Genomic DNA, 144,179 nt, shown 5'->3' on the forward strand with positions numbered 1-144,179 from the left:
CACAACACCAATTTCATCAGTATTACCACAAGAATTCACTAGAGGCTCCACATGATATATATCATGCACACGAACTGATACAAACACATCTGTGCTGATGTGCACATCTTTTTATCATTACAGATGATGGGTCAGCTGCTGCATAATGTTTTTAAAGTCCTAAGATTGCATCTATTATTTCTGAAATTAGGGGGAGAAGAAAATCTCCCTGGGAAAAGAGCTACATACAATGGGGCATGCATTAGTTTTGCTAGACTCCCATGCTGAATTAATTGCACCTCCAAAATATTCTTGCCTGAACCACATTTCAAGAAGGATCTAAGCTACAGAGAGAGAAAACTACCTTTCACACACATGGAAACCAGGAAATCAGAAGAGGCACCAGATTTCCCCCCACAGTGTCTTATTTCTCTCCTGCCATTCATGAGAAACCTGGTCCAAGAAGTTGCATTGCAGGGAAATTGGATATGAAATGGTCACAAAAGTAGAAATATGTTTAGCCTAAGGACAGTTATATGTGTTCCAGAACAAAGTAAAAAAGGTCAAACCTAAGTCAAAGGAATGGCTCAGCTTTCTCTAAAACAGAGACAGAGAATGTTTCTAAGCTGAAAACATAATAAGAGCAGGAGAGGAGAGAAATCTGAGATACAGCTTGATAGAATTCTCTTGTCTTGGCCAAGTGTTCATTTGGACTGTCAAAAGTCATGGAGAATCAAACTGCGTATGAAGCTTAAAGGTGAAGTATGATTTATAAATAAATGAAAAGATCCCTAACCATGGGTTAGGAGTAGGGGTGGCCAAAATGCATTGCCCATGTACCCTGAAGTTTTAGGATGCATTGGAAGTCATGGTTCCACCCCACCCCCCAAAAAAGACCAAACTGTAGAGGTGGGACCTGCTATGTGTATTCCAAGTCAGCCTAACCAGTCAAACCCTGGCCATCTAAAAAGGATTAAAGATTAGTTATCATTTCAATCCTATGAAAGAAGATCTATTTTCTCCTTTAGACACAAAATTCTCTAGAGAGTGGTGCTTGCCAAACACTCTGAAAAAATAATCTCTCAAAATTCTTGCAACCCACTGTGTTATGATTTCATCTCATGAAATACAACACCTTTACATTAAACTTCATAAAACCAAATCCCACTGGATCTCTTCCAGACTCAGAGAATAAGCAGCTCTGTTGGGGATGCTTAGAAAAGTGCAACACAGCCTCTTCTCATCCAGCCAGTTCTCACCACTGGGTCCATTTTGCAGGGAATAATTTTGCTTTACTTCTACCAAATATTTACATGTGATTAATCTCACACATAATAGATCTTGCAAATGCTTTGTGAATGAAATAACACCCTCCAACACCACAGTGTTAATTTCCATAAAAAGGATCTTTTAAATTGAAATGTACACAAATTCATTTTGATTTTCCAACCTATGAAAGTTTTCTTTCATAGAAAGAAAGAAAATTTCTGGCTCTCCTGGATTTGCCTGTGGGCAATCCCAAGTATGAATGCAAGGGTCAGGAAAGACAACATAAAAGGCCCTCCAGCCAAAGAGAAACTCTCTTGAGTTTCCATTATATTCTTGATTCAAGAACAAGAAAACAGTTGCCTTGCTAAATAATGTGACAATATCTCCATGTAACATATACACACGTTCACACAAAGCAAATCTTCACATGGTCTCATCAGCAGCTGTATATTTTCCCACTACTGTCATTTTCAGCAAGAAGGTCATCTTTCCATAAAAATCTCACCAAGAAATCAGTCGATGACCAGTAACTCAAAGATTGATACTTTGTGCATTCCTGGTAGTATTATTATTATTATTACTTCTCTTCACTCACATTTATCTCAGTCTTGCCATTTGTCTCAAAGTTGGATCAAACATCACTAAGGAGTTGTCTCCATCAATCCAATCAAGACTCTTCTGCTAGAGTTCCACGTGTTTTCTCACATGCCCTCTAATACCTTCCTCGTTCTGTCACATGTAAAATGATAGGGTACTGATTATCCTTTGGTATCATCATAGATAATTTTTCATACACCCCAGGAAGTATTACTTGAAATACAACCTAGTTTCTTGTCTTAGGAAGCTTTTCTCTAGTCAGACATTCATAGGATAGAATGGAGCTCCCATTTTGTTCAACAATTAACTGTTAGATGCCTTCATTGAACTGGCATAGTGATATGACGAGTATTACTAGGTAATAGTAGTAATTGCATGCCACATGAAGAATCTATTCTCATTTCTAATGCAGCTCCTAAAAGATATTAGTACAGATTTCACATCCCTTTCACCTTTCCTATGTGTATATATTTTTAGGACTCAATCCATCATCATTCTTGAGTAAAAATTCTGGGGTGATTAGCTAGTGACATTAAGCTGTGGCCTAGGAATTCCAATGTTCTGTGAAAGAGTTTCAGGTGCTTTCCAATAGCATTCAAGTTTATAATGTACTCCTGTCTCTATTTAATTTCAGGAATATATTAATAATTTACCCAAAATAGGCTCCCAGGCATGTAAATTCATTCTTTCCACTGCTTTAAGAAACACTGTCCTAGGCCTCCTTTATCTCTCTCAGGTTATCAAACATTTATATTATAAATTAATATGGAGAGAATATTTTATTCTTCAAAATTCTAAAATTTTGAAAATTTGAAAATTCTAAAATTCTAAATCCTTCTCTAATTTTATATTTGCATCTACTGAATCTATGAAAGTCCCTGTGTTAACCCTCTCTGCCTAGCTCCTAGGATACAAATTTAACATAATGTTTGTGTTATTACATGGCTGATAAGGAGCCATAAGCAGTTATTATAAATTCCAGTGACTTTTTCTAATATAGATGTAAAAATTCCTGTTCTCTGAACTAATACCCAAAAAATTACAGAATAATCAGATGGTTATTAATTCTTTTAATATGTCATTTAAACATTTACTGATCTCATGGGAGGAAGCAAGATGGCAGAGGAGTAGCAGACTGAAATATCATTAAGTCTCAGAAGTTCAGCTAAATAGTTATCAAACCATTCCGAACACCTACAAACTCAACAGGAGATAGAAGAGAAGAGCAGCAATTCTAGGAACAGAAAATTGACGACTTTCTGGAAGGTAGGACGTGTGGAGAAGTGAATCCGAAGTGATGGGAAGATAGACTGTGGGGGAAGGGCCAGCTACCGGCAAGCAGGGGAGCAGCAGAGACCAAAATTAGAAGTTTTGGGGGTCTGCTCCACTGAGAGACATCGTTCCAGAGGCTAAGTGGGTGTGAAGACCTCACGGGGACAGTGTGGTCTCAGGTTCCTCAGGGTGACAGAAAGACCAAGAGTGTCTGAGTGTGCCAGAGCTGTCAGGTATTGGAGCAGAGAAACCAGCTGCAGAGATGGAGCCGAGGAGTGAGCTCTCAGCTCTGGGTTACCTTAAACCATGATCCAAGGGACAGTCGGACCACTGCTCTTCAAGCAGGGACTCCACGAGGGGCAGATCCAGAGAGACCCCCTCCTTCCTCCTCCAGTAGGAGCGGCATGCGAGTGTGTGGGGGGAATCTGCTGGGTTTGGAGACTCCAAACAGGGCCATGCGCCAAAGATTGAAACACTTGGTCACAGGCCAGGTGAGCACAGAGCACAGCTAGCGACCAGGGAGATGGGAGGGATTGACTGCTTTTCTCTGAGGGCCCACTGAGCAGTGGAGCCCCAAGCTCTTAGTGCCTCCAGGCCAGAGATTAGGAGGCCACCATCTTCATTCCTGTCCTCCAAAGCTCTACAAAAAGTGTTCAGGGAACAAAAGCTACTGAGAGCAAACCCAAGCAGATTACTTAGCCTGGTCCCTGGCAAGGGCGGTGCAATTCCGCCTCAGGCAAAGGCATTTGAGGAAAACTGCAACAGGCCCCTCCCCCAGAAGATCAGTTAAAAACATCCAGCCAAGACCAAGCTCACTGATCAAGGAGAGCAGTGGAATCCAGAGCTAGGGGAACGCAATGCATAGAATTCATTGCTTTTCCAACAATCCTTTAGTCTTGCATAGTTAAATTTTTTTAATTTTATTTTTTCTTATTCTATTTTTTTAACTTTTCCTCTTTCCTCTTTTAACTATAGTTTTTAACTATTTTATCTTAATAAAACCTTTTTTTAAAAAACTTTAAAAATTTTCATTGTTATAGTCATATTTTTTCCCTTCATTGTATTTAATCTTATTTTTGTGTATATATATAGGTTTTCTTTCTTTAAAATTTTGGGATACAATTTCTTCTAATAGATCAAAATATACCCTAAATCTAGCAATGGCTTTGTTCTAGTCTACAGCCTGATCACATTCTCTCCTCTTTTTTTTTAAATTTTTCCAACAGATTTATAAATTCTTTTTTCAGAATCTTTTTTAATTTTCATTTTTACAGTCATATTCCATCCTTTCATTGTGTTTTTCATATATATATATTTATTTATTTATTTATTTATTTATAATTTTGGAAGGTAGGTTCTTCTAAGAGACCAGAATACACCCAAAATCAAGTGGGAGGCTCTGTTCTATTCACTAGAACAAAATATATATATTTTTTTTATATATTTTATTTTTCCCCCTTTCTTCTCCCCCTGGTTTTGGGTCTCTTCTGATTTGGTTAGTGTATATTTTTCTGGGGTCTTTGCCACTCTTTTAGTATTTTACTCTCTCATTCATATATTCTTATCTGGATAAAATGACAAGGCAGAAAAACTCACCACAAAAAAAGAACAGGAGGAAGCAGTACCAATGGCTAGGGACCTAATCAATAAGGACATTGGTAATATGTCAGAACTAGAGTTCATAATGATGATTCTCAAGGTGCTAGCTAGGCTCAAAAAAGGCATGGAAGAGATTAGAGAAACCCTTTCTGGAGAAATAAAATCTCTTTCTGGACAAATAAAAGAACTAAAATCTAACCAAGTTGAAATTTTAAAAAGCTATTAATGAGGTACAATAAAAAATGGAGGCTCTTACTGCTGGAATAAATGAAGCACAAGGGAAAATTCATGATATAGAAGACCAAGTGATGGAGAATAAAGAATCTGAGCTAAACACAGACAAACAACTACTGGACCACGAGGGGAGAATTCGAGAGATAAGTGATACCATAGATGAAACAATATTAGAATAATTGGGATCCCAGAAGAAGAAAAAGAGATAGGCAGAAGGTATACAGGAGCAAATTATAATAGAGAATTTCCCTAATATGGCAAAGGGAACAAGCATCAAAATCCAGGAGGCAGAGAGAATCATCCTCAAAATCAATAAAAATAGGTCCACACCCTGTCATCTAATAGTAAAACCTACAAGTCTTAGTGACAAAAACATAATCCTGAAAGCATCTCAGGACAAGAAGTCTGTAACATACAATGGTAGAAATATTAGATTGGCAGCAGACTTATCCACAGAGACCTGGCAGGCCAGAAAGAACTGGCATGATATACACAGAGCACTAAATGAGAGATATGCAGCCAAGAATACTATATCCAGCTAGGTTGTCATTGAAAATAGGAGGAGAGATAAAAAGCTTCCAGAACAAACAAAAATTAAAAGAATTTGCAAACACCAAATCAGCCCTACAATAAATATTGAAAGGGGTCCTCTAAGCAAGGGGAGAGCCTAAAATAATAGACAGGAAGAACAGAGTTACAGTAACAGTCATCTTACAGGCAATACAATGGAACTAAATTCATATCTCTCAATAGTTACCCTAAATGTAAATAGGCTAAATGCCCCAATCAAAAGACACAGGGTATCAGCATGGATAAAAAAAAAAAAAGACCCATTAACATGCTGACTAGAAGAAACTCATTTTAGACCCAAAGACACCTCCAGTTTGAAAGTGAGTGGGTGGAAAACAAGTTACTATGCTAATGGTAATTGATCTTTATATCAGATCAATTAGATTTTAAGCCAAAGACTATAATAAGAGATGAGGAAGGACATTATATCATACTTAAAGGGTCTGTCCAAAAAGAAGATCTAACAATTTTAAATATCTATGCCCCTAACATGAGAGCAGCCAATTATATAAATAAATGAATAACAAAATCAAAGAAACACATTGACAAATCAATCAATGTGATATAATACATTAATAAAGGAAAGAATAAGAACCATATGATACTCTCAATAGATGCTGAAAAAGCATTTGACAAAGTACAGCATCCTTTCTTGATCAAAACTCTTCAAAGTGTAGGGATAGAGCCATCTATGAAAAACCCACAGCGACTATCATTTTCAATTGGGAAAAACTGACAGCTTTTCACCTAAGGTCAGGAACAAGGTAGGGATATCCACTATCTCCTCTGTTATTCAACATAGTACTAGAAGTCCTAGCCTTGGCAATCGGACAACAAAAAGAAATAAAAGGCATCAAAATTGGCAAAGAAGAAGTCAAACTCTCACTCTTTGCAGGTGATAAGATATTTTATGTGGAAAACCAAAAAAGACTCCATTCCAAAACTGCTAGAACTCATACAGGAATTCAGTAAAATGTCAGGATATAAAATCAATGCACAGAAATCGGTTGCATTTCTATACACCAACAGCAAGACAGAAGAAAGAGAAATTAAGGAATTGATCCCATTTACAATTGCACCCAAAACCTGAAGATACCTAGGAATAAACCTAATCAAAGAGGCAAAGGACCTGTACTCAGGAAACTATAAAGTACTCATGAAAGAAATTGAGGGAGACACAAAGAAATGGAAAAACGTTCCATGCTCCTGGATTGGAAGAACAAATATTATGAAAATGTCTATGCTACCTAAAGCAATCTACACATTTAATGCAATCCCTATCAAAATACCATCCTTTTTTTTTTTTCAAAGAAATGAAACAAATAATCCTAAAACTTATATGGAACCAGAAAAGACCTTGATTAGCCAGAGGACTGTTGAAAAAGAAAGCCAAAGTTGGTGGCATCACAATTCCAGACTCCAAGCTCTGTTACAAAGCTGTCATCATCAAGACAGTGTGGTACTGGCACAAAAACAGACACATAGATCAATGGAACAGAATAGAGAGCCCAGAAATAGACCCTCAACCCTATGGTCAACTAATCTTCGACAAAGCAGGAAAGAATGTCCAATGAAAAAAAGACAGTCTCTTCAACAAACAGTGTTGGGAAAACTGGACAGCCACATGCAGAAAAATGAAATTGGACCATTTCCTTACACCACACATGAAAATAGACTCAAAATGGATGAAGGACCTCAATGTGAGAAAGGAATCCATCTCTGTCTGTCAAATAAATAAATAAAATCTTTGAAATAAATAAAATAAAATCAATCAATCAATCAATAAGACAAAAAAAAACTTACTGATCTCCCCAAATCTGTGTATATAGACAAGAAATAACCCAGCCTTCAAATTGTGTAATACAATTATGATGAGACATGAGACCTTAGGATGTTCAATTTCTCTGAGCTTCCTCAGTCTTCTCATGTATGAAACAGAACCAAGGGGTGCCTGGGTGGCACAGTTGGCTGAGCATCCAACTTTTGGTTTGGCTCAGGTTATGATCACAGCCCCCATGAAGCTCTGCACTCAGCAGGGATTCTGCTTGTCCCACTGCCTCTGCTCCTCCTCTCTCTCCCTCTCTCTCTCTCAGATAAATAAATAAAATATTTTTTTAAAGAAAGACAGAAACAATACCTTTTTACAAAGGCTTTTTAGTAATCTTAAATGTGAATAATTATCTTTTAAAACACTTATTAAACTCTCAGTTACTGTTATTGCCAGTATTAATAAACCCAGTTTTAACCTCTCAAAGGCCAGTCTTTCCCAATATCATGAATTCATTCTACAAATATGTCTGAGCACCTATTAAGTGCCAAGCACTGCATGATTTAGTGATGACCGAAAACAACTAAAGCTTCTGCCTTCATGGAGCTTCTTATAGTCTGCCTAGTGAGGGAGAAAGACATTAATTTAATAATCACACCAAAAAATGGAAAATTGTAACTGTAATAAGTGCTTTGAAGGAACTGTGCACAGTACTTTGAGAATTTATCATAGAGGATTTGACCAACAGGGGTCATTCGGTTCACTTATTTAGCAATATGAATTGGGCACATTAATTACCACACACTGTGAAGGTGCTGAGGATTCAAAGACTAAAGCATGATGTCAACCCTCAATCAGCTCACCGTGCAGAGAAGAAAAGCACGTGTGTAAATAAGCAAACAAAGTAACATCATAAGAGGACAGGCGGCACAAAGGAAGAGGTAATACTATAGAGAAAGGAAAGGGTAAGGATATGAGAAAAGATTTTGTAAGAGAAGTGAGCCAAGTCTTAAAGGATAAGTAGAAGCTTCTCAGGTTCACCCAAGAAAAGACGTTTCAAGAAAAAGCAATACGAGCAAAGGGCACCTGGGTGGCTCAGTGGGTTAAGCCTCTGCCTTCGGCTTAGGTCATGGTCTCAGGCTCCTGGGATAGAGCCCTACATGGGGCTCTCTGCTCAGTGGGAGCCTGCTTCCAACTCTCCATCTGCTTGCCTCTCTGCCTGCTTGTGTTCTCTCTCTCTCTCTCCGTCAAATAAATTAAAAAAAAAAAAAACAATATGAGCAAAGACAGAGCAATGGAAAGCATATTATATTAAAGCCATAGTTTTCAAGGAGGGCAATTCCCTTCTCCCCCACCACCAAGGGATACTTGGCAATGTCAGGATATATTTTTTGGGTTTTGCAACTTGGAAGGAAGGGGAAGGTACTATTGGCATCTAATGGGTAGAGACAGAGATAATGCTAAACATCCTACAAAGCACAGATGGTCCCCTACAACAAAAAAGTTATGCTGAGGTAGAGAAGCCCTGCATTAGAGGAAATACAGTAGAAAAACCTCACCACTCATACAGAGGTCATTGAAACAGAAACGCTTCTACTTCCATATGAGAAACAGTCCCCAGAACTGGATGTCCTTCCTCTCTGGCATGTTGCCCACATCTCCATGTAAGAGACATCCAAGAAGTGAACCACATACGTGGGTCTGGGCTTTAAGGAAAAAGTCTGCAATGGAAATACAGGTTTAGGGCACACCAGTTGAGGTGAACTCTGAAGTCCTGGGAGCAGATGAGACCATCCAAGAAGAATATGTGAAATACTGAAGATATTTAAAAGCCTCCCACAGAACCCTGGGGGATGAAAACTCCATTTAAGAGAAGAAAGAAGCATCGGCAAAGGGAAATGGGAAGGGATAATCAAAAACTGGGAGGGAAACCAAAGGAGAGTGGTACCATGGAAGTGAAGGAAGGATAGCCTTTCAAAATTAAGTGATAATTATTCAAATGAGTTGAAAACGTATGTCTACACAGAAAACTGCACACAGATGTTTACAGTTTTATTCATGACAGCCAAAACTTAGAAGCAACCACCATGTTCTTCAATAGGTGAAGGAATAAAGTGTGGCACCTCCATACAATGGCACATTACTCAATGATAAAAATAAATGAGCTAACAAGTCACAAAAGGACATGGAGAAAACTTAAATGTATATTACTGAGTGGAAGAAACCAGTCTGAAAAGCCAACATACTGTAAGATACCAAATATATGCAAAACAATGGAGACAGTAAAAAGGTGAGCGGTTGCTAGGGACTCCAGGAAAAGGAAAAGAGGGATCAATAGGTAGAGCACAGGAGATTTTTAGGGCATGAAGCTATTCTGTACGATACTGTAATAGTGAGTACAGGGCATCAAACTCCATATAACTGTATAACCCATGGAGTGAGCCCTAATGTAAACTATGGATGTTAGTTAATAATGATGTACCAATACTGGCTCACCAGTTCTAATAAATATACCACACAAGATGTTAAACTTGTGACAGGGGAAAGAGGAAGTATATGAGAACTGTCTGTACCTTCCACTTAATTTTTTTATAAGCCCAATACTGCTCTAAGAAAATAGTCTATTAATTACTTTTAATATTAAATTAGTCAATTAATGCCTGTGCTAATGAATGAAGACTAATGTAGAAAAAGAAGCTAAATGTTACCTTAATGGAAAATTTTAATATTTTACATAAAATTTAATACAAAGGTAATATATAATTTATCTTCAAGGACTGCCCCCCCAAAAAATTGAGGGACAAAATATTAAATGACACAGACAAGTCAAATATTCAATTGTCTGAATCTATTGAACTTGACAATTAGAGCATCATAGTGACCTTTGACAGAACAGTGAAATGGTCAGGCAAGGGTTACAGTGGGTTCAGCATAAATTAGTCATAAAGAAGTATAAAAATTAAGTGTAGAAGGTAATGCTGTAATGGCAGGCATATTGCAATATATAAATGTATCAAATCGAATCTTAAACTTACACAATGTTATATGTCAAATACATATTAATTTGTATAGATGCAAAAGAAATAGTATAGATGACCCCTTTGAGAAACTAGGCTGTGAAAGAATAAAAGAAGAGTGAGGGAAGCAGAATAGAGATATTTTTCTTAATATAGGAGGGACTTGAATATATTTGTAAGCTGCAGGGAAGACTCAGCAGAGAAGGAGAGATGAGAAATACAGCAAAGAGGTGAAATGACTGAAGAACAAGGTCAATGAAGAAGCCATGGTGGAGAATGGACTCAATTCTTAGAGGAAAAAATAGGGACATTTTCCTTTGATATTTTAAAGAAGAGATTTTGAAAGACAAGGAATAGTGACCAATTGCCAAACAGAGAAGAGACTAGCAAGACCAGCTTGGATGCCCTTACCATCCAACCTGGTGTTCAGTCTCAAATTTCTGTAGATCAGCATCAGGAGTACTCAACAAGCTTACACAAGCCAGCTGCATGTGTAAGGAATTTGACCAGGAATCCTAGGACCTGCTCTCATTCCCCTACTCTACATCTATCACATCTGCACACCACCCTTAGCATCATTTCCTAGTGATTTGACCATAGGTACCATGGGACCATAGGTACAACATCTATAAAACAGAAGCAGCACCATCTCTCTAGCCTAGAGCTGGGTGCTGGATCAAGTGATCTTGGGATTATTTCCTCTATACAGACAGTGATACAGCAGATGGGCCACTGGTTTGGCTGAGGAGTGAGCCTTCTGGTCATGGAGATTTTCTTTCTAACATCATGGAGGAGAAAAACAAGTCAACCAAGCAGTATTCTCTATGGAAATTTCCAATATCTATCCTCCCCAAAGTCAAAACAACCTCAAAAGATAAACTTGTGCTCTGAGGTCAATATGAACTCCAGCATGAGCCAGTTCTAATGTTAACCAACACTGGGATTCATTGAATTTTTCAAACCCTTTCTGTTTATTCAAGGAAAGCTACACTGAGATAATCACAGATGGACTAAGCAATTTCTGAAATGCTTTAAATGACTTTATATAAAAATAAAATCTTTATCACAAACTTTTGATCTTATAAGCATGGCATTTTTTAATTAAGAGGGGGAATGTTCAAAAAAGGTGGGAAAAGACAAATAGGCTAAAATCATATTATCCCACAGTGTTTCCATGAGCTAGAGATCAAAGGCTGAGGACACAACGCATCCTAATCCCATAGCTCAACCACCCTGGTTTAAGAAGTTTAGCAGAGTACAGCATGGAAGTCTTAATTGGAGGGTTTTCCAAAGGAAAATATTTCAGTACCATAGTACTGAGTTGACAGACTTCCCCTAACCTCAACCTTGTACCCTGACACTTTTGCTTTTAATTGCTTCTTCTGCAGCCTCAGCCTAAGTCTGATCAGGTTGCAAGTGTCAGGGAGAGGCCATGGGGAAACCTGAGTCACAAACCATACCTTCAGGGCCAAGCCCAGGATCACTGTCAAAATGCTTGATAATAGCCTCATAGGAACACTAATGAAGTTCAAGGAGAAGAGACAATCCTAAATGCCTCTCGACTCATCCTCCTAGAACTTCTTTAGACCAAGGATGAGCTAGGGTTGGGCCTTTCCATGGCCATGTCTTATTCTTATTTCCCTATTCCCACTGCCACCATGTCTTCAGCCCTTGACCAGAACCCAAGGACATTCTATGGAAAGAAGGTAGGTGACATGACCTAGCTTTGCTATGGAATTCATTCATCTAGGTCAGGAAACTAGAAACTGAATAGAGTGTTCACTGCCAAATTTAGATCTAGAACTCGTCAGTAATGTAAGAAGAAGTCAGATTATATCTCTGTATACTCTGTATTAAATTATGACCAGGAAATAAAACTAACTACATTGCCCTTGAAATATGCAAACAAGAAATTAGTCATGGTGAGGAATACCAAGATGAAACAAAAAAGATCCCAGGAATTTATTTCCTAACTTTGATCCTTGGCTATAAGTATATACTGTTTTATAGTACAACATACACCATTGAATGGTGTATGTTGTACTATACATACATATACATGATTTTCATACTAAAATCATCTTCATGTGACTTTAGGAACACATGACATGTGTTAGGACCAAGTGTTTGCTGTATATAGATGCCCATGTGATGCCCAAGCTGCCAAAATGGATCCCAGATGCTTGTAGAAGATCATCTGCATACTTGGGGCCAAATATTGGTACATGGGGCACTTCTCATAAACTGCCACTTAATCTGTGGCAATGTCTGATTTCTCCAATTTAGAAATTAAACTCCCAGATACACAAGGAACATGTGCCATCTTCTCCTTTCCCTTCCTCTCTTCAGTCCTTCCTCACTTCACTAATAGACACCCATTACTGTAAATGTTTCCAGTGATAACCAATACTGAATGAATGAATGAGGTATCAAAGCTCTATCGGGCAGGTATGTGTTTGACTATAAATGAATTTTCAAAATAAAAGCCCTTACTATAAGGATTTAAACAGATACGAGTTTATTTTGTCTCTGGTGACAGGAACTCTGAGGGTAGAAATACCAGGCTGACAAGAGTAGCTCAGAATGCCACAAGTCTGCCCTTGAGGTCACAAGATGGCTGGTGCACTTCCAGATCTTACATCCAATTTCCAGGAAGCAACAAGGTAAGAGGACTAAACCCCTTATTCCCAGCAGCTTCGTCTTTCTGCATGGGAAGGAATGCTGTACCCTTGCATCACTGGCCATCCCAGGTAGAAAGTTGGTGTTTAGCATTTCAACCCATTTCAAAGGGAAAGGTGAGGGGAAAGCCTGCTGGGAATGAGACTGAGTGAGCCAAGTCCTGGTGCTATCTGCAGAGAGTTATTTTCCCATGAACAGTTTACACATACCTTGCTCCTCACTGATATTGTTCTGTTCAGTTGATTGAGTCAAAGCTCTTGGGGTTGGTATTATCAAGAGTCATCTTCATTTCATTCTAATATTTCCAGAGTCCAGTGGAAAGCCTTACATTCGAGCCTTTCCGACCATTTGAAATTGATGTGGACAGCTCCTATTTCCATCCCAAACTTCTGCCCAATTATATTCATTTCAATACCAACTTTTTGAAACTGATTCACTTTGTGAGCATTCTTTTTACTCTGCTTTGTTTATAAGTGAGAGTTGGAATTCAAATTTAATCAGATCTGTACTCACCATCCTTTAGCAGCTTCTGTAATACCTCTGACTACAGAGATACATGCACGCACTTTACCACTGAAAAGATTCCCACAGTTTTTGCTCACGGAATTCTTTATAAATTTGCCTGGCATATGAAAAATACATAAAATAGAAAAAGAATTATTTATGGGCTTGGGAAGTTGGACATCCTTATGGAAAAAAGTATTACAACCTTATCTCAGACCATACACAAAAATCAATTCCAGGCCAATTAAGGACTTAAATATGAAAAGCAAAATCTCCAGAGAGAGTGATAGGATACTCTCTTTATGACATATATTAAGAACGGATTTCTTAAATGAGTCATAGAAAGCATAAACCATAAACAAAAAGACTGATAATTTTGTCTGAATTAGAATTACTTTGGAATGAAATAAGATCATAATAACAATTTAAAAAACAAGACCCAGAGGAAGTGAAAATATTTGCAATTCACTGATTTTTTTTTTTTAAAACAGGACATCCAGAATATATAAGGAAGATCTACAAGTCAATAGAGAGTTAAAAAAAAAAATAGGAAATGAGCAATTGGCTCAAGAAGAAATCTGAACGGCCTATTAATATACAAAAATTTTTTGAACTTCATTTATGATCAGGGAACAGAAAAAAATTAATGTGATACACATTCACACCCATCAAACTGATAAAATGTATGTCTGTGAATGCTAAGTGTAAGGATGTAGGATAGCAAGAGCTCTCCAATATTGCCAGGGGGCACTTTGGTCGTCACACATGCTTCAAGAACAATCTGAACAGTCTAATGCATACCCCATGACTCAGCAATCCTGTTCCCCAGGATATATCATGGAAAAAGTCTCTCAAGTGTGCATAAGAACACATATGCAAAGATGTTCATGGCGGCTTTGTCTGTGACAACAAAAATTGGAGACAGTCTAATTGTCTATCAGAAGGAGCATGAATTCCATTCATCCAGTGGAATACCGTAAAAACCTTAAAATGACTGAGCTAAAGCTCATGTGCCAAGATGGATAAATCTCCAAAACACAGCACCACACTTAATCCAAAGCAAAACCTGGTACCACCACCAAAAAGTTACCACCTTAACCATGCAGCATGCCTTGACTTCCATTGCCACCCTTTGAATTCCACCCCTCCCCCAAGTCCTCACTCAAGTGCTAGCCTTTCCAGAAACTTCCCCTGCAGTTTCTAGCCTTAATCCTTCCCTTTTGGTTTGCTCTTGGTTTGCATCTCTCTTATGAACCCCACACAGCAACACAACAAGAGCCCTCCCATCATAGCTTCACCAACACCCTTTTCTTTTCTTTTCTTTTCTTTTCTTTTCTTTTCTTTTCTTTTCTTTTTTTAATCTTGGATAATTTCATGTGGTCGGAGGGGCGACGCAGGAAAACGGAATCTCATTTGAATATGTATTTATTGTTATTCCCCAGTCTGAAAATTTTTCATATGATAATTCTGTTTGTATTACTTCTGCCTTACTCACTTATAGCATCCTTTGCAGCCTTTTGAACACAGTTCCTAGCACATACTGAAAACAGAAAATTAATTTCAAACTAAAATGAATTAAAAGCTAGAAATTCAACGTGAATCAACAAAAAACTCAGAGAAAAAAAATAACTCCAACATAAGAAGTGTAGTAAAATATAAAAGCATATCACTAACACTACAAACTTGCACGCTGAGTCCCTTTCTTAATTAGGTGAATGGAACACATACCTTTACTGCTTATGTGCTGCTCAGTGTATGGGGCACCGTTCCTTAAGGCTTAAATAGCTTCTGCTGGTTTGAGGAACAAGCTGTGTTTGACACAGACAGAAAGAACTCATAAGCCAAGAAAGTCTGTGCCAGGAGCCAGTATTCCCTACAAAGACTCTAACTTGAGACAGATCCCCCTTCCCAATAAACTTTGAATTCTGTGAATATATGACCTTATTCCTTAAATTTAACGTATGTATCTTTGGAAAGGTTCCTACTAACCTTATGACTTCTGGGTTTTACAGCTAATAAGCAGATTCATAACCGAAATGATTACATAAATACAGAGTCGCTTTTCCTCCAGAAAATGCAAGGGAATTTTTTTTTCCTAGCAGTTTACATGGCATTTAGTGGTCCCTGGGTTTTCTATTATTTCTTTGTAGGATCCTAGAGATCCCAAGAATCATATCCAGACAGCACAGTTTTTGCTAACACCTTCCAGCGACTTATTCTGCCCTTCAAATTGAGAGGTTCAAATGGGGAATCACATGCTCAATATAAAAAAGTGCTGCAGCAAAGAAGAGCTCTAGAACTGGAATGACCAAGATTGTAGCCAGTGACCATCATGGCAATACTTTCCTCTCTTTTCATTTATGAGTAATTTATCACTCTGTCTGGACTTGGACATGTAGCACCAGCCAATCCAGATTTTAAAGGAGTGCTTGGCTCTTAGAGTGCTGACCAGACGGAATCTCCTCCTTTTGGGATAGCCAGGACACCAGGGTAGAACTCCTAAGGATATTAACTCCAGAATACTACTTCCTTGGGATTTAACCTGTAAAAAGCCCAGCTGAACTGGGATCAGGTTTCATGGTTGCCACAGGACTGGAGAACAACAAGAAAGGACAAGTCTGTCCTATTTTCATTACTTCATCCCCTTAGGAGTATACACTATTCCGTTAAAAAACAAAACCAAACAAAATAATGATGGCAGTGCTTCCCAGAACTGTGCTTCCTCTATATTCTACCAGCTTCTAAACTACATTTTCAAAGATGCAAATTTGTGTGAAATTGATCTGTATGTTATAAGGTATTCAAGAGATGTTTCTGCTTTTTGTTCATTTGGCTTTTGTTTTTGTTTTTTGTGTAATGCAAAATAAATAATAAATAAGACTTTGTACTAAATCTGCAATTGTCATGAGTAAGTACATTTCACAAAGGTTTAAAAAAAAAAATCAGCCTAAACCAGACTTTCGTTCATATTAGAAAGTTCCCTAGGGAACTGGGTTTTACATTTGAGCCCTGATTTAGCTAAAAGATTTATAAGGGCACATTTAGAAATACAGGTCCCTAATGGGTGATGAACCCAGGCTGAGACATAATTATGATTCTCTCCGCTCTCCATTCCATGGGAAACTGCTCCCAGGAGCCCAGAGGGGAGATGGTCGCCAAAAAAGAACATAAATGTTCTAGCAATATGGCCACCTGGGTCACCTTTCCAATCTCCACTGCCAATCTAAAGGACATTAGAAGATGATATCCAAGTCTTTTTCAATATTAAATTAACGAAACTATTTGCTTCCCTTGGAAAACTAATGTCAGTATTATGTTCTGTAGGCCTTGAAGCCAATTTGGTTGGATCTGTTTGTGCTTGATCATTCCAGGTTGTCACTCAGCTCAGCCTGTCCTAAATGCAGTGGCGGCACTCGTTAGCCTGAGCTAAACGTGACGTCGCCACGTGAGATGTGTAAAACAAGCCAGGAACGGAAAACTGGAATTTTCCTTGTAAAAAAAAGGAAAATTGCTTAGTAACTTGTCCAAATTTCTCAGGAGTGAAGTAACTCACTGGGAGGCCGGATCTTGGTGGCCTGTCCCCATCTCACCACCTCGTGGGACATGGGGGAAAACCTGTTCATCAGTCCACTGGTCAGGGCCGCAAGCTTCTGAGAAGCTTCACGTGGTTGCAGCATTGTTGCAGGAGTTCCCATTTCTGCTGGTGTCTCTTAACTATCGCAGCAAAGAACATCCAGAAAACTCCTCACAGGAGCCTGGTAATCAACAGCCAGGGTCTCAAGAATACAAGGGTGGAACATCCGCATTGTTTTATAATGAAAACAAAACTTAATGAGGAGATTATAGGAAGAAAGTTATCTGTTCTTTCCTTGATGGCACCCTCCACACCACACACCATATACCCTTACCTGCATTCACCTAAGAGCTAAATGCAACAGGATCCTAATCTTGCAAAATTTTGGTAAGATCAAAGTTTATAAAAAATTACCATGTTATCAGTTCTCAGTAAGAAACATATACACATTTGGGGGAGCATGGTGGCTTGGTTGGTTAAGCATCTGCCTTTGGCTCAGGTCATGATCCCAGGGTCCTGGGACCAAGCCCCATGTCGGGCCCCCTGCTCCTCGGGGAGTCTGCTTCTCCCTCTCCCTCTGCCTGCCACTCCCAGTGCTTGTGCTCTCTCTTTCTTTCAAATGAATAACTAAAATGTTTTTTAAAAAAAAGAAAAGGAAAGAAAAATATATACACTTTATATACTCAGAGTAGGTAAAGGTGTAAAAAGTTTAAAATGTACAAATCTGTACAAGAACATTAGCAAAGCATTATTTTGAGTATTTTTTTAGAAGATTGACAGTCAAGTAAGTTCCATATGGAGAAACTATTTTAAATTATTATTTTAATTCTATGTAGCTCTGTTGAATAAAACATTGGTCATCATTACTTGCTTATTCCCTAAAGTAAGATTACTTACATGTTTTTCTAATATTTCTGTTGAGGATTTCCTATTCCTTTAGCAAAAGAAATTTCACTGTTTTAGGTTTACTAGCTTGTCACTATTCTTATTTTTCATAATTATTTACTTTCACATCCAGTGTAAGGCTTTCCTCATTTTTTAATCTTATAAAGTTTTATGGAAATGGATGTCATTTTTGGATACCCCCAACATCAATCTTTCTCTATATCCGAACGAGTTTCATCTGCTAATTTGTGTAAGGATCTGTGCATAATAAATGGTCTCTCGGCCTATGTACCTTTAGTTTGTGAACTGGACAGTGGATTCACAGATGTCCCTTGTGGCTCAGGAATTAGGCAGCCTGACCCATGAACTACAAGCCACGCAGAATATAATACTAAAACTATCACATAAGTACTGCATAAATAACAAGTGAAATGTTCCCATGATTTCCAGCCGTTCTCTTGATCATTAACCTGATTTCCTGCAAGAATTTCCTGCAAGAATGCAGGATGTGAATGGACTTGGGCCTTATACTCAGTCATAGAAGACTGTTTCCTTGTCCCTAGATGTGTGATATTCAAAAGCCAAGGAGAGGAATCACCACTATATTTTGCCAAATAAGGGCAAACTTTACCTCCATATTCACCTAATTAGGTCCAAGTGGGGGATAAAAAAGTCGTAGTGAACATGAAAATAACATAGGCTTTGAAATATTTATTTTATGGAGGTAGACATATTCTTAACAATTGACCTTTCAAAATTAATAGTGACATAAAAAATAAGAAAGAACATCAGAACAAAGCTGAGGCAAATAGAGAAAATGAAAGTGTCCCCACATGAGGGGGCATCTGTGACATTAGAAAAAAGTGCACATAATGAGAAACAGGGAAGCCAGATGCAGGCTCAACCCACTGAGCATTCAATGATGGGTGAAACTGAGTGATGCATTGTTAGTCAAAGCAGGACAAATATTCTGCTGCTAAATAAGAACCTATTACACCTAAGAGCTTGTAAATATCATTAAATGAGAAGGACAACGGGGGCGCCTGGGTGGCTCAGTGGGTTAAAGCCTCTGCCTTCGGCTCAGGTCATGATCCCAGGGTCCTGGGATCGAGCCCCATGTCGGGCTCTCTGCTCGGTGGGGAGCCTGCTTCCTCCTTTCTCTCTGCCTGTCTCTCTGCCTGTCTCTCTGCCTACTTGTGATCTCTATCTGTCAAATAAATAAATAAAATCTTTAAAAAAAAATGAGAAGGACAACGAAATAATAATGATGATGAAAGAGTATGCCTCATTGAATATAAGTAAGCTAAAATATAATAACCTACCCAAGGGTCATAAAGAAACAGTGGTAACACTTATCTACACAAAAGAGAAAGATACATTGAACCATGTAGAGTGAACTTGTTGGCTTTATCAAATATCTGCAGTTATCTGCCCCTAGCTGTTTGGAAATAAGAAACCATCAGAGTACAGTTGGCAACTGTGTCCAATATGAATGCCCTTCAGCTGCAGTGAAAATTCATCACATTAGTGGTAGGTATAAAATCTCAAAAGATGGTCATACATTTAAGACCTACCTGATGGGATCAGGTGCTCAACCACATGGAAAATCATCTCAGTTTCAAAGGAGCAAAAGTACAGACGTGTCCATGTACCATCATGAGAATGTTCTCTCACGTTTCCCCAAACTTTTTGATCCAGTCCTACTTTGGCTTTCAAAAGGAGATCCCAGTGAATAAAGAGATGCATCTTAGTTCATTTGGTTGAGATTCACTTGAGTACTGAGAGCTAGGTACTGTGCTCGACTCTGGCAGTCCAAGACAGAGAAGGCAGGATTTCTGTCCTTCAAGAGCTCCTAGTCAAATATGGTCTTTAAAGAGATGATTAAATAAAACGAGGGTGTCAGTGTGGAGCCCCAACCCAATATGATTAGTGTTCTAAGATGAGGAAGAGAAATCACAGGTGCCTGCATAAGGACAACCACATGAAGAGGCAGCAAATGGGCGGCCATCTACATGCCAAAGAGAAAAGCCTTAAGAAACAAAACCTGCTGCCCCCTTAATCTTGGACTTCCAGTCTCCAGAAGATAAATCCCTATTGTTTAAGCCCCCAAGTCTGTAGTATTTTGCTATGGTAGCCCTAGCAAACTAATGTGGCATCCTTCCCTATATCAGAGTTGCTTGCTGAATGCAAGAGACAGTGAGGGGAATAGATGATCTTGAAAAAGAGCTTTGGAGGGAGTTCCCCATCACTCTGCATTCAGGGAGAAATTGAGTTGAAACCCTATCAGGGACATCACGCTGCGTGGGAGACTAGCTGAACTCAAATGTTTTTTCCAACACTTCAATTCTATCATTTTTCTCTACAAATGTCAGTTTCTCCATGGAAGAGAACTATCACTCTCATGATCAGATATACTTTGGGGTCTCTTATCTAGAAATTAAAACTAAAACAAATGTTTTTAAAAGCTTTTACTTGACTCTCTCCAACCCCTGCTTCATTTGGCTTCTCTACTTCTCTTTAATGGTCTCTTACTATTACCATCATCTTTTCCCTACTTTTTGGAGATGGGTATTTGAAAGGAAATTTGAAGGACTGATAGGATCTTACCAAATGGGAGGAAATGGACTGGGAGGTGTCTTTCCAGGTGAGAAGAAGGAGGATGATGTCCCCCTGTCTTTACTGTCGGGTCACAGAGATGTGAGATGGTCTTTGAACAGCTGCAGTAACCACAAGAAAGCAGCATTCTAGAACCTCCTGACAGGCTTAAGAGTCAGCGGGTATGTTTCTACTTTTGCTGGTTGTGAAGATTCAGCTCAGCTTGGGGAACTGTGATCTGTATTACAGTCTTAGCCAGTCTAACCACATCTGTTGAGAGAAAAGAATAGCAAGAACAGTGGCTGTTTTGATACAACCTTTTCATTCTGGTCAATAAATTTTATTTCCTGTGCTACCAAACCATTTCACAAAGCTGCTGCTAAGAGAGACCATTAGTGATCAGGTGTCCCTATTCTTCTGTACCCCTCTTTGGTAAAAGTGCCAATGACCAGTACACTCCCCAAAACATGAGTAGCACTTTGATTAAAAGATTAACAAATGTACTTAATGCCACTGAATGGTACACTTAAACATGGTTAAGACGGTAAACTTTGTTATATACATTTCACCACAATTTTTAAAAAGTAGCCCAATGTTTTAATCGCGTAATAAAAGAGCCCCTCTAAGCATGTTAGCCTTCAAAGAGACTAGGGAACTGATGAACGGAACCATGTTGACTAGCCCGTGCAGTAGAGAAAGGAATGGAAAAGCTGATAATTATATCATCTGTACCCAAAGAGATGTAAATGTTTTTATGCTGAGAATAACACTCAGTGTGGACTCATCTGCAAAACACGAGTCACACTGCCCTAGTTGAATTTATGCTGTTTGAATCATCTTTCTATGAGCGCTATCTGTCTCCTGTTCCTGAAGGAGAAGGTCAAGGCCCGGGGTGGAGGGCCAGACTCCAGATGTTGTGGCTCACCCTGTCAGAACCAAATTCATCTTTCCACTTGGATTGTCTCTCAACAACTGCATGTGATTGGAAAGGATAATGGCTCCTTTCCAGGAAATCCTTCTGTTCTGTGTTTGCTTTAAATACATAATTTTATGTTTAGCTTCACTCAGAGCGGTAACAAACTACACTGATGATACACTTGTTGCGTGCAAAACATACCACTTAGTCTTGGGGCTGTGACGGTACAAAAAAATATACTCCTGCCATCATCAGGCTTAGAATCTGGATGGCTTGACAAAGCATGTTTCTAATTAGTAATGGTTACTCTGAGGAGATTACCAGTGAAGATTAATTACAAGGGTTTTTTCTTGGAGTGCCAAAACTGTTTCCCTCAGTTAATATTTCAACTACTTGTCATCTATGTTGTAATATTATTTCGACTTAAGATTCAAATTCCAATGGCAGTAAAACATTTTTTTAAATAATTGGATCTTTTTCCAATTTAGTGAGACCAGTTTCCTTTTTAATGTGCGTGAAGTGTAAGTCAGATTTGGTTTCCCCTTTCTGGGATGATGGTGGCAAGTTTATTTCTGGCCCAGTCCTTCACAGCTGAGTGGCATTCCAACTCTTCTGGTGATTTGGGCTTTATTTGTGACCTGAGCAGGTCTCTTAACACTTCGCTACATCTACATGGTAACTGTTAAGTTTCCAGAGGAAGCCTCTGTGGGTGGAGTTGGCTGAATTAGTGAACTAATGACTACCTAGTAGAATGAACAAAAATAAGACATAACACTTACATAAAGTACTTATTCCGTATTGCTAAGTACTTTGCTCCTTTCACCCTTGCTCAGTGCATTAGTATTCCAATTGGTGACAAAACTGAGGCACAGAGGGTTTAGGTAACTTGTCCAGAATCTCACAGCTAGAAAGTCATGAAGTCAGATTCAAACCCCATGTGGTGCATGTTTTTACCAACAGCCTGAAAGAAGCAGATATCACCTAGAAGATAGAAATATCTATCTCAAATTAAGCCTCAGGATTTGTGTGCTTGGGTTGTGGTGATGCTGAAGAAGAGAATCTAAGAAAACATCTGCAGTCTTCATTTGCCCCTCTGTGACAAAAAAGACTCTCGCTTCCCTCCCCTGGGGGTCTTGAAGCATGTTCTTCCTCTTTTCGGCATTCCTTCTTCCATGGAAAACAAGAGCATCAAAATAGCTTAAAGGGTTCCTTTATCTTTCTTCCTTCAATCTACCGTCTTTATCTAATTTCCTGGCAATTTACATTTCATTGAACATATTTTCATAGCTGGATCACCTTAAAATTAAAAAAAAAAACCACTAACCCATGAAGAACAGTAATTCATCTTATACAAAATACACCATCAATGTGGATTTCTGGCTATAGCCCCAACACATTTCAGTTTGCTCAAAGATTTTATTTTATTAGAAGAAATTAATTCAGAAAGTCACTTTCTTTAAAAAAAAAAAAAAAGTTTTACTCTCCCAGGTTACATGCTTGTAAGTACTTTCTTCCTCAGCTACATAATATAAACACATTCTTAAGCATATTTCCTTCAGTATGGCCTTCAGGTAATGCTCTTATTTCCTATAGGTGATTCTAAAGGAAATACCTATAGAAGTTCATTAATACTGCCAATTAGAAATGTAGGAGAACTGGTATGGAACCCATCACCTCAGGCTTCTCAGTTCCAGGGAACAGCTTTATATTTCTCTAGCTCTCCTAACAGTGGACTATTTTTATTTCTTAATGTTAATTGATAAAGCAAGTTACAAATGCAGTGGAATCAGATTGTTACCTAACTAAATGTCATATACAGTCTGTTCTGATACACATCAAAATATAACCATACCAAAGGTTCATGTGATACTTTGCCAGTTATCAACTTTTCATTAACCCCAACTTAGAGCCTATCCAACTATAAACCTTAACAGTATTTACTTATTACGTGACAATTATGAATCAGCAATAGTAGCTTAAGCACTATACAAAGCATGGAATTAGACATGAAACGTGTATATATATGTGGTAGGCATTACTATTATTCCCTAAAGTCCAATGCTTCTCCATTTCCAGCCACAGAGCATGATGGCACATTCTACCCCTCTGAAGTTCAGGGTGGCCTTCTTACTGATTACGGCCAACAAAATGGGAGTGAAAGTGACATACATCACTTCCCAATGAAAGTATTTAACTTCGAGTAGTGGAATCACCAGCCTTCTCTCCACCTGCTAAGTAATTATGGGAGCACATCTGTGTGTGTGTGTGTGCGTGTGTTGTTGTTGTTGTTGTTTTGTTTTGTTTTTTTTAATTTTTATTTATTTTTTTTTATTTCTTTTCAGTGTTCCAGAATTCATTGTTTATGCACCACACCCAGTGCTCCATGCAATACGTGCTTCTCCACAATACCCACCACCAGGCTCACCCAACCCCCTACTCCCCGCCCCTTCAAAACCCTCAGTTAGTTCCTCAGAGTCCACAGTCTTTCATGGTTCCTCTCCCCCTCCAATTTCCCCCAACTCCCTTCTCCTCTCCACATCTTGATATGAAAGTACCATAAAATAAAGCTGCTGGGAATGCCAAGCTGGGAAATCAGCTGCCCTGGACGGCCCCCCAACCCACAGCAAACTTTGCGTTAATATGAGACAAATTTCTGTTGTTTGGTGATGATTGTTACCTAGCCCATCCTGACTCATACAGTATTATATGTTATCCATGATTTGCATCAGACTGAAGCCCAGGGCTGTATGTGTAATTTCCGAGTAAACTAGTCAACTTACTCTGCCAGTGACCAAACATCATTTTAACTTCACCATCTTAAAAAAATGAATACTAATGTGTGGTTTCAAGGAGAACTGGGAAAAATAATTTGCATAAATCAGTGTACATGCTCTCTACCTCTATAAAAGCAAGGGATGGCACATCTCAATGATCAATATTCAATGAGATCATACTTGCACATAAAAAATAGCCCATTATGGGGCACCTGGGTGGCTCAGTGGTTAAGTGTCTGCCTTTGGCTCAGGTCATGATCCCAGGGTTTTGGGATTGGGCCCCGCATCAGGCTCTCTGCTCTATGGGAAGCCTGCTTCTCCCTCACCCACTTCCCCTGCCGTGTTCCCTCTCTCACTGTGTCTCTTGCTGTCAAATAAATAAAAATCTTAAAAAAAAAATAGCCCATTATATCTTGCAAATCAAAAATCTATTTTAGCTAAGTTAATTCTGGAAGTAAAACATAGACACAATATATAAAAGAATTTCCAGCTATTTCATGCCAGATCCTTAGTAGAGGTCTGATAGGTACACAGTATGTGAACAAAAGGACCACTACTCATGTGAGTCTGTCAGGTCTATTCTGACACTCCCCTTCCAAAACTACACCCACCTGAGAGTGAACACATTCCTCTCCCAGACAACATACAATCATGGAGTAATAACCTTCAACTATGGACTCAACATTTCCCCACCTTCCCTGTCAATCACCCTCACTATAGGCAGAAATGAGCCTTCCAAGTATGTTCTCCAAGAACCAGAAAATTCTGCTTCCCAAAGTACATTCTTCTCTGCACAAAGGGATACTTGAAATACATGAATGGGAAAAAATGGTTCAGAAAAATAAGAGCTAACCCTTCTCAAATTCTAACCACGCCATTTTTGAGGTTAAGAGGAAAGGAGGGGCGCCTGGGTGGCTCAGTGGGTTAAGCCTCTGTCTTCGGCTCAGGTCATGATCTCAGGGTCCTGGGATCAAGCCCCACATCAGGCTCTCTGCTTGGCCGGGAGCCTGCTTCCCCCTCTCTCTCTGCCTGCCTCTCTGCCTACTTGTGATCTCTGTCTGTCAAATAAATAAGTGAAATCTTTAAAAAAAAAAAAAAGAGGAAAGGAGAAATACTAGATTGCTTTTTTTTTTTCCACTGCAAATCTAAAATTCCTCTTTTCAACCAAGTTGATATGGGAAATATCACATTGAGAAATACAAGAAATACAGTCTCTGAGTTGTAGCCAACCTGTCCAAATGCCAGAAGAAATTATGATCAAACTTCTATGTTGGGAGAAATCTGGACAACGAGGAGCTTGCCCATACTCATCCTAATCATGATATGCCTAACTCAGCTACTACAAAGCAGTACCACTTATGAACCGGTAAGAACCTGGAGAGGAAACATCAATACAGGGGAACACACTCGTGAAATTAAATATGGTTCAAATACTATATTCAGAGGTAATTTATTAAGACCTGACTCTCCATTTCCTGACATATAGGAAGTTGTTACAAATAATGTCATTTGATTGCATTTTTATAAAGCTTTGTATATTCATTTTCTCTTAAGTTAAAAGAATACAACTATTTTTCACTTTTTTTCTGTAGATACAAACAGTGAAATTAAAGAGATCCAATTTCCCCTTTATAATTTTGTGTTGCCTAAATATTTTACATGGATTACTTTTGTAAACAACAAAGAAAAATTTGGGAGAGGAAATCAATTCATGAGTGAAAATGAAAGTTTCACTTTAACTTGATTTCATTCCCGATCCATTCCCTTCAGTCTTCTAGTCAGTTGTCTGCTGTTGATTTGGGAATGCAACTATGAAAAAATACATCATTTATCTGGTGGTTAATGATAATTTCCCCTGTATCTATTGCAGTTTAGGGTTTCTAAGACACTGAATATTGTTCTCTGAAAGTAAATTTATAAACTAGACAGAACTTAATCCCTCTGTTTGTTTAAGCTGGTCTTAAACGAGGGCAAAGAACAGATCTCTCAAGATTTTTACAGAAGAAGTTTCTAATTGTCTACTTTCTAATAAAGCTTGTGAATATAAAAGACTATATTCTATCACAATTCAAAAAGCAACGAAGTTTCTCAGACATGACCTGCAAATGCCTAGACCTTGTTATTCCTTTCCCCAGCAACACATATTTTGCTTTATGAGAAAAATCCCTTTACTCCAGTGTGGTGGGGAAAAGTCTTTACCCTCAGAAACATGTGCCATCTTCACATTTAAGCTAAGTGCAGATAATTGGGGATTTTATTTTTACTTACAAATACTAAACCATAAACCCCTTATATGCAAGGACATTTTGATAATCCCCACAGTGTATGGTAGAGGCCCAAGAATCTTTTGAATAGATTGATGGAATTAAAAAAAATTCCTTCTTTAAGGCATTAGGCTGTTAATTACATCATCTGTGGTTAAAGAGAAGAGCAGGGCAGAATATTTGTTCTTCCTGTGGTGACGGATTAACAGTCCACAGAAATCATCCCAGTGACTACCTGTCCAAGTCTTTCACACACCACTAGAATATTCTAGGAAACAGTACACCTTTTCAGGAGGGGGGGGCGGAGAGTGATTTCCAAATGAAAGAAGTCTGGTTTTGAGGTTGTGTCCAAACAAGCTTGATCTCCCCCTTCCCTTATCTTCCCTCCACTCTCGTTACACTCAGCTCCTCTGAATGGAACCATAACGAGCATAACAAGTTAAAGTTTTCCATTTAATAATACCAAACAAACGGGAATTAAAGACTTGTTCTCAGTATTTATTCCAGGGAAGAACTGATAATAGAAAACCTTAGATAATCTTGTTCATTTTGAAGCTCTAATCCAGACAAACTTGGACATGGAAAAAGGTTTCTGAACTAGCACAAATAATAATAAGTTAAATGTACTCATAAAATATACTTATAAAATATACTCTTTTCTTCTTTATTTTTCTTCCAGGGCAGAACTTGTTATAAATTTCTTTAATTAATAAAGATTTCAAGGAAACTAACGGAAAACAGCAAAACTCTGGACAACATGGCTGAGATGATCACTAGGTACTATACAGACTGGCCACCTACCAGAAACCCAATTTAACATTTGGAAATGTTATTTCTCTGCAGTATCTCCCTCCGCATTGTACCATTAGAGATTTACAAACTATTAAGAAATATTAGGTTTACTAATGAAACTTTGTTAACATTTAGTGCCAATGAACTCAGTGAGAGGGCTGAGTCTGGGTATGCTGAATACTATAGTTTGAAATTACAGATTACACTAAATCAACCAAAAACGAATGTTCTTTTTAATTTACAGATTTATTTGTTGCTCTGAATACCTGTGGTTTATGGAAACTGAGTCTGTCAGAAAAGGATGAATCACTTTAATGAATCTGACAAATTTCTTAGTTTGGGCAGCATAAAAGTCTACCATTATAAGGACCCAAACAAACACAGAGTATGGAAAGGTGTCCCTAAAGTCAGTTCAGGAAGAATGACAAAGGGCTTTTTATTTTGGGATTTGTCTCTGGAAAGATTGTACATGTGTGCAGGAACACAGATCCCATCTGCTGCTTTAGAGCCAACAGGCTTTATTGTATTGACTTTGCGCTCTTATCTGATGGCAATAAATTCCCACCAGAGTGAAACACCAGCTTAGCCAGTGACCCCTGCTGTTCAAATCAGACAATGGAGCAGGACTTTCTTCCCAGAGAAACTCTGTGGCTTCTGGACCGCCCTCTATGAATGGTCTTGGGATTTTGCTATTTCTTTTCAGGATTTCCTAATGTGAGCAATTAGGAGATGCTTCATTTCAAGTCTCATCAGCGGTTGCGACACATCACTGAGCAATAAACTGCTGGGACCCCAGAAAGAGACAGGAAAATTGGAAAGAAAGGGACAGGGAAGAGGAAAGGAAAAGTATCCAGCAGAGCTCCTTACATATATGAGGTGCTCAATAAATAATTTTTTAAATTAAGAGTGTCAAATGAACTAAATGTACACAGTTGATGCGAGTTTCAAAGTTTTGAACCCCAAAGATCAAAGAATTATTATTGGTCCAGCAAATCGGAGACTTTATGCTGTGAACAAAAGAACAAACGGTTGCTGGGAAGGACATGTACACTCCACAAATGGAATTTCCTTCCCAGAGGTCTGTGTCACTGAGCTAGCTGCCCCCAGGTGTTTTGTTGGGTTGGGGTTTATTTTTGGTTTTGTTTTCGAAGCAGAAGCAGTCCAAGGCTGCAAGTAGGACATGCCATGCCCAAGCCTCATTCTTTCTCCCCAAATGTCTAGGGCCATTTTCTCATTGAGGTAACAATAAAAGAAACAGAACCGAGTCTTTCCCAAAGCACCAACCACAGACAGCCTCCATGATGTGCCTGAGAAAAATACACTATAAAACATCTTTCTCGATCCATCCCAAACCGGTGTTTGACTAAAACACTCAGGCAGCTGGGGAAGAGCAAGAAAATGATCTGTTGCAGTAGATTATCACTGCGAGAGGAACTAGTTTTTGTTTGGTTGGTCGGTTCTTGTTTCGTTTTTTTTGTTGTTGTTTTGTTTTGTTTTTATCTTTTTGGAGCGCCTGTTTTTAATCATTCTACTGAGCTCAAAAGTATCCATCCACTGCCTTCAGGCTTTTCTAAAAGAGCAAGCTTGTTGTACTTGGTTCAAAAGAGGCCTCTGAAAGTTGGGGGGGGGGGCGGTGGTCCACACTGGCTTTGGACCCACCAAAGAGCTCACTTTGCACTTATCAGAGAGCTAACACTGACTCGCAATTACAGCTCTCTCGGGGCCACCTCCTTCTCCGCCAAGTGGCGGGCAGGGAAGGCCAGGGGACCGCTGCTGCTTCACCCCCAGGGAGCCGTCCCCCTGCGCCAGGGCTCTGGCACAGCACGCACCAAAGTAGTGGTCTCCAGAGCCCCTCCCGCGCCCTTCCTGGGCCAGTTCGCCCCTCCTGGGGAAAAGAGGGCACCGAGTCCTAACTTCCCTAGACCCTTCGTTTGCTTTTTCAGCTCCAAATGGGAGCCCGCCGGCCCCTTGAAACCTAAAAGCAGCAGAGAGGCTCAAGAGTTCGGGTTAGCAGTCGGTCAGCTGTTGATTCTCCGAATCGACTCTTGTTTTCTTAATATGCGAGGCAAGGGCTTTCGCGTCGCAGGCCGGAGGTATCGGAATCCGCGTCCGATCCCTTGGGGTGCGCAGCAGGGAAGCGGCTGGCACCTGCCCCGCGTGCGCCTGCGGCGACCAGCTTCGCGTCCAGCTGCAGTCCGCGCCCTCACTCTTGAACGCAAGCGGAAGGAAGGCCAAAGGCCAAAGAACAAGCTAATCTCTCCCTCCCCCCCCCCCAAAAAAGCCAGCTTCACGGCCAACTTCTAGAAACGCAAAAGATCTCAGAACCTCAACAGCGTGCAGGAAGCAACTGCAACCCTAGGGGGACCCTCTGTTTTGGGAAATGGCGCCCCCAGATGGCTGCCGCGAATCCCACGGAAGGATGCTGGGGCTAGAGCGCCTCTCGATCCGGCCGGGAGCCGGGAAGGCCCGGGTCCCCAGCCCCGGGACGAGGCTTGACGTCACCCACTCGGCCGGCCTGCGCGCGGATGACAGCCAAGCGACGACGCTGGTGGAGACACCCTACAGGTCCAGACGCGTAGCCAAATGCTGTCCGGACCGGAACTGCACCCAGCGGCAGCACGCGGCATACCAGCAGTGCACCTGTCTCCAGTCCCTTAACCCCTCGTGTCTCAGTGTCCCCGTGACACTTGCAAAATGATAATACCCACAACCACCTGTCGGGGGACAGTGAGGATTTCAGGAAACGCGGTGCCTTCAGCGGGTGTGTTAATGCGGCCTCTTAGCGTGGTCGCGGCTCGCCGTTCCCGGCGCTTCCCCAGCCTGATCCCGCCCTGCCCTTCTACCGGGGTCATCCTGACTCAGGACTTGTCTGCCATCACGCCTCAAAGCCCCCCGGGAGGCCGCGCGTTTTAGCAAGAAGCTTCGAAACGCAAGCTTTCCAGTCTAAAGGCAGGGCGGTCAGCGGGACCGTCAAGCTTGTTTCCAACTGAAGACTGCCCCTCCGTAGCCGGTGCAGGGCTTTGAGAGTCTAGAAACTGGCACGTTGTACACGTGGTTCTCCCCCCTCTCGCTCGAACTCGTTCTCAGAAGAGTCAACGTTCTGGAGCGCGGCCGGGAGGCGCCATTTCCCAGGCTCTTCGCTCCTACCCCGCGGGTGCAGGGCCCGCCAGCCCCCCGCTTAGAGACCCTAGCTGCAGGACTGAAGCTCCCTCCGAGCACGACAGTGAACACCTGCCGGCCCAGACACTTGTGGTGGTTCTGGCGACACTGGCGGGAAGGCGGTGCCTGGGGATTCTTCAGTGCCTTGACTACAGGCAGGAAAGCGGGGCCAAATCCAGAACACAGGGTGGTTCGAGGCTCTTCCTCAGGCCTGCAGCATTTGGGTGGGATTTCGTTCCCTTGGGCGGGGCGGGGGGTGGGCACGGAGTGGGGGAAAGATGGCCAACCCTATCACCAAGAACTCCTGGGCAGCCCCCTTTAAGCCGACAGAGAGGCTAGCACCCACTTCCGCTCACCCTGGGTGTGGGTGATTACAGTTTCCGTTCCTAAAACGAGCAAATACTGAATGGCTGGGGCGGGGAGGAGGCACTGGCTCCCGGTTTGTAAAAGCAAAAGCCTTTGTTGGCCTTCGCTGGGTGGCGAGGCTCTGAGGAGGCCCCTAGGCCGGAGCGCCAGCCGGGAGCGCGGAAGAGTCTACCGAGGGAAGGCGCCGCCGCGGCGCTGCACCACGTGCGCGCCGCTGCACCACGTGCGCGCCGCTCTCCGCGGTGGTACAGCGACCCCGGCTGGGGAGGCGCGCCGGGACCGTCACCCAGCATCGGCGTTCGTGCGGCTCTCACACAGGCAGAGGTCTTTGCCCGCGTCCTGGCCTCCGTGGAACGTTACTTTCTCGTCCCGCTTCAATCATCTGGTCTCGTGGACTCGCCTGTCACGCGGAAACGCGCTTGGCCGGGCGTCGGGGGAGCGAGGGGGTGGCTGAATGGAAAGGGAGTGGGGCGAGACTCCAGGTGGGGAAGGGAGACGCAGTCTGCGCAGGATGAGATCTACGTTGGGTGGTGCAGGTGCGAGGGGGGCTCCGCGGGCCTCGGAACCTGACAGGTCAAGGCGGGAAGCCGCGCTTAGCGGAGATGGAGACTCCGGCGCGGCTCCCGGCGCCCCCTGGCGGCGAGTGAGGCGGCGCGGGCTGCGGAAACAATGCCTTGGGCCGCGCCCACCGGCGGAGCGCCTTGCTGCTCGGTGGCTCCTGGGTGTGCGACGTCCCCCCTCCTAACCCGAGCGCAACGGCTTCCGGGTGCTTGGTCCCGCGCTAGGAGGTCTGAAGGGCCGAGACGACCCCAGGGGAGGGCGTTGGGGCTGGGGGAGGTGGAGGCGAAAGAGTCCCCTTTCCCGCCCCAAGGGCCAAGTCCTAGCATCTCCTAGAGCTCGGGTTCTGATTAAGTACTTGAGTCGGTGTGCTTGCGTCTCATGGGTTTATTTTCAAAACAGTTTGTGTTGGGGAGCGGGGGTTTTAGGCCTCTTGGTGCTTTTGTTAGAAACGTAAAGAAAGACCCAGGGCTAGTTCCGCGAAGAGCGGTCTTTTGCTGCAGCCCCAGGCCCTTCCCCAGAAGATCACCCGGGTCAAAGAAAACATGGAAGCTGGACTTTTAGGGACATAGATTCTTGGAGACCAGGAGATGCTCTCCCTCCACTTCCAGACGGCGATTTTCCTGATGTGTTTACGGCCAGGAAGGGGTCGGAAATAACATTGAGCTGGCTCTCCCCATCTCCCCATCCGTTTAATCCCTCCCTGAAGCACTCGGACACCAACGCAGGCGGGAGGACTTGAATCTGAGAGGCGGAACAGGGGCATGGGGAAGCTGCGGACAGAGCCTGTGGAGAGCTCGGAGAGGCCGGAAAGTAGTAACAATGCGCCCCCTTACATATGAAAGAACCTTGGCGGGGTCGCTGTCCCGGGATTATCTGTTGGGACCCGCACAGCCACAGCGCTAGGGAGGCTGAGGGGGCGGAGACGACCTGCCCCTAAGGGGACTTGGGCGATTAGGGGGAAGGAGTCCCCCTGCGCGCGCGCACACACACGCACACACACACACACACACACACACTTTATCTTCTGGCACCCAAGTCCCAGTTTCCAGTTGTAAACTTACAGTTTGCAGTCCTTAAGGTCAGAAGAACCCTAGCTCCACGAAAGCAAAGGCCGGCCTGTCTGTTCACCTTTTGCACACTCGATACCCGCCGACGTGTGTAGGGTGAATGAACCAACGCTAACAAGGCCACGACTGGCACTCGTGGATCTCTAGGCAGGGCTTCTTCCTCTGCCCCCTACCCCTTCCCAGGCTGCCCACCTGACGCATTTTCTGCCAGTCCTACGGGCCCGGCACTAGTCTTTCCAAACCGGGCCCATACAGAGCGCCGCGCCACATAGGGGCCTGTGTGTGTTAGGGCCCGCACTGCTTTCGAGAATTGAGTCATCCCTTTCATTTAAGGAAGGGGAGAAGGGGCAGATCTCTTTTTCAAAACCGGGAAATGGTGGGCAGTTGTGTATGAGTCTGACGACATTCTGCAAAAGCATTTCCACAACGGCAAAAATCTAGAGTTACTCCAACAACATAACAACCCCAACGTTTTATTCTCTTTTCCGCGTTAAGTTTTGCTCGCACGACTTTATTTATAATTCTGATTTTTTAAAAGGGCATGGGAAATCACACCGTATGGAGATGGGCCAGGCTGGGAACTGTGGCTGGACACTGGAGAGGAAACCACGCTCGCTCGCCGAGGCGGCCTCGAGCGAGCGGGTCCCGGGCGCGAGAAGTCACAAAGAGCCCGAAGGCTGCGGCTCTCGGCTCCAAGAGATGCAGTTCCGCCGCGCAGCTCCGAGGTAGAAGCGGAAACTTAAGGCCGGGGTCAAACAAACCCCGACCTGGGCCTCGCGGGGGGCGGAGCGCGTTCCCGCCGGGACCTGGTGGCCAGGCCGCCCATTGCGTCCCCCTGCGGTAGCCCCATCTCCTGCAGCCCGCGCTCCGCACGCCCACCCGTGGGGCGCAGCTGCCAGGCGTGTCTATTTGTTTGTTTGTTTGTTGTTTAAAGCAATCCTGGCGCTCACGATCAGCAGCATCTGAAGGAGGCGGGGGCAGAATTCCCTTCCAGGGAGCGCGTGAGGGGCATTCTCAACGGAAAACCAGACCAAAAGAGTAGTGACCAACCCTCCTCGGATTACTCTCCCCTGGCTCCTCCCTTTCTCCCCCCCACTCTCCAGATTTGCATAAAAAAGGCCAAGAAAACTCTGGCTGGGCCCCAGCTGCAGTTCACTCTGCTCCCCCCGGGTTGGAGCCCCCCGGAGCCGAGCTTTGGCTTGCCGCACGTAGCCGAACGGACAGGGTCTCTCCCGCGCAGCCCTCCCTGCGCCAGGCGTCTCCGTGCTCCCGTCGCCCGACCGCCGGCTTTCCAGGTTCCCGAGCCGCGCAGAGCAGAGCCAGCGGGCCGGGACGACCTCAGCGCCGGCTGCCTCCAGCTTCCCCCGCTCCGCTCTCCGCCCCGCGGGGGTCGCGCGCCCACGATGCCGCAGGGCCCTGGCTCACTGCTGCTGCTCGTCCTCGCCTCGCACTGCTGCTTGGGCTCGGCGCGCGGGCTCTTCTTCGGCCAGCCCGACTTCTCCTACAAGCGCAGCAACTGCAAGCCCATCCCGGCCAACCTGCAGCTGTGCCACGGCATAGAGTACCAGAACATGCGGCTGCCCAACCTGCTGGGCCACGAGACCATGAAGGAGGTGCTGGAGCAGGCGGGCGCCTGGATCCCGCTGGTCATGAAGCAGTGCCACCCGGACACCAAGAAGTTCCTGTGCTCGCTCTTCGCCCCTGTTTGCCTCGATGACCTGGACGAAACCATCCAGCCGTGCCACTCTCTCTGCGTGCAGGTGAAGGACCGCTGCGCTCCAGTCATGTCCGCCTTCGGCTTCCCCTGGCCAGACATGCTCGAGTGCGACCGTTTCCCCCAGGACAACGATCTCTGCATACCCCTCGCTAGCAGCGACCACCTTCTGCCGGCCACCGAGGAAGGTAAGCCTTTCCCGGTATTCGCCCCCCCCCCCGCCCCGCCTCACTTCCCCGTTCAAACCCGCTCCGCTAAAGGCTTTCTGGGGGAGAATCTCGCGGCCCACACCCACATCCTGATGTGTCCCCGCCACAGGTGCCAGTCCCAGGAGGGGCAGACGCCCTTCTAGCCCTCGTGTGTCATCGGGACAAATTTGAGACACCACACACCGCCCCTTCCCCTGCCCAAGCCTCCTAATCCTTTCCAAGTTACACCAGTTGCTTTTTTAGAAACAGTTAAAAGAAAAAAAGGCGGGGGGGGGGGTGAGGAGGAAAGGAAGGAATGAAATGAAGAACTGAAAGGCGTTTTTCCCTTAGAGATATGCAATTATTTTTAAAGATGTTGGCCCTGGTGCCACAATTCTGAGAGCGCTGGAAATGGTCCTGCCTGGAGTGGGTAGTGAGCACCCTGGCCAGAGGCTCTTCGCCCAGCCTCATGCAACACGTTCTTAGCATCCGGCAGGATTCTAGGCACCGAAACATTCCTTTACAGGCAGGTTAGCCAAAACTCACAGACAGTCCTTGAAGGTATTTGTTGTTGTTGTTGTTCTTTGCTGACTTAGGTTTTGGAAATAAAAGCCAGACTGTCTCAGAGCATGTTGAAAATTGAGCACTGGTTGTACTGCTGGGGTATCTAAGGAAGGGGGCATAAAGGGAATCTCCAGGAATCATTTTTCTATCACTAATCAGCTTATATCTTAAGCTGGTGTTTTTAATTAACTGGAGAAGATTTGTGCAAAAGATAGTTTCCCAGGTTTTTAGAAAACAGAGGGGGAGTTCCTGTGCAAAACAAAACAAAACAAAAAAAACCACCACCATCAAAGCAATGAAAACCTCATGGGTTCTTGATATTCCTCCTGAAAGAAAAATATACACAATGTGTCTAAACTGATTCAGGTCCCCCTGAGATGGAAAGGGAGCTTCCTAATCCCTTGCAGGGCTCCTGCGGCCTCTCCCTTTCAATCTTTAATTGTTTTCCTATAGCCATCATTGGTTAAAGAAAATGCACAGTTGTTTAGCAATCTTCCCTGGCAGGCACCTCCAGTTTGCAATCATCTTATTGGTTAGATTTCTAATTTATTGCAAATGTTTGGCATATTTCAAACATTTGTCCAACATATACCACAGACCAACCAATACAGGTTAGTAACATTTTATATACATTCCTAGAGCCCCTAATTGGAAATGTTTCATTTTGTTTGAGTGAGGGGAATTAAGGACAGTTTTATGTGTGTTACTTTTGTTTTTATTTCTTTCCACCATCAGCACCAACATTATAAACGTTTCTCCAAATCTCCATATTCCCCCTTCAAAATAAAAGTTTATGGTCTTCAAAACTATGTTCTGCAATTTTTCTAATTTGATACATATCTCTTATATCATAAGTCACAAAGTTTTTTTCTGTGAAAATTCACTTTCATATGAATGAAAATCAAATTTTACCTGAATTTTATTTTTATTTTTTAAATGTTGTATTTATTTGATAGAGATAGAGAGAGGGAGAGAGAGCGCACACAAGCAGGGAGAGTGGGAAAGGGAAAAGCAGGGTCCCTGCTGAGCAGGGAGCCCCATGAGGAGCTCCATCCCAGGACCCCAGGATCATGACCCAAGCTGAAGGCAAACTTTTAACCAACTGAGCCACCCAGGCACTCCTTACCTAAATTTTAGACCTAGCATTAGCACATTTATAAATGCAAGAGAGGAAATAGTATGTTTCCTACCCTCCCACCCCCCCCCACCCAAATCAGACTCTTAGAAGAGCCTTTAATAGGCTTTCTGATTGTCATGCTAGCACATATGCCTACATTTGGTCAGACCCCCATGGACCGTTTGCTTCAATTATGATCACTTCAGAAAAAGCTTTGGGTTTTTTGTTTGGCTGATTGTTTATTGATTTCGGGGTGCGGGGCATTGTTTTTGAGAGTTTGAAATGGACAAAGAGGAGCAAGAAGGACCTGCACCAGGAAGGAAGATAACAATGAAATAAAAGCAGCTTAACTCAGCCACACACTTGACAGAAAGCCCACGGGAAATATGGAACCCGTGAGAGCAGTTTGCCGCAGTTGCTGAGGTGTGTTTCCAAAGAGGCAAGAGCCCCAACGTAACCCAGACAGCCCTAGCCACTTCTTCCAGTCCAGACTTGAGAATATCTTGAAGCGCCCCGCCCCCCCGCCCTGAGATACAACTCTCCTGACCTGCGCTTGTGTCATGCAACTGAAAAAGACAATCTTGTGGCCATATTTTGTGGTAACCGATTTACCAAAACCCCTCGAGTTTCTTCTGGGGTGTTCTCTTCAGAGAGGCTTTGGGAACAATTTTTCAGAGACAGAATTTGTCTCAGGGGTTGGGAGGAAGAGCTAAAGAACCAAAACCCTCTGTACACTCTGCCCACAACACCATTTGGGGGGGCAGGGTGGTAATTTGTCATTTATTAAACACAACTATAGGCATTCTTGTTTTGCCCATCAAAAAACGGGAGTCATGGAAGACTTTCTTAGGATTGAGTAAGCCTTTTCAAAGGAGGCAGAAGCTGGGGTCTTACCTTACAATTGCTGCTCTTGTCTGGATAAGCCCCTTTGAGTTGTTTATAAATGCCACCTGCTTTTCCCCTCTAAGCAAATTTACTAATTTTTTCACATTTGTAGCTCCAAAGGTATGTGAAGCCTGCAAAAATAAAAATGAGGATGACAACGACATAATGGAAACTCTTTGTAAAAATGACTTTGGTAAGTAATATACCTCCACCAACAAAAGATTTCACACTCAAAAGTTTTATTTACCAGTAAAACTTAAAGGAACAAATCATTAAGATGTTACTGGGTAAGAGTTGGGTAAAATACCATCATAGCTCATCTTTCCCAAAGTCCTCTAACTCGTTCTATCCTAGTTGTCTCCCTATGTAACTATCTTGCCCTGAGTTGTATCTTATTAGGTGAGATTCATTGTTCTGTTAAGCAATAATCAAATAATGAGAATTACTCAAATTAGGAATTTTCGATGGCACAATTTTCATTTCACTTTGTCTTTTTCTTGCCAATAAGCATAATTTTGGCCAAGTTCTCTTTTAGTCACTTTGATGTGAGTACCAGGAATAGAAACATGTAAATATTAGCCCCAACAAAATAAATTCAAGGCATTAAGTCAGCCAAAAATAAAAATTACTCCAGCATCAAATATTTTTACCATATTCATAGCCCATAACACTTTGCTCCTTTGCATCCCATCACTAGTGACTATGTGACTAGTGACTACATCCAAGGTATTTAAATTTAAAAAGAAGAACAAAATACAATTTTGGAATTTCCATTGGCAAAATACATGAAAGGTGCTGTTTTGACACAGTGCTTGGGGACAATGATGTGTGTGATTTGTTACCCAGGTTCATAGTGTGTAGGTGACTCCCCCTTAAGAGAGTATTTAAGAGGGAAGAGGAATGGAGACTGTCCATACAGAGCTTCATCAGCACCTCTCCACTATCCTGAGGGCCCCAAGGTGAGGTCAGGAGCCCAGCTAGACACAGAACCCGTGCTAACTTTGGAGTGGCCATGGACTTCACCCAGACATTCACTGGGACATTCTTGTCTTCATCCCAATCCAAGAGTCGACACCTTTTGATGTTTTTGAGAGGCTGGTATCCTTTAAAAGTATCCAGGCAGAAGGCTGAACTTAACTGGTAAGCAGATACGGTTCCTGTTCTATCAAACAATAATGGAGTCTAACAGATCTATATTAACATCTCTGTGTACTCAACAAAGTCCTTGAAACTGAGAGAAATCACTTGAGCACTCATTGCTGGGGCTGCCTCCCCACTCTCTCCTTACAACTTACCATCCCAGCAATCTCAGACCAGATCAGGTCCCTGAAACTCTGGAAGCAATCCAATCACTGTTCCTTACAACCCTGGCTCTCTTCCAAAAGTGTCCTGGGTTTAACTTCAGCTGATCCTAGAATAGCCATAGCTTTAGGAAAAACTTCACACTGCCAAGGAAGGGAAAAAGAAAGGAGGCAATCCTAAGTCCTAACCAATCTGTCCCCTCAGGAAGAACCACAAATGGGATGATAGGGTTTCGAATGTCTGTATTTAAATATACACAACTGTAAGGAGTAGAAGGCCAGGCATGCTGGTAGCAGCAATCTCAAATCTCCAGAGCCTTACCAAAACACACTTCTGAGCTTCCATGCTACAAGATTTGATTAAGGGGAAAATAGAAAAATATAATTTTAATAAAATGTGTATTAAAGTATATATAAAATATCATTTTCTTCTGGCAGCTTATGTCCTTTGCACTAGATTTAATCCAGATCTCTCTCCTGACTTCCCATGAAAAAGTTAGTGATGTCATGGGGCTCTAAAATGATTGAAATTAGGGCTTGTGCACACATACCCACATATTAATACTTGCTTTATGGCTTCCCTTACAAAAGACCCACTTCCTAAGGATGCTCTATCATGACCTAGGCCCCTGAAAAAGCGTGTGTGTGTGTGTGCGCACGCATGTGTCCTACTGTTCTCTCTCCTTAGAGGAGAAAGCCTTTCAAAAGAACATCGATATCATCTCATTTAAGGTATCACGCACACAGATTACCTCACTGCTCTGTTTTCTATTTCCCCACATTAGTTTTGTCTCAGAAGGGATAATGAACCTGAATTGTAGGAAGTATATCTTATACTCCTGGTTTATAAGCAGTATTCTATATTGCCTCTCTACTTTGGAAAGTAATGGAAAGGTAGAAGGAACAACGGTAGAAATCTAATATAATTAACTTAAGTCATCCACGAAAGCATCACGCTATTTCCCCACTGCACTCCTGAAGTACAGGGAAAATGTCGGAGGCCTCCTCACTGCAATGGTAAAAGTACTGGTGCAGAAGGAATCACCCAGAACTGCTTCCCTGTACATGCAACCTGCTGTTGGAGCAGGTAGTACCATTACCCTTGCCTCCTACCTCTTCCTACATCTCCACTCACATCTTCCGGGACAGAAAAAGTTATTTTAGGGCTTTGATTCCCTATATTTGGCCTCAGCTGAAAATCCAGGGAGGAAATGGGTGATGTTTTCCCATGGTGAGCTTTTGCAAAGTTGGTTATTTTACAGCAAGAAAAGATAAGTAATAAATCTTCCTCATGATTAAAAGTAATGGTTTTCTCATGAATGTTTAATATGACCAGGAGCTCTATCACACATGCTCTATGTGTGTAACGTACCATCACTTCTCCCACCATATAACCTTCCCACCCCAGCCCTTATGCAGAGGCATCAGGAACAGGTGACATCTCCATGTGACTTATTCCATGGCTTAAGTCCCATAAACCCTGAAAACTCAGTACTACAGTTTAGATACACATCAGACAAAACAATCGTTGGCCAAATCACAGCATCTCTGATTTATTGGGTTGAGCTTCAGTCATTTCCTGGTCAGCTGGAAAAACCATGGTTAAAATCAAATTCCCTTTCTGAGACAGAGAGAGATAGATCCCCAAAGCAGTTACACACACACACACACACACACACACACACACACACACCCTCTTTCTCTATGACTAATGTAAATAATGCATCCAACTCCATCAAAGTCATGAAGTGCCATTTGCACACCATCTATACTGAACACTGTCAATGTCATTAAGAGTCTTAGGCTACATCACACTTGGGCATGTTCATGTCCCACACAGGACCAAAAATTTAAGAGACCATAGCAGTGTTAGACAAGGAGGTGTGGGAACCAGCGTTCTGACAGCTAGACTTAGCCAGGACACAACCTAACAGGGTGACCTCATGTAAGTCACTAACTTCTCTGGATTTCCAAATTCTTTGTGTATCAACAAGAGATTTCAATGGGATGATCCTTTCCAACCTTAAGATTCTACCCTTTCCCTGCCTTCATGGACTCTTGAAGTTTAACTCCAGCACATATGTTTGTAGGGTTTTCTTTCCCAAAGCAGACTGTTCATGACTGTAAAATGTGTCTTTTATAGTCAACCACTTACTTTTGGTCTTAAAATTCTAGTGAATGCTATCCATTTTGGAAACGGTACATACATGATCTGTAAACTCCTTGGCCACAGACAGGCAAATGATAGCAGACAAGAATGAGATCTTCAGAAAAACACTTTTACAGCTAAACATGGTGTGCTCTTAGAGTCTTGGGTATTTTTTTCTCCTAGTTGCTTTACCAAATCAAATGCAGCTGCTGTAAGATCAATTCTCCTTCCCTGTAGTCTGTTCTTTAGGAAACAATGATTGTGTGATATAATTTCCTTACAGGTTTGTCCAAAAACCTCTCCAACGTAATAAATTGAGTTTAAAGTTTATGGCCACAGAAGGATCACGTTTCACCTAAGAGTCAGGCATTTCTTTTCATGCTTTAGTTTCCAATAGGGGAAGTCATTTGTTGAGGAGAGCGCAAGCCACATGCAATGGGCATAGAAACACAAGAACACAAGGGTGAGGAAGAAAAGTTAATTGGGTCCTGCAAAGAGATTTTTGGAAGGAAGGCTGATTGGAAGTAAGGTGCCTGGCAAGCCCTTTGAGGCTTTAGAAATGAAGCCACCTGCTGCCCTTGACAGGCTCATTAGCTGCAGGAAGCTCTTCTTCCCTCCCCCAGGCTGAGTCACACAAACATGTGAGGTGAGGAGAGCTCTTACTCTGTATGCATCCCCTTCTTACAACTGGTGTGATTCTGCCCCCTCTTGTCTTTGCAGCACTGAAAATAAAAGTGAAGGAGATAACCTACATCAACAGGGATACCAAAATCATCCTGGAGACCAAGAGCAAGACCATATACAAGCTGAATGGTGTGTCTGAAAGGGACCTGAAGAAATCGGTGCTGTGGCTCAAAGACAGCTTGCAGTGTACCTGCGAGGAGATGAATGACATCAATGCACCCTATCTGGTCATGGGACAGAAGCTGGGTGGGGAGCTGGTGATCACCTCTGTGAAGCGGTGGCAGAAGGGGCAGAGGGAGTTCAAGCGCATCTCCCGCAGCATCCGCAAGCTGCAGTGCTAGTCTGCCCCCCAGGCCAGCTCTGGGGGGGCCCAGCAGACCATCTCCGCTCTGGATCCTCAGCTCTCATTTCCCAAGCACAGGCCCTGTGGCTCCAGCCCTCAGCCTGGAGCAGCTTCCCTTGCCTTTTTGCACGTTTGCACCCCCAGCCCCTCCTGACTTACACGGCCTTAGGAGGCCTTGGGCATGGATAGCTGTTTTCACAAAGAGGAAAAACCCACCCAGATCTTGTAGAAATGTTCAAACTAATAAAATCATGAATATTTTTATGAAGTTTTTAAATAGCTCACTTTAGTTTTGAAGAGGTACAACTGTGACTTGGGTCTGATTTGTTTGTTTGTTTGTTTTTCTGTTTGGTTTGGGTCAACCGATTTTCACTTTCCGCAGTGGTTGCCATAACGTGCAAATTGCTTCGTTCTTCTACGTGCCCCAACTGTTGTGGGTCACAAACCTCGTTGAGATAAAGCTGGCTGTTATCTCGACATCTCTCAGCTCCAGCCTGAGACTGAGAGCCTAAGCCTTATAATAATTCACCTGTCATTTTAAATCCTGCATTTCCGGGTAGAGTACTTCCATTTATCAAAAGCACATTAACCATCATAGCAGGAGTTCTTTGGCTAAAGGGCAAAACAGACAGATTTTATAATTCACCTGAGTACTTTAAGCTTTGTTTAAAACATTTTTTTACTTAATTTTGCAAATTAAACCATTGTAGCTTACCTGTAATATACATAGTAGTTGACCTTAAAAAGTTGTAAAAATATTGCTTTAACCAACACTGTAAATATTTCAGATAAACATTATATTCTTGTATATAAACTTTACATCCTGTTTTACCTACTGCCTGTCTTCTGTCTTTTCTTCTTAGTGGAAGGAAATGGGAAGGCCTCGTACAAGAGTGGACGCCTCCCTTGTCCTGAGGCCCAGCCCTCCTGCGGTTTGAAGGATCTGTTTCTTAAGTGACTCAGGAAAGTGTCCCCCGAAATCCTGCCCCCACCACACACCACCTGGCTGTTGCCTCATGCCTCAGATCTCGTACACATTTTACCACTGCAGACCCTGCTGGGAGGCACAGATTTGCAGGCTTCACAAAGGACTTTCTTGCTTTTGTCCTTTCTCAACATTTCAGTCGTAGCTATATGGCAACACTACTCTAAACCCGAGGTTCATGACCCTTACAGTTGTGCTCTTCATCTCTTGAGATTTTTTTTTTTAAGATTGTATTTATTCATGAGAGACAGAGAGAGAGAGGCAGAGGCAGAGGGAGAAGCAGGTTCCCCAAGGAGCAGGGAGCCCAATGCAGGGCTCCATCCCAGGACCCCGGGATCATGACCTGAGCCGAAGGCAGACTCAACCAACTGAGCCACCCAGGCACCCCTTGTCTCCTGAGATTTTTGTAATGAAAAGAACCATTGCAAGAATGTCAGTTCCTTCTCCACTTAAACTCTAACCCTTAGATACAGAGCCTTGATTTGAAGGGTATCTACTTTAAGGCAGAAGGTAGGGAAGGGATGGTAAAGAACTGGCATTAGGGTGAGAAGGGGACAGACAGATGTCCGGCTATAAAATGTCCATCCAAATGCTTCATTATTTTATGTGGAACCTCCACAGAAATTCTGTTAAGTGCATGAGGACACTGAGGCTCAGAGAGACTAGACAGACAGGTCCTAAGAGGCAGAGCCAGGGCTGAAACTCGGGCCTTTCAGACAACAAATTCTGTCTTCTATTCTACCTAGGACTGGAGTACAGAAATCTGGTGGCACTTATCTAGCAAATATTTATTGGGAATCTGCCATGAGCCTTGTCCTGTTCTAAGTGCTGGGGATACATACATCAATCCTAGCTCTTATGGAGCTTATATAAGGGAGTGAAAACAAAATAAACAATCACAATTACTATTATATATTTACAACGTATCAGTTACATTAAGCATAAATACAGGTAATATGTGAGAGCAATAGAGTATCCCCATCAAATCTGAAATTTTTACCAGCATTCATGTGAAGCTTTAACCTACAGCATTTCATGGATTTACTTTAAAAGTTTCCTGAACATACATCCATGACCTTTCTACAGTACTTCAAAGTCTTCTGGCACCAAAAGTCAGCACTGCCCACTACCTGGGCTATATGATTCTGACGATCCTTTCCATTTTCCTCTAAGTGGCTACTTGACTGCTTCTCATCTGATTCCACAAACTCAAGATAAACCCCCTTCCTTCCAGGCCCCTCTGGACTAGACTAGAAGAGAGATGCTCATGGATCAAGGCTAACACTCATTTTAAGCATTTGGAACAAGAGACCAGGGACCCTGCAAAAGATAAAAAAAAGAGAAAAAGAAGACAAAAAAAAAGAAAGGAGATAGTAAACCAAGGAATTAGGAATTAGGAGGGGGAAGTATGTCTGATGCGTCAAAAACTAATGAAAAGCAGTAATTTGGAAAACACTGATATATCTGAATGCTCCCTCTCCAGTCAAGTCAGAAGTCCCTTCCCATCTAATAGGAAGGAAAAGCCTCAGCTCTGAAGAGCAAGTGAATGCCAGACATGGCCCCTTTCACTCATACTTTGAGGAACCAGCAGCAAAGACATCACTCTGATGTCTGCCTCCTGCCGCCATGCCTCTCTATGGAATTTTCCAGCACCTGTTCCCATCTTTGATGCAGCTATGAGCCAATGAGACATGTTGGGGCAAGGCAGGTAGGTTTTTTGTTTGATTTTTCATTCTCTTTGGCATGATGGTTCAAATATATATCAACTATGTATTTATTATTATTATTATCATCATCATCATCATTATTATTGAAGAAAGAAAGCAGGTAATCAGAAGACACTACATTTCTGCATTTCCTAAGACAATCAATGATCTGTTTATAAACTACTAAAATGCTGCAGGCGATCAGCCGAAATAGAAAAGTCCAAAAATCTGAAAACTATGTATCTACTATGCATATATTTCCTCTTCTCTTTCCTAAATAACTTGAGAAATTATTTGTTGCACAAGAGTATATCTATAAAACTTCTTTGAGCAGCATTCCTAAGTATGTGGAGGACAAAGTTTCTATCCACGTGCACACATTGATGTACTGAAATTCATAGGCTTAAAAAGAATCCATGTTATCTAATAGCACCCTCCATGCTTCGTTGTCTATTCTCCTATCCAACTGCAACTTGACTGGATTTTTTACCTTTCAACTCTTGCTTACTATCAGGTGTTCAATGTTCTTGATGTGGGAAGAGGTCCACCTTGAAAAACAAATTCAGGTATATGTATCCTTCATGCAGTTCCTAACTCTGGATTATGATTGTGATTTTTGCCTATGGAGCACACTGGGTAACTACAAACTGACCCATTAACTCATTGAAGATTTACTGAGCACCAGCTATTGCCATGAATTTATTCATTTGATAATAAATTGAATGCTTTCCTGCATGTAGGCACTCTTCTATGTAGTGGATACAAAGTGATTCTCCTCCTTCAGCTTATATTTTGAATTAGGAATTGTATTAGGCACCAGAAAAAAGATGGATCCTGCCCAAAGGGAATGAAAAATCCAGTAAGGGGAAAAGGCATGTAAACAAATAATTCTAATACTCTGTGTGAAGAGGGAAATGTATACATGCCAAGGGATGACATAGAGAAGACGGTAGTAAACTCAAATGTAAAACAGAATATTTCATTCAGGTTGAGCTTAGGATCAGGGCAAAGGTGCTTTCAAGGAGAGAACTCTCAGTGAGTTACACCAGAGTATCTTATATTAGGACACAGCCTAAGGAATTCAGTATTTATAATCAGTTTTATATATTGACTAATCAACTATAGTATTGCGGAATTATCATGCAGAGGTATTATTCTAGAATGAGACTACCAATAAACCTAACATGAGGTCCATTGCTTTTATAATCCATAAAATTCCAAAACTCTTAAATGACAAAACAATGGATCAACATTTAGCTCAGAAACAAATAGCAATTCAACATAGTAAAATATTTTTAAAAGCAGCCCATGATGGTCCAGAGAGTGATAGGTGAGTGCTAAAAAAAAATTTCAGTTACTAAAGATAGCCGTTAATACAAATGGTGCTAGAAGAAGAAATCAAAGAATTTAAATGCCACAAGATGTCCCAATACAGAGTAATAATAATCACTTACTGGGGTGCGTGGGCGGCTCAGTCAGCTAAAGTAACAGACTCTTGGTTTTGGCTCAGGTCATGCTCTCAAGGTCCTGGGTTCCAGCCCTGCATTAGCTCTGGCCTCAGCCGGGAGTCTTCTTCCCCTCTCTCTCCCTCTGCACCCCCACTCATGCGCGTGCGCTCTCTCTCTCTCTCAAATAGATAAATAAATCTTTTTAAAAAATCATAACAATCTCGGCATTCTGCTATGCTATGAAATAAGCAAAACTCAGTAACTGGGTCCTCAGTAGAAAAACACTTAAAAACCTATTCATTTACTCATGCATAATATGTACTCTCATGTGCACCTACACACAAATGTAACTCTGGCAGAAAATCTTCTAAAACTGTATAATTAAAGGGATATCAAAACAAACCACTTAGCCAACTAGAAACTACAGTACAAGTGGAAAACACCTTGGGGTGGCTTTTGAAATTCAGAGAGACCGAGGCCATTTAATTACTTCTGTAAACCTGAGACTGTTCAACTCTAAATAAAGAATTAATACTCTATAAACTATGCCTAAACTCAATACACTGTCATCTCCTGTCCATCCTCAATTTTGAAATATAATTCTCAGAGCTTGTTTCTGTGTAAGGAAACACCCACAGAAGGAAAGAGCAGCAGTCTACAGCCAGTCCTAGTTCTACCCCCTACATACCCCGCTCCTCTACAAGCTCCTCATACTCTTCAAGTTCTTGAGCACAATGAGTTGCTCTAGCTGGTGTGGGTGATCAGAGTCTGCGTGGTAGCAGCTCAAGCAGGTAGGTGGAAGAAACGGAGCCGTAAATACTATCTACTCCTTTCTTCCAAAGAGATTTTTCCACCCCCAAGGAAGGACTCGAGCACCTCCATGCTGCCTTCTCGTCACTAGGCTTCTCTAACTGCATCAGGCTTCCAATCTGCACAATCCTAGGGCTGATAATTCATTCAATTATTCAACAATCTTACACTGAGCAACCTACTGTGTGCCAGGTGCTATCATAGGTGCTGAGGTTCCAATGATGACCAACACACTATGGGCACTCTGAAGAAGCTCACAATCTAACGTGACACATACACATGTGATAGATAACACTAATTGAGACCCATATTTCTCCTGACTTTCCTGGACACGGTCTCTCTGAGTGCTGTGTTCTTCAGGGTACAAATAAATTCACATTAAAATAATAGTAAAAATCAAAGTGTCCAAGCCCAGAAAGTTTAACTGGAAAATTCCACCAAACATTTAAAGAATGGACACCAGTTTTACATAATTCCTTCCAGAAAATAGAAGAGGGCATCCTTTCCAACTCATTTTATGGGGCTAGTATTGTCCTATACCAAAACTAGACCAAAAAAACAGTATGAAAAAAGAAAATTTTTAGACCAATATTTCTCATGAACTTAGATATAAAATTTCTCAACAAAATACTCATAAATCAAATACAACAATGTATTAAAAGAATAATACACTATAAGCATGTTGGATTTCTTCAAGGTATGCGTGATTGGAAAGACATACCATGTTCGTTGATTAGAAGACTCAACATTGTAAAGATGTCAATTCTCCTCAACTTGACCTATAGGTTTTATGTAATTCTTATTTCAAAATCTCAGCAAGCTTCTTTCTAAACATTGAAAACATTATTCTAAAATTTATATTGAATGGTTAAGGCTCTAGAAGAGCCAGAATAATTCTGAAAAAGAATAAAGTGGGAGAAGGGCATTTCAGTGGCTCAGTTGGTTAAACTGTCTGCCTTCAGCTCAGGTCATGATCCCGGGGTCCCGGGATCAAGTCCCAAGTCAGGCTCCCAGTTCCACAGGGAGCCTGCTTCTCCCTCTGCCTCTGCCTCTGCCTCTGCCTCTCTCACTCTCTCTGTCTCTCAAGTATAAATAAATAAAATCTTAAAAGAAAAAAGAAGAAAGTGGGAGAAATTATCCTTCTGAATGTTAAGGCTTACTGTTATACTATAGTAATCAAGACTGTGTGCTACTGGTGAAGGAATACATGAATGAATAAATGAATGAATGAATGAAACAGAATAGAAAACCCAGAAATGAACCCATACAATACAATGGAGCAGGGATAGCATTTTCAACAAATGATGCTAGAGCAATTGGATATCTCATGGGCAAAAAAAAAATAATAATAATCTAAACCCCATGTTGTATATAAAAATTAACTCAAAATGGATCATTTATGCTTTATATTTATTTATACTTTATGCTTTAAATATAAAGCATGCTTTAAATATAAAGCATAAAACTATAAAAGTTTTAGGAAAAAAAGACAAGATAAATGTATTTTTTCAAGACCTAGCACTTGGCAAAGAGTTCTTAAATTTGGTAACAAAAACATAATCCATAAAAGGAAAAACTGACTAAAAAAAAACTCTTCAAAATTTAAAACTTTTGCTGTCCAAAAGATCCTGTTAAAAAACATCAAATTATGACATTGTACACCTTCAATATCTCACAATTTGTCAATTCTACCTCAATAAAGCTGAGAGGGAAAAAAGAACCTGTTAATGGAATGAAATTACAAATTAGAGAAAACACTTGCAAACCACATATTTAACAAAGGATTTGTATCTAGAATATATAAAGAACTGTCAAAACTCAACAGTAAAAAATCAAAATGTACTTAGAAAATGAGTAAAAGACATGAACAGACTTTTGATGGAAGAGGATATACATATTGTTTTGATGAAGTCCACATGGGCATGGGAGAAGGAAGTGGTAGTCATGCCCCAGATGCTTGGCACCCAGGTCCTATACAGCAAAGGAGACTTCCTTGTAGTATCTAATTCCATGGGGGGGGGGCAAAAAATTCTGTGTTCAGGATGCCAATAAAGCAGGGGTTCCAAAAACAGGGAAAAAGGAGAAAAGCATTTGATTTTGATATATTCTTTTAAAGCATTAAAATAGTTAACAGGAGAAAACAAATTCATTGTATACTTACACGCTTTAAAATAAGAAGGAAAATTAGGAAGTGGTTGGGTGAGGTCATGATACTCTTTTTTAGTCTTTATACTTTTAACAAGCTTAACACTCACTAGCTACTGAAATTGAAAAGGGAGTGATTCTGAGCCTAGCATGATCCCTATTGTATTTCCTGGCCTAACTGCATTAAACTCTTATCCAATAAAGGATTAGAATGTGCAAAAAAAAAAATAATAATGATAATCTAAAAATAATAATAATCAAATGTGATGGAAGTCTAGAAAATAAAAATTAAATTGAAAAGCTCCCCCAAACCAATAAAGTTACCCCCTGCCCAGAAGAGCCAGACTACCACCATAAATCCTGAACTTTTTATGTTACAAGAAAGAGTTATCTTGACAAAGGAGAGGCGGGAGAGATGTGCAAGTAGGAGGCAAAGTGGAGAAACTGAAAATCCAACAATAATAGAGACTCCAATGACCCACTTTCAATAATAGATTGAACAAATATGCAGAAGGTCAAGAAGGAAATAGAAGATTTGAACAACACTAAAGCCAACTATACCGAACAGACATCTATAGAACATCCCACCAAACAACAGCAGAATACACATTTTTCTCATGTTGTTATATAAATGGGCCAAAGATGGCCCCTGTATATTGGCCCTTATGTTGTTTACTTTTTCACAGCAAATTGGTACCATTAGCTCAAAGCCAAACTCAAATTCTTACATATCCAAAATAATATTTTTAGCCATTTAGAACTTGCCTGCTTTGTATTCTCTCCAAATCTGTACCAATTATCCACTAGCCATAGATAAGACAAACCCTGTGGTCATAAAAGTCCCCAAATCCCTGTTTCCCTTTGGTGCTGACTCCGATCCTCCCATCCTGCCACTAAATGACACCATTTAGACACATAAGCCCTTCTCTGTTCACCTCTTCCCAGGGACCTGCCTTTCCCTCTTCCTCTGTTAGTCTCCTGCTGGGAGGGACTTCCCCTCTCCTGGAACCCCAGCAAAACATGGCCCAATAATACTATTGTGCAATACTGCCATCTCACGTTATTGTCTTTCCTCCATCAGCCCTGAAATCCTTAACCTCACCACAGGAGTGCACAGGGAACATTCTCCAGGACAGGCCATATGTTAAACCATATAACAAGCCTCAATACATTTAAAAGGACCCAAATCATGCAAACTATGTTCTCCAACAATAATGAAATGAAATTAGAAATAAATCACAGAAGGAAACTTGGGAAACCCTAAATATATGGAAGTTAAACAACACCTTCCTAAATGTGTTTGAAATTAAGGTGAATGAAAACAAAAACTCCACATACCAAAGACCAATAGATGCAGCTAAAGCAATGCTCAGAGGGAAATAGCTGTAAATGCTCCAGTAAAAAAGGAGAAATATCTCAAGTCAATAACTTAACCTTCTGTCTTAAAAAACAAGAAGAGCAAACTAAGCCCAAAGCAATCAGAAGAAATGGGAAATTATACAGATTAGAGCAGAAATAGATAAAATTGTACCTAGGAGGACAATCGAGAAAATAAAACTTGATTGTTTAAAAAGATCACCAAAATTGAGATGCCTGGGTGTCTCAGTCAGTTAAGCATCTGATTTCAGCTCAGGTCATGAACTCAGTCAGGGTCCTAGGTTCTAGTTTTGCCCCAGGTTCTATCCTTAGCAGGAGGTCTGCTTCTCCCTCTTCTTTGCTCCATCCCCCTGCTTATGCTCTCATGCAGGCTCTGTCTCTCAAATAAATAAATAAAATCTTTTTCTAAAAATCGCCAAAACTGACAAAAATGTAGGTAGACTGGCAAAAATAAAATCTAAATTACTAAAACCAGGAATGAAAGAGGGATATTACTATCAAACTTACAAAAGTAAAAAGGATCTTAAGGGAATATTATGAACAGTTTTATGCCAATGAATTAGACAACCTAAATAAAATGGGCAAATTCTTAGAAAGACACCAAATTCCAAAGTTGATCAAGAGCATATAGAAAATCTAAATAGACCTATAACAAGTAAAGTAACTGAATTATTAATAAAAAAAATATCCCACAAAGAAAAGCTCTAGCCCAGAGGGCTTAGCAGGTGAATTCTAGCAAAAATTTAAAAAATTAACATCATTCATTCACAAACTCATCCAAAAAAGTAGAAGAGAAGAAAATGCTTCTCAATTCATTCTATGAGGCCAATATTACTTGATTACCACAACCAGGTCACAAGAAATCACAATCACAAGAAATAATCACAAGAAATCACAAGAAAAAACTGTAGACAAATATAACTTTATGAATATAGATGCAAAAATGTTCAACAATCCAGCAGCATATTAAAAGAATTATACACCATGGGAGGAGTCAAGATGGCGGAGAAGTAGCAGGCTGAGACGACATCGGGTAGCAGGAGATCAGCTAGATAGCTTATCTAACCATTGTGAACACCTACAAATCCAACGGGAAATCGAAGAGAAGAAGAGCAACAATCCCAGAAACAGAAAATCGATCACTTTCTGAAAGGTAGGACCTGCGGAGAAGTGAATCCAAAGCGACGGGAAGATAGAACCCGGGGGGAGGGGCCGGCACCCGGCAAGCGGCGGAGCGACGGAGCACAAAATCGGGACTTTTAAAAGTCGGCTCCACTGGGAGACATCGCTCCAGAGGCTAAACAGGGGGGAAACCCAGGCGGGGTCAGCATAACCCCAGGACCCGCGGGGTCACAGAAGGACTGGGGGTGTCTGAGTGCCGCAGAGCTCGCAGGTATTGGAGCGGGGAAGCCGGCTATAGCGACAAAGCCGAGGAGTGAGCTCTAAGCCCAGGGTTACCTTGTGCCGGTCGCAGGCTGGGTGGGCTCGGAGCGCGGCCGGAGGCCACAGAGACAAAAGCGACCCAGCGCTTTTCTCCAGCTCCAACAATTGACTGCTTTCCTCGAGGCGCGACCGCAAGCCAGGGAGGCGGGGCTATTGGGCGCTTTGCTCTGAGAGCACACTGAGGAGCGGAACCCCAAGCTCTTGGCTCCTCCGGGCCGAGAGATTGGGAGGCCGCAATCTTCATTCCCGTCCTCCGGAACTCTACGGAAAGCGCTCAGGGAACAAAAGCTCCCGAAAGCAAACCCGAGCGGATTCCTTAGCCCGGCCCCTGGCAAGGGCGGTGCAATTCCGCCTGCGGCAAAGACACTTGAGAATCACTACAACACTACAACAGGCCCCTCCCCCAGAAGATCAACAAGAAACCATCCAAAACCAACTTCAGTCACCAAGAACAGCGGAATTCCACAGCAGGAGAAAGCAAATCCTACCTGGACAAAATGACAAGGCGGAAAAACTCACCTCAAAAAAAAGAACAAGAGGCCGTACCGAAGGCTGGAGACCTAATCAATACAGACATAGGTAGCATGACAGATCTAGAGTTCAGAATGACAATTCTCAAGGTTCTAGCCGGGCTCGAAAAAGGCATAGAAGATATTAGAGAAACCCTCTCCGGAGAGATAAAAGCCCTTTCTGGAGAAATAAAAGAACTAAAATCTAACCAAGTTGAAATCAAAAAAGCTATTCATGAGGTGCAATCAAAAATGGAAGCTCTCACTGCCAGGATAAATGAGGCAGAAGAAAGAATTAGTGACATAGAAGACCAAATGACAGAGAATAAAGAAGCTGAGCAAAAGAGAGACAAACAACTACTGGAACACGAGGAGAGGATTCGAGAGATAAGTGACACCATAAGACGACATAACATTAGAATAATTGGGATTCCAGAAGAAGAAGAAAGAGAGAGGGGAGCAGAAGGTATATTGGAGACAATTATTGGAGAGAATTTCCCTAATATGGCAAAGGGAACAAACATCAAAATCCAGGAGATGCTAAGAACGCCCCTCAAAATCAATAAAAATAGGTCCACACCTCGTCACCTGATAGTAAAATTTACAAGTCTTAGCGACAAAGAGAAAATCCTGAAAGCAGCCCGGGAAAAGAAGTCCGTAACATACAAGGGTAAAAACATTAGATTGGCAGCGGACCTATCCACAGAGACCTGGCAGGCCAGAAAGAACTGGCATGATATATTCAGAGCACTAAACGAGAAAAACATGCAGCCAAGAATACTATATCCGGCTAGGCTATCATTGAAAATAGAAGGAGAGATAAAGAGCTTCCAGGACAAACAAAAGCTGAAAGAATTTGCAAACACCAAACCAGCTCTACAGGAAATATTGAAAGGGGTTCTCTAAGCAAAGAGAGACCCTAAAAGTAGTAGATCAGAAAGAAACAGAAACAATATACAGTAACAATCACCTTACAGGCAATACAATGGCACTAAATTCATATCTCTCAATAGTTACCCTGAATGTTAATGGGCTAAATGCCCCAATCAAAAGACACAGGGTATCAGAATGGATAAAAAAACAAAACCCATCAATATGCTGCCTACAAGAAACTCATTTTAGACCCGAAGACACCTCCAGATTTAAAGTGAGGGGGTGGAAAACAATGTACCATGCTAATGGACATCAGAAGAAAGCTGGGGTGGCAATCCTTATATCAGATCAATTAGATTTTAAGCCAAAGACTATAATAAGAGATGAGGAAGGACACTATATTATACTCAAAGGGTCTGTCCAACAAGAAGATCTAACAATCTTAAATATCTATGCCCCTAACATGGGAGCAGCCAACTATATAAACCAATTAGTAACAAAATCAAAGAAATACATCGACAGTAATACAATAATAGCAGGGGACTTTAACACTCCCCTCACTGAAATGGACAGATCATCCAAGCAAAAGATCAACAAGGAAATAAAGGCCTTAAATGACACACTGGACCAGATGGACATCACAGATATATTCAGAACATTCCATCCCAAAGCAACAGAATATACATTCTTCTCTAGTGCACATGGAACATTCTCCAGAATAGACCACATCCTGGGTCATAAATCAGGTCTCAATCGGTACCAAAAGATCGAGATCATTCCCTGCATATTTTCAGACCACAATGCTCTGAAGCTCGAACTCAATCACAAGAGGAAATTTGGAAAGAACGCAAATACATGGAGACTAAACAGCATCCTTCTAAAAAATGAATGGGTCAACCAGGAAATTAAAGAAGAATTGAAAAAATTCATGGAAACAAATGATAATGAAAACACAACAGTTCAAAATCTGTGGGACACAACAAAGGCAGTCCTGAGAGGAAAATATATAGCAGTGCAAGCCTTTCTCAAGAAACAAGAAAGGTCTCAAATACACAACCTAACCCTACACCTAAAGGAGCTGGAGAGAGAACAACAAAGAAAGCCTAAACCCAGCAGGAGAAGAGAAATCATAAAGATCAGAGCAGAAATCAATGAAATAGAAACTAAAAAAACAATAGAACAAATCAACAAAACTAGGAGCTGGTTCTTTGAAAGAATTAATAAGATTGATAAGCCCCTGGCCAGACTTATCAAAAAGAAAAGAGAAAGGACGCAAATAAATAAAATCATGAATGAAAGAGGAGAGATCACAACCAACACCAAAGAAATACAAACAATTATAAGAACATACTACGAGCAACTCTATGGCAACAAATTTGACAACCTGGAAGAAATGGATACATTTCTAGAGATGTATAAACTACCACAACTGAACCCGGAAGAAATAGATAACCTGAACAGACCCATAACCAGTAAGGAGATTGAAACAGTCATCAAAAATCTCCAAACAAACAAAAGTCCAGGACCAGACGGCTTCCCAGGGGAATTCTACCAAACATTTAAAGAAGAATTAATTCCTATTCTCCTGAAACTGTTCCAAAAAATAGAAATGGAAGGAAAACTTCCAAACTCATTCTATGAGGCCAGCATCACCTTGATCCCAAAACCAGACAAGGATCCCACCAAAAAAGAGAATTACAGACCAATATCCTTGATGAACACAGATGCGAAAATTCTCACCAAAATACTGGCCAATAGGATCCAACAGTACATTAAAAGGATTATTCACCACGACCAAGTGGGATTTATTCCAGGGCTGCAAGGTTGGTTCAACATCCGCAAATCCATCAATGTGATACAATACATTAATAAAAGAAAGAGTAAGAACCATATGATACTCTCAATAGATGCTGAAAAAGCGTTTGACAAAGTGCAGCATCCCTTCCTGATTAAAACTCTTCAAAGTGTAGGGATAGAAGGCACATACCTCAATATTATCAAAGCCATCTATGAAAAACCCACCGCAAATATCATTCTCAATGGAGAAAAACTGAAAGCTTTTCCGCTAAGGTCAGGAACACGGCAGGGATGTCCGTTATCACCACTGCTGTTCAATATAGTACTAGAAGTCCTAGCCTCAGCAATCAGACAACAAAAAGAAATTAAAGGCATCCAAATCGGCAAAGAAGAAGTCAAACTATCACTCTTTGCAGATGATATGATACTATATGTGGAAAACCCAAAAGGCTCCACTCCAAAACTGCTAGAACTTATACAGGAATTCAGTAAAGTGTCAGGATATAAAGTCAATGCACAGAAATCAGTCGCATTTCTTTACACTAACAACAAGACAGAAGAAAGAGAAATTGAGGAGTCAGTCCCATTTACAATCGTACCCAAAACCATAAGATACCTAGGAATAAATCTAACCAAAGAGGCAAAGAATCTATACTCAGAAAACTATAAAGTACTCATGAAAGAAATTGAGGAAGACACAAAGAAATGGAAAAATATTCCATGCTCATGGATTGGAAGAACAAATATTGTGAAAATGTCTATTCTACCTAAAGCAATCTACACATTTAATGCAATCCCTATCAAAATCCCATCCATTTTTTTTAAAGAAATAGAACAAATAATCCTAAAATTTATATGGAACCAGAAAAGACCTCGAATAGCCAAAGGAATATTGAAAAAGAAAGCCAAAGTCGGTGGCATCACAATTCCAGACTTCAAGCTCTATTACAAAGCTGTCATCATCAAGACAGTATGGTACTGGCACAAAAACAGACATATAGACCAATGGAACAGAATAGAGAGCCCAGAAATAGACCCTCAACTCTATGGTCAACTAATCTTCGACAAAGCAGGAAAGAATATCCAATGGAAAAAAGACAGCCTCTTCAACAAATGGTGCTGGGAAAATTGGACAGCCACATGCAGAAAAATGAAATTGGACTATTTCCTTACACCACACACGAAAATAGACTCAAAGTGGATGAAGGACCTCAATGTGCGAAAGGAATCTATCAAAATCCTTGAGGACAATGCAGGCAGCAACCTCTTTGACCTCAACCGCAGCAACTTCTTCCTAGGAACATCGCCAAAGGCAACAGAAGCAAGGGCAAAAATGAACTATTGGGATTTCATCAAGATCAAAAGCTTTCGCACAGCAAAGGAAACAGTTAACAAAACCAAAAGACAACTGACAGAATGGGAGAAGATATTTGCAAACGACATATCAGATAAAGGGCTCGTATCCAAAATCTATAAAGAGCTTATCAAACTCAATACCCAAAGAACAAATAATCCAGTCAAGAAATGGGCAGAGGACATGAACAGACATTTCTGCAAGGAAGACATCCAGATGGCCAACAGACACATGAAAAAATGCTCCACATCACTCGGCATCAGGGAAATACAAATCAAAACCACAATGAGATACCACCTCACACCAGTCAGAATGGCTAAAATTAACAAGTCAAGAAATGACAGATGCTGGCGAGGATGCGGAGAGAGGGGAACCCTCCTACACTGTTGGTGGGAATGCAAGCTGGTGCAACCACTCTGGAAAACAGTGTGGAGGTTCCTCAAAAAACTGAAAATAGAGCTACCCTATGACCCAGCAATTGCACTCCTGGGTATATATCCTAAAGATACAAACGTGGTGCTCCGAAGGGGCACGTGCACCCGAATGTTTATAGCAGCAATGTCCACAATAGCCAAACTGTGGAAAGCGCCTAGATGTCCATCAACAGATGAATGGATAAAGAAGATGTGGTATATATACACAATGGAATACTATGCAGCCATCAAAAGACATGAAATCTTGCCATTTGCGACGACGTGGATGGAACTAGAGGGTATCATGCTTAGCGAAATAAGTCAATCGGAGAAATATAACTATCATATGATCTCTTTGATATGAGGAAGTGGAGATGCAAGGTGGGGGGGTTTGGGGGGAGGTAGGAAAAGAAAAAATGAAAAGATGGGATTGGGAGGGAGACAAACCATAAAAGACTCAATCTCAAGAAACAGACTGAGGGTTGCGGGGGGGAAGGGGGACGGGAGAGGGTGGTGGGGAAATGGACATTGGGGAGGGTATGGGCTATGATGAGTGCTGTGAAATGTGTAAACCAGACGATTCACAGACCTGTACCCCTGGGGATAAAAATACATTATATGTTTATTAAAATAAAAAAATTAAAAAAAAAAAAAAAAAAAAAAAAAAAAAAAAAGAATTATACACCATGACCAAGTGGGACTCATCCCAGGAATGCTAGCTTGGTTTAACAAATGAAAATCAATCTATGTAAAACACTCTATTAATAGAACAATGCACAAAACCCACATGATCATATCGATAGATACAGAAAAGCACTTGAGAAAGATGGTTGGGGGTGGGGGGAAGTGAAGAAAGGAGGGAAAGTAAGAAGAGAGGAGGGAGGAGGAGAGAATGGAGGAAAGGGAAGCAGGGAGGGGAGGAAACAGGAAAGGAGGGAACAGGTAAGAGGGGAAGGGAGAGGAAGGGAGAGACAGAAAGAGAGAGGGAGCACAAGAATCCAGATTGGAAAGGAAGAAGAAATCAACTACCTCTATTTATAGATGACATGATTCTGTACATAGAAAATCCTAAGGAATCCACTAAAAAACTATTAGAACTAATAAATGAGTTCAGCAAGACTATGGGATCCAAAATCAACATGAAAAAATAAACTGTATCTCTATACTCGAGTATTGAACAATTCAAAAATAAAATTAAGAAAATGCCTCCATTTAAAATTTAAAAAAATAAAATACTTAGGAATTTAACAAATACAGTGTAAGATTTATACACTGGAAATTATAAAACATCACTGAAAGAAGTTAAAGAACTAACCAAATTTTAAAAATCCTATGTTCATGAATTGGAAGACTTAATATTGTTAATATGGCAATACTATCACCAAATTGGTTTATAGATTCAATACAATCCCTATCAATATTCCACCTGTCCTTTTTGTAGAAATTGACAAGCTGACTCTAAAACTCTTATGGAAATACAAGGCACTAAAAATAGCTAGGATAATTGTGGGAAATAAAAACAAAGTTGGAAGACTTTAACTTTCCATTTTCAAAACTTAATACAAAGCTATAGTAATCAAAAACAGTGTGTGGTACTAGCACAAGGATAGACAGACATACCAATCAAAGGAATAGAATTGAGAATCCAGAAATAAACCATTACATTTATGCAATTGATTTATGACAAGGGAGGCCAAGATAATAATTCAATGGGGAAAGAATAGTCTTTTCAACAGATGATGCTGGGAAAACGGGATATTGGGATACAAAAGAAGGAGGTTGGACCTCTACCTCACACCATGTACAAAAATTCACTCAAAATAGATTAAAGACCTCAATGTAAGAACTAAAACTATTAAACTCTTAGAAAAAAAAAATAGCAGTAAATCTGTACTGCCTAAGATTAGGTGGTGATTTTTTTAGACATGATACCAAAAGCACACATAAAAAAGGAAAATATAGATCCATTTAGAACTTCCGTGCTTTGAAGCATACCGTCAAAAAGTAAATAGAAAGAAAATCCACAGAATGGGAGGACACCTTTGCAAATCATATAGCTTATAAGGAACTGGTATCCAGAATATACAAAGAACTCTTAAAATTCAACAATAAGATTAGTGAGCCTATTTTTAAATGGGCAAGGGATCTAGACATTTCTTCAAAAAGATATACAAATGGCCAATAATCATGTGAAAAGATGTTCAACCTTATTAGTCATTAGGGAAAATAAATCAAAATCACACTGAGATACCACTTCCCACCAACTAGAATGGCTACAATCAACTAGTCAGATAATGACAACTGTTGGTAAAGATGTGGAAAAACCAGAACCCTCATACATTGCTGGTGGGGTTGTAAAATGGGATAGTTAATTTGGAAAACAGTTTGGCAGTTCCTCAAAATCCTCAACATAGGGTAACCATATGACCCAGCAACTGTACTCCTACTCCTAAATATATACTCACAGAGACTTGAGAACATATATCCACAAAAATATTTTTATATGAACTTCCACAGCAGCATTATTCATAATACCCAAAAAAGGAGAAACAACCCAGAAGCCCAATTGATGAGTAGATGGACAAAAAGTGGTATAACCATCTGAAAGAGTAGTATTTAGTCATAATAAGGAATGAAGTACCGAAACATAGTGCAACATAGATCAACTTTGAAAACGTTATACTAAGGGAGAGAAGCCAGACACAAAGGCCACATACTGTATGACTCCATTTATATGAAACATCTTCAACAGGCAAATCTACACAAAGAAATTAATGGTTGCTATGGGATAAAGGAAGCAGGAAATGGGGAGTGACTACTAATGAATATGAGTTTCTTTTTGGGGTGATGAAAATGTTCTGGGATTAGACAGCAGTGGTAGTTGCATTGTTTTGTGAATATATTAAAAACCACTGAATCATATGCTTTGATTCATGCTGAATTGTATGGCATGTGAATTGTATTTAAAGTCCATTAGGGAAAAAAGTCAGATGTCCCAAGGCTTAAGGTGACACACAAATGTGTTATAATTGAGACTTGAAGCCAAATTTGTTTGATTATAAATCCTGTTGTCTTAATTACCAAGTATATTCCTGGACCTCCTTCTTTTCTTACATTACAGGCTTTCTAGAAACACTCACTCCTATAGAGTTCACCACTATCAAATACCAAGTCTCTCTTTATCCCTAACTTTCTTCTTGGCTCAGTCTGTCTCTGTACTTCTCCATGTTTCTAACAGGATAAAACATCCTTTGAGTTATTCACTGAAAGTCATCCCCAAAACTACGGCCACTGTGGTGGATATTCATATGATGCAGGAAAATTTTAAACCAGTAAAGTCTAGCTATTCCCTAAATTGCCCTCTAACTACTGTATCCAGGATGACTTCCAAAATTTTCCTTCTTTGGAGACCCAGCAAAATGTGCTTAGTGTAAAAATTAAACATACATAACTTTGTAACAAAATATTAAATTTTTTTAATTTTTTAAGATTTATTTTATTTTGGGAGAGAGAGAGCATGAGCAGGTGGGTCAGAGGGAGAGGGAGAAAGAATCCTAAGCAGACTCTGCCTTGAGCACGGAGCCTGACATGGGGCTCTATCTCACAAACCTGAGCTGAAACCAAGAGTCGGAGGCTTAGCCAATCATGACACGCAGGCGCCACAAAATATTAAGTTTTTGTTTGTTTGTTTGTTTGTTTGTTTGTTTTTATTTGACAGACAGATCACAAGTAGACAGAGAGGCAGGCAGAGAGAGAGAGAGAGGGAGGAAGCAGGCTCCTTGCTGAGCAGAGAGCCTGATGTGGGACTGGATCCTAGGACCCTGAGATCATGACCTGAGCCGAAGGCAGAGGCTTTAACCCATTGAGCCACCCAGGTACCCCTAAGTTTTAAAAAGTCATTAGACAACATCCCCAGCACAAAATTTTTGTTGATAACCATCTGGTAACTTAGAATAACTGAAATCCTTCCCAAAGAAAAAGCGAAATCAACAACAAACAATCCAAAACACCGATATTCCATTTTTCTGATATTCTAGAATATAGTAAATATATGTTTTATTTCCATGCACACAATATCTCAACTATTTACATAATGTGTCAGGATTACTGCACTTACAGAATAAACTAGAAAACAATTCATCTCCAACACCCATGTGTGACACATATTCTTAGCAGTTATATGGTTAGACACGAAAATTTATGTTCATTCAGTACAAGACTAAGGTAACAGGTAGAAAGAAACAGACCCAGGCCTTACCCTTTACATCGCTTTCCTTCTCCCTATCACATCTCAGCATCTCTTAAGTGTTGGCAAAAGTGGGTACCCGTTCTGATTAACAAGGACACATCATAAAATAAATAGTAGTAGATGCATATCTGGACTGCATGGAATTATGTTAAGGGCACAATTTAGGCCTTTTTTTTTTTTTGTATTTTAAGTTTATATTCATATGTGTGCAGAGGTCTCAATGGTCCTATTATGGGTAGATAGCAACAGGCTGCGGCCACAGTGACAGCAGCCCCTTCTTCCCCAAGGGACAATAGGCAATAGGCTAAGGGAATCCACCTGCCCCCAGTCGCCCACCATAAGCCAGGAAGAGGCCTGGGGCACATGCAGGAGCACCTGGAACTGGGACCACACCATCAATTCAATCTGGCCCCAGGCCAGGGTTTGTGCTAGACACAGCAGTGGGGAAAAGATGATGACAACAGAGTCTCTGCTCCCCCCGTGTTTGCAGCTGGCGGCTCATAGAGACATATGTAACAGCACCTAGAACACAAGGCAGTGTGGGATAGAGGCAAATAGGAAAGCTGTGCTGCACAGGGTTGAAAGAAATGTATTCGCACTGGAGATCTGGGAGAGTCTGGTGAGAGAACAGAGCTGGTCAGGCTTTTGGATGGGATGGGTTGGGACGAGTTCTACAGATTCAAATGAGAAAAGAAAAGGGCATTATAAGCAGAGGCCATGGCTTGGAAGTGATCTTAATTGTCCTTAATTATAGAATGAAGATAATAATAGTACACCTATCTTGGAGGGTAGGTTGAGGATTAAGTATAAAGAAAGTGCTTGGCCTTAGCAGGCATTTTAAAAGCTGTAGCTATTACCATGGGCTGGGAGGGTGGTAACACCAGGAGTGTTCACTGGAGGGCTTTAACCTCCACCAAAAAGTAACTGTGTGTCCTCTTGCTTCTGTGACTGATCTTGTTTCAAGCCCCCAAGTAGGACAAATATCTAAAGTCAAGAGGAAAAAAGGAACATCAGTATTTCTCTTCCAGGAGAATGTTGACTTTTGCAGAACACGGGTATGTTGTGGTCTTGGCAATTAACCTGAGGTGTAGGAATTGGGATGGCAGGTTCTTGGTCTCAACTAGAAATGACAAATACAACTTCCACTCCAGGACCGAGTTTCCTGGGGTCACCCCCGATAAAGTCTCCCATCCCACTCAGCGATTAGGGACCCAGGAGAGCAGTGGTTGCCGCTGTACATTCTTAGATAAAAGCAATTCCCTTATTCTAACTCAATGTCTTCATCTATAAAACGTGGATGGTGATACCTGTCACTAGGGCTCACTCTGAAGATGAAATGACACCAGCTACATAGTGTGCTTAGCCCAGGGCCTGGCACACCGTGGGCATTTCATAAATGTTAACCTTTTTTTTTTTACAGTTAGGACAGTAGAGACTGGCTTGCTTGTCTGGCTTCTAACTTACTGAAGAGGAGACATCTTAAAGGAGATACCAGGAAAGGAAAACAAGGAGAGGGGAGGGCAAGGAGTCCCATCAAGGACTCAAATGTGGTTTTCCCTCCTACTGAGAGGGCCCCTGAACTCAATAAATGAGAATGACCCTAGCTGAACTTCCAACCTAGAAAGCAGAGTTGGTTTTTAAATGCAGTTCTTTTTCAAGATCAATTGTTAACAGAACTTAAAAGCTTGCCCTCAGAAGAGGCTCAATCCTGAAACCTACAGGGTAAATCATGAAAAGCAGGAATGTGTCAACCCTCTACAGGGAGTGGGGCACCCCACACATGCTGTTTGAACACTGGGACTCTGCTGCCGCCCCTCTTCCAAATTAACCAGAAACCTGAGAACCTGAACTGAGCTCCAGCAAACATTATTTAAATGAACCGGCTGTTACAGGAACCTTAAACCACATGTCTTTTGGTTGTGGGGCTGCCCTGGGCCAGCAGACATTAATACAGAGGGTTCCCAACTCACAAACGGATTGTGTTCCAAATGTGCATTTGGAAGTCTGTGGTTTGAAAGGCAGAATGCACTTTTCCAAAGAAGTAATGTTACAAATGGTGATTAGGGCCACACGCCAGCTCACAAAACTCCCTGTAATCATAATATAGGTACACTCTGTACATTTTAGCCAAAAAAACAGTAGAGGGCAATTATACTACAATACTAATAACTAAAGAATGAGATAAATGGGGCGCCTGGGTGGCTCAGTCAGTTAGGCGTCCAGCTCATGATTTCAGCTCAGGTCATGATCTCATGGGTGGTGAGATAAGCCCCACCTCGGGTTCCCCACCCAGTGGGGAGTTTGGTTGGGATTTTCCTCTTCTCTCCCTCTGTCCCTCCCCCGACTTGTGTGCACATGCACGAGTACACTCTCTCAAATACATAAGTAAATCTTTTTTTTTTAAAGAATGAGATAATAAAGTTGAGTATCTTTCATTTGTCTTGAGGAGTAGTGTTTAAGCACAGGCACATTTAGCAAACAGAGGATGAAAATGTCTATTCAGTCAGGTTGAGAGGCCAGGGAACACAGACTGTAGTTAGGAACCCCCCAGGTGGGAATCAGACCAGCTTGCAGGATCTCCACCAATTCTAAGAGACCAGTGTCTACACCTGAAGGCTAACCTAGCACCCGGGGGTGTTAACGGGTGGACAATGACTGAAAAAGTTAGCCAGCATATTTCTATGCAGCCGTTTCATCAGCGATGGTAGGACCTAGCTTCCATGTCCCTCTCCCTTTTAAACATGATTACCCTCATTTACAACCCAGTCTGCCCCTGACCCCAGGGTTCACTGAAATGCAGAACGTTTGGTGCTACTTTCACATTGATTTCTGAGACCAAACAAGCTCTCTCGGATACTCACATCACCTGGATGGTTTTAATTTGACACCTCTAGACTGACCCTACTACTGCCACCCCCTTTGGGGGGAATGGGTGTGACCAATACCACACCTGGTCAAAGACGTTCAAAATCACCCATTCTAGCTATGAGGCTAAGGATCAGATATATGTATTTTATCTGTAAATATGAAAAACATGAGAAAAGAGGAAACGAGTAAATTGAAAAAGAAAGTTACTTGGAAAAGACTATTTGTAAGACAACAGAAAAGACTTCCATAAGATCTAACCCTCAGGTGGCACTCTCAGTCCAGAGCAATTGGGTTGTCCTGAGAAGGACAGCAGAAAGGAAAGGTTAATGAGTGCTGGTCAGGAGTGGATAGGAAGGCTGAAGGCAACCACTAGGCAATAAGTAATTTAACACACACAAGACATTCCTGTGAAATGCATTCTAGAGTAACTCACATATACATAAATGCAGTAATTAATTCCCTTAAAATTACAAAATTTCTCATGATTTTATTTCTCAAAATTGGATTCTATCCCTTGCCCACATTCTACTGATTTACACTTTCTTTTAAAGATTTTATTTATTTATTTGACAGAGATCACAAGTAGACAGAGAGGCAGGCAGAGAGAGAGAGAGTGGGGGGAAGCAGGCTCCCCGCTGAGCAGAGAGCCCGATGTGGGGCTTGATCCCAGGACTCTGGGATCATGACCTGAGCCGATGGCAGAGGCTTTAACCCCTGAGCCACTCAGGGGCCCCTGATTTATACATTTTAAAATTAATGTTTTTACAGTTCTATTTTTTTCAAGCACTAATTCTTTGACAGCTAGATATAGGCAAATACATTCTCTTGGTCCTTGGCTTGCTTTATTTTTTTTCTTAATAGAGTTCATCTTTTTTTTTTTTTTTTTTTTTTTGTCAGAGAAAGAGAGCAAGAGCGAGCACAAGCAGGGGGAGCAGCAGGCAGAGGGAGAAGCAGGCTCCCCACTGAGCAAGGACCCTGATATGGGGCTTGATCCCAGGACGCCGGGATCATGACCTGAGCCAAAGGCAGACGCTTTAACCGACTGAGCCACCCAGGCATCTCCTGGTTTGCATCTTTTTAATGTCAACTCTTTATTGTATAGAAGTTTAATACCTTAACATAGACAGTTTTACTAATATTTTCCATTATGATTTGTTCTTTTTGAGTTTTGTTTAATATATTTTTCACAATCGTGAGATAATAAAGCTACTCTTTTAAATTGTCTTCTACAAGTTTTGCTTGTTAAACCACCTGTTTTGTCTTGGCACGGCAAGCTAATTGCTAAATAGTCTATGTATCCCTGCTGATTTACCACTCCTGCCCTAAAACTAGTTTCCTATAGATCCATGTGTCTATTTGGAGGGCTTTCTGGTCTGCTTCATGGTTCTATCTCGCTATTCCTGCACCAAATAGCATACTTAATTTTCTAGCTAGTCTTGAATCCACCTTGTTTTTCAAACACCTTTATGACATTAGCTCATATCTTTCATTACATCACTACAATCACCTCAGGGCTCTACATCAAGACAGAACAGGGGGATGCATGAGCTATGGCTAATATGCTGAAGAGATTAGTGCTAAGTGAGAGGAAGGCTGTTGATCTATTCCAGGATTTATGACTGTCAGTTGCCAAGCATTTGATTTGGGAAACAAATTTGCGAAGAAATTAACTCTGGTTGGCTGAACCCCTCCAGAAACGGTGGTTACCCTTCTGGGAAACAAGGTATTAGTTCCATATCTGGAAACTAGATATGAAAGAGAACCAGATATGATATAGTAGACCAGAGCAAGTCCATCACTACCAGTGGGGAAGAAATGGACTTTTTGAGTTTTATTCTCTGATGACTGTTGAGCTGAAATCAGAAGGAAGATGACTCCCTTTGGGCTCACATGTGTCTCCAGTGAAACCTGTAGATGTTTCTGGTGTCAGTTAACCAGGGAAGAGAATCTCATACCCCGGAGTCAGAACTTACATAATGATAATGAGCCAGAATTTTTAGGATAGGAAAATTCCATTTCCAACCAACCAGCGGAGAGGGGTGCGGAGGTAGCTGATTTAGATGAACCCAGATGAATTTGAGGACATCAGAGACTGGGGGGGGAAAAAAAGGTCTTTGCCACAGGAAAATAGGCCAAGAGCTAGGAAGGGAGGCAAAATGTCCAAATGAATTCCTTATCTTTTTTCCCAGAAATACGCTGCTCTTTCAATATTCCCGCTCTCAGCACCCCTGCCCAAATTCCAGGCTGCTCGAGCCACAAGCCTGGAAGCCATCAGTAAGTCTTACAGATTCTATCACCTAGATCTCTTGACTCTATTCACATCTCTCCATCTCCACTCCACCCCATCCCTGCACATACTTACTCACATACACCATGCTGTCTTTAACTGAACTATGGCAACAGCTTTCTGACTGATCCCCCTGGCTTGAGCCATAGTTGAGCCCTCTTGCCCACCCTTGAAGCCAAAAGGCAAATTCCCACTGAACCACCTACTAGCTTTGAAACTTGGGCAGATTTCAGCACCTCTCTGTGATTCAATGTTCTCCTGTAAAATGGAGATAATAACACCACCTACCTGGTGGTCTTGTTGTGACAACTGAATGAGTTGACACAAGTCAAGCACTTGGAGGAGGAAGCACTTACCACTTACTAACTTACCAGGTAATCGTCCTGGATGTTTGTCTCCACGCCATGCTAGACCAGAAGTTCTACAAGGGCAGAGGTGTATCCATCTGTTGGTAAGCCTCCACTGGTAGCTCCTTGTAGCTGTTGGAAACCGTGAGCCACCACAAACTGGAAAGGAGCCAGCCATATTTTGTAAGTCAGTCTATCTACTTACATATTCCCTTTTTGTCTCTTGCTCTACCAATGCGTTCCTAAAGGCTTCCCCCAATGTTCCAGCTTGTTCCCAGCCATAAATCCATATTGGGTCTACAGCTGAGGGGAAGGAGAATGCCCTCCTGAAGGTGGAGGAGACAAAGGCAAGTTGTGGATTATTTCCCACCCGGAAGTGCAGGGGCAGAGCAGCACAGAGGCCGAGAGGGTCTGCCTTCTCTCCCCACAGCTGAGTTTCTCTCCTTTGTCATCTTTGGAGGAGGCAGGTGTGACTTCAACAGGGACCTGTCCAGATTATTAAAACTGCAGCTAAAAGGGAAGAAGGGCCGATGTGCCCAGGAACAGGAACGCAACCGGAGATGCAACAGAAGTTCAGCCTCCCAGGTTTTGGAGAGTCACCTGAACTCCGGTCTTGAGATAAATTAGGCTTCTGAAGGGAAGAGCCGGCAGAAAACGTCCCTTCGCTCCCTCTCTCTCCTCTCCACTTCTCACCCTCGGTCCTCCCCACGTCTCTTCCCACCTTCCTTCTGAGCGGGGTGTCCAGCCCTGCCACCTGGTGACAAAACCGCCGGCAGGAGCCAGGCGCCGCACGCGATAAGAGCCACGGTGGCCGACGACTGCCGGACCGCAGAGGGAAAGATCCCTGAAGGATCTCCCGGACAGTGACAGGAAGGAGGATCCCGAGACCGCGCCTCTGCGGGCGGCGGGGGCGCGGGCACCGGCCGGAGGGGCGGCGCTCCCGGAGGATGTCGGCGCACGCTGCCGCAGGGCCCGGGGCGGGGCCGCCGCACGCACGGCTCGCCCCCCGCGGCCTCCGGGAGACCCTCCCCGGCCCGCGCGTAGCGAGGGACTGCGCGGCCGGGGGCGGGCGCCGCGGCGGAGGTATGGCCGCGGGGGCCTCGGTGCTCAAGGCGGCGCCGGTGCTGGAGGCCCCTCCGCAGCACGAGCAGGTATGGGGCGCGGGGCGCAGGCTGGGGACACGGGGCTAGAGTCCCGAGGATCACGCGGGGGTTGGGTGGCCGCGCGGACCGGTCTCCGAGTCCTTCGCCCCCGCGCGGGATGGAGGGGCGGATGACCCTTCTGAAAGGTGCTCATTGCTTCGCCTCACCGTACCCCACCCCATGCGAGTCGAACCCCTCTCCCTTTTCTCCCCTTTCTTCTCCCTTACCCCTCCTTCTTCCAACTTCGTCCCCCCTGCCGCCACTTGTCTCCTCCAGAAGGACCCTTGTTGGACTCATCCCTATCCGTTCCCTGTCCTCCATACTCGCTGCCCCTCTCTCCACCCTCTCCCTGACAGAAGCCCCAGGGCCCAGGCGAAGGCCGTGGGCCTTAGAAGACGACAGCTGAAGGGTGCTGGGTGTACATTAGGCTTGATTTTATGGTTCTCAAAGGTTCTCAAACCTCAGTGTTCATCACAGTCACTCGGAAGGCTTGTTAAAAAGCAGATAGTTGGGCTATGCCCAAGGTTTCTAATTCTTGACATCAGGGATAGTGGCTGATCATTTATTTGCAAGTCTGACTAGTTACCAGGAGGTGCTGATGTTCAAGGTTAGAGAAGCTCTGGGCTAGCACTTTCCTCCCTTCACATCCTGCCCTCCCCCGAGCCCTTCGGTGAATTCAAATCCAAGTCATTACTATATTTCATTTATGGACTCTTCTTATGCCATGATCACATACCAGGAATTGTGCATGTGTAATGGGGAAGCACTTAGACGTAGACCTTTCCTCGGGAGCTCACATCCTGGGAAGAAAGTATAACAAGGATAAAATAACTCATAGAGGGTAGGAAGAGATTACTGTCCCCATAAGAGGTTGGAGTGAAGTTTTGTAGGCTTTCTAGGAAGCAAGGAACTGCTTCTGACAGGGAGGGTGGGGAAGGTTGATGGGGAAGGGAGGGATGGCATGGCTTTTGGGAGCAGGGCCTTGGAGAATAGATGAGATTCCATGTGGCCATGAGGGGAAATGAGAATTCTCCATGGAAGAAACAGGAATACGAAATTGCTTGGAGGTGAAAAAAATTGGTGGGGGCTGGGAGGTGAGCATGGAGAAAGGTAGGGGTAGGAGTGGAAATTCTCTATGATCCTGGCAGAAATCCAGGGCTCATGAATCCTTGTAGGCAGAGAGAGCTGAGTTATGACAAATCTTGTGACACACTATGCACTGGGGATCTATTCTCTAAAATAGGGAAGCTGTAAGGGAACTCCCTGACTTACTTGCTGGTTTCACTCTCCGGTGAACCAGATCAGATCATTCATGGCAGGTTATGGATGAAGAAATCTGCAAGCTGGGAAGGACAGAAGACTGGCAGAGTCAGTTCTGCAGCTGATACTTGCTGTTCCCTTAAGGCTGCCATCGCTGCCTTGCCTGCTGCCCTTAGGAGGCATGGTCCCCTGTTAATTCTTCCCTAGCGGGAACTCACAGCTTTTCCCTTAATCCCTCATGGCAGAGCCTTCGGGTCCAGGGACCAACAGCCAAGGTGTCACCTGGAAGCCAATTAGAAATGGAGTCTTAGTCCCCCACCCCAAAACGGCTGGCTTAAAATCTGCATGTTAACTGAACCCCTGGGTGACTGCACATCAAAGTTTGAGAAGTGCTAGTTTAAAACAGACTTTGTAAGAGCTGCGGATAATAAAGGAGAAATAGATATGGTTACTGAGCACCCAACCCCATAAGAATTTACGGAGCACCCTGTGTATGACAGCACCCTGACTCAAAACCTTACCCTGTTTAATGTTCATTCAACATCCTTATCGCCCCCTGAAGCATATTTCTTTGTGTACTTGTTTTTTGAGAACCTCCATCCCCTTGGACTCTAGCAGAGCAAGCACTTGATCTGCTTTGCTGGCTACTGTATTTCCAGAACCCAGCACAGAGCCTGGCAAAAGTCAGGGCCTCGAGAGATATTTATTGGACAAATATGTGAGTGAGTAATGAACATAAAACCTCATGATCCGGACTCTAGTCTGCCCAGCTCCCTGTGTTACCCCTTTGTGACAAGTAAAACCCTCCTCCTTCCCAGCTAGACCCCCTGTGGGGTCACAAGAGCAAGCCAGCTACACCATATCTGCTCCTGAGACTCCTCAAAGTTGGGGTGCAAGAAAGCAGGCAGAGTGGATTCATCAGTTTCCTCTTGTCTGAGGCCTCCTTTGCAACCTCTGTTTCCCCCAGAGGACCCACCTCTACCCCAGCATCTTCTCTGCCTTGGAGTAGGCCTGACACAACCCCTCCCTCCCCCTCCAGTCATGGAAGCTTTGCACTTGCCCAGTGACATGGATTCCATATCACTAAACAAGTGATACACTTGTTGTGTCAAGTCTAACACACCCATACCTCCCTCACATATGTCCCAGGGACACCAGTAGTTTGAGTTCACTCTTCCAGTTTTGCCAAGCATTTTAGCAAGATTTTTCTAACAGATGGGTTTTTGTGAGGGAAGAGTTGAAAGTGGGGAGACCCATTTGGAGGCAGCAGCTGAGGTGAGAAATGATGAGGGCTGGCGCTGGGAGGGAGGCAGTTTTCAGATACAGCTGACCCTTGAACAACAGGTCCACGTGTACACGGATTATTGGCAGTGTGGTACTGTAAATGCATTTGCCTTATGATTTTCTTAGTAACATTTTCTTGTCTCTAGCTGACTTTATTATAAGAACACAGTAATAATACACATCACCTACACAGTATGTGTTGATCGCTGCTTACGTTGTTGGGAAGACTTCTAGTCCACAACAGGCTATTGGTAGGTAAGCCTTAGGGAATCAAAAGTTATATCCACATTTTTTTTTAAAGATTTTATTTATTTATTTGACAGAGAGAGACACAGCGAGAGAGGGAACCAAGCAGGGGAGTGGGAGGAGAAGCAGGCTTCCCGCAGAGCAGGGAGCCTGATGTGGGACTCGATCCCAAGACCCTGGGATCATGACCTGAGCCGAAGGCAGACTCTTAATGACTAAGCCACCCAGGCGCCCCTCCACATTTTTGACCATATAGGGGACTGGTGCCCCTAGCCCCCACATTGTTCAAAGGTCAACTCTATATTGATTGAGTGTGTGCTGTGTCAGTTGGGGGTATTCAGGGTGGAGTAAGACAAGTAATAAGTCACCAGTGACCACGCATTGTGGTAACAGTGTTCAGTGGACAGTGGATCTACCAGAGGGGCCTAACCCCAAAGGCTTCCTGGAGGAAGTGGAATCTAGGGCATCCCCAAAGGGTGTCTAGGGGACAAGGAAGAGCATTCAGGGGCAGGAAGGTTCTGCTTGACTAGAGCAGAGGCTGTTCAGGGGCTGTGGAGAGAAATGAAGCTGACAAGGACCGCAGGAGTCCTGTTAGTGACAAGGGCAGCCACTTGGGTTTCAAGCAGGGGATCGGATAGGACCAGTCTGCTTGTCATTGGGTCACCCTCACTGTTTGAAAGGAGAAAAGGAGTGAAGGCATGAGCCCCCCCGGGGTGGGGAGGGAACACTGCACACCAGGCTGGAGACCTTCCCTTGCCAAGCAGTCTAAAGAGTAAGAGTCCCTTCCTGTTCTGGCTCTTTTTTACCATACACTACATTTTGTTTCTTCATAGAATTTACCACATTAGGTCATTGTTTTCCTTACTTGCTTATTGTCCATACTTTCTTTAGAACACAAGGCTTAATTCATGAGAACAGGAACCTTTTCTGTCTTACTCACCTTTATCACATCCAGGTCCTATCCCAGTGCGTGGCACCCAGGAGGTAGTAAATAGATACTGGTTGAATGAATGAAGAAAATTGTTGGCACAGAGGCCATTGAGGTGGAAAGAAGTGGGTTGCCAGGTATTTTTGTAAGGTCAGCAGGAGGGTACTGGGTTGGCGGTGGAGGATTAGGGTCAAGAGTGGTGCCCCATATCTCTGTTTTGAATGATTGGATAGATGGGATATGGAGTTGCTGAGTGAGAGGGGGAACTGAAATGGAAGTAGGTTGGGGAGAAACAAATGTGTTCAGTCTGGGTCAGGTTGAGTTTGTGTGTCTGAGGGACAGCCTAGTAGAAATCTGTAGAAGGTACTTGGGTAGGAGAATCTGAAGCTCAAAAGTGAGCAAAAAGGGGAGGAGAGGTAAATAAGAATGTGCTAGCAGGGAAAAAGGATTTGGCAATAATAGACAAGAAGGAGAAAGGAGAAGCAGATTCAAAATGATTTCTTCATTTAAGTGACATATGTTTGTGCAGACTATAATCAATATAGTCAATAAGTATAAAAAAGGAGTAAGTATTCCAGTAGACATCAGCACTCATAGATCATTCCTATTAGCACTTTGGTGACCATTCTGGACACCTCTTTCTTTTGGATGTTTGTTGATTCGGTGCAACTCTGTATTTACATTAATAGGTTTATAGTATATACAACTGTTTCTAAAGCATGCTTTTTCTCTTAACAGTATGTCATGGAGATACCTCTATGTCAGGAAATATAGATCTGAACAATCATTTTAGAGACCCAATAGATTTCCTTTATTATATCAGAAGTCATTAACTGATCCCGCATGGGTTGACACATAGATTGTTGCCAATTTCTCAATATTATAAATAAAACTGTGCAAACACCTGTGTCATCTTTCCCTGTGCATTTTTCTCCTCATTTTGTGAGAGAATATTCCTAGACTATTCTACATAGGATAAGCAAACACTTAAAATTTTGACACACCTAACCAAATCTGTCCAGAGAAACTGTCTTAATGTATGCAATGCATCTGAAGGGCAGGAGGAAGCCATTTTTCCTCATCGGCACTAGCTGCTAGACATTTTTCCCCTTGTCATCTTATTTTTTTTCTTTTTAATGTTAATTTGTATTAAAATTATGTACATCCACATTTTAAGCAATCAAATAGTTCTACAAGACTTAAACAAAAAGAAAAAACAATGGGACCCCCATCACCACTCCACCCTTTCCCATTCCTGATTTCCCACCCTCCAGAGGCAACAACCTTCAACTGTTCTCAGGAACCGGTGGTGGACCCTCCCAGCGGAGGGCGGGGAGGTGCTCAACACCAGGGCATTGGGGTTCTTGTGCTCCCAGAAGATTCCAGTTCTCAGAGGGCATTATCCTTCCCAATGTCACGGATACCCCCTCTCACTCTCAGCCCTTCCGGGGGGGTGGGGTAAATTCAGAAGCGGGAGAATGCAGGGACCACCTCGCATCCCACCCCGTTTATCTCACCTAGCACCCTAGGTTCTCTGCCCACAGTAATAAAGTGGTTGTGCCCCATCCCCTCCCTGCCACCCTGGATGTGGGGTGAAGGGTTGTACCCTTTCCCCTACTATCTTTGCCTGCCTGTCCCTCAGCCCAGGCAGCCACCTCACTCTCCCTAAGAGAAAGTGGTGCTGGGGACCCTGAGGTCTATAGATTCAACTAGCCCTCTCAATGGACCCCCTGAGGCTGTCTTTGTGACCCCAGCCTGGTTTCTGGTCCAACCAAATTCCCCAAAGTCCCACAAGTTTTCCACCATCCCTTTAGGCAAGGCTCTGACCCTGAGCTCCTCCTGGCTAACCACCGTCATCCTCAAAATAAAGCTCCAACTTTCATTCTGCCTAGAAAAAAAAAATCTGTTGCTTTTTTTAAGTTTATAATTTCTGGTCTCTACTTCATACTTAGAAATACATTGTCTACTACATGATTATTAAAACATTTACCATATTTTCTTCTAGTGCTTTTAAGACTTTCTTTTTTTTTTTTTTTTTTAAGATTTATTTATTTATTTATTTGAGAGAGAGAGAGTAATGAGCAGGGGAGGAGCAGAGAGAGAAACAGACTTCCCACTGATCAGGGAGCCTGATATGGGGCTTGATCCCAAGACCCTGGGATCATGACCTGAGCTGAAAAGAGACACTTAACCAACTGAGCCACCAGGTGCCCCAAGACTTTCTCTTTTACAATTAAATATTTGGTCCACCTGAACTTTATTCTGAGGTGGGGTTTGGATACAGCTCTATAATTTTTTCCAAAACCACTTGTCTCAGCAACATTCGTTGAACAATCCATTTTTGTTCCTCACTGATGTGAAGTGATTCGTTTATCATATGTACTTGGGTCTGTTCCTGGATGCTGTCTGTGTTCTGTCCACTCATCTATCTTCCTAGTCCTGGACCAGTAATAGGAAGTTAATTTCTGTGGCTTTATTATGTATTTCAGTGTCTGGTAGGCCACTTCTCCAGTATTTACTCTTCTCCTGAGTTTTCCTGGCTATCCTTATATGCTTATTTTTCCAGATGAATTTTAGTGTTACTTTAGTTTCCAAAATAAATTCTTGTAAGATATTGAATGGGCTTGCCTAGTAACATACCAGAAAAAATTGTCAAAAAGTAGACTTCACCCTACAGAAAAATGTTGTAAAATAAGGGAACTACTACTAGAAAAGAGATGTCTCTGAAAATATCATCATCATCCTCATCCTCATCATTATCATTGTATTCATTTTTTCCCTCTGTACATTACAAGCTGGAAAAAAAACAAATTCTGAAAAGGGCTCTTTTTTTTTTTTTTTTTTTTTTTTTTCAGATCTCTCACACAAAGCTTTCTGCGGATGATGAGTGGAAGTAAGTAACAAGTCTTTTTTTTTTTTTTTTTTTTACAGCGGTTATCTAAAAATTCCATCTCCACCTTAACAGTTGGAGAAATTAAATGAAGCTGTGATTTATTTGTAAATGTCTCAGGCTACAGAAGGTGGGTTAGCACAGCATGCATGTGCACTGATAGGATGAACGTGAACCACCTGGATTTCATCTGTGTCCTACAGTGGGCCCCACACAGTCCCTCAAAACTGGATTTGTATGTCCTTCAAAATAGGGCAGTGTCAACTTAGTATTTATTTTAGGCATAAGATACATCTGGTTTTCTATATATGCTGTTTCCCCTGTGTTCTAGTACTTACTATAGGGCCATTAGGGCCCTGTGGGCACCAAAAGAGATAAAATAAAAATGAAAAGTTCTTCCTTGCATTATGGTAATCAATGATGAATGTATTTCTAATCAAAATAGGAAATTCTTATTATATTTGCACACTATACTTTCCAAAGTATACTTTCCAAAGTAATTTTACACAGGTTAACCACTTGAGATAGGTTTTCATTATATATACACAAAGTTGATGCATGTCATAAAGCATAGTTTATGTCTATGCAAGCCCTATTTTAGACTGATTATAAAGTCACTTTTCTGTCTCCCTGCCCAAAGTTGAAAGTTTGTTCATTAAGTAGAATATTAAATAGTTACTTTGGATTGGGGGCTGTAAAAACTGTAAGTGCTTGTACCCTTTAATTTTTCTTCACTTGCCATTTCTTCAAAGGAACGAGTGTATTTTTTAATGAGCTTCTGAAAATCATTCTTATCTCTTAAGCTCAGCTTCCGACACAGAGACTATTAACAATGTAATTTTATTCAGGTTGCTTACCTGATAGGGACTTTAACTTCTTCATTTGATAAAGGTAGGGGTGTCCGTACATCTAATGTGCCTCCCAGCATCCAGGTTCTAAGATCCATCTCAAAGGAGAACTCAGGCACTATTTACTAGGCTCTGCAGGCTCATTGCTACACGTTCTCCAGCAGGGGGCACCCTCAGTGCCCTTTTCGGAAGCACTTGGTACTTCACTCTTCAGAGTAGTGGTGGAAATTACTGATAAAGGGGGAGAACCCAGCCCACATACCCAGTGAGTGCCTTTAAAAGGTCACAGTCTCACAGCACAGAATAGTACCCTGCAGTGTTTTCTGATCAGTACAGCAAATGCACACTATATCCAGTCATAAGTGGAAACTTCAAGAGATTTCGTGACTGATGGTGCCCCATCCAGAGCAAAAGGTAATGCTAACCACTATTTATGAAGTACTTGATTGGCAACATTCAGAATTTTCCCATTTTCCCTAATCCTGACCCTGGACTGCTCTCTCTTCCTCTAACCCAGTGGTTCTCAATCTTGGCTGCACCTGAAAATCACATGTGGAACTTGAACTGCTATAACAAGTACCACAGCTCTGGTGGCTTAAATGACAAAAATTTCGTTTCTCATAGTTCTGGAGGCAAGAAGTCAAAGGTTAAGGTATCAGCAGGTCTGGTTTCTCCCAACCCTTCTTGGCTTGCAGCTGCCTTACACTCTTCCCTCCATGCGAGTTTATATATAAAAATCTTCTTAGATGGACACCAGTCAGATTGGATTGGGGCCCATTCACGGACAGCATTGAACCTTAGCTAACTCCTTAAAGTTCCTATCTCCAAATACAGTCACCTTCTGAGGAACTGGGAGGTAGGACTTGAGCATATGAATGGGGGTGGGCACGGTTCAGCCCATGTAAGGCACAGAAACGGCCATTTAATTGATCTAGTCATGGCTCGGACCTTGGGACTTTTAAAAGCTCCCGAGTGATTTTCAGTTTACAGCCAACATCAAGAACCACTGCTCTAGGTTTCCTCCAAAGCTACTTCGGCTATGGGAAGTTAAACCAGATGACGTACTATAATTATGTTTTCTCTACCTTTATGCAAAGCCAAGAGTTCATCTAAAAACTGAGACATTCAGCCATCAACTGAATGTTTGTACCTGCCTAAGATAATACATGGGCTTCTTCTTTCCCCTTATAATGAAAAAAAAAAAAATGTATACAGCTCACTGAGGAGTTTTCTGGAGTCCTTTGGATAAGTTTATCTTCATCAGTACCATGTGCGGTATATCCTTTTACTTCAGAATATTTAAAGTTACTTGGAATTACCACTATTTTACTATTTTGAATTCCAAAAATGGCAGTTTCATATGGTTTAACATGATAATCATTATTATTCCTCATTTAAGAACAAATAACATGGGCTTTAGAGTTTTAGAACAGTCCTGTGAGGTACAGAGGGATGACAATTTTAAGTTTGCAAAGGAAGATACCGCGGTGCAGAAGGGATGAGTGACTTCTGCGAGTCTGTATGACGATGATGTGCTGGACTGGGGACTGGCACCCAGGTCTTTCCAGAGCCCATCAGTGACTTTCTTGGCCCCATCATTTCACTTGAAAGGACGAGGCTGAAGCCCAAACCACACAGGCTAGTTAAGGGCTGAGAGGAATTGGTTTCCCTAATGAACTCAGGCTCCTCCTATCTGCTGCCCCCTCCTCAAGCCTGAGAGAAAAGGCAAAACCAAGAAAAACTTAGGAAAACTGTACTCAAACGTAAAACGCCCTACGTTTGAAATCTCCAGTTGCTTTCCACGAGCCCAGACATTTTGTTCCCCTAAATGTGCAGTGCAAGGGTTGAAGGCTTTTTCAGATGACGTCATTTGCTGGTTCCAGCCTGCAGCAGGAGAGGATACACAAGACGCACCGGGGCCATGAGTCCATGCACGTGGAGATGATCTTGATCTTCCTCTGCACCCTGGTCATCGCCCAGATAGTGCTGGTACAGTGGAGACAAAAGCATGGCCGGTCCTACAACGTGAGTTGCCCCCAGGGGCCTCTGGAAGCCTGCTCCTCTTCCTGCTGCATCCTTCCTTTCTCACCGCTTTGAAGGAAACCCTTTGGTTTAAGTCAGTGGCTCTCAACAGGGTGCAGTTTTGCCCCCAGGAATTACATGGCAACATTTGGAAACATTTTCAATTGTCATGCCTTAGTGGGAGGGGAGAGGGAAATGGGAGATGCTTCTGGCATCTGGTGGGTAGAGGCCACAGATGCCACTAAACATGCAGAGGACAGCTCCTCCTATCGCTAGTGACAAGACTAAGAAACTTTGGTTTAAGTGAATTAGTTTTCCTTTAGCATGATCAACTTCTACAATTCTTTTTTTTTTTTAAGATTTTATTTATTTATTTGACAGTCAGAGATCACAAGTAGGCAGAGAGGCAGGCAGAGAGAAAGAGGAAGGGAAGCAGGCTCCCCACCGAGCAGAGAGCCCGATGCGGGGCTCGATCCCAGGACCCTGGGATCATGACCCGAGCCGAAGGCAGAGGCCTTAACCCACTGAGCAACCCAGGTGCCCCTCGCATGATCAGCTTCTGTGAGTGGCCTAGGAAAAGGCAGATTGGGATCTGCAGCAGCAAAAGATTGAGGCTAACTTTGTTTAATTAGCAATAAACTCAACTGGCATCAATAGTTGGCATATCCGTGGAAATGGGTTAATGCAAATGTTATACTGACCTCAGCAACACAAAGCATGATCCCATTGGCAAAGACCAATCCCACTTGAGTGTGTCCATGAGAACCTTACCATCTTGGGGCCTCAGGATCATAGCCTGAGATCTTGCCATTATAATGTTTCCAGCAGTGGTTCTCAAATCTTAAGGTGCATCAGAATCACCTGGAGAGGTGAATCAGACTGTTAATCAGATTCCCAGGTCTCACCCCCAAAGTCTCTGATTCAATAGGAGCCCAAGAATTTGCGTGTCTGACGAGTTCCCAGGTGGTGCTGATGCTCTTGGCCAGAGACCACATTTGAGAACCAATCATTTAGACTTGAGTATGTTGCAAAGAAAGAAGGTCCTCATTTAACACTCCACATGGTTCTGGGTCTTAGACTGGTCATTATATAAGAAGACTTGTCTGTGACATATGAAGTGCTGGCTTAGACCAGTATTTTATTGTATTTTATTTTTACCCATTATAGAAATTATTCCCTGTGTAGCACAGGGTCTGAAGGGATTCTTTTGAATTCTGTAGAATGTTTAAGTTTAGACAAGTGGCACATTTTATTTAGAAAGGGAAATCTTGTCTTTTTGTTGTTTAAGCAAACACACTAATTTTCTGCTATGTACCACTGTCTTGTCAATTAAAATAAACATCCTCTATATAGTACTTGAACAAATTGTTTTTTAAAAGAAAAAGACTGGGGGCACCTGGGTGGCTCAGTGGTTTAAGCCTCTGCCTTCGGCTCAGGTTATGGTCTCAGGGTCCTGGGATCGAGCCCCGCATCGGGCTCTCTGCTCAGCAGGAGCCTGCTTCCCCCTCTCTCTGTCTGCCTCTCTGCCTAGCTCTGATTTCTCTCTGTCAAATAAATAAAAAAAAAAAAAAAAAAAAAACACGTAAAAGAAAAAGACTGGAATAAAACTTCATAAGTTTCACTCATATCAAAGAAAAGCTTCTTAAATATAACAACTATGGTTTTCTCATCTGCAAAATGGAAATAACCTAATATTCAGAATTTCTCGCGTCCTTAAGAAGAAAACTGGATTCTTAAGGAAACCACTCATAGCCCTGTTCCATCATTCCCTTATAACTGATAATGATCTCTGGATTAGATATTTTAAAACATGCTCAGTTTCCATGACAACTCTGGTGTAAATTTTACATAGAAAGCCTCCTAAAAGGAAATGCCTCGTGAGCCAGCTGACCTGCACTATGTCCCACTACTCCTCCACCATTTTTATTTGATGATTTTCAAGGTAGCTTATGCCAAAAAGAATTTGTCCCTGTCTTATATTTGGAGAAATTGCCCCTCTGTCAGTTCTCTGAAGATGTATTTCACGACACCAGTCGATGTTGGGCTCACACACTGGTTCTACCTAGCCACAAACAGATCAGCCCGTGAATCAGAGGCCACTTGAAGGACTTGTTGCCTTTGGAGGTTTGAACCCTTGATGACTCAGGCTACACTGGCACCAGGTAGACATCCTTGAGCTTAACAAGTGTTGGGTAGCTGGAGTGGTCTTCCCAAATTGTTTCCTGTCGCTCACCGCCACAAGTTGTGCTGCCTGAAATAACTTTCTGGGCTTGTTACTTTTGCTTGCACCCCATCCCTCACCAACAACTGGACTCCCTTAATCCCCCAACTTCTGCTCTCCAAGGTTGCTGTTTCTGTGTTCTTCTATCACACAGCTCCTCTATTTTATGGTTACCCAGAGGGACTCTGAGAACCCCTTGCAGTTGACCAGATGCCTGTGATAGGAGCCTCTCGTAGAGTGATCTTGCCTGGCACTCTAGCGAAGCCAGGAGCCTAGATAAAGATACCCCGCAGTGGTCAAGGACTATTTGGGTCTCGTGGTGGCCCTTTGGGACTCTCCTAGATTAGCTCATAGACATGCTTGCCTTCTAGAATATTTTGTACTTCTTTGCCCATCAGTCCATCTATATCTATGATCGCATGTCCCAAAGGAATGGGTGGAGCAGTCCCTTTCCCCTTCATGTCTCTGTTGACAATATTTGGCTCAAGGTGAGAGCCAGCATGTGAGGCTGATCTTTCCCATACTGCTGCCTCAGATTTACCCCATACTTTGCAATTCTTAAGTGTTCAATGCCAGATCCAGGCATCAGAACACAGCCATTTCAGAAACTCTTGGTGGTACCTGCAAACCCTGAATCTGGAAATGATTTCCAGAGCAACAGTAGCTGATTCTAGCACCAGTTTCCAGCATTCTCACTGTACCATGCGTGAACCGTAACAAAAAAACCCCTTTGCCTGACATACGTCTCAACTTTGGGATGGAATTTGATATGGTCATGTTTCCACAAATGCTGACCTGAACAGCCTTATCATCCAGGGAGAACCTAACTTTTATATTGTTTCTCTTGGCACCTAAGATTATGTGACACCTACCAGAGCTACAAAGAGCTTTGAACACAGTTACAAGATTCAAGAGTTCCTGGCTCTTTTTTACAAGGGGCCATGTACGAGGATTTATTTCTATTATTTAATTTTGTAATCTCCATCAGTATATTGGTAATATATTAATATTTATAACATGTTAATTATAATTACTATTATATATAAATTACTAAATATAAAAATTTATATACAAATTACTGTTACAGTTATAGTTGTGATAGTGAGCTTTTTATATATTAAGTTACCTTGGGAGATAATTATTTTTTATTCCTTTTGTGAATTATAGTTCAGAGAGATTAAATAACCTGGTCAAGTTTGTATAACTAATTAGTTGTGGAGTAGAGACTAGAATCCAGCCTCACTAGGTTGTTTGTTTTTTTTTTCATATCAAGGATGAGTTCCTTAAATATCTCTGAACCATGGTTTCCTAATCTGCAAAATGGAAATACTGAAGAAAGGAACCTGTCTCCAAAGTTATTGTGATTCAGAAACATTGTCCTGTGAGAACTTCTAGCTTAGTGACTGATATATACTGAGTGTTCAGTACCATTAGTTGACTCTGAGTGCATTCAAGAGAAATTGATGTATGTAACAGTTTCACAAATTTAGCCACACATTGTAAAAGCAGTTTACTAATAAAAGAATCCTTTTCCAAACACACCAACCTAGATTTCTATACCCAGAAAAATTACCTTTCAAAAGTGGAAGTGAAATAATTTCTCTCTCAGATAAACAAAAAAAAAAAAAAAAATGGGGTAATACATTAATAGTAGACTTGACTATAAGAAATGTTAAAAGAAGTTCTTCAGAAAGATAGAAAATTATATAGGTCAGAAACTCAAGTCTACATAAAGAAATAGAGTGTCAGAAAAGGAATAAATGAAGATAAAATAAGATACTTCTTATTCTTAACTGACCAAATAGATAACTATTTGTTCAAAGTAGTAATTGTAACAATGTACAATTGACCCTTGAACAACAGAAGGGTTCAGGATGCTGACCCCCCACATAGTTGAAAATCTGCTTATAACTTCTGACTTCCCAAGAACTTAACTACTAAATAGCCTACTGTTGACCAGAAGCCTTACCATTAACATAAAGAGTCAGTTGCCACATATTGGATATGTTATATGTTATACACTGTATTCTTACAATAAAGTAAACTAAAGAAAGAAAATGTTATTAAAATTATAAGGAGGACAAAATACATTTATGATAAGGTACTGTCAAAAAATCCACATATAAGCGGACCCATGCAGTTCATATCAATGTTGTTCAAGGGTTTACTGTACTGGTTGATTGTAGTATATGGGTAAACGACATGAATGACAGCAGTGTTAGAAGAAACATGAGGGAGGAATTGGGATTTCTGTGTTATAAGATACTTGCACTACCTGTGAAACAGAATAGTATAATTTGAGAACAGACTTTGATTAGTTGTAAATGTATATTGCAAACTCTAGGGCAACCACTGAAACACTTTTTTAAAAATATGTAATTAGAGCACCTGGGAGGCTCAGTCAGTTAAGCGTCCAACTCTTGACTTTGGCCCAGGTCGTGATCTCAGTCATGAGATTGATCCCTGTGCTGGGCTCTGTGCTGGCATGGAACCTGCTTAAGATTCTTCCTTTCCCTCTCCCACTACCCCTCTCCCCAGCTCCACTTGTGTGCATGCATGCCCGTGCTCTCTCTCTCTCTTTCTTAAAAAATACATATACTAAGAGAGGAGAGAAAATGGAATCATAAAATTCTCACTTAAAGCCAGAGAGCCTAAAAAAGGGGGGTGGGGCAGAGAGGAAAAGAAACAAAAAATTATGCAACAAACAGAACACAGTTACAAATATAGTAGATAGTAATCCAACTATATTAACAGTCCCTTCAAATGTACATAGTCTAAATACATCAATTAAAAGACAGAGATTGTCACTGTGAATCAAAAATAAAACAAATGAAAACTAAAAAACAAGACCCAATTATATGTTGTTGACAAGAAACTCATAAGAATACAGATGTAAACATCAGGGAGAAAAAAGGGGCAATACATAATGATAAAAGAGTCAGTTATTAAAAGGGAGTAACAATTCTTAATGTGTATATACATAACAAGAGAACATCAAAATATACAAGGCAAAAACTGATTGAACTGCAAGGAGAAATTGACAAATCCACTGCTTAGTTGGATAAACAGCTTCCCTTCAGCAGTTGATAGAGTAAGAAGGCAGAAAATTGGTGAGGATAGAGTTGATCTGAAAAGCATGATTCATCGATCTATGCTAATTGATATTTATCAAATACTTCATCCAACAACAGAAAAGTACACATTCTTCTCAAGCTCACATAAAACATTCACTAAGATAGACCACATTCAGGACATAAAACACACCAAAAAATTTGTTAAAGAATTTAAGTATACAAAGTATACTCTCAGACCACAAAAATTAAATTAGAAATCAATAACAGAAAGATAGCTGGAAAAATCCTGAGATATTTAGAGATTAAACAACACATGAGACAAAGAGAAGGACTCAAGAGAAACTAAAAAATAATTTTAATTAAGTGAAACAAAAATACAACATATCAAAATTTGTGGGATAAAGTTAAAGCAGTGCTTAGAGGGAAATTTATAGCATTGAATGCATGTATTAGAAAAGAAGAAAGACCTAAAATCAGTTAAGCATCTACTTTAGGAAACTAAAAAAAGGAGTAATTTAAACTTACAGCAGTCAGGGGAAAAGAAATAACAAAAATTAGGGAAAAGAAATAATAAAAATTAGGGAAAAGAAATAATAAAAATTAGGGCAAAAATTGAATTGAAAACAGAAAACCAATAGAGAAGCTCAAAGAAACCAAAAACTGTTGTGTTTTTTTTTTTTAAGGTCAGTAAATCTGATAGAGCTGTAGCCAGCAAACCAAGAAAAATAAGAGAACACAAATTACTAATATCATAAAAGAAAGACAGGTCATCATTATTGATCCTATGGACATAAAAAGAAAATAATGTACTATTATGAATAGCTCTATGCCCACAAATCTAGGTAGCCTAAATAGAATAGACTGATTCTTCGAAAAACACAAACGATACCAAAACTCACACAAGGAAAAATGAGTAATCTGAATAGGCCTATATCTATTTTTTCTCAGATATAATTGATATATAACACTGCATTAATTTTAAGTGAGGTGTGCAACTTCATGATTTGATCTATGCATATGATGTGAAATTATTACCACAATAAATTTAGTTAACATCCATCACTACACATAGTTATAATTTTGTGTGTGTGGTGAGAACTTTTAAGATCTTCTCTCTTAGCAACTTTCAAATACACATTATTGTTAACTATAGTCACCATGATGTACATTACATCCCCAAGACTTATTTAATCTTATAACTTGAAGTTTGAAGATTTATACCTTTTGGCCACCATCACCCATTTAACCCTCCCCATACTTCCTGCCTCTGGTGGATATCTATTTTTAAACACTGAGTCAAGGCACCCAGGTGGCTCAGTCTGTTAAGCATTGGACTCTTGATTTTAGCTCAGGTCATGCTCTCAGGTCTGTGAGATTAAGCCCCGCATCAGGCCCTGCACTGGGCCTGTAGCCTGCTTAATACTCTGTCTCTCCCTCTTCCCCACCGAACTCTGCTCTTTCTCAAAAAAAAATTTTTTTTTGAGTCAATAATTAATATCTTTCTAAAAAAGGAGCACCAAGCCCAGACGATTTCAATTGTGAATTCTACAAAACATTTAAGGAAGAATTCTTTACAATCTTCCAAAAAGTAAAAACGCATCAGAACTCATTCTTTGAGGCCAGCATTACCCTAATACCAAAATCTGATGAAGATACTACAAGAAGGAGAAATCATACCAATACCTCTCATGAACACAAATGTAAAAATCCCTCACAAAATACTAGCAAATCAAATTAAACAATGTATAAAAGGAATTATACACTATGGCCAAATGGGATTTACTCCAAATATGTAAGGTTGGTTCAAAAATAACAAATGAATTTATGTAATCAATCACATTATGACACTGAAGAAGAAAAAAGTCTATGATCATGTTAATAGATGTAGAAAAAAGCATTTTACAGGGTCCAACACCCATTCATATAAAAATTATCAGCAACCTAGAAATAGAGAACTTCCTCAAATTGATAAAGAATATCTATTAAAAAAACCTACACGGGGCGCCTGGGTGGCTCAGTGGGTTAAAGCCTCTGCCTTCGGCTCGGGTCGTGATCCCGGGGTCCTGGGATAGAGCCCCGCATCTGGCTCTCTGCTCAGCAGGGAGCCTGCTTCTTCCTCTCTCTCTGCCTGCTTGTGATCTCTGTCTGTCAAAAAAATAAAATCTTAAAAAAAAAAAAAACCTACAGCTAGGATTACACTTAATGATGAGAAACAGGTTGCTTTCCCCTTAAGATAAGGAAGAATACAAGAAAATCTCTTCTCACCACTCCTATCTGAATTGTACTGTAAGTCTTGGCTACTACAATAAAACAGAAAAGGGGGGTCAGATAAATAGTATACAGATTGGGAAGGAAGAAATGGGAAGGAAGATATAAAAGCTCCTTTGTAGATGACATGACTTATGTAGAAAACTCCAAAGAATCAACAACAACAAAAACAACCCTGGAACTAATAACTGATTATAACAAAGTTGTGGGATATAAGGTCAATATACAAAAGACTATTGCTTTCTTATATACTAGCAATGAACAACTGGAATTTGAAATCAAAACACAATACCAGGGGCGCCTGGGTGGCTCAGCGGGTTGGAGCCTCTGCCTTCGGCTCAGGTCATGATCTCAGGGTCCTGGGATCGAGCCCCACGTCAGGCTCTCTGCTCAGCGGGGAGCCTGCTTCCCCCTCTCTCTCTGCCTGTCTCTCTGTCTACTCGTGATTTCTGTCTGTCAAATGAATAAATAAAATCTTTGAGAAAAAACACAATACCATTTACAATAGCACTCAAAAAAGGAATATTTAGGTATAAATCTGACAAAATATGTGCAAGATGTATATGCAAAAACTGAGGAGACCTAAAACAAATGGAAAGATAATCCATATTCATGGATTGAAAGATTCGGTATCATTAAGATATTGATCTATAGATTCAATACAATCCCAATCAAAAATCATAGCAAGCTATTTTGCGAATATCAACAAACTAAATCTGCATTTTATATGGAAAGGTTAAAGACCCATAATAGGCAACAACACTAAAGAAAACAATGTTGGAGGATTGACTCTAACTTCAAGGCTTATTGTAAAGCTATAGTAATCAATACAGTGTGACATTTGTGAAAGAATAGACATTTAGATCAATGGACTAGAACAGAGAGCCCATAAATAGACCCACACAAATACAGTCAACTAATCCATGACAAAGGGGCAAAGATAATTCAATGAAGAAAGAATAGTCTTTCTAACAAATGGTGCTGGAACAACTGGACACCCATAGGGAAAAAAAAAAGAAAAAATCTGGAACATATATTTCACTAAAATTAACTTGGGATGACTGGGTGGCTCAATTGGTTAAAAATCTGCCTTCAGCTCAGGTCGTGATCCTGGGGTCCTGGGATCAAGCCCTGCATCGGGCTCCTTGCTTGGCAGGGAGACTGCCTCTCCCTCTGCATGCTGCTCCCCCTGCTTATGCTCTCTCTCTGTCTCTCTGACAAATAAATTAATAAAATCTTTTAAAAAGTTAAATTAACTCAAAGTAGATCACAGATCTAAATGTAAAGTGCAAAACTATAAACTTCTAGAAGATAACATGGGAGCAAAATCTTGGTGAATTTAGAACACAAAAAGCTTGATACATGAAAGAAAATATTGGTAGGTTGGACTTTATTGCAATTAAACTGCTCTGTGAGAGATACTATGAAGAGAATGAAAAGACAAGTCGCAGACTGGGAGAAAATAACTGCAAAACAAACATCCATCCCAGGACAGTTACCCCAAATATGCTTAAAACTCAATGATAAGAAAATAAGTTAAATGCCAAAAGATCTGAAAAGAGAGCTCATCAAGGAAATATACAAATGGCAAATAAACATATGAAAAGTAGTTCATCAGCATATGTTATTAGGAAACTGCAAATTAAAACAATAATAAGATACTAATACACACATATTAGAATGATTATGATCCAAAGAAATTGACAATGCCAAATGCTGATGAGGACGCAGAAAGCAGGAAATCTTAGTGGGAATTCAAAATGCTAAAGCCACTCTGGAAGTCCCCTGGGCAGTTTCCCATAAAGCATCGTCTTCCTACGTGATCCAGCAATCACACTACTAGGTGTTTACCCAGTTGAACTGAAAGTCTACATTGACATAAAAACCTGCATGCAAATATTTAATAGTGCCTTTATTCATAATTACCCAAAACTGGAAACAACCAAGCTGTCCTTTAAAATTGGAATAGATAAGCAAATTGTGGTATATCCATACAATGGAATATTAGTCTGCAGTAAAAGGGTAGAAGCTATCAAGCCATGAAAGGACATGAAAGAAACTTGATTAAACAAGCTCATCTGAAAAGGCTGCCTGCTGTAGGATTCCAATAATACATTCTGAGAAAATGATCATTGGCATGATCATAATATGACCATTGGTTATCAGTGGCTCAAGGAGGGAAAAGGGAAGGACAAACAAGTGAAATGAGGACTTTAGGGCCATAATATTGACCTGCATTATACTTTAATTGTGGATACAAAATTGTATGCATTTGTCAAATCCCCCTGAACAGTACAGGACACCGAGCGGAAGTTAAGGCATGCCAATTTTTTAAAATTCATTTAGGAGATTGAAGAATTCCCAGGAAATGCAGATGGTGACATTACAAATGTATGAAACAACCTCACTGAAGGGAATTAGGGGGGAAAGGTGCTGCTTTAAGTGCCTTTGGAAATCAGAGGAGTCTATAGCAGTAAGGCAGTGGGAATTGCACGTGAGCAATTGATAAAAAGTGTCCCATGGGAGTACGGCAAACGCCATACTGCTCTATATGTATCCTGGAAGGGAACAATTAAGAAATAAATGGCACATGGTGGGAGCCAAGTCACTTATTATTTATTCACACCTTGAAGGTATTATCTACTACATATAAAATAGTATTCGTTTCACATCATTTCATGAACAATTTGGATTTCAGGGGGGAGGGAACTAATCCAAAGTGCTGGAAACATTTTCAGATTACAACTTTTAAGAAATGTCTAGCTTCTGAAGTGACTGTTTAATTTGTCTTAGATTCTGTTCCATGGTCTGTAGGAACTGTATGTGTGTCAGAGCAGCTTATTATAAATACCCAGAGCAAAGGAAACATGTTATTTAGAAAACAACATTTAAAAATAGAACATTAACTGCTCCTGTGTGATGTCAAAAAGTGAAGAGAGAAAGTAGGTGAGAAGTGGAAAATTCTTGTTTTGTTTGGAATATTACTAAATACCTGGATGTTTCCAAATAGTCACAGTTTGAGTACAAGATAGAGCATCTGGATATTTGAATTTTTCTCTTTTCAGCTCATAGTGTTGATATGGTGTGGACTTGGCAGAACTTCAAAGTTAAATTATTTCCAAATGCTTTCAATAGCATTTTTTAAACAGCATTTAATTAAAAAATAAAATCTCATTCAACACCACCCTCTCCACCTCCTTTTATATATCCTACTTTTCATATCTGCAGGAAATAGGGGGAAGGGGCCAAAAAAGAATCCTTGTTCTTCTCTTCAGATCACTAGAAGGCCTGATGACTACATACATAGAATTTGGACTTCAGACACACTGTTAACTTGCCTCCACACACAGGCAAATAATTTGCCACAGATTGAAATATTGCTCTATTTAAATCAATTTCCTGCCTGTTAATAGCTGTGAAACACTAGAACGTATTACCATACCAGTAAAGCCTTATGCCTCCTTGAATCTTTTTAAAATGAGGCAACACACAAACAGATACAGTTTCATACATACATAACATTGCAGAATCTCCTTGAAGAATTTGAAGAGCAAAATCAACAGTCTGAACTGATTTGAAGATAGAAGTAAGGACCAAGCGAAAATCTAATGGCCCTTCGTATGCCAAGATTCCGTCTTCCTACTTGTCTGATTTATGTCCATGCTCCTTCATTGCCTTGGCACTAATCACAGCAGCAGTATTTCCTGGAGTCGTTTATTTACATGATAATTGTCTGCTTACCTCTGGCATCTCCTTGCTCTTCTGCACCTCCACCTGCACAAATACACAGAGACACATGGACAAATGGCTGCAAATACTTAGGGATTTGCAGTGCAAAGGAAATGAGCATCACATAACTTCCTCCTTCTGCCCCTCCTTCCCTCCCTCCCTGCCTCCTTCTCTCTCTCTCTTTCTCTCTCTCTCTTCTTTCTCTCTCCCACCTCCCTTTCCTTCTCTCTTTCTTTTATGTTGTGTGATCCAATCATCATTCTATATAATTAGGCCAATAAGAAGCTATCTTTGTTTTGACTCGATTTGCTATTCTTTTCCGATTTATGATGTGCCTAGCTCCAAGAAAAAGCATGGTACCTTTGGGCAGCATCTGATTCGTCAGGAAATTCCTTCTGCCACAACATGTGGGTGGGAAGAACATTTGGTGATGGGATCCAGATGCACAGGCTGCCCTTGGCCAGGAATGCAGCTGTATTTTATATGCACGTGCCCAGATGGTGACCCCTCTGGCATTATTAATGTGTCCCAGCTGCCAGGCCTCCTCATTTGCAAGCATGCACCTCGATTTCACAGATTTCGTGTATTTATTTATGAGGCACCAAATTCCTACATTTCATATGTGGCAGTTGCTATTAAAATGAGAAGTTTGAACTGCTCTGGAAATTGATAAAGAATCTTTTAAATTGATACGAAATGTGGCCCTCGTTTCAAAATGACCTCTACAACTAGTGAATTCGTAATGCACATTTCTAACCTTGCCCCGTGCATGTTGAGAAAATATGGCACTGGGTTTACACTTTAAAGATAGTTAAGAAATTACACAGTTTCATTCCTGATATGATGATTTTTTGCTTTTCTTTTATTTCTGATCTCTCAGGCCTATTTTTTAAAAGTAGCATGTCTATATATTTGAACACGGTTATTCACTGCTAATTAAACCCAGGCATCGAGTAAGAGAAATTTGAGATCTTCTAGAAATGGGTTGATTCACAAGGAGAACTAGTATTATAAAAATATAACCCAATCATTACTCCAAAGTATTATAGATGATAATAATTCCATGGACTTGAGGAAATGGATTAGTCTAATCTATTCTGGCTTATGATGTAAAGTATAAAATATAGAGGTATGGTAGTTTTGCTGAATTAAAATGAACTGAATCATTATTCTTTAAAATTACAGCATTTTTATGGGGGAAATGTAAAAATGATCAAATTGGGTTTTTTTCAAATTTTTAAATTCTAGTTAGTTAACATACAGTGAAATGTTGGTTTCCAATATGGAGTTCAGTGACTCATCACCTACATACAACACCCAGAGCTCAAGATGAATTGAACTGTTAAGACAGAAAGATGAAAAATGCAAAAGGTAGATGATCAGATTTTGAAAGAGGGAAATCATGTCCATTTCCTTTTTCAATATCAGAAGTAATAAACTAAAAAAGCCAGAAAACATTTATCATAGATAACTATCTCCAAAATCAGCTGTAGGAAGTAAATGACCCAAATACTCGTGTGATCTTCTTTAAGGGCACCTCCCACGTTTACTATCAATAGCAGAGGGTCATGGTGGCTAGTGCTGAGTGCTAAAGTATAGCTAGTCTTACTTAGTATGTAGTTTCTGGCCCTCAGGAACAGTATTCCACTTCCTTTTTTTTTTTTTTTTTAAGATTTTATTTATTTATTTGACAGAGATAGAAAGAGAGCACAAGCAGGCAGAGTGGCAAGCAGAGGGAGAGGGAGAAGCAGACTCCCCACTGAGCTAGGAGCTCAATGTGGAACTCGATCCTAGGACCCTGGGATCATGACCTGAGCGGAAGACAGACACTTAACCGACTGAGCCACACGGGTGCCCCAGTATTCTACTTCCTTAAGCAAAGCCTGTCTGTCCTATTTAGATAGATATTCATCTTGATTTCCTAAATAAAGCTGCTAACTCATAGATTCACTATAACCATACTCACAAGGTAGGATGGAAAGTTAAAGCCCCGGGCTCAGAATTCACCTCAACAGAACATTGCCTGGTGCCCACCAGTGAACGCCCTCATCTGAGACAAACCGTCTTTGCCATCCCCCTCTTACATTGGTGCTGAGCAGATCATAGGTGGTTAGTGTGCACGTGATCAAACATAAAAGATCAGAGGTTATGGCTGTTGTTTAAGCCTGTCTGCTTTTCCCAGGAGAGGTGATAGCTGGTATCGGGCCTGATCTAAAGAATGCGCCTGTCAGTGTGGTGACGGTATCAAGCTGACCCACAAGCCAGCAGCTCAGTCCCTCCTGCTTCTGCCACATGGGATTGGGGCCAGGCAACTTAACCCTCTAAGGTCACTTGCACTCGGGTCAGTGGTATAGGCCACACGGAGTTACACACAGATGAACAGGAAAGAGTTTGCTTCACATCTTGGCTTGCCTGGAAAAGCCACCAGTACCTAAAAAGGCAAAGCAAGAAGCAAAAAGATGGGCTTCATATCGAATAGTCAGGGGGTGAGGTGATCCCACAGATGGGACACAAGGGTTAACCCTACACAATGCACTGGGGCAGCAGACAAAGCGGTCCCAGGAGCTGCTATGACCTCACTTCCTCCTTTGACATCACTGTGCATTTGTACATGTGCTCGTGATAGGAAAAACAGTCGCTTGGCTCCCTGTATTACATACTGTTTCCAGAGCACTTTCCTATCTGTGATGGTCTGAGCCTCCCTCAGTCAGCACAGGCAAACAGGACAGGCATTATTACCCCCAATTTTACAACACAAGTGAGGCTCATTTGTCCAAAGTCATGTAGCTTTTGAAGCCCAAATTTGCTTTCGTCTGAAATACCCAGGCAAAAAGACGTAAAAGGAAGTGATGATTTGGGGTTCTTTCCCATTTGAATTTTTAGATGACCAAACCAAGTCCCTCAAAACTTTGCATGTACAGAAGAGCTTACAGCTGGACGGTGAGCCAGTTGCATGTTACAGACAGGGTGGTAGAGGTGGTTCCCCCCAGAGTAGCTTCTGAATCATTTACTAGTGGACTTGTCATTCTGGGCCTTCAGTCATTGAAAGAGACTTTCTGTTCATTTTTCTGACAGCTGGTGACACTCTTACAGATGTGGGTTGTCCCTCTCTATTTCACGATAAAACTCTCCTGGTGGCGGTTTCTGTCTCTGTGGGGAATGTTCTCGGTTATTACCAGTTACATCCTCTTCAGAGCTACCCGAAAACCCCTCTCAGGGAGAACACCACGGTATGTATTCCCTTTGTTTCTCCCCTGACGTCCTCCCTATTGTAACCACTAAGAAGTATACTTTAATTCCATTTTTTCCTGGATGGGGAAGGAAAGCATTACACTTCCTTTGCCTTCATTAGCCAGACTATTTAGAGATTAGCTGTACTGCTGTGAGTTCATGTTCATTATTTAATGGCGATTTGGACATACCTATAACATTTATTGCTTCCAGAAGAAAGAGAAGTGAAAGTATAAAGTGAAAGTTTAAACTTTCTAGAGCACCATTTTCATCTTTATTTTTAGCTCAGCATTTTGTTTGATTCCATTGTAAGTTGGGTTACACATATTTTATAATAGAGCAAGAGTTAGATGTTGGTGTTTCTAACAACTATGTATGTATTTTATGTCAGACAAATCATAAGCAATGGACAACTTACTCCTCTCGTAACAAATGAGGTTTTCATATTCCAATGACCATCTTAATTACCATGGCCAACCTTTTGACATTTCTCTAATTCCCATCATATCATCTACAAATCTTTCGAAAGTGCTTTTAACCTCATAATGTGCCCCCAAGTTTGCTTTTGCTCTCTTTGTTCTCTAGATAAAATCTGAATCTGAGTCTAGATAAAATTGAAATGGGATAAGGAGAAAATGTGTAAAGTGTTACATGGTAATAAGACAATGTCAAATTTTGATCTTTGTTGAAGAATAAATCCTCAGCTCCTGTGAAATGTTTTTATGATTGTTTAGCCATTCAGTTGTTTGTTGTTAATCCTCTAAAAAAGTGGGAGAGACGAATACCAACTTTTCCTTCTACTTTGGAGAAGAAAAAATATGTGGTGAGAAAAATCAGATAAATAAACGTAATGATAGAGATGAATCTTCGAGGGCCTCTTGGCTGGCTCAACCAGAAGAGCATGTGACTCTTGATCTCAGGGTCATGAGTTCAAGCCCCATGCTTTGGATGCACAGACTGCTTTAAAAAATAAATAATTTTTTAAAAAGATTGACATTCAAATAAGTAATTCGGGTTGATGTTTAACTTAATCCCTCTTTGGGAAGAACTTTGGGGTGGTGTTAGGAGACCTCCCAAACAGGGGAGTTTGGGGTTTTCGACAGCCTTTGCACGGTCTGACTTGCCCATCAGCACATGGACATATGGCACAATTTCTCCTTAAAAAAATGTTGCCAGTTATTTAAGACTTGTGAAAATGATCCAAATTTTGGATGAACCAAAACGTACTTGTTTCCATTCCCTGGATATAATCTATATTGTATTTCAGTGAGACTAGTTCACTGTAGAATGAATCAACCCAGTTAGACACAGTATTTCTGTAGATGTTAGCTCGTTCTAGGCAGGGGAACTTCATGACAAAGAATATGCAAATGCTACCTCGTTATACTTCATGCCTCATTTATCTCAGATGGCCAGGGATCTGTACCCACCGCGCATCCATTTCAGCTTCTCCTGCCTCCACACTCTGAGCCCTGGCAGACAGGGTCTGACAGCCAACAAGGCCTCACTACCATTTAAGGAAATACCTAGCCACCATTTGAAGAGAGGACAATGGGAGAGGCTAATTAGGATCCCATTAACTCCTAGAAAAGCAGCCTAGAAAAAGAAGTTCCTGTTTTTGAGAGGTAGGAGGCCCTAAAGATCTTTATGGATCTTTGTTTAATCATCATCTCATAGGTAAATCACTTCGTAGCCATATTCCATTTGGAAACAGGATTTCATTACAGGCTGGGAAAACTGGTCAGAGCAAATCAGCAAGGTGCAAAGGGACCCAAGGGGAGGGGGTCCCCTGCCCCGACACCATTTAAAACCAGCTGTTCCTACCCCAGAATATACCAAGCCCTGACCGGTGGGTCAGAGTAACAGAAAGGAAAGGGAGTTTCCTCTCTACTGCAGTAGAGTTCAGGCTCAAAAACAGGCCACAAACGGGCCAACAGAGCCGGGCTTGGCCACATCTGTCTTTGCGGAGGCTACACGATTCCTATTCCGGTTTCTCTGCCTTCCAGTTGTAATCTAAGAAGCAAGGGAGTTCTGGACTCTAGCACTCTAGAAACATGTACCCCCAATAAGCAGGAAGATTTGGGGGTGGGGGATTTGGAAAAATCTAACACATCTGTAATAATTATATGACATATTGAGTATTGAATGTGCCGAGGCTTCTGAACATTGTCCCACATAATCTTCAGGACTACCACAGGAGTGAGTGTGGTCACCCCCACTTTATAAATGGGACACTCCCAGGAAGAAATGCCAGAGTAAGATGGCCAGAGTCCCACTGTCAGTGACGGGGAAGGGGAGCCCAGAATCATACCAAGGACAAGCTGCATGCAAAACCCCTCCTCCCACCAGCGTGCTCTCCCTTCAGGACATCAACAAATCGCTTAGCACAGAGAAACCCCAAAATTTAAAAAGTCAGGAACACCTCTGGTGCTGGCACAACCTTTAGGGGCCCCTCTCAAATACATCGAGTTGGAGTACACCTGGAGTTCTAGGACCGCCACTCTGGTGCTGGCAGGTGCTGTGAGGGCAGACGGGAGGCCCTCTCAGAACTGGCCGCTCTCCCCACCATCACCCCTTTTATCAACACCAGACTTTAGCCTCCACCGGACTGCCCTGAGCAGTGATCAAAACTGCTAGGCACCGGCGGATCAAACGGATCAAAAGACCAAAGAGTCACTTTGGCAGAAAGACCCCCCTCAAAGCCCTCGCTGACCCCTTTCAGAGATGCCAAAGGCTCAGAGCGACTTGACCCCCCTTGTGCAGTCCTGTGTGAGTTTCCGTCTCCATGGAACTCCCCACGGGCGACCACCCCCATGGGCAGGATTATTCCTGCAGGAAGAGGCGTGGCCCACATAGCCCAGCCCTTCATCCTTGAAATGATGTAAATGGTAGCGCTATTTTTAACTACTTGAGGAAACTCCGCACTGTTTTCCAGAGTGGCTGTGCCACCAACAGTGTAAGAGGGTTCCCCTTTCTCCACTCCAATATTTCATCTACTCCAACAGCAATCCTCTCCAACATTTGTTGTTCCCTGTTTTGTTAATTTTTGCTATTCTAACTGGTGGAAGGTGGTATCTCATTTTGGTTTTGATTTGTATTTCACTGATGGCTAGCGAGGTTGAGTACTTTTTCATGTGTCTGTTAGCCATTTGTATGTCTTCTCTGGAGAAGTGTCTGTTCATGTCTTCTGCCCATTTTTTTTACTTGATTATTTGTTTCTTGACTGTTGAGTTTGAAGAGTTCTTTGTAGAATTTGGATACTAGCCCTTTATCTGTAATGTCATTGGCAAATATCTTCTCATTCTGTAGGTTGCCTCAGTTTTGTTGACTGTCTCCTTTGCTGTGCAGAAGCTTTTGATCTTGATGAAGTCCCAAAAGGTCATTTTTGCTTTTGTTTCCCTTGCCGTTGGAGACGTATCTTGAAAGAGTTTGCTGTGGCTGATGTCAAAGAGGTTACCACCTATATTCTCTTCCAGGATTTTGATGGATTCCTGTCTCACATTGAGGTCTTTCATCATTTTGAGTTTATCTTTCCGTATGGTGTAAGAGAGTGGTCAAGTTTCATTCTTCTATATATGGCTGTCCAGTTTTTCCCACACCATCTATTGAAGAGACTATCTTTTTTCCATTGGATAGTCTTTACTGCTTTGTCAAATTTTAGTTGCCCACAGAGCTGAAGGTCCATTTCTGGGCTCTCTATTCTGTTCCATTGATCTATGTGTCTGTTTTTGTACAAGACAGTATGTACTATACCGTCTTGATGATCACAGTTTTGAAATATAGCTTGAAGTCAGGCAACATGCTACCCCCAGCTTTGTTTTTCTTTTTCAACATTCCCTTGGCAATTCGGGATCTTTTCTGGTTCCATACAAATTTTAGGATTGTTTGTTCCAGTTCCTTGAAAAATGCCAATGGTATTTTTTTTTAAGATTTTTTATTTATTTATTTGACAGACAGAGATCACAAGCAGGCAGAGAGGCAGGCAGAGAGAGAGGAGGAAGCAGGTTCCCTGCGGAGCAGAGAGCCCGATGTGGGGCTCGATCCCAGCACCCTGAGATCATGACCTGAGCCGAAGGCAGAGGCTTTAACCCACTGAGCCACCCAGGCACCCCCCAATGGTATTTTAATAGGGATGGCATTCAAAGTAGATTTCTCTGGGTAGGATAGAAATTTTAACAATATTTATTCTTCCAATCCATGAGCATGGAATGCTTTTCCATCTTTTTTCGTCTTCCTCAATTTCTTTCAAATAGAGCTACAATACGACCCAGCAATTTCACTACTGGGTATTTACCCCAAAGATACAGATGTAGTGAAAAGAAGGACCACATGCACCCCAATGTTCACAGCAGCAATGTCCACAACACCAAACTGTGGAGGGTGCCGAGATGCCCTTTAGCAGATGGATGGATAAAGATGTGGTCCATATATACAATGGAATAATACTCAGCCATCAGAAAGGATGAATACCCACCATTTGCATCAACAAGGATGGAATGGAAGGCAATTATGCTAAGTGAAATAGGTCAAGCAGTGAAAGACAATTATCATATGGTTTCGCTTATATGTGGAACATAAGGAATAGCATAGAGGACCTTAGGGGAAGGAAGGGAAAACTGAAGGGGGGGAAATCGGTGGTAGGGGAGATGAACCATGAGAGACTCTGGACTCCGGGAAACAAACTGAGGGTTTCAGAGGGTAGGGGAGTGGGGGGATAGCTAACTGGGTGATCAGTATTAAGAAGGGCACGTGTTGTAATGAGCACTGGGTATTATATGCAGATAATCATTGAACAGTACATCAAAAACTAATGATGTGCTGTATGGTGACTAACATAACATAATTAAAAAAAAAAGAAATTATGTAAATGACAACTCGTGTCTCAAGCCAGTCCACCAACCCCATGTAAAGTGTCATGCTTCAGAAGGTCCTTCCTGACTAGAAGTCAGTGAAGCAGGACATCTTTTAAAATAACTTCGAAACACTGCATCAGTAATATCATAGAACTTAAGCATTGGGAGCAATGGCTCCAACAGAGAGGAAGCTGGGGGAGGTGAGAGAGTTGGAGGCAGGGCTCCAGGGGGTGAAGGTAAGACAGCATGGTAGTCTCTGGACTGTGATTCTCCACTCATTCTAACAGTGAAGAGCACTGTTAAAGGCAGGAACAGGGGCTTCTGAGAACCAGAGGGACAAACTGAGAGGCAAACAAGGCCTCCTACTTGGGAGCAACAGTCCAGCCACCTGCTTCTTTACTCTGGGACCCAAGGACAGCACCCAGCTGCTCCTTCTCCTTCTACCGCCTCTTCTTGTTCCAGTGGGCACAACCTTGCTCTGTGGTACTTGCCCAGGGGATCTGGGCTCCTGACCTCTTCCCACATCCTACCAGGCACGAAGCAGCCACGTGGCCCCCTCTGTAGTTTTTCTAAGGGATTTTACTGTCAGGGATAAGGGAAACAAACGGGGTATGGGGCTCCCTGCCAGATCATCTATACCCTTCCTCTCTATAGCCATCTCCCACTTCTCCACTTCAACCCCATGGGAAGAAGGAAAGGCTTTAAGAGTGGTCAGGGTACATGCTGGGATACACACAGGACCTATCCACAGAGCAGGAGAAAACCAGCCTGAGGCTCACTTCTGATTCCATCCCAGGGCTAGGGGAGGGGCTCTGTGAGTGGAGAGGACTTGGGATGAGGCTGAGCTCACTACTGATGACATCTGCCCTGGGGCTGGGGGAGGGGTGGAAGGGCAGCAGGAACTGGAGTGGGGAGAAACTCCCAAGAGAGGAGATTCCCTCCTCCTGACTTCTCTGTTCCTCTTTTGCTTACTTCCAAGCTATTCCTGCCAAAGCCACTCTAAGATAACCCTAGGGCCAAAAAAGAGGAGGGGAGGCAGCGTCCCAGACAGAGAAACCATCCCTGAAGATCACTCTTACGTGAGGAATATAGATAAGTTACAATGAATTTGTATATGCGTGTGCATACTATTTATACACTTTGTTGATATATTAAAACTGTAGATTATTATTGAGTTTAGCTGATATAATCTACTCACATATATTACATAAAAAATAGAATTCTAGAAATTAAAAACTGACTTACAAAAATGTTTGAGGAAGGTAAAATACTTTATAATATATCATGTTCTGTATTTATCCCCACTTTGCCCTTCACAGATTGGTCTACAAATGGTTTCTTCTAATCTACAAACTCAGCTATGCATTTGGTGTTGTGGGTTATTTGGCTATCATGTTTACAATATGTGGATTCAATTTACTTTTCAGGTAAGTATCTCCAATTAAGACCTTAGTACCTAATGATCAAGATTCATTAAATTAGGAGCTAATTAAATTAGGGGCCGATTGTTCATTTCTTAAAGAAATATTTCCCTTAAAAATGGAGTGGGGTAAGGTGCCTGGGTGGTTAAACGGCTGCCTTCAGCTCAGTTCATGATCTCGGAGTCCTGGGCTCACTGCCTGAATTCTGGCTCCCTGCTCAGCGGGGAGCCTGCTTCTCCCTCTGCCTCTGCCTCTCCCCTGCTTGTGTGCCCTCTCTCTCTCTCATACACAAAACCTTTTTTTCAAAAATGGGGTGGGGTTATCCTAGAGAATCCTATTATATTTGAAATGTGATCCAACTTGCACAGTTTTGTTTTGTGGGGTTTTTTTTGTTTTGTTTTGTTTTTTGTTTTTTTTTTTTTGTTTTTTGTTTTTTTTTCTGACTAATACATGGCAACAGTGGCACAGTACCAAAGGGCCTCAAAATTGGAGCTTGATCCCTGGGACCAATTGTCATGTTAGGCAAATCATTTCTTCTATATCTCCATTTTTTCAAATGCAAAGTGGGGATAATCCTATCTATCTGGAGTATCCGTTAAGTAAAGTATTTGAAAGCAGAGATTCCCAAACCTGAGGAACTTCTAAAAAGCACTGCTGGGCTGACTCATCCCAGGCCAAACACATTACAGCTCCTGATCCCCAGAGTCTTAAACCTTCCCCCAGGTGATTCTAATCTATATTTCAGGCTGAGAACCACAACTCAGTTAAAGAGGTTCTTTATGTTAGCTGCCCCCTGGAATCACCTGGGGTCTGGAGAGGTTCCAAAAATATTGCTGCACAGGCCCCACCCCCAGAGAATCAGATGTCATTGGCCTGGGGGGCCCAGGTGCAGGGGGCAGTTTTACAAGCCGCCCAGGCCTTTCTTTGCATAGCCCAGCCTGAGAACCACTCATTAGAAGTACCTTCTCAAGAATTACTTTGTCCACTTGCCACTGAGTAATAAAATCCGAGGCCTTTCTTTGCATAGCCCAGCCTGAGAACCACTCATTAGAAGTACCTTCTCAAGAATTACTTTGTCCACTTGCCACTGAGTAATAAAATCCGAGGCCTTTCTTTGCATAGCCCAGCCTGAGAACCACTCATTAGAAGTACCTTCTCAAGAATTACTTTGTCCACTTGCCACTGAGTAATAAAATCCGAGGGGAATTTAGAGAATTTAAAATTCTGAAAGGAAGAAAGGAAAAAAAAGAAGGGAGGGAAGGAAGGAGGGAAGGAAGGAAGGAAGGAAGGAAGGAATTTTTAAAAATCAATTAAAAAAAAGCTCCCAAATTTCCAAATTTTAGATACTCTGGCAGGAAGTGTCTTCTAAGCTGGAGCCCTTCCCAAGCCCCCTGAATGCCACGTTCTTATTTCGGTACACTGTTGTTTTCAACAGAATCAAGGCCAGAGATTCCATGGATTTTGGTATCGTATCCTTGTTCTATGGCCTCTACTATGGTGTGATGGGGAGAGACTTTGCAGAGATCTGTTCAGATTACATGGCTTCTACAATAGGGGTAAGTGTTGCTTTCATTCTCTGAAACCACTTGAAGAAATGTATCTCATCTTACACATCTGCATCTGTTTTCAGAAACATGTTGGTCTTTTTTGGTTCTTCCAGGCCAAGTGCTCCCTGAATCTCCTTGCATCAAAAATTATCTTTGCTAATTGATTAGAAAATATACTTCTCACTTATATAAAGTGTTTGGAAGTAAGGCATCTCATCTTTTTATTTGTTTATTTATGTTTATGTCATCTCTGCACCCAACATGGGGCTCAAACTCACAGCCCTGAGATCAAGAGTCACATGCTGTACAGACGGGGCCAGCCAGGCGCCCCCAAAGGCCTCTTTTTAAATAAAGTCATTATTTGAAAGCAACAATAAGTAGCATACTCCAACTGAAAGGATTAGGTAGGGATGCCTGGGCGGCTCCGTCGGGTAAGTGTCCGACTCTTGATTTCAGCTCAGGTCATGATCTCAGGGTTATGAAATCGAGTCCCACACTGGACTCTATGCTGGCCTTGGAGCCCACTTAAGATTCTTTATCTCCATCTCCCTCTGCCCCTCCCCCATCTCTCTAAAAAAAAAAAGATTAGTAAAAATTCAATAATAACAAAAATCTTTCCATCTGCCTAACACAGAAAGTCATATCTGATGCACATATAGTACTTTGGAATCCATCAGTGCCTCAGGGTTACTCCTCATAAAGATCAGTTATTACACAGCATTAGAAGAAGTAGAAGATACAAAAACTGAGCTAAATGTATCCTGACTGCATGTTGTTCTCTAGAATTAAAAACATATATATCCCTAATAGCTTTTTTAAAAACTCTCTTAAAACTCCAAATAGACATACTTTCTAGTTAGATGGATTCCAGATTCAAATGTTAGGAGCATTCGTCTACGTCTGACACATGCATATCTCTTAAAAACTTACAGAGGCTCCAGGGATGACCCAGTGGTTTCAAGAATTCCTGTCTCTGTCCTCTACCATTCTCTTGGTACACACCAGATATGAAGTGGAAAAGCTAGTGCAAGTGGCAAGGGAAGAGTGTAATTCAGGGCCATTCTTCTCTCTCTCCGTTTATGGGGCAGGACCAAGTAGACATGACCTTGACTTCATCCCCATCCCACCTGCCCTTCTCCATTTCTGTAGGCTCTATCTTATTCTTTTCCTATAGCCTGGAATCCACTTCTGTGGTATAATGCTAGAACAAGATACCTTTGGGAATTTCTCTGCCAAGCATCATCTATGGGACAACTGCCTTTTTTCTAATGTTTATGGTGAGCACAGAAGGGAACACTTCCACTCCTACTTCCTCTAGCAAAGGCCAGAAGCCGTATTTCCTAAAAAATTCCCAAAGTCTCTTGTGCTTGTCTATGGACAGGAGACGAGGAGAAGAATTGTATGTCCTCTGTCCTCCAGTGGACCAGGAAGAAGAGATTCAACCTCATAAGACAAGTTTTTAAGCACCAGCTTTCTAGAGACTTCTCACCTGATCCCACTTCAGAAGTCTTCAACTTTTTATCATCCTCTGTCATCTTAACTCCATCTATCAAATATATAAAACCCACTGCTTCAGGCTATCTCTTGGCACAGCCAACATTGACGTGAACTGATGAGGTGCGTGTGTGTGTGTGTGTGTGTGTGTGCACGTGCATGTGCATGCATGCTTGTACATATGCTTATGACAAAGATAAGGAGGAGGGAAAGGAGGAGCAATTTCCATTCTCACACCAGTGCCTAAGCCCCACAGCCGACTAATTAAGTCAGAATCTCTGGGAGCGGAGCCAATGCATCTGCTTCGTTTTAAAAGCTCCTCAGGAAAAGGAATGAGCTATTAAGCCATGTAAGAACATGGATGAATTGCAAATATATATTGCTAAGTGAAAGGAGGCAATAAGAAAAGGCTACATATTATATGATTCCATTTATATGACATTTTGGAAAGGGCACAACTATGGAGATGGTAAACAGATCAGTGGTTGCCAGAGGTTTAGGGGGGAACAGGGTTGAATAGGTGAAGTACAGGGAATTTTTGAGGGCAGTGAAATTCTGTACGACTGTAATGGTAAATACGTGACACTGTATATTTATAAAAATCAATAGTGCTTTGTAGCAGAAAGGGTGAAACAATGTATACAAATCTAGAAAATCATTTAGGATGGGAGAGAATGCCAGGAAATAGTGTAGACTGTGACAAAAGAATCTAACTGTATTACAAATATATGAGATAACCACAATGCAGGGAGTAGGAGAAGAAAGTGCTGACTTAAATACCTTTGAAATGAGTAGAGATCAAAGATTAAAAGCAAAGGAACCAAACATAAGTGCTGTACTCTAGTTCATAAAGTGGTTTCCCTCGAGGCTATGGGTTAACAATTCTGATACTGCTATCCATGTATTCCAGAACTGAACAACTAAGCAAATGGAGGACCCATAGTGGGAGCTATGTCTCTCACTCTCAGAAGGTTACAAACAGGGGCGCCTGGGTGGCTCAGTGGGTTAAAGCCTCTGCCTTCGGCTCAGGTTATGATCCCAGGGTCCTGGGATCGAGGCACACATTGGGCTCTCTGCTCCGCAGGGAGCCTGCTTCCTCCCTGCTCTCTCTGCCTGCCTCTCTGCCTACTTGTGATCTCTCTCTCTCTCTCTCTTTCTCTCTGTCAAATAAATAAATAAAATCTTAAAAAAAAAAGAAGAAGAAGTTTACAAACATGCAAGAAGAGAAGGCTAGAATGATCCATGTAGTAATGGATTGGATTCCAGTTAAAGACAGTCTGAACTCATGTGTAGATCAATACAGGTTATATGTATCTTAATATAGATGGATACATGGGGCGCCTGGGTGGCTCAGTGGGTTAAAGCCTCTGCCTTCGGCTCAGATCATGATCCCAGGGTCCTGGGATCAAGCACATTGGGCTCTCTGCTCTGCAGGGAGCCTGCTTCCTCCTCTTTCTCTCTGCCTGCCTCTCTGCCTTCTTGTGATCTCTGTCAAATAAATAAATAAAATCTTAAAAATATATATATAGATGGATACATACAGGGCTATCTATTGCTATGTTAAACACCATGGGTTAGTTTATACAGATCCATTTCCTGGCTCTGTTAGCTAAGAAGCCCTAGAAGCAATGACACCCTAGTAGCAAGGAGCACACCTCGTGCCCAGATCTTTTCTTTTTTTCTTTTCTTTTCTTTTTTGAATAATTTTATTTATTTATTTGAGAGAGAAAGAGAGATAAGCAAGAAAGAGAACATGAACGGGAGAGCAGCAGGCAGAGGGAGAAGCAGGCTCCCCACTGAGCAGGAATCCCAATGTGGGACTCGATCCCAGGACCCCAGGATCATGACCTGAGCTGAAGGCAGGTGCTCAACTGACTGAGCCACCCAGATGCCCCGAGCCCAGATCTTTTCTAATACCATTCTACAACAAAAGGAACCAGGGCTTCTTGGAGAAATGGTTGATTCTAGGTCTTGGTAGGGAACATACAAATGAGCCTGGAGTATAGTGTACTGCCAGAAGTTAAGCAAGGACTCAAAAAACCAACCAAACAAAAAAATACCACAATGATAAGGGTTAGTCAGAGAGATACAGAAGCCAACTGAAAAAGCTGCCAATGGCCAAAGCTGGAATAATCTGTGCAACAAAATAGCAGCAGTAGAAGTAGTAGCAGGAGCATTGGGTTATAACCCAATTCTAAAATAAATATCACGAGTCCGTATTGATATGAATAAATGAGTGGAGAACGGACAAATCTCTTATGCAGAAGAATTCCACATAATTTATGTAGGTACTCCAACCTTAAGAAGGCTGTATGGTCAAGTTTTTTGTGTCAGCTTGGGTAGGCTAGGGTGCTCACTTGTTGGACTGAACACCCAAACACTAGTCTAGATACACACACGCCCCCTATTGTTTCCTTTTCTCTGGAAAAACCTCACTGACTGAGCAGAACACCCTTCTCCTTATGAATGGGCTGCTCAGGGTGATTTCCCTCCAAAGAGTACAGAATAGGAAGGAATAAAAGAAAGAGTAGATTTATAATGGAGAACCGTGACAAACACTGTCACAAGCCTGGTGATCAAGGTTAAGAGCAATAGCGGTAAGTCCTGTTGAAAGCATATACGCGCCCTATGGTGTGATAAGAATGTCATCTCTCTTATCTTCCTCTCTAAACCCCATAACATCAGTGTCTTCAAGAGAAAGACACAAGCTAAATTCCATTTGAGGGACATTCCACACAATACTTGCCAAACTGTCAAAGTCATTGAAAAAAAAAAATCGAAGTCTGAGAAACCACCATAACCAAGAGGAGCCTAAGTGGTATCCTGGATGAGATTCTGGAACAGAATAAGGACATTAGATTAGAAGGAAAAAAAAAAAAAAAAAAACAGGGGCACCTGGGTGGCTCAGTTGTTAAACATCTGCCTTCAGCTCAGGTCCTGGTCCCAGGGTCCTGGGATCGAGCCCTGCATCGTGCTCCCTGCTCAGTGAGAAGCCTACTTCTTCTTCTCCCACTCCCCCTGCTTGTGTTCCCTCTCTTGCTGTGTCTCTGTCAAATAAATAAAATCTTTAAAAAACCCAAGTAATCTGAATAAAATATGTATAAAGTATGTACTTTATTTCACACTAAGTGTCAATGTTGGTTCATTGAGTAATAAGGTACCATACTAATGTGAGATGTTAAAAATAGGGGACATGGTATATGGGGGCTCGCACTATTGTCACATCTTTTTAAGTTTAAAATAATTATTAAATGAATATTTATTTTTAAAAAAGAGCTTCTTAGGGATTCTGAGGGGCACCTGGGTGGCTCAGTCAGTTAAGCATCCAGCTTTGGCTCAGGCCATGATCTCGGGGTCTTGGGATCCAGCCCCACATCAGGCTCCCGGCTCAGCAGAGAAGTGTTTCTCCCTCTCCCTCTGCCCATCCCCCTGCTTGTGCTCTCTCTCTCTCTCTCAAATAAATAAATAAATAATCTTAAAAGACAAGCTTCTTAGGGACTCTAATATACTGCCAATATTGGAATCAGTCTTCATCAGCAGTACTAAAAGATGCCGGAATCCCAAGTTAGAATTCTAAAAACATTGCACCCAATGGGATTCGTCCATGTGCTCCTTCTCATCACATGGGAATTAAGAAATACAGCAACGCCTCAGTTTACTCCAGACCTGTGAATCAATCTCCAGAATAAGAGAAAGGGTCAGCATCTGGGTAACCTTAAAAAGCTTCCTTAAAAAGCTATGAACTATAGCCCTGGATAAGAGACCTTTCCCCTTGAAGGATTCACATTGAGGAGGTTAAGTTGGAGGTTATAGTTAGCCGTGTGCTTTGGGTCCATGTGGGGTTCAGTGGACTCTTGCCTGAAGACCTCAGCCCCGCTGAAGCATTCCTATGGGGAAGAGTGCTTCTAAACCAAGGAAGAAGCAGTAAGGACTCTGTGTTGATGTGTTCAGAGAATGAATGGCACTTGCCCTCCTTTCTAACAATGCTCTGTGCATCTCCCCCAACAGTTCTACAGCGTCAGTGGGATGCCCACGAGGAACTTGTCAGACAATATCTGCGCCGTCTGTGGTCAGAAGATCATCGTGGAGCTTGATGAAGAAGGACTCATTGAAAACACCTACCAGCTCTCCTGCAATCATGTGTATCCTTTTCACAGGAAACCACGTGGGCTTCATCAAGCCAGTGATGGAAGGCAACTTTCATCTACTCTCGGTGGGTCAAGGGAGATGGCAAGTCAGGGAGCGCTGTCACCTCCTTCCCTCCTCATTGTTCCCTCCTCCCCGCCCCCACCATCTCCTCTGCCTCCCTTAGCTAACTCCCATCCCCCAAACCCCACGCCTTGATCCTCCTGGGCCATCTCTCTCTCTCTGTTCTGATAATCCCTGCTGAATAATTTACTCTTTTGCTCATAATTTCCTTTTTAAAACTGAATCTCGATGCCACATGGATGGAAAAGCTGCAGTGTGTGCCCAAGACGCTGGCTGGGAAAGTCGGAAAGCTGTAAGTGAACAGATAGCCAAGAAGGACCAGGGAGAGAAGGGTCTGGGTGTGAGAAAAAGTGGAGTTTCGGGTGCAGGGAGGAACTCGGGACTAAAGCAGGTGGAGCCTGGGTCTGAATCTCACGGGAATGGACAACACAGTGGGCTCTGCCTGGGAATTATCCAGGGAACCTGCTTGTGTCAGCAGTGGGTGTGCGGGCAGCCCAGTATCAGGTTTGGTCTTGAAAATAGGACAACGCTGTGGGCTGCAAGACACCTTCGATTACAGAAGGAGGAACCAGAGCTTGAGCACCCAGTTCTTGAACCACTGGGCTCCTCTACCTGGGAGTTCTGCCCCAAATAGCTGATGGATCTTTAGGTGTTAGGACACGCCTGGGCCTGGAAACCAGCATTCTTTGGGAATTCCAGTCACTGTGGAGGGAGACCTCAATATGTGGAAAGATACTGGGAAAAAGGAGCCCCAAGCAAAGCAGCCCATGCTGTCCCAGTATAGAACTCTGACGACCAAAGTTGTGTTTGGGTTGGCGGATGATCGGTATTTTAACTCTTTTCTAAATACAAGGGGAAAGAAGGTATCATTTATCTTTATTCTATAGCACAACATCAACTTGATAATATTGCTCTACATTCAGTTCAAAGCTCTGACATGATGAGGTGGTTAAACCACCTGTCTTTTGCCTTTGAAGCCCACCTAACTTAGTAATACCCTAGAGGCACAGTGCCTATGATTCAGTTCTATTTAATCTGGACAGATTCCATTTATTCAATCCTGAGAGTTAAAAAAATGGACTAACTTCACCTGAAATGTAATAGGACCCCTTACTCCAACCTTTAAGCCTTACTATTTTAAGATAAGAGATACAAAGATATCCCATATGGAATTCTATGGTAGCTTTTCAGGGTGAAACCTTTCCCAAAAAAACGATCCTTCTTTGGAAGAAATTTTCCCAATCTGGCCCTGGTTTTGAATGTGATTTACTTTTCAAATATTGGACCAGAGCCCCTCCTACCATTTGCAAGTGGAAATATTTTCTCTCTCCACCTTTAAAAGCACTTAGGGATTGTTGTACATGTGTGCATATGTAATCTAAAATGTAGTCACCCTTAAATTTGCTTTGCAGGGAGTATTATTAATGGCCCACTTTAGCATGAGTCATATGAGCAAGAAGTGGGCAAACATGACTCACATGAACAAGGTGGGGCAGGGGAAGGAGTCTATCACTCTACAGCAATTCTGCTAGCTTGGAGACTTTTCAGCAATGAGATTTTGAAGATGAGACAGAATATTAAGGAGGAGGTAGCCATTTCAACGCTGTCTCCATGACTCCTGACCTTTGTACCTATCTAGAAGTTGGGGCCGTACTCCAGTGCTTTGAATAAAGGGCTGTAAGGGCTTTGGGTTTAAAATTTGTGTTACAATACACCACTTTATGTTAATCCAAGTCTATTGCAAAAATGACCCAATTCCAAGAACATAAATAGTGGAAATTCTTAGTTGCGTACAGATCTATACTGAGGAGTTTCACACATGGCCTCGACTTGTCTATACCTCACTGCTCTCCATTTTTTAGGGAGGAGATTTCCACATCATTGCTGTTCACGTGGGTGACAGCAGGCTAGTCAGAAAATCACGGGCTCTGGTTCCAGAAAGCCACGTTGGGATCAACAGCTGTAGAAATAAGCCTCTAGGATGGATCTCGTAACTGTTTATCACTTTGCTCAGATCTACAATGTTGTGGAACCCAAGAGAATATATTTACAAAAGTAATTGGTTTTGAGTGATTCATTCAAATATTTATTTCATCATTGGGCCCTTAGGCACTGCTTAAGGTACTGAAGACAGAGAATGAAACATGGTCCCACAGCTAGCAGGTGGGCCGGGAGAGACCTGCATGCACACAGAACGTCATGACACAATGTGATATGAGCTCTGACAGGAGCATTCCCCTGCTGCGGTGGGAGAACATTGGATGCGCTCTCAACTTTAGGGGCAAAGGGTCAAACTCTCCAGACAAAGAGATATGTACTAATGAATCTGTCAATGCCTGGAGTTTCAGGATTTTATCAGGTTTATAGTCTATTAAAAATAAGTGTCTCCTTATCAGTAATAAAAACTTGAGATAGGAGTTATGAGGCTAATAGAAATATCCGTAAGTTGGCGGTTTATGACTACAAATAACTGAAGCTTGTCTAAGTGTCTAAGACAAGTCTGATTACACAGTAGGTCATGAGTAATGCACAGAAAGTGGAATAGGGAAATACTATGGGGAATGCATGAGAAGCGCACAATCAGCAAGGCAGAGAAATGCCATGATATGTTTACATAAAATATGCACATAAATTTACATAAAATTACTGTTAAAAAAGCACTTTTGTATTTACATAAAATACATAAAATATTACTGCAAAAAAGAATTTTCATATTCTTTATCTACTTTAAATCTTGGGAGGATCGAGTGAAGCAAGAAGAATAAAGCCAAGGAGCTGTGGAAACTCCTCAGGGTCCTAGAGCCATGGCAGCTCTGACTGCCAGCTCCCAGTCCCTGGGGGTTCCATTGCCCTGCAGAATCTTCCTTAGATGGTGATGTGCACAGTCAGGTCATGACTGACAGCCATTCGCACCCTCTCCTTCCTCCCCGCAGATGGGGTCATTTCCATTATGCCATCATGAAGCAGACCTTGCCCTTCAATATCTAGAAACTTCCTTAACAAGATGCCTAAGCTTTCACGAATTCTGCATCCGAGGCTGGTGTATAGTTGGTAAAAAGCAGACTTGCCCTTACTGCAAAGAGAAGGTTGATTTGAAGAGGATGATCAGTAACCCGTATCCTTTCTCTAAAAAGTTGTCAAGTGTTATCTTAAATGTTTCTGGTAACGCAGACTTCACCCTGAATTTTCATTTTCTTCATTACAGTTTTAGCAGAAAAATTTGTTTTCCTTAGCCAATTACTTCAAAACGACTCCGTGGTCTCTTTTCTACCCTGGGCCCATGTTACTACTCTGGCTAGGAACTTAAATGCCCAAAAACAAACATTCTACTCTTCATATTCCATATATTCCACTATAAGCGCTTTAGTGGAAATGTGATGGGATATTGTCAGAGTTAGGTAAATATGGAAGGATTAGAGAGGTGATAAATATATAAATCGATGATGGTTGGATGGATGGATAGATGGATGGGTGGACGCATGGGTAGGTAGGCAGATAGATGGATGACAGATGGATGGGGTGAGTGGGTGGGTAGACAAACAGACTGGAATAGAAATGAAATTTTTAAAAAGATTTTATTTACTTATTTATTTGAGAGAGAGAGAGCACAGGGTGGGGAGATTTTGAGGGGGAGGAGCAGGGAAGCGAGGGAGAAGCAGGCTCCCCACTAAGCAGGGAGCTCCAGGTGGGGCTCAACCCCAGGACCCCTGGGTCATGACCTGCACCAAAGACAGATGCATAATCACTTGAGCCACCCAGGTGCCCCCAGAATCGAAAGTTTAAAAGCCCCAAATGTGAACTAGAGTGTAGAAAATAAATTTTAAGTTGTACTAAATTTTATTATTTCCAGAGAGGATTTTTTTTACCCCCTGTTTTTTGGCCTTTAAATTCCTTGCCATGTCTCATCTTGTCTTGGGCTTAACCCTAAGGGTAATAATATTGAAAGAAAATGAGGACCTACAGACAGCTTATGGCAACAATTAGGATATTTATAGATACCAATGTTCTCCAACTGAGACCACGGGAAGCCTTAATGGCTCCATCCAGAGCTGATTACAAAGACTTAGTCCTCAACCCCACTGGCCCAAGACCATAATCTTTCTCTTCCGGGGGCAGGGGTGGTGGTAAATGGGATTAAAACATATCCCGACCTTAAGCAGAAAACACGGAGAGATTGGCATCAACCTACCAAGTACTCTCTCTTCTCCTAAGGGACAGCCAGCCTTTCTATACATCCTGTGTACGGGTCAGCCACATTTTACCATGCTAAAGGACTTCCTTCCCTTGTTCCCCACTCCCCTACTCTTCACCAGCCCTAAATATTCAGATGTAACAATGGCCATTGGCAGCAATGCTCCCATCCCTGAGAACGGCAGACCAAGGAAAGAGTTGCCATTAGGGCAGGAGAGGAAGCAACATCATGGGTGTCTTAGGGCCTGGGCAGCAGAGAGCACCTCTGTGGGCCCCCAGCTCCATCTACAGGCCTGAGCTTTCTCGGGGAGTCAGTGCAATTCAAGCACAACCACGCTGATGGCTTGTGATGCTTCTCCCTCCTTCTCATGCACTCTCCCTGAAGTTCCCTTCTAATGGGGGAGACCGCATCCAGAACCACTTTTGGTTAATCCCTTATGAAACAAAACTATATGAGTCTTTGTTATAAAATTGGTGATAATATGATCCTAAATGTCACCTTAAATGATCACGTAAATAACAAAGGACAACGGGTTACTCTATATTGTCTTGAGAGCATAAGCTTTTGAATAATACATGTGCTCTCTTTACTGAGACTCAGTAAAAGAAGAAAAAAAAAAGCTATTTGGGGAATATTTGTCTTTATGGGTACAACATTGCTATCAGAGATATTATGTATTAATTATATCCCCTTAGCAGAATTTATCAAAGGAATCTGGGAAAAGTCTATCTGATCTGTGATGTTTTTCTTTGGAATACGCAATGCATTCCCTCTGATGAGCCAATTACAGCAAAGCCCAAGGCTGTCTTGGCTCACTTACAAACGCTTCCATGATCCTTGGTTTTCCAGGGTAGTCATTTCCCATTCCTGCTCTCTTTCAGTAGTGACCCTTGCCTTTAGTTCTTATTTCACAGTCTGGGATTTTATTGTAAGCCATTTTGATTTGCTTTTGGAAACTCAGTGTCATGTAAATAACAATGATGACCAAATGCTGTAAAAATCACGGAAGGGGCTTTTCAGTGGGCACATAGAATTAACAAGAAAGGAGATACTCACTCGCTGCATTGCTTATTATATTTGCAAATGAGATTTATGAATATTTCTGCTACCTGACTGCACAGAGAGCAACCTCCTTAACTGAGATTTAGCTGGGAGCGCACACACTTTCTCTATGGACAAATCCTTGATTGGCTTCGTTATTTGGTGGCCTGGCAACCCGTGGTGATTGGAATAGTTCAAGGCATTAATTACTCCCTAGGACTGGAATAGTACAGCACACCTACTCCAGAAGCAGCGTGCGGCATGTTGAAATATTCTTAAATCCTTGATCCTACCTTTATTATTGATACTCCTTTTTCAATTTCAGAGATGAGCCCAAGAGTTTAGAGAAATGAATAAAAGGGCCCTCCAAAAGGTAATCTGTCTATGTGGAAAGAATTTAAAAGAGAAGCTGAATGTCAAAAGTTCAGAGGAAAACAGAAGTAAAGCGAATGAATCAATAAAGTGGTCATCAGCAAAAGTTTATTGTGCACACAGCAAAAAGATTGTTTGCAAACCAGGGCACTCAGACCAAAACACAGAATGAAGCTCAGAGGTATATATGAGGTAACAGTTTACATAGTGCAGAGACAGGGACTGTGTATTCTTCACAGAGATTGGTTAAAATACTGGAACTTGCTTAAATGAAAGGGAAGTGGTTAGTGATCATCTCATATCAATTTTAGGAAAACAATTTAAGTTTTGCTTATGACCTTCAGAGGCCTAAGCAAAGAATTACGCGGGTCAAGTTAGCCTCACTTGTCTTGCAAGATAAGCTACATCAAGCTTTGCTTGTAAGACTAAACTGGTTCTGGGGTGCCTAGGTGGCTCAGTCAGTTAAACATCTGCCTTTGAGTCATGGTCTCAGGACCCTAGGATCGAGCCCCATGTTGGACTCCCCACTCTGGGAGTCTGCTTCTCCCTCTGCCTCTCCCCATTGGCTTGTGCTCTGTCTCGCTCGCTCACTCACTCTCTCTCTCAAATGAGTAAGTAAAATTGTAAAAAAAAAAAAAAAAAAAAACACGAAACTGGTTTTGTCTGCTCAGGGAATTTCAAGTCTGGTCTCTGTTTGTGTTTGATTTTAATATGAACAACCACATAAACAAATACAGCCTAGTTTGCATCTTTCCCACCGTGATCTTTTCTAATCCATGCAACACATTTGTTACAACCCACCCTGGACAGCCAACCTCTAATTTGGCTGATAACGTACTTCTTTCTTTTTTTTTTTTTTTTAAGATTTTATTTATTTATTTGACAGAGAGAGAGAGATCACAGTAGGCAGAGCAGAAGGCAGAGAGAGAGGGGGAAGCAGGCTCCCTGCTGAGCCGAGAGCCCAATGTGGGGCTCGATCCCAGGACCCTGAGATCATGACCTGAGCCGAAGGCAGAGGCTTAACCCAGTGAGCCAACCTGGTGCCTCCGATAATGTACTTCTTACATACAACCTTTAGTGATAGCTAATATCTTCTGACGAGTTCAGCGTTTTCAGAGAAGGAGGCAGAGTTGTTACGTAATCTACAGTTTAACAATATGGTCTTCTCTGCTCTGTGTGCTTGTCACCACGTGGCAGCATCAGCCAGAAAGCCCTTTGGCATAGAGGGTGTTATTCCGGAAATGTCTAGCGTTAGGGACCACAGCCCATTCAACGGGCCAGAGGTCCACTGTTTCCTGGGCCTGCCAAATGCACCTGACCCATCCAAGGGCTGCACTAAACGGGAGGAAAACCACTCTCTTCTGTTGTGTTCTGGTTTTCTTTTCTTCATAGCGCTTCTCAGTACCTGAAATCATTATGACACATTTGTTTATTTTTTTATTGTGTCTTCCCCTCCGTGAAGGCGGAGAATTTTATAGATCTAGTTCCCTATTGTATCTCCAGCACTCGTAGTAGTGCCTGGCATCTAGTAGGCACTCAATAAATATTTGTTTAAAGAATGAATTAAACCCACAGGAGGGGACAGAATTAACGGAATAGGAAAGAGCGGTCAGAAAGAATTAACTCGAGCAATACATTGGCCTTCCAAATATATTTGTTTTAAATTGCTGGTGAGTTCTTAAAGGGCCACCACTGTATACCTAATATCAGGCATCTATTCTGCATACCTGGAGACTTTACACTTATATGAAGTAGAAAGAAAATACATTGATTGTCAAAAACATAGGCAATGTACTTAATGCTCTTCGAAGTCCCATCACAGCTATAATGAAGATGACTCATGTTAAGATTTTTACCTGTTGGGCATTTTCCTTTTTGAAACTGCCGCGTTTCAGTATTATGATGGGTTCACCCAGATTATTGGATTTAACTCTGGTTTATTTCTCTACTCCACAAATATTTCAGTAGTTTAATACATACTATATACCAGGCATATTCAAGGATTAAGAACATAAAACAGGATTCCTGAGCTTATAGTCTACTGACAAAAGAAAGTGTTCACTGTTGGATTAACTAAGTTTCTGAATGAGCCCTTAAATTGACCTCTGATGTATTTCCGGTTTACTTTTTCTTTAAGAGGGAGAGAGCAGGGGAGACGGACATCCGGAGAGAGAGAATCTCAAGCCAACTTTGCACTGAGTTAGGAGCTCAATGTGGAGCTCGATCTCAGGATCCTGAGACCACGACCTGAGCCAAAATCGAGAGTTAGATTATTAACCGACTGAGTCACCCAGGCGCCCCTCCCATTTATCTTTCATGGACAGCTGCATGAGTGTAGCCTTTAGAATCCTTTAGAACTCTGGGCAGGTAGACCAGTATGTATCTATGTGGAATTCTGAATGACCCTCAGAGTTCAGAAATGTTGGATAATCACTAAACAACCTCACCTGCAAAAAAAACAAAGATGGTATTTTCTTTATAGTTTAGGTATTTAAAATCTAATCCAAATTTTGTGAAGCAATATGTTTATACACATTGAAAAAACTATGGAGAGCTATATACTACACAGTGACTAGGAGAACCACTAGTATCCCTTCATCACAAGGTGAAGGGGTAAGAGTGGATTCTTACTTTCTTTATATGCTCTTATCTCTTTTCCAGAATATCTATGATGAACATGTTTAACATCTGCAATGAGAAAAATAAAGGTTATTTTTATAACATTACTTTCAATCTACCAACTAACTATGGAGCTCTTTCTCTTGCTGTTTAAATTACTGGAAATAAATCTACAGACCAAATCTATGTTAAATTTGTCTGGTTCTCATGATAATTAAATCATGCTTAAATGTAAGGCACAGAGAAATAAAGCAAAAATCCATTATTGTCTTTGGTTTTTGTAACACCTTTCCTTCTCCTGAACTTGTCCATTGTATTTCTTAGGCTGGCTACTATCGCTTCCATAACACTTTCCCAGGAGTTGGTATGAGAGAGAAGAAACACTCTGAGTTTCCTCAGGACTAAAACTGCTTTGCACTTAATGAGCTTATTTCTCTGGGGTATTTTTCTGCAAAAAACAGGGTCCCTTAGATCACTGAGAGAACCCATAACAGAAAAATATACATTTACAAACTATAATCTATGAGAAGACAAACCACTTCTCAGAGAAAAAATAATAATAATAGCTAATATCTACATAGGCACCGCTGTCACCCCTCGTGAGCATGAATGGTTCCCTTTCTCAGAGGCTTGGTCCCCTTGTCCTCCTCCCCCCTCCAGAGGGAATGGTAATCAAGGGGCATACACTCAGTGTTTTACCTAAATTACTGTATATTCAGACCTACATGATATAGATATTAGTGTTCCTATCCTAAGGGCAGAACAATATTTGGGGTCACTTAAGTGACTTGCCCAAGGATACACATTTATGGACCCAAGTTTTTCAGACTCCAGAGCCAATCAACCACACAAACCCAGTTCTGGCTAAGAACTGAGCAGGTCACCGGGTGCCTGGGTGGCTCAGTTGGTTGAGCTACTGCCTTCGGCTCAGGTCATGGTCCCAGAGTCCCAGGATCGAGTCCCACACTGGGATCCCAGCTCTGTGGGGAGTCTGCTTTACCCTCTGACCTTCTCCCCTCTTGTGTTCTCTCTCACTCACTCTCTCTCTCAAATAAATAAAATCTTAAAAAAAAAAAAAAAAAGAACTGAGCAGGTCAGGTGAAGTTCACTTTCTTTCACAAGTGGCTCCCAGTTTAGGAAGAAATTTGGAATGTCAGTAAATAGCTCTGAGCTTAATTAATTGCATTAAATGTAGTATTAACTCTAGATTATAAAAATTAACATATAGAGGGCACCTGGGTGGCTCAGACAGTTGAGCGTCTGCCTTTGGTTCAGATCATGATCCCAGGGTCCTGGGATTGAGCCCGACATCTGGCTCCCTGCTCAATGGGGAGTCTGCTTCTCTTGCTGCCCCTCCCCTCTGCTCATGCTTGCTCATGCTCTGTCTCTCTTGCAAAACTAAAAATCTTTTTAAAAATTAACATACAGGGCGCCTGGGTGGCTCAGTGGGTTAAAGCCTCTGCCTTCGCTCCAGTCGTGATCCCAGTATCCTCGGATCGAGCCCCACATCGGGCTCACTGCTCTGTGGTGAGCCTGCTTCCTCCTCTCTCTCTGCCTGCCTCTCTGCCTAGTTGTGATTTCTGTCTGTCAAATAAATAAAATATTTTTAAAAATTAACATACAGAAGTAGTGTCTGTCTTTAAATTGTTGTGTATCAACTATTTTTGGGTCATTTTGAGAAATCTCTAGGCATAGAGATTTTAAAATAAATTTAAAAATCTGTTTAGCTCACATGTTCAGAGGGGGAAGAAAGAGACTTTTTTAGAATCAGAAATAAGGCTTTTTCACAAGAAGAAAAAAAGCAAGATGCTCCAGAGGAAATGGATTAGAAGATTGGACTAACCTTCTAGGAAGATTAGTTCTAACTAGGAACTCATTAGAACTTCACACAGAGCTAAAGGCTGAAGGAAGATCAGAGTCAGGGATATGGGAGCTTCCTTTAAAGTCCTCTAAATGGAGTATTTTATTTACACTTGCCCCTTGAACGGCAGTGGTTTGACTTGTGTGGGTCCATTTATGCACAGATTAATGATTTTCTTAACATTTTCTTTTCTCTAGGTGACTTTTTTGTAAGAACACCATATATAATACATATAACATACAAAATGTGTGTCAATTGGCTGTTTATGTTATCAGCAGCGCTACTGGTCTACCATAAACTACTAGTAGCTAAGGTTTTGAGAAGTCAAAGTCACATGCACAGATTTCCAAGTGCACAGTGGGGAGAGGATACATCACTGCCCTTCCTGCATTGTTCAAGGGTCAGCTGTTCTTTACTAGTGTCATTTCCATGGAAAGATACAATTTACTGTATATGGTGTTCTAGGGTCTCTCTCAAGTAACTGTGACTGAAGAAACCCATCCAACACCCAGAAAGGCAGACCCAGGTCACATGACACCACCATGTAGGTATTCTGCATCCTGAAAAATTTTCAAGGCACTTTTTTTTCTAGGAATAGCGACAAGTTTGGCTGAGTTCCCCAACCTTTTGCCCTGTTGTTCTCAAGAGCAGTCACATAGAGGAGACAGCCAAGTGGGGTAGAGAATGCCATCTGCAGACACAGATGAGTATCTTTGCAGAAAACTGACCAACATATTTCTATGAGATCTGTTCATTTATGCTATTTCCTAATGAACTAAGCTACAGATAATCCTGATGTCAGTAATGGATTAGATCATGATTATCTCACAGGATAAAGAAAAACCAAGAACCTTTTATTTTTACTCTGGTAGTTTTTATAAAACAAAACAAAATATCAACAGTTTTACTGGTTCTAATAAGCAAGTCTGCAAATAGTTTCCATACAACCATGTCAGAATAAGCTACCACTAGTGATACAAAGACCACCAGAAGACCCAGACTGGCCTTTAATGAAGGAATCTAGGACTTTATGGCTGTTCTCAAATTTAACCAAAACCCTTCCTGCTGAGTTTCATCTGTGGGCCACTCCAAGTAGGTCTTGGTGTTCATCATCTTCCGCAGCTTACAGAAACGCTGGGGGACGGCCTTCTTCTCAATGGGCTCCAGAAGAATGAGAATGGCAGCATCGTTGTTCTCATCAAAAAGTCGAAAATGGGAGAAGTCCAGCTCATACTTACACCACTCGCTCTTCACAAAGTTCTCTGAGAGCACAAAGATGGTCTTGTGGCTCTTCTCGATGGAGTCAATGATATTGTCAATGATCCATTTGCCGGGGATAAAGTCACGCTTGTGAAGGCACAGCTTGAAGGGAGGGTCGAAGTGCTCCAGCTCCTGGACCATCATGTTCTCCACCCAGTAGGAATCGCGCTCACTGTAGGACACGAAGGCATCATAGCACACGTCCCTGGGGGGCGCTTTCCTGGGCTTTCTCTTGGCCTGGAGCCAGGCCCACATCATTTTCAGGTACCACAGCCCATGGAAGTGGTGGCACAGGACCCCCGTGAGCAGTATCAACAGGAAGAGGACCGAGCACACGGCAGACACCAGAGCCACCCGGTGGCATTCAGAGGCCGGAAGCCGCGTGTCCTTAACCCGCTGGCCGTGCACGGAGAATGGAGAGTCACACAGGTAGTTGTCTGGCCAGTCGGTCAGGATCTGGGCCAGCGACTGCTGCTCCCGAGTGAAAGACAGGAATTCACAGGAGCAAAGGAAATTGTTACCGCCAGCTTCCAAAGCCTCCAATGTGCTAAAAGAATCAAGTTGCTCCTTAGTGAAAGTACTTACTGTATTTCTGCTGATTCTCAAGACATGTAACATGGGTAACAAGGAGGCATCTGGTAGGGTCTTCAACTTATTTCTGGAAATATAAAGTTCTTTGAGTTGTGGCAAAATCAGGGAAAAAGAATCGAGGTTGTTATTGCTAATATCTAAAATTTCCAGCATCCAGGGGACACAGCGGGTGACACTGTATATTCTCGTATTGGATAAGTTCAAGTATTTCAACTTGTCTGGCCACTGACAAGTTTCAGGCATAGAAACATAATTATTCTTACTAATGTCAAGCTTAGTCAGGTTTTTCAGAGCAAGTAAAGTTTCTCCGGTTTTTTCTAATGATTTCAAACGGTTTTGCCTTAAAATTAAGGTTTGCAGGAGGGGCCAGGCCTGCTCACAGGCTGAGTTTCTCAAGGATTCCTCAACCATTAAATTGTCACTGAGATCCAAATATTCTAGTGACTTTAAATGTCGTGAAAGTAAGCAAGGAACCAGAAAAACCTTACTGCTTTCTACTGTGACCCTTTTCACGTTTGCTGTAAGTGAATAGATACTACTCATATCATAAAATGAGTAAAAATATGGAATAGTCAACCTCCGTACTATTAAGGTTTCTATCCCACCTATATTTTTAATTTTGTCCATATCAGATATGTCAAAATCACCAAGCCCATCGAGGGTACAGCCCTCAAACTCGACTTCTAACACTCCAGAGACACAATTCAGCAGTTTCACAAGTTCGCTAAAACTTCCATCAGTGATTTTCACGTTTCTAAATGTCCACTTTTTAATCAATGTATTTGTTTCCCTGATGGATGCTTTCGAAAACTGGAAAGTGTTCAAATGAGTATCTCTCAGTTCTAAATGTTTCAAGGACCTTGAAAGATCTACAAAAATCTCCAGCAAGAAAATAGGCTGCTTCATACGAAGAGCCAGGTGGCTGATGTTCTGAATTGATTTCAAACTCTCAGGCTCGTACCTCTGGAGATTTGAAGCATCAATTTCGAGTTCCTCAAGAAAAGTGAGCCCAGCAAAATCCTTTTCCTGCAGTTCGGTGAAGCTGTCAATACTCCCTACTTTCAGAATTTGCAAATTTGTAAGCTGAGAAAAAAGAGGCGTTTCCCCGAGGGATTTGTAAAGATTTCCCAGTAAGTTTAAGAACTTTAGGGAAGAAAGAGGCCTGAACCAGGAGGATGATAAGTTCAATAAGAGATTATAGGATAAGTCCAAATGTTCGAGACTCCACAGGGAAATAAAAGAATCTTCCTCTATGGCGTTAATTCTATTAGACGCCAGCTTCAGAGCCTTGAGGTTCACGCAGCCCCACAGGTCCCTGTTGTGGATGTAGGTGATCTCATTGTTGGAGAGGTCAAGGCTTCTCACAGCGGCCGTGAGCCCTGACGGGATGGACTTTAAAGATCTGAAGCGGCCATCACAGATGCCCATGGGGTCACAGGATGGAGAAGAAGCCTGATCAGGGCCCTCTTCCTTGGAGAGTTTGGTTACAGCCCCCAACACCCATACTGTCCACAAAACACGTGACATCATCCTGGGGTCCAACCTACAAATAAAAGAGGTTCAAATGAGCAGTTGTGTTTGACAGTTTATCATGACTCCTGTTCCTGAGAAACGTTTTGTAAGGCATAACATACACACACACACACACACACACACACACACACACACACAAACTACCAGGAAAACAGAGGCAAATGGAATGTATGAATGAGGATGACAAATGAGTTCCCTGACACATCCAGCAATACCGACCGAGATTTCTGCCCCTGTGCCATGACCTAAAAGCCCAATACCATCTGGAGTACAGAGCACGACTCACTAAGCATGAGCCGAAAGAATGAGTAAATGAATGAATGGAGGAACGAATAAGCCAGCAGGTGAAGAAATGAGTTAGGCTCATTTCTTCACCTAGTGTTGGACACTAGCCAAGTGTCCAACTCTTGGCTTCAGCTCAGGTCATGATCTCAGGGTCTTGAGATCAAGCCCTGCATCAGACTCCCTTGGTGAGCTGCTCTCCCTCTCCCCTACTCACCCCCTGCTCATGCTCACATTCTCGCTCTGTAAAATAAGTAAATAAATGTTTAAGAAAGAAAGAAGAAATAAATGGCTAGGCCTAACCATATGGATTTACAATCACCTACCCCTGCACTTCAAACCTTCTTGTATTTAAGCCTGCCTCCTCCCTGCCTCGATGTCCCCTATGAGTTAGAGATCTCACAGAGCCCAGCCACAGCTCTCACTGGACAACTATTCACTGAACACAGCTCCGGTGGTGGCAAGCTTTCACCAAAAGACAAAGGTCCCGTGCTCCTCAAGCTCATCTGGCTTTTACTACTGGCAGGAGGAATGCTGGGAACGCCAGCCACAGCAAGGTGGTTGCTGGGCTGATGGACAATGAGACCATCAGAACGTTCTCTTCCTGCAGAGAAGTGCAGAAGCAGTGCTTGGTCTGGATGGGCTGCTGGGATGAATGTGGGGGAAGTAAAGCAGTCCGCACACTCTCCACCACCGGCAGATTCCTTACACCCATAAATGTAGCACCTTCCTTCTGTCCTCCTTCTGGGCCGTGTATCCCTCTTTGCCTTGATTCAGCTCTCTCCTTCCTTGTGCCTGCATTCCTCTGTCTTATGCTCACTACATAAACTGCACAAAACATTTTTAAAAATTTAACCCCAAGGACGCTTTTTATAGGTAAAACTAATTTCCCACCTTCACAGAATGAGAGATTATCAAAGCATAGGCTATATAATTTACAGGCACAGAGAGTTAAAACATACGTAATGTTAATACATAACTTGGTTTGGAAATTTAATAGCTGTTGCTGCCAGATTTTTATGGCCGCCCCAATGCAATTGCTTGGCATTGCCTCCTGTCTCTTTTAGATAAATGGGGCCATACCATGCAGAGTTATTTTGGACTTTCACTTCTCACCTAACAATGTAGCTTGACATCTTCCTACTTCCACACAGAGAGGCACTTCTATTCTTTTTTTTTTTTAATAGGTTTTCCTTTTTAAAATTATTTATTTATTTGACAGAGAGAGAGAGAGCGCACGCACACGCACAAGGAGAGGGAGAAGCAGCCAGAGGGAGAGAGAGAAGCAGACTCCCCGCTAAGTAAGGAGCCTGACGTGGGGCTCGATCCCAGGACCCGGGGACCATGACCTGAGCCGAAGGCAGACGCTTCACTGACTGAGCCACCCAGGTGCCCCTGACATTTCTGATTCTTTCCCAATGGGTGGCAGTGTTTCATAGTATGGATAAGCCACAGTTGGCATTCCCATCAGCACTGTATGAGAGCCCAGCTGCTCTAGATCTTGCCACCACTGTGCAAGGCCAGTCTTTTTCATTTCAGCAATTCTGGTAGGGAGGTAGTGTCATCTCACTATAATCTGAATCTCATTTCCTGGACTACTAATGAGTCTGAACATCTTCATCTGCAATGTGCATGGTTTCAGTGTTTGACCTACTGTTTTCTACTGGATTGTCATTATTTTAATAAATATTATAAATATTAAATTATATATACTTAATACTTAATTTAATAATTTATACACATATATAAAGATATATACTCTCAGAATAGAAGATGCATGTGTTACAGATGCAGGCATTCCTTAGAGATATTGCGGCTCCGGTTCCACAACAATAAAACGACTATCCCAGTACAGGGAGTCAAATGAATTTTCTTGATTCCCAGTGCACTCACAAGCTAAGTTTACACTACACAGTAGTCTGTTAAATGTGAAATGTCCTTAAAAAAATAGTAGATACCTTCATTTAAAAATGATTTATTGGGGCACCTGGGTGGCTCAGGCAGTTAAGTGTCTGCCTTCAGCTTAGGTCATGATCCCAGGGTCCTGGGATTGAGTCCCATGTCAGGCTCCCTGCGCAGCGGGAAGTCTACTTCCTCTCCTACTCCCCCTGCTTGTGCTCTCTCTCTCTCACTGTGTCTCTCTCTGTCAAATAAATAAATAAAATCTTAAAAAAATAAAAATAAAACAAAAATAAAAACAATTTCTTGCTAACGGAGGCTGACCATCATCCGAGCTTTCAGTGAGTCATCATCACTGATCATGGATCATCATAATGAATATAATAATCATGGAAAAGTTTAAAATATTGCCAGAATTACCAAAAGGTGACACAGACACCCAAAGTGAGCAAGTGCTATTGGAAACATGACAGCAACAGACTAGTTCAATGCAGGGTTGCTACATACCTTAAATCTGTAAAAAATCCAGAACTCACCCCCTGGCAACAAAACAAGGTACTACTCTATCTTCTCCCACTCTACAACTTTCCTTGTCACTTTCTACATGAGCTCTTTCGATGAACAGACGTTCTTATGTTTTCTATTTTGTTTCTTAGTAGTCATTTTTGTGGCCTATTTAAAAAGCCTTTGTTATAGTATCATGAAGATATTCTCTTTATTATTTTTTCTTTATTTGAGAGAGAGGGAAAGGAGGGCTGGCAGGAGAGGGGCAAAAGGAGAAGGAGATTCCCTGCTGAGCAGGGAGCCTGACTCAGGAGTCAATCCCAGGACCCGGGGATCATGACTCCAGCCGAAGGCAGACGCCCAACTGACTGAGCCACCCAGGTGCCCCTCTTTATTATTCTCCAAAACCTTTATTGCTTTGCCTTTTATTCCTAGGGATTAATATTTGAAGTAGCAGACTGGATTCATTTTATTTCCAATATGGTTATTAATTGACCCAGCACCATTTTTAAAAAGATCATTTTGGGGAAACAATCAACAATATTTACCCTTGCCAATAGCCACATGTCCTCATAGGAGTGAGTGTGTCTCACTGCTCTCAATTCTGATCTATTTGTCTTATCCTTGTACTGGTAACACTATATATATATAACTATTTGGAAATACACACACACATATATATATATTCAATTAAATTTTATGTGTTTACCATGCACTTAAGCAACCTTGCTAAACTGATTTAGTAATTCCACAGTTTGTAGATTATTTTTATTTTCCATTACACAATCATATCACCCAGATGTAATGGGTTCTTTTTTCTTTCTTCCAATCTGTATACTTACTGAATGTTGAATTTTATCAAATTCTTTTTTATCTTCCTGTACCCATTGAGATGATTACATGGATTTCCACCTTCACCCTGAGAATACTGGTGATTTACTTTAATTGATTTAGTGCTGAGACAATGTTGTCTTTTTAGAATAAACCCAAGTTAGTCTGGATATATTATCCTTTTTATATTTTACTGGATATTTTTATTCACTAATATTTTCTCTAGAATTTTCCATCTACATTCAGAGTAAAATTGCCGTATACATTTCCCTTCCTTTCCTTGAGTAGAATTCACCAATGCCGCCTCTTGAGCCTGCAGTTTTTGTTGTTATTATCTGTACATTTATCTTGTATTTGTAAAATACATTACATATACTTAAAAGCTATGGAACTATTCAGATATTCTTTTTCTTATCTATCAGCTTTTGGTAAATTGTGTTTTTCAAGGGACCTATCATTTTCTTTTAAATTTTCAAATTGATTGACACAGTTACTCAGAACATCATCTTACTATTTTAATGTCCTGTCTTATCCCTTTGATGGAGTTCTTTGTGCCTGCTTTTTTTTTTATTGTCTTAACGGTCAGCAGTTTATCATTTTTTACTAGCATTTCAAAAACCAGCTTCTCATTTCATAAATCCTCTATTTCTTTTCTATTTCATTAATTTTTTTCTTATATTACTATTTCCTTCCTTCTGCTTCCTCTAGTTTTATTTTACTGTTCTTATTCTAATTTCTTTTTTTTTTAAAGATTTTTATTTATTTATTTGACAGACAGAGATCACAAGCAGGCAGAGAGACAGTCAGAGAGAGGAGGAAGCAGGCTCCCCGCTGAGCAGAGAGCCCGACGTGGGGCTCGATCCCAGGACCCCGGGATCATGACCCGAGCCGAAGGCAGAGGCTTTAACCCACTGAGCCACCCAGGTGCCCCTGTTCTTATTCTAATTTCTCAAGGTAGATGCTTGCTCACTAATCTTCAGCCATTCTTCATTTCTAATATATTCATTTACGGTCAGACGTTTTCATCTAAGCACTAGTTTAGCTCTATTTTCCAGGCCCCTTCTCTTCTGTTCTTTGCACATTTTGTCTCTTCAAGTTTCAGTCTCAATATTTTCTTCTGATGTACTTTCTAGTTTATTCTCTCTCCAGCTGTTTTTAATCTATTGGTGGATCCATCCATGGCTTTTAAACTTTGCAGTTATTGCCATCTTCATCTATTTAACTTCTCTTTGGTTCTTTTCCCCATCTGCTATGTCATTTTTTACAGTTTTCAGTTCTCTGCTAAAATTTTCAACCTCATTCTTCATCACCTTGAACACAGTAAGCCTCATCTGATAGGCTGCGTGACACTCTGACAGCCTTAAAGGACAGGACGTTTAAGGTTAAGGTCTGGGGCAATCATGGATGGAAAGGTAAAGCTAAACCAGGGGAAACTAAGCCCTTAGGTAGACCGTAGCACACCTCTGATCTATCCGGATGGTTCAGACAGTCTCTGTCTCTGAACAAGGATGAAGATGATTTCTGGAATGCTAGTGCTCACAGCTACCTGCAGAAGCTAAGGGAAATTTTCTCTAGAAGAGACTAATATTATCTGGGCCTCAAATTTCTTCCTACAAACAGTTTTTCAAAGTGTATGTCCAGTACACCATAAAAGACAACCAGGTACTATAGGAAGCAAAGATAATGAGTAGAGAAGAGCAGAAAAGCAGGCAACAGAAACTAACCCATAAAGACTATAGATCCAGTGTTGTCCCCACCCCTAAAACTGACAGGGGTAAGATGAGATGAGATTACTATTTGGTACTATAGTTATTCCATTGTCTTTCTGCTGAATCAGTTATTGAAAAAAATCATCTTAGTATAAACTGTACTGGACAACCAAAATTCACTTGATCAATTCCATTTTATAATAAATAGCACCAATTTTAAGAAATCTATACTAGTTTTCAGCTGAGACTTAAAGGTCAAATACATCTATTTTTAATTTTTTCCTAGCCTTCTGTCTTTCAACTGTAAAATTCGTAACAACAGGGATCTTGGGCTGTTTCATACAAATATTATGTGGTACTTATGGCATGGTGACTTTTCAACAAATAACAATTACCGGTGATGCCAAAAGGACCACTCACAACCTGACACTGAAGATGACAGTCACATCTCTCTCCTCCCATTTCCCCTTAACATTACAGCATGGGGCTGAGAGCTCCGCAGAGTAACACATTGGGAAAGGGAAGAGCAGTGGCTACAGTTAGCCAGAGTTGGAGCCTATCTAATGAGGGTTGTGGGTCTGTACAAAGTATAAAATCATCTGCTTAAAGAATTCATAATATTGACAGAGTGGTGAAGCGTTACTGGCCCAAGACCCAGGGAAAGATGCCAGTCTGACAGGTAAGCCTGGCAGGAGCGGCAACTTAGGCTGTGCATATCTGCGGATCCAGAACTGAGAGGAACTTGAAGCCCCGTGGTCCCCAGCAAACCAAGACCAGATAACCCACATCAAGGCTACTGCTGTAATGGTTGCACGAAGCAAGAGTGGAGAAGGGATGGAGAGCCCAATGCACCGTTGGGAACTGAAAGTGTACTCTCCATAAAGCCACAGGCAGGGAAAAGGCTACCCTTTATCTGAACAGGGATCTAAAAAGTCTCTGCCCTCTGGTCCTAGCTGAAATCCAGCCTACTAGAAATCTCCTGTAAGAAATCAGAACTCCAGGCCTGCCATGTACGCTGCTGTGGATCCAAATATTAAAAGACAGAATAGCTAAACATTTTTTTCAAACTGGAAAAAAATAAGTTGCTAAATTATAAATACATATTGAATCCTCAGCAAAAAAGAATAAAAATTCCTCCTCTAGCCTGAAAACAATATAATGATATCCTCAAAGGGCAGGGAAGACACACCTGCCAATCTAGACATCGAGACCCATTTAAATTATCATTCAAGAGCAAAGGTGAGATAGACATTTTCAGACATTCAAAAGCAAAAAAAATAGTTTTTATCCACAGTCCATCATTGAAAGAAGTACCCCAAAACACATGTTCTACCACAATTTGGAAAATAAATAATAATAATAATAAATAATAAATAAATAAATTTGGTAAGAGTAGGCAGCAAGAAGTAATGATTGCATTTTTTAAAATTTAATAATTGATAAAGAAGACAGCGTTCAAAGACTCAGGCATGGCTTTTTGGTACGAGGAAAAATATATAAATTTTAAATGCTATTCTGAGGGAAAACATAATTTTGAAAAGCAAGCTTCTTTTTTTTTTTTTTAAAGATTTTATATATTTATTTGACAGACAGAGATCACAAGTAGGCAGAGAGGCAGGCAAAGAGTGGGGGGGGGGGGAGCAGGCTCCCTGCTGAGCAGAGAGCCCTATGTGGGGCTCGATCCCAGGACCCTGAGATCATGATCCCAGCCGAAGGCAGAGGCTTCAACCCACTGGGCCACCCAGACATCTGGAAAAGCAAGCTTCTTATTAATAAGGAGTAAACACCTTATATTTGTTAGGAGATCTTGATAAGAAGGTCACCCCCACGATGCCGTTTAACTATAAATCATGCTCAATCAGGAAAATCAAAATAAGATATTTAATCAACCAAGCCAAATTCTTAAAGAAAACAATCCAAAAAAATTTAACTGATAGCTTAGAAACTTACAAAACATGCTGTAAACTTCTGGCAATTTTCATAAAATGAGTGCATTATAAAAGTTTAAAGATGCAAATGTTTTCTGCTTAGAACAGGAAGAAACTTAAAATACCAGTGAATAAGCCATTTTCAAATAGGATGTTTGCCATTTCCTTTTTTGATCTCTGCTTTCAAGTCAGGCCACCCTATCCACCAGTTGCTTTTGGGTAAAGATCTGAGTTAGTAACAAGTGCAGACAAGACCTTCAGTAAGAGTAGCATCATCTCAGCCAGCTGAGCTGTTTACACCTAATCAGTCAATCAACCTCCGCCCCCCAGAAAGCAGTAAACAACACTATCCTGGCTTGTATCTAAGTTCTAAACACAAGTTCTCATTTACAGAAGTTGAAGTTAGAAGGGGGAACTTCAGGGCATTCTTATTTCAAGAACTCACCCAAGCTTAAAAGCTCTAAGTTACTTTCTCATCAGATATTTTAAGGATGGAGGCACACGCAGGGGCCGTGAAGCTCACCCCCGCGCAGAGGCCGGGCTCGGGGTTAGTTGTGCGAGAGTCCCGCGCGGATCTGCAGTCCTGACCCTTCCCCACTTCTTGCGGCGATGGGTCTCCCACTTGCGGGGTTTGGTTTCTGCAGTAACCGGGAGCGCAGACACACCCCCAGCCGGACGCACGCGCCACCTGAAAGCCCTTATCAGACAGTCGCCGCCCCTGTCCGGGGAGAAGCAAGGCGCGCAGACCCGGGCCTCGAGAGCGTCGGGTCCTGGTGTCCGGGGGCTCTTCCCCCACCCCCGCCCGCCGGCCAGCCTCGGGCCCCGCGCTCAGACGATGGCTTAGCGGGGATCCCCCGCGACCGCGTCGGCGCCCAGCGCACCCCTGCGGACTGCTGGGGGGGGGGGCAGCTTTGGGGCGCGGCGACGGGAAAGGCCCGACGTACCTGCGAGCTGACCGAGCCGCTGTCGGGCCGCGCCTACTCTGCTGTGGCCGGGACGCGACGCGCGCGGTTCGAGGAGGGCAGCGAAAGTAAAAGTGCGCGGGCCTGCGGTCCCTCCTCGCGGGCTGGGGGGACCGCCCGTCCGCTACTCCCGCCGCCGCGCGGGGGAGGCGAGGCCAGAGGATCCGCGCCGCAGCCGTCGCCGCCTTGATCCCGGGCTGCGTCAGGTGACTTTGACGGAGGCGGTGGGAGACCCGGGGACGCCAGGGTCCGAGGAGGGCGCTGGGGCTGCTGGAGGTCAGAGGCGGAGAAAAGAGAACCGAGACTGCCAGCGGCCCCGGTGGGTGAATTCCCAGAGCACGGAGGAAGATTTCACAATCGGTGGCTAGTTACCCAACCAGTATTTTCTTGAAGCTTTGGCATTCAAAGCCTCCAGTACCCGGAAACGCAGTCTTTAAATTCCCCTTCTCCGTTCCTCCCCATCCTTGGGAGCTCAGATTCATGCTTCTCACTGCGCCGGGGCTCCAACACTCATCACCCGCTCGCGTTATCTCCAGGGTCCGCTCCCATCCGCATGTCTATGCTCTACGATATTAAAATAGCTTACCAGTCACTATCCAGACCAACAGAGCAAAATTTCGCCTAAGGAGCAAAAATTGACTTTTTTTTTTTTTTTTTTTTTTTTTTCAGTCCTGAGGCTGTCCCCTGTGGTTCACTCACTGGAGCACCTATTGTCACGTCTGTATTCTGACCATGAAAGATGGGGGTCTCCCACTTATCTCGAGAATTTTGAATCCAAATCCTACCCTTGCTCTGTTCCATCCCTGGAACTTCCATCTCAAAGTAATTCCAGAAACAGTCTAAGATTGACTTTTTTCATTGCCAGAAAATTAGTTTCATTCAGAAACTAGTGAAGAATGTTTATAAGGGAAACAAACTACCTTTTAAAACTTAAACTGCCTTGGGGCACCTGGGTGCCTCTAGTCGTTAAATGTCCCCCTTCGACTGGGGTCATGATCCCAGAGTCCTGGCATGGGGCTCCCTGCTGAGCGGGAAGCCTGCTTCTCCATCTCCCACTCCCCCTGCTTGTGTTCCCTCTCTTGCTGTGTCTCTCTCTGTCAAGTAAATAAATAAAATCTTTTAAAAAAAGAAAACTAAACTGCCTTAATAATATCCATACAGTACAGTTTATATTCATAATTACGTTTGATCTTAACAGATTAAGGCTGAGAAAGCATTCTTGTTTCTCTTTTTAAAAAGGAGGAAATGCCATGTAAATTGTGACACAACTGAGATTTGAAATGAGAATTTTACCCTAAATCCAGGGTTCCTTCTCTTGCCTTATTTCACATTCCTAATCCTCATTAAAGGTTCTGATATTAGGCCAACTTAAAAGGCGTGAATGTGAACTTGAGAGGGTGGAGTCTAATTTTCCGGATAGGTTACTGACTATGCGGACATTTCTCTCTCTCCCTAATGATCCAGGCTCTGTAGTTCCCTGAAAAGGTTTTCTTCTTACTACAGAATCCCCACCTCTCTTCCTCATGAGTTCTCAATTGCGTACCTAAGAAAACTTCTTTCCAGTACCTTCTCCCGAATCTAAAAAACTCTATATGTCTTTAGTTGTGCTGCCTAGATTGATGTTATTGCTTTGTAATCCCAAAGCCAATTAGAATATTCTGGCTGTCAGGTAGAAATCATTTATTTACCCACAAGGTACTACTAGTGTCATCTATGTATAATAAAGACTCATAAATGTTTTTAAGGCCCTTTCAAATATATCTTTTCATCTGATCTCATAATAATACATGAAATAAATAGTTCTGATATCATTACATCTCCAGCTCAAGTGATTGGAGAATTTATCTCAAGTCACATGGAGACAAATCTAGATTAGATTCCAAGACTTGTCAGTCAGACTGCATTTTGTTTGGCGTAAGACCTCCTACAACTCATTACAAAACCTTTTTTTTTTTAAAGATTTTATTTATTCATTTGACAGATCACAAGTAGGCAGAGAGGCAGGCAGAGAGAGAGAGGGAGAAGCAGGCTCCCCGCCAAGCAGAGAGCCCGATGCGGGGCTCGATCCCAGGACCCCGGGATCATGACCCAAGCCGAAAGCAGAGGCTTTAACCCACTGAGCCACCCAGGTTCCCAAAACCTATTTTTTAAGGTTAGAAAACAAGCTGGACACCTGGGAGGCTCAGTTGGTTAAGCATCTGCTTTCAGCTCAGGTCATGATCTCAGGGTCCTGGGATTGAGACCTGCATCATCATGCTTCTCCCTCTACTTGCTGTTCCCGCTGCTTGTGCTCTCTCTCTCTCTGACAAATAAAAAAATAAACTCTTAAAAAAAAAATGAGCACAGAATATGGAAAGGTGTTTGGGAAAGGCTAACTCGTGGGAGATATTTATACTTTTGAGCATCTGACTGAAATTCTAAAATGAAGCTATCAAAATTCAGAATCTATCAAAATTCTGCATCTTTCTCATATAAAGTTCCTTGTAATAATTAAATAAAAAAATAAGAAATACATTTGTCAAAAATCACTTAATGAAAATCGAGTATAATTCCTGCACTATTTTATATACCCTTGTAAACACAAATGCCCATTCTTCAAAATTTTTCTATTCTGAAAAGATTTCACTAACATCTGTAATTTTTGAGGAATGTTCTTAATACTGCCTGTGCAAAATAAGAGTAAAATTCTAACTCAACACAGAACAAAGTTTTGAAAACTGAGACTATTTCACTATATGAATATTTCCATTTTAAAAACTAGAATTATTCTTCAACTCCGATACCTCCTGTTGGGGGATGGCCTTCTCAATGGCCTCCGAGAAAGAGGCGCTGGCTTTTTGCTAGCCCTTTGAGAGAAGGAACGAGAAAACACCTAATTTCTCCAGGAAGTCATAAAATAAATATACTCACTTATAAAATATCTCCCTTTTCCTTAATATGTTGACATTGATTTCTCTCATAACCAAAAGAGCTCTAAGATATTTATTGATGGAAAGAAAATTAAATTTCTTAAATAACTCAGAAATTCCAAATGACCTAGAAATATAATATCATAAAATCTTTTAATATTGTATGCAGATAGTTTTATCCCTTATGTAATGCTCATTTTCAGCTTGCCCTCTTCCTAATATCCCTCCACGCCTATTCAGGGCAATTCATCACCCAACTTCCGTGAAGTCTATTCAGAGACTAAACCCATCATCCTGTAATGATTCCAGAAAATTATATATTCTTGGCAAAATAATTTCAGTGTCCGTTCTGGAGGGAAGAAGGGATGATTAACAAAAGCCTCTCCAAGATATTTGCAAATGAGAGTACAGACAAAAGGCTGATATCCAGGATCTATAAAGAACTTCTCAAACTCAACACACACAAAACAGATAATCATGTCAAAAAATGGACAAAGACATGAACAGACACTTCTCCAATGAAGACATACAAATGGCTACCAGACACATGAAAAAATGTTCATCATCACTAGCCATCAGGGAGATTCAAATCAAAACCACATTGAGATACCACCTTACACCAGTTAGAATGGCCAAAATTAGCAAGACAGGAAACCGTGTGTTGGAGAGGATGCAGAGAAAGGGGAACCCTCTTTCACTGTTGGTGGGAATGCAAGTTGGTGCAGCCACTTTGGAGAGCAGTGTAGAGATTCCTTAAGAAATTAAAAATAGAGCTTCCGTATGACCCTGCAATTGCACTACTGGGTATTTACCCCAAAGATACAGATGTAGTGAAAAGAAGGGCCATCTGTGCCCCAGTGCTCATAGCAGCAATGGCCACAGTCGCTAAACTGTGGAAAGAACCAAGATGCCCTTCAATGGACGAATGGATAAGGAAGATGTGGTCCATATACACTATGGAGTATTATGCTTCCATCAGAAAGGATGAATACCCAACTTTTGTAGCAACATGGATGGGACTGGAAGAGATTATGCTGAGTGAAATAAGTCAAGCAGAGAGAGTCAATTATCATATGGTTTCACTTATTAGTGGAGCATAACAAATAACATGGAGGACATAGGGAGATGGAGAGGAGAAGAGAGTTGAGGGAAATTGAAAGGGGAGATGAACCATGAGAGACTATGGACTCTGAAAAACAATCTGAGGATTTTGAAGGGGCGGGGGGTGGGAGGTTGGAGAGCCAGGTGGTAGGTATTATGGAGGGCACGTATTGCATGGAGCACTGGGTGTGGTGCATAAACAATAAATTCTGTTATGCTGAAAAGAAATTTTTAAAAACGATCAATAAATATTTTTAAATGAATGAATACACATGGAGGAAAAAAAAAAAAAGCCTCTCCAAATAAAATTGACTATTTCATATGTTGGCCCAAATGGCTGATCTACATTGATTTCAGGCTTCTTGGTATGTATCTTGGGATTAGAAGCATCAATGTTAAGTTAACTCAGAACAGAAAGTCCACAAAAGTCTTGCTGTTTCTTTAATGTAGAGAATTTATAAATATTTCAGGAACTATTTGGGAACTGGAAGAAGAATGAGAGAAAGAGACTTTCCCTCCAAGTTGTTTGGTGGACTGTCCCAGAAACAAAGGACCAAACCATGAGGATAATACACAAGGTAAGTTGTTATAGGATAGGACCAAACACACAAGAATATCAAAGACAAGGCCAATGACTTTCATCTATTACAAGAACTCCATTAAGTGACAGAAAAGGAGACTCCAAATTTGCACATGTGCACTGAATGTAGCTGGATGTACATTTCATGAGGGTGTGGATGTTTTTCTCCCTTTGCTGTGAAGTATCTCCCATCCCTACAACAAAGTAGGCACTAACCAACTGTTAGTTGTCAAGTGGTGAATTCACTTGCATTTTCAGGACATCGGTTAGGTCTGGAGAAATGGAGTAGAAACACCTGAAGTGGCCGTTGAAGACACGCAATGGGACTTCAAGGGAGAGAAGTCTGCCCTTACTTCCTAACCATGCCACACAACAGCAGACCTCTTTTAAAGATGGAGATGAAGAAATACAGTGCTTGACTTCCAAACTTAAAGAAAACCATGGGTAAACAAGTGGTATTACTTGGCTATCTGTAAGGGTTATATGGTCTCATTGGGCAGGAAGGGTATGAAAAGAAGGCAGGATTTTTTTTTTATCAAGTTCCAAATTCTTTGGAACTCCTTAGAAAATATATTGAAATCAAATAATTGCTAAATCTGACTCTGTTGTGTGGCAGGCTGGGTGGAGGGAGTGACCTCTATGTGGTTGGAAAAAGTGAAGTCATGATATGACACAATCCCAGGGATATGAGCTGTATAACTGTGGTTCAAAACTACAATGAGACATCACCTCACACCTGTCAGAATGACTATTAGCAAAAAGACAAGAAATAACAAATGTTGGCGAGGACGTGGAGAAAAGGGAGCCCTCATGTGTTGTCACTGGCATGGTAAGTTGGTGAAGCCACTGTAGAAAACAGTATGGAGGGTCCTCAAAAAACTGAAAATAGAAATACCATGTTCCAGCAATTCCTCTACTGGATATCTGTCCAAAGAAAGTGAAAACACTAATTTAAAATAATATATACATCGCTATGTTCATTGCGATGTAATTTCCAGTAGCCCAGTCATGGAAACCATCTAAGTGTTCACCAATGGGTGCATCGATAAAGAAGATGTGTTATCTATATGCATAATGGCCTACTACTTAGCCATAAAGAACAAAGTCTTGCATTTGTGACAATATGGATGGAACTTAAGGATATTATGTTAAGTGAAATAAATCTGGCAGAGAAAGACAAATACCACATGATTTTGCTTGTATGTGGAATCCAAAAAGCAAAACAAACAAACAGAACAGAACAAAATCCAGACTCATAGAGAACAGATTGGTGGTTGCCAGAGGCAGGGAGGATTGGAGGCAGGGTTGAAATGGATTGAAAAGTACAAACTTCCAGCTATGAAAGAAATAAGCCATGAGGGTGTAACGTACAGCATAGGGAATACAGTCAATAATATTACATTAACTTTGTAAGGTGATTTTCCACAGTAAGTGGACGTATTGTGTGGCCATTTTGCAATGCACACAAGTGTGGAATACTTGAAACTAATATCATGTTGTATGTCAATTACACCTTACTAAAAAATAAAATAAAATATATACAATTCATACTTGTGATTTTTAAGTTGAAATTTTTGTTTGTAAGAAGCATGGATTGAACACTTGTTATATATGGAAATGCTTAAGAAAGTTTAAAGTTCACCATATTTATAAGCGTATTAGTTATATGGGAGCTATTTGTGAATTCAGGGTGGTTTTGTTAACTCAAACAACAGAGACATTTAAAGGGGACATGAAGTATTTTACACTTATAAATCTAGCTTGAACTATTTTATTTATTTATATTGATTGGCTTGAACTATTTTTTATAAAGATTTTATTTATTTATTTGACAGAGAGAGAGGCAGCAGGAGAGGGAACACAGGCAAGGGGAGCGGGAGAAGCAGGCTTCCCTCTGAGCAGGGAGCCCCATGTGGGGCTCAATCCCAGGACCCTGCGATCATGACCTGAGCCAAAGGCAGAGGCTTAAGGACTGAGCCACCTAGGCGACCCTCGCTTGAACTGTTTTAAAGATTAGCTACGTTTGTAAATAGGACAAATGTAAGCCAAAGTCTCTTTTAAAGTGATCTATAAATTTTGGTAGATTTATAAACAGCTGATGAAACCTAAAACCTTAAGGAAAGACAAGGTTTTTAACTTTGTGAATTTAGTAATCTCGATATTAATCATAAAGCCAAAGCGAACTTCTGAATTACCTCTGCAGACAAAAATTTTTGAGGACATTTAAAAAGCCAACGTTAACAAAATTTAATGTGAGTCAGTAAAAAAAAAAAAAAAAAACAAAAAACTGCCACGTTTTTTCCTTCCTCCCCACGTTAACTGCTGCTCTTCCTCTTCGGCTGCCCGTCGCCATCACTTCCTGTCACTTGAGAAAGCCTTGGCCACGATGTCAGTCTGCTCAGGTGTGTCCTGTCAGTGCCTTTCTGCTTTTCCTTTGGCTATTCTTCCTGTGAGCTTTCAGTCACTGGTAAAGACCCAACGGTGAATATATTATTTACCATGTATCAGTTCCAGCCCACATTGATCACTAAAATGATTTGTGCTAAATCCCAGTTCATATGATAGGATTAAATCCATCGTTTGATGTTGTTTCATGGTTTTCTGCAAAGAGCATCATCAGACCCAGGAACCCTATTCCTTGAGAATCACAGTCTGTTACTTCCCCCAATCCTTTGTAAGAACACCAGTTTCTTTGGGGTTAAGGGCTCCAGGCTTGCCACTTGACCTCTGGCCTCCTATGTCTGTCCCCATCTGCTGACCCCCTAGTCCCTTCCTCCCATTTGTTGAAGGCTTTGGCACAAGCCCATAGAAATTCTTCTTCCCACGATCTTCTAGTAGCCCAGGGGGTTCACTGTTCCAGAAGCCTCTCCATCCCTTTACCTTCTCCTCGCAGAAGATTCCCTCTGCTTTACCTCAGCCCCCTCCTGGACTTGGTCATTACTTAACAGTCATCCAAGCTCTCAGTGATTAACTCGGGCCTCCTGCGTCTTGCTCAGAGTCCACTGATTTCCTTCCTCTTTCCCCAATCCATTCGTCATCTCCTTCCTTCTCTTCCTTGCTCATTCAGTACAGATTGAGGACAACGTTTGGTGCAAGCTGGCATTCACAGGTAGAGGCGTCAGCAGCCCCCAGGGGTCTTATTCTCTCAGCACCATATGGAGAGTTGTACTTAACCCCAAAACTCCTGGTTCACGAGGAAAGAGCTCCTTCCTTCTTTTTATAGGGGAAAAACCCAGCTGGGCATGGCCACCAGATATTCAGAACCTTCCTTCCAGCTGCTGGGGGTAGAGGGGTGGGGTGCTGGGGGTGCACAGCCCCTCTCGTTCACAATCATATCATTGTAACACCTTTGTTTGGTATTGCCAAACATGGGGTTGAAGACCAGGGCTTTACCTCCTAAGATCTACCCAATCTCCATAAGGCTTCCCTGCTCTTCAGTATGAACAATTTGTGTTTCCTCACTAGAATAGCATGTAAAATCCCACACAAAAAGCTTCAAGCCCTGCCTCCCCTGAATCAGATTGCTCTACCAAACAGAAATTCTAGACCCACCACTGTCTCTTCTCCTCATGTTTCTGTTTCTCCTATATGACATTAAATCCCAAACCTAAGAGTGCCCTCCCACCTGCTTTCTTAGAGGACAGCAGTCATTTTTATTCCATTTCTCTCACTAAGGCACCCTCAGGCTCCACCATATGTGACCCTTTCACCAGCCATTGACCATCTCTGCCCCCTCATATCCTCTCAGGGATGACTTTCCTTCTTACTTCACAGAGCACAGTAAAGCCATCTGAAGAAATCCCTTCAACTTCCCACTTCTGAATCTTCATCCACACCCATCCTCCTCCCTCTGCTACAGTAGAAGGGGGAGTCCTTATTGCAGTGTGGTCGGTCTGCCCCCGACCCCGTACACACCCCCAGTCAGTCCAGTATGGAACACTGTCCCTCCCTGCATTCTCAGGAGCCATGCCCTGCTTATAATGGCTTCTCACTCTGTACTTTCTGCCACTCCACCTCAACCAGACCATTCCTACCAATATTTGCACCTGCTCAAGTCTCTTCCAGTTATTTAAAAAACAAACAACAACATGGACCCTCAGCTCTATGGTCAAATAATCTTCGACAAAGCAGGAAAAAATACACAGTGGAAAAAAGACAGTCTCTTCAATAAATGGTGCTGGGACAATTGGACAGCTATGTGTAGAAGAATGAAGCTTGACCATTCTCTTACAACATACACAAAGATAAATTCAAAATGGATAAAAGACCTCAACGTGAGGCAGGAATCCATCAGAACCCTAGAGGAGAACATGGGCAGTAACTTGTTTGACATCGGCCACAGCAACTTCTTTCAAGATATGTCTCCAAAGGCAAAGTAAACAAAAGCGAAAATGAATTTTTGGGACTTCATCAAGATCAAAAGCTTCTGCACAGCAAAGGAAACAGTCAACAAAACAAAGAGGCAGCCCACACAATGGGAGAAGATATTCCAAATGCCAATACAGACAAAGGGCTGATATCTAGGATCTATAAAGAACTTCTCAAACTCAACACACACAAAACAGATAATCATGTCAAAAAATGGGCAGAAGACATGAACAGACACTTCTCCAATGAAGACATACAAATGGCTACCAGACACATGAAAAAATGTTCATCATCACTAGCCATCAGGGAGATTCAAATCAAAACCACATTGAGATATCACCTTACACTAATTAGAATGGCCAAAATTAACAAGACAGTAAACAATGTGTGTTAGAGAGGATGCAGAGAAAGGGGAACCCTCTTTCACTGTTGGTGGGAATGCAAGTTGGTGCAGCCACTTTGGAGAGCAGTGTAGAGATTCCTTAAGAAATTAAAAATAGAGCTTCCGTATGACCCTGCAATTGCACTACTGGGTATTTACCCCAAAGATACAGATGTAGTGAAAAGAAGAGCCATCTGTACCCCAATGTTCATAGCAGCAATGGCCAGAGTTGCTAAACTGTGGAAAGACCCAAGATGCCCTTCAATGGATGAATGGATAAGGAAGATGTGGTCCATATACACTATGGAGTATTATGCTTCCGTCAGAAAAGATGAATACTCAACTTTGGTATCAACATGGATGGGACTGGAAGAGATTATGCTGAGTGAAATAAGTCAAGCAGAGAGAGTCAATTATCATATGGTTTCACTTATTTGTGGAGCATAAGAAATAACACGGAGGACATGGGAGATGGAGAGAAGAAGGGATTTGGGGGGAATTGGAGGGGGAGACGAACCATTAGAGACTGTGGACTCTGAAAAACAATCTGAGGGTTTTGGAGGGGAGGGGGGTGGGAGGTTGGGTGAGCCTGGTGGTGGGTATTATGGAGGGCATGTATTGCATGGAGCACTGGGTGTGGTGCATAAATAATGAATTCTAGAACACTGAAAATAAATTAAATAAATAAATAAAAATTTAAAAAAATAGAAAAACAAACAACAGAAAATTCATTTCCCTCAAGCTTCTCTCTTTCTCTCTCCCTCTCTCCCCACTTATAGTTCAAATTCTGAAAGAGGTTTTATATTCAATGTCCCTATTTCTTGACCTCTTGCCCAGTCTGCACTCCTCTCCAGTCCAGCTTCCACCCCTATGACCCCCAAACAGCAAGAAACAGGTAAAATTGATTTTAAGTACATTTTATTTCACCCAAAATATTATCACTTCAATATGGAATCAATATGTTAAAATGAATGAAACATCTTACGTTCTTGTTTTCATCCTAAGTCTATGAAACTCAGTGCATAGTTTATATTTACAGTAAATCCCAACTAAGACCAACAACATTTCAAGTGTTTGAGAGCCATGTGTAGCTAGTAGCTACCATTATTGGATAGTATAGATCTAGAATGATCTTTTTACAGGGCAAAATCTGATCATGTCACACTACCCCCATATTAAAAATTCTTCTGAGACTTCTGACTTGCTCTTAGCTTGAGGATCTTAAGACCCTGGCAGAGTCTGTGGAATGGCTTCTGCTTAAACTTCTGGTCTCTGTCCCTTCTCCCCGTCATCATCTGTGTGCCAGCCACATTGGTCTCTCAGGTTTTTAGACACACAGAGTTTCCACACCCACTGACATCCTTTGCCTATCCCTTTTGTGAAAGCCGTCCTTTACCATATGCCCTTCACCCTTCACTGTCCACTCCACCCGCCTGAGCACCGCCTGCCATAGATGTTCTCATTTCTTCTGGTCTCAACAACCCTTCACATCCCGTACTCTAAAGCCTTGATATGTGTTCCTTTCCTTCACAGCATTTATTTCCCTTTCTAACTACCCACCCACTTGTATGATTAATGTCTGCCTCTCTCATCAGGAAGTGAAAAGGAATTTTTTTTTTAATTTAGTTCATCATTGTATCCTCAATGGTTATCCAGTAATTTGCACACAATAGGTATTTGATAAAAAACTTTAAATAAATAAATGAGCAAATCAAGATAATCAAGAAATAAGGAACTATAAACTGGGGTACAGAAGGAGAATTCAGGGAATACTATCAAGTTTGGTTAGTCAAATCCAATTTGGGAATGGAGGAGTGGGAGGAAATTACTCCTGTTCAGAGACCCTGTCTTGTGCCAAGACCCGTGCTCACTGTTTTATGTGTGTTTGTTTAATCCTGTAACAAGTCTGTGAGGGGAGCATTATCTTCCTTTTAAATTCAAGGAGGCTCAGAAGGGCTCAGGAACTTGCTAAGTAACAAAGCTGGGATTGGAACCACCATCGATCTGGTTTCAAAGCCCACATGCTACGCATTTCACTAGATCTCCACAGACAGGTTCCTATGCTTTATAATCTTGCTACACTTATTCAATGAGAATGTTACTAAACACTCAAATACTAGAAAACTGAATTTTTGGTGGAATGGGTGTCTGTGTGCCCATTTTGTTGCAAGATTTCTTTACACAGATGTGGCCCAAATGCATGGTACAATTCAAGGATGATTGCCACATGGGAGAATCGTAAGTGGAATCAACGTTGCCTACAGTGATGCCACTTGCTCTAGTAAGTCCAAGAAGAAAGTTAAATGATAACTGAATGATGGCTTGAGTACAGGACACTGAAACCCCAGTTGATTTTCTGTCCTGTTTGAGCAAGGTCATGTATCCAATGCGCTAACAGAACGCTTGGTCTCCAGAGAGAGATCAATAATTATTAGCTATTATTATCATCATTATCATTGGAGCTTTTCACTTTCTGTCCTACAGAAGCATACAGGTTCTTAAAAATATGTATGCTGGCTCTGAAAGACTCCCTCCAAGTCGCGGCCATAAATCAGCTCCTGGAGTGATCCAGGGCACCGACCAGCCGTCGCCCAGGCAGCACACACCCAAAGCTAAACTGACTGATTTCCAGGGCTCCACGCACCTGGTTGTGCCCCACCTCCACAGCCTGATGGGGACTGGGCCTGTTGAGGGTCAGTGCTGTGTCTCTTGCACATGTTAGCTTTATGACCCAGCAGATCACAAGTCCTAGTTTTCACATGCATTAAATGGCGTGGGTCGGGGGGACAGGACGATACTTATCCAGAAGACAGCACCCAGAACCCGGTTAAGGCTCAGTGTTAGATGTTCTTGTTAGGAAAGGCCCTAGGATTTAGATTATGGGAACTTTGACCACTCTAGTTTGCTGGAGGTTGGGCCAGTCAAATCAAGTTGCTGACAGGGCAGGATGCAAATAATGAGGACATCTGTCCTGGGGAAAAGAATATCCCATAGTCACTTCTGGTTCTGGTCACCTTTAATTTCCTGATTCAAGGAGCTCCTACACTTACCACCACCCCCCCACCCCCCCCACAAGAACCTTATGGGCTTTCTGATGACATCCCCAGGTAAGGAGGGAACAGCAGGAACACTACCTCACCAGTGTGAGCATGCTATGGGTACAGTGGGTTCGAGTCCTACCTTAACTGTTGAATGGTCTAGACTGTCTATTGGAAAGTTAGGATGCCATAGCTCTTGTCTGTTGTGAGAAAAATATTTCAGAGTGATTTTAAAACTTTCCTGACATCAGGAAGATAGCACAGGAAGGCAGTGTGGTGCAGTGGTTATGAGAGACGGTGAGTCCTGTTGCTAACTGCACCATTGCACCCGAGTCTTGTCCCTGAGAAGTGAATGTCAGAGAGTCATGGAAATCAGGCAAGGCCCGGGCAGGACTCACGTGGTACCAGCATCTATAAATGTGAGATATGGGTTGCTTGGTAAATAGAGCCAAATTAATAAATGTGTTTGTTTTATGGAAAATCAACTGGAGAAGCACAGCTGTCTGTAAATATCTGGGCACAAACATTAGGCAAAAGTAGGTAACCATGGGGGAATTGAGAAGAGAAAGGGGGATTGTTGGTCTGTTGACTGAGGAACTTTTAGACATAAAATCATACAGCTTCAGAGATGCCTGGATGGCTCAGTCAGTTAAGCTGCTGCCTTCGGCTCAGGTCATGATCCCAGAGTCCTGGGATCAAGCTCAGCTGTGGTCTCCCTGCTTGGTGGGAAGCCTGCTCTCCCTCTCCTCTCCCTCTGCTTGTGTTCCCTCTCCTCTTGCTGTCTCTCTCTTTGTCAAAGAAATAAGTACAATCTTTTTTAAAAAAAAATCACACAGCTTCAAAGCTGCGTTGACAAATAATAAAAATTCAAAGAGAAAATTAAACGATGCGAATGGATATGGACTTCTGGGTAAATTTTTTCCCTCACTCTCTCCTAAAAAGCATTTGTTTCTGATCTTAAGAGAACTGCTAGGGAGATTATCAGATAGATGACTACTGTTCAAATGATCAGCCCCCAAACCCGTCTAGTCTCTGACGCACTGAGCTCTATAACCCAGAGGGCGAGGAAACACTTGATTTAGCATAGACGGAATATAAAATCACTAATGCTCCCCATTACTTTACTTTCAAAAAGGCAGACATTATCAAGCAAGAATTGTTCCTGAGGGACTCAGAAAGGACAAACTGGCCAACAATTCTCTATGGAAATTGTGCTGTAAACAGTATTCGCTTGTACTAATAAGCCCCTTTGATAAAAGGCACATAAAACTAAGAAATGTAATTATTATTGGGCTTTCTGACTTTGATACAAACATTGTTTCCTTCTTGTCAATGGGATGAGCTCAGTTTCCCTCAGAAAGTAAGGGTGTTGCTGGAACGAGTAGAGGTCAGAGCATTGCCTCCTGCAGGTTCAGCTGGAACAGAAAAGGGAAAGTATTTGGGAAGAAGGGGAATTCCATCAGAAGCAGAGAATTGAGTCCAGGAAATAGGAGGGGATAGAAAAGGGAGGTAGGGAGGAACCCACTTCTTGGAACCTGCATTTGTGGAGGCTTTTTGCCTCCTCATTACAGGATGGCTACCGGCCTAGTCTGTGGGACCAACGGTGACTTACCATTATGCCCTCTCACAGGAGAGAGTCATGGGACTTGGCTTTGGGAAGGAAAGGGGCAAGTCTCTTTTCCAAGAATGAAGGACAGCTCTGCCAGATATTTCCCTGGTGCTCGCAGAAACAACACTAGAAGAGTTGTTCTGTTTCAAACCTCAGAAACTTGCACAACTGGGCCCACGCCAGCTATGCCAGGAACCAGGACGGGTGACTCTGTTTGGCTCCGGCTGTCTAGTGAGCAGCTACCTTATTTGCTCTTGCATAATATGTGTCACAGAAATTTCAGTTTTAGGAAAAGAAAGTGACTGTGGAGAACCCAGACTTCCTCTGGTATGGAAACTGTCCCTTGTCTGGCATGCCCCCATCTGTCCAGGAAGCAGATTCTGAAAGGTTTTGTGGAGGGAAAGTGGGAAGAGGCAACTATCAAGCTCCCACTGGGGGCTAGGTAAACTCTTTCAGTCCACACATGCTTATTCAGCATTCCTTTTCATCAGGCACAGTGCTGGTTGGTAGGGGGACCAGCACAAAAGCCGTGGCCCCTAACCTCAAGAAGCTTGCAGTCATGGGGAAGAGACAAATTGAGCAAGTAGTTCCAGGAGGGACAATCTAAATCTGAACAACATGACTCATGAGGCACAAGTCTCTTAACATCCCTATGAAAGATTTATGACCCCATTTTGCAAATTGGCAGCCTGAGGCTCATAGACATTAGAGAGGCATCGTCAGGATTTGAACCACTGACATCCAATTCCATAGACCATGTTCTTTCTATTGGTTGAGTTGAGGATCTGCCATTTGTAGGTCACCAGAGTGAGAGCCTGAATAACAATTTACTCTCTTACAAGACTTTCATACCCTCAAAGGGAGAAGAGCTGCACAAATGGATCTATTTACTGGGAGTATTAGAATGGGAAGCCACAGGAAATGTGGATGGGTGGGTGGCCCTTACTGGGTCGGTGGCCTCAAGTGTGTCATTCAGTGTTTCAGGGCCTCAGGTGCTTGGGAACATTGCCTCGTCAAGGGGTTATTGAAAGGTTAAATTAGGGGTGCCTGGGTGGCTCAGTCGATTAAGCGTCTGCCTTCAGCTCAGGTCATGGTCCCAGGGTCCTGGGATAGAGCCCCTCGTTGGGCTTTCTGCTCAGCATGGAATCCCTCTCTCTGCACGCCCCCCCCACTGTGCTCTCTCTCTCAAATAAGTAAATGAAATCTTTAAAATAAAGGTTAAGTTAGATGGTAGAGGTGAAAAACCACCTGTAAACTCAAACCGCTGTCCTCATGCTTATTACTATTATGGCTTTTCAGCTTGGAAGACAGGACACCTCCCTTGGAGAAAAGGGCAGGGGTGCTTGCTGCCCAACTTGAATGATTTGAGTTCCCTAGTGTCAAGGTTCCTCTCCCATCACACGAGCCCCTGAGCAGATGTCACCTGACCGTCTTCATGCTGCCCTGTGGGAGTCTGGGCTCGGTGAGCCTGCAGAGTGCTGACCTGCCAGCAGCTGTTCTGCCATCGGTCAATGAGAAGCGTCTCTTTGTCTCTGGGGTCACATGTGTTCTGCCAGCATCCATGGAAATGAGACGGGCTAGTTCACAATTAGGCCAAAATCTCCAATACTTCGTTGTTCCTCACAGTGCTGTCTTTGTCTCCCCTTGCTGAGTTCACGGATGCCCACGAACTCAGGGGCTTAATACAACACAGGTTTTCTATCTGACAGAGAGCTGGAGGGCAGACACCCCAGATGGGTTTCCTTGCAGTAAGAGCAAAGTGTCCTCAGGGCCGCATCTCTTGCTGGAAGCACTAGGGGAAAATCTGTTCCTGTGCCTTCTCTGCCTTCTAGAAGCCACTGCATTCCATGGCTCGTGCCTCTCTCCTCCATCTTTAAAGCTGGCTGCACTGCCCCTCCAGCTCTCTCTAGGACTCAGACTCCTCAGTCTCCTCTCACTTATAAAGACACTGGTGATTACCTTGGGCCTACCCAGATAATCCAGAATGATCTCCCCACCTCAAAACCAGTTGATTAGCCCCCTTAATTCCATCGGCAGCAACCTTCATTCCTCTTTGCCCTGCAGCATAATATGTTCACAGCTTCCAGCGGTGAAGTTGTGGACATCTTCGGGGGACCATAATTCTACCACAAGTTGTATGGAAAAGAATCCAGAAATTTGATAGTTGATAGAGGGAAGCTACTTTGCGATAGAACATTTACCACAAAGCATCCACGTATCTGATTTCTGGCTGCCTCTTCACCTCTTGCATTTCTCAGGAGAATTTTAACTACCATCATAGAATAAATACTTATAGTATGTTTATGAAGTTGCCTATGGGAGAAACGGCTCTACGCCAAATGGAGGCCTGTCCTCATGACACATATTTTGAGGTTCATATTTAAAACACCAGATTCCACTAAGTGACTTCACATACATTATGCAGCCTAAATTGTACATCAGACCGTTCCAGACATGTTTGGTGAAAATACTGACAGCCATTTTCTCATGACACAGGTAAGACCAGTGGAAATTTTGTTTTGTTGATATGGATTAAGAAACACTCATTTTGTATGATCCTACTTTTTGCTTTAGCATAAAGTTAATTCTACCATGGATCAAATCCTGTCAGCTTGGTGCCTAATGCACTTTGGAATTCGATCATAATCCTGTGACAAAGTTTAACTGCTATAGCCATTCCAATACATGTGATAAGTATATGTAATGTATTTACTATGTGTATCTCTTTCATGTAATGAATTTGTTACGGGCAACTATCTCTCTTTTAAGTTAAGCAAAAAAAAGTTCCTTCCCATTTTTTCATTCATATCTATTGCATGCCCACTATGTGCTAAGCAATGATGCTGAAGAAATACATGTGAACAGAACAAAACTCTCCACCCTCGTGAGCCCAATTCTTGTCAGGAAGAGGGGGAGACCACCATGGCAGGCTATGGCTTCACTGGGTCCTCCACTCAGACTCTTATCCAGATGAAATCCAGGTACCAACAAGGGCTCTCATCACAAGCTAAACTGGGAAAAAACTCACCTCCAAGATCCCTCCTGGTTTCAGCCAAATTCATTTCCTTACGTTTTGAGTTGAGGTTTCAGCTTCTTGCTTGGGGTCATTGCTGGCTCCTAGACTAAGCCACCTGCAGTTTCTCGCCACTTGGGCTTCTCCAACATGACCCCTTACTTTATGACAGCTTTCCCCTTCAAAGACAGCAACAGAGAGAGTTTGCTAGCAAGATGCAGTCTTATACAAAGTAACATAATTATGGGAGTGACAGATATCCCATCACCTTCACCATATTCTATTGGTTACAAGTAAGTCATGGGTCCCCCTACACTTGACAGGAGGATATTATACAAAAGGCATAAACACTAGGATTTAGGGATCATGGGGACCCCTTTAGGGTCTACCTGCCATATCCTGGGACCCAGGCCCTATTAGAGCTCCTCTTGGAAATTGGCACATTGTCAACTTTGCCCACCTTCTATGGTCAAAACAAGACATTAGGCCAAGCCTGATGATGGGGCAAAGAAGTATAGTCTGCCCACAGAGAGGTGCTATGCACTCCAGGGGAGATAGTGGATGGGATCTACCCTGTGTCCTGTTGAAATCAGTCTGGTCTGAGACCTCTTAGCAGGTCATCAGCATAGAGTGAAAGTGAAAGTTACAGTTGAGTGTGGAGTCCTCTAGAGAGGGAGAGAAGGTGGCCCAGGGCCCAGTCTTATTGTCATTCACTCACAGGGGAATAAGGAGGCCAGGAGAGGAGTTAGAAAATGAGGAGTAATGGGGAGCAGAGGAAAACCTCCAGTGGGAGAATTTATAGTAGGAGAGGTTCAAAAAGGAGGGCTGGTCGGTAGGGTCAGATCTCATGAAGAAGTAGAGAATCCACTGCCTTGATGAGAGATGCCAAGTCCCACTGGAGATATCTTAGAGTCATTGACTTCCTGGTTCA

At 42.0% G+C, this 144,179-nt stretch overlaps 3 protein-coding genes across 3 annotated transcripts; 2 read left to right on the forward strand and 1 right to left on the reverse strand.

Moving 5' to 3' along the window:
* The first annotated feature begins 33,583 nt into the window (after positions 1 to 33,583).
* On the forward strand, positions 33,584 to 42,222 carry SFRP2 (secreted frizzled related protein 2). The gene is made up of 3 exons (XM_080796190.1): positions 33,584 to 34,343; positions 37,022 to 37,102; positions 41,080 to 42,222. The coding sequence occupies exons 1-3, from the start codon at positions 33,845 to 33,847 to the stop codon at positions 41,382 to 41,384; spliced, it is 885 nt and encodes a 294-aa protein (XP_080652316.1). The 5' UTR covers positions 33,584 to 33,844; the 3' UTR covers positions 41,385 to 42,222.
* A 24,860-nt stretch (positions 42,223 to 67,082) lies between these two features.
* Positions 67,083 to 110,125, forward strand: RNF175 (ring finger protein 175; the record flags this gene model as incomplete). The annotated part of the gene is made up of 9 exons (XM_080796888.1): positions 67,083 to 67,148; positions 73,713 to 73,750; positions 76,479 to 76,620; positions 90,985 to 91,139; positions 97,313 to 97,420; positions 98,850 to 98,970; positions 104,464 to 104,597; positions 107,678 to 107,779; positions 110,005 to 110,125. The coding sequence occupies 9 exons, from the start codon at positions 67,083 to 67,085 to the stop codon at positions 110,123 to 110,125; spliced, it is 987 nt and encodes a 328-aa protein (XP_080653014.1).
* Positions 110,126 to 115,589: 5,464 nt separating this feature from the next.
* Positions 115,590 to 118,127, reverse strand: TLR2 (toll like receptor 2; the record flags this gene model as incomplete). The annotated part of the gene is made up of 1 exon (XM_080795486.1): positions 115,590 to 118,127. One exon carries the CDS (start codon positions 118,125 to 118,127, stop codon positions 115,770 to 115,772), a length of 2,358 nt encoding a protein of 785 aa, XP_080651612.1. The 3' UTR covers positions 115,590 to 115,769.
* Positions 118,128 to 144,179: the final 26,052 nt, after the last annotated feature.

This window comes from Martes martes (genome assembly GCF_963455335.1).
Source record: "Martes martes genome assembly, chromosome: 2".
Classification (NCBI taxonomy): Eukaryota; Metazoa; Chordata; class Mammalia; order Carnivora; family Mustelidae; genus Martes; species Martes martes.

What these genes read in the sequence shown, in the direction of transcription:
- SFRP2 (XM_080796190.1), top strand. Translation starts at nt 33,845, where the DNA reads ATGCCGCAGGGCCCTGGCTCACTGCTGCTGCTCGTCCTCGCCTCGCAC. An exon ending in TCTGCCGGCCACCGAGGAAG is followed by an intron (nt 34,344 to 37,021) that starts GTAAGCCTTTCC and finishes TCACATTTGTAG; the next exon opens with CTCCAAAGGTATGTGAAGCC. An exon ending in TCTTTGTAAAAATGACTTTG is followed by an intron (nt 37,103 to 41,079) that starts GTAAGTAATATA and finishes TTGTCTTTGCAG; the next exon opens with CACTGAAAATAAAAGTGAAG.